Consider the following 113,089-nt stretch of genomic DNA (forward strand, 5'->3'; position numbering starts at 1 on the left):
TCATGCTCCTTTTCAATGTCTAACTTTGTTGATCTAAGCTCTTTAGTATACAGTTCTCCTATATATTCCTTCCATCTTTCTTGGATCTTTCCTGCGTCAACTATTACCTTACCCGCCTTATCTCTAATTGTTAGCATAGCTCTTCCTTTCTTACTTCCCGATAACGATTTAACTTTGCTGTACAGCGCACCGATTTCACCCTTCCTCTGCAGACTTCCCATATCCTCGCACTGCTTCTTCCACCATGCTTCTTTTGCTTTATTTGTTGCCCATCTCACTTTATTGTTTAATTCTTTGTACTTCATTTTTCTAATTCTGTATTTACATTCTTCCATTTTCGCCGGTCATCCATCTTTGAAATCATCTCATCCGTGATCCATGGTTTCCTAGTCCTTTTAGCGTTAACGGTTCCAATAGTGTCTTTTGCGGCTTTAGACAACCCTTTCTTGATCCTTTCCCATTTTTCTTCGATAGTACTAAGCTCTTTACCATCCTCAATGATTTTCTCTACCGCTTGCATGTATTTCTTCCTTTTCAAACCATTTAATGCTTATACAATCCATTTTCTAACTCGCCGCCCCTGCCTTATCTTTTTGAAACGGACGCTACATTTCATAACACCTAATTGTGGTCTGAGTCCGCATCCGCTCCCGGGAAGCTGTGCGAATTTATCACACTGTTCCTAAACCTGTGTCTAACCAGGATAAAATCTAGCCGATACATTTCTGAGTCGCCTGGCATTTTCCATGCATACCTGCGTCTTTTGTGGTGTCTAAACCAAGTGTTGGTGATGACTAGCCCCTGTCTCCTGCAGAACTCAACTGGTTTCCCCCCGCGGTCATTCCTCATGCCTAAACCGTAGTCCCCGACCTCGTCACCATCTCTTCCTTCACCTACCGTCGCATTCCAATCCCCCATCTCTATCAAATGTTTCCCTGCGGGAACACACGCGATTATGTCCTCTAACGGATCGTATATCCTATCGACCTCTTCTTCCTTATGGTTGCTCGGTGGCATGTATACCTGAATAATAACCAAGTTCGTCGGTTCTGCTTTTATCTCTGCTAGGAGTATTCTATCCGTTACCTGCTCTATGTTGACTACGCTTCTTCCTACCTCTTCATTTAACACTATGGCAACCCCTCGTTGGCTCTCGTCCCCGCCGCTGTATATTTTTCTATAATTATCACTCCAGTAATCCCCTCTATCCTTCCATCTCACTTCGCATAGACCTAAAATATCTATATTTCCCCTTTCCATCTCTCGCTTAACATTCTCCAATTTCCCTGTCCTCATCATTGTCCTAACATTCCACGTTCCTATTCTAACTAATTTGGTCTTCTTCTGCTGCGTCTTCTGTCCTGCTGCTGCCGGTTTTCCCTTGCAAGGGTTTCGTGGGATGACGACCGCGGAAGCCTTGCCTCACCCGCTGCCGGGCACGACACACGGCCGATTGGGCCGAGCCCTGTAGTTACCAGGACTCATAATATTTGTATAGTCCATCATGTTAATCTTGGGAATGATAATTGAGGTGGTTTCCCGTTGCCTTCCTCAAAAGTGTTTTTAACGTGACACCATCACTTACTGGCCGCCCCACTGGGGTCAGACGCCATTGCAGCCGCCTCACTGAGGAACAGACGCTGCGTGGACTACCTTTCGTCTGCCTCCTAACCTTCGACCTATCTGGCATGGGTGACCCTACCAGGAGCAATAATTATTATTCCCGCCAGCACAGCTCTAGGGGTCATCGGAACGCTAAAGCCCTTGCACCACATCAAGGTTGTAGTCCGGGGAGGGATATATATATATATATATATATATATATATATATATATATATATATATATATATACTACCTTGATCAAAAATTTCCCGGAATTTATTCAGAAAATTAAAAATACTAGTTTATTCATCTAAATCTATATTGTCCCCTTCAAAGTAATCCCCATCGACTGCAACACACTTATGCCAGCACTTGATCCAATCCTCGAAACATTTTTTATATTCGGTTTTCGGTATGTCCATCAGTGCTTCCTGCGATTTTTCCATTACTTCCTCTCGGCTGCTAAAACGCGTTCCCCGTAATGGTTTTTTAACTCGATTGAACAGAAAGAAGTCACAGGGAGCCAAATCAGGCGAATTCGGTGGCTGTTGGATGGTATTTGTTGCATTTTTCGTCAAAAAATTACGAATAATGATAGCACTGTGCGACGGTGCGTTATCATGGTGCAAAATCCACGAGTTTTCTGCCCACATTTCTGGTCTCTTTCGGCGAATTGCTTCACGCAAACGTCTCATAACGCCCAAATAATACTCTTTGTTTACTGTCTGGCCTTCTGGCAAAAATTCATGATGCACTACACCGTTGTTGTTAATCCATGAAAACCGTCAGCATTGCCTTCTTTTTTGACTGAAAACGACGTGGTTTTTTTGGTCTCGGCTCATTTGGTGAACGCCATTCACTTGCCTGATGTCTGGATTGCGTGTCGTACTCATAAACCCACGTCTCGTCTCCAGTAATGATCCTTTTGATGAATGTGGGATCGGATTCAGCCTCGCAAATCATGTCTTTTGCGACGTCAACACGGTCTCTTTTTTGCATGAAATTGAGGTCTTTTGGCACCAACTTTGCTGCTACACGACGGAAACCCAAATCATTAACCACAATGTCTTGGGCGGATCCATAGGCAATGTTCAAGTCCTCCGCTATTTCTCTGATGGTTAATTTGCGGTTATTGACCAACATTTCTTTTACTTTATCAATTTTTTCACCGACTTTCGATGTCGATGGTCTGCCACTGCGTTCATCATCTTCGATTGACTCACGACCACTTCTGAACCGCTCGTGCCACTGGTAAACGACCGTTTTTTTTAGAGAATCGTTGCCGGAACACTTTTCCAACATTTCCAACGTCCGTGCGCCACTAAATCCGTTTTTTACGCAAAATTTAATACAAGTTCGTAGTTGCAAATTTAAATCCATTTCTGAAATTGTAAAAAATCGCCAACACACACAGAGATAGATGTACTCTTGGCTACGTAACTTTTGCAAATGTCAAGTTATGACACTAAGATTTAAAGGGAATATCAACAACAGATGTACCAATATAACAAAAAAAACAGAACTCAAATCGGAACGATGGGAGCGCCACACGGTGGTTATTCCGGGAACTTTTTGATCAAGGTAGTATATATATATATATATGCATATAATTATATAAATGTATCTATATATTTATATATTTATTTATATTTACATGTATATTTATATAATATATATATATGCATATACATATTCATAAAACTTATGTGGAAGTCTCGCGGATATGAAACTTAGTGTATGAAGTCAGCACTGGCGAACAAAGACACAAACACAGAAACACACGAAAAAGAACATAAACTCACTCGTTTTCGAATGTCCGTTGGTACAAGCCACCTTTCTCAAGGAGGAGAAGGTTAGGAGCCAGACGAAAGATAGTCGGCGCAGCGTCTGCTCCTCAGTGAGGCGGTTGCAAGGGCGTCAAAACACAGTGGGGCGGCCATTTAGTGTTGGTGTCACGTTGAAAACACTATCGAGGAAGGCAACAGGATTACGCATCAATTATTATTCCCAAGAATATAATGATGGACACTATGGAGAATATGAGTCCTGTCAACCACGGGACTCAGCCCAATAGGCCGTGCGTCGTGCCCAGAAACGGTAGAGGCACGGCTTCTGCGGTCGCCATCTCACGAAACCCTTGCAAAGGATAACAGACAGCAGCAGAACAGAAGACGCAGAAGAAGAATACCAATTATGTCGGAAGAGGAACTTGGAATGTTAGGAATATGTTGAGGACAAGAGAATTAAAGAATATTAAGCGAGAGACGGGAAGAATAGAAATTCGAGGTGAGATGGAAGGATAGCGGGGATTAATGGAGTGATAGCTATAGATATACACCGGCGGGGACGAGAGCCAACGAGGGGTTGCCATAATATTGAAAAAAGGGGCAGAAAGAAGCGCAGTCAGCATAGAACAAGCAACGGATAGAATATTAATAGTATTGATAAAAGCAGAACCGAAGAACTTGGTCATTGTTTAGGTATACGTGCCACTGAGCAAACATAAGGAGGAATAAGTCGATAAGATATACGATCAGTTAGAGGACATAATCGTGTGTGTTCCTGCAGGAAAACATTTGATAGTGATGGGTGATTGGAAGGCGACTGTAGGCGAAGGAAGAGACTGGGGGGTGGGGGACTACGGTTTAGGTATGAGGAATGACCGCGGGTAGAAAGCGATTAAGTTCCGCAGAAGACAGGGGTTAGTCATCACCAAAACTTGGTTTGCACACCACAAAAGCCGTGGGTGTACCTGGAAAATGCCAGGTGACTCTGAAAGGTATCATTTTGATTATATTCTGATTAGGCCCAGGTTTAGGAACAGTGTGACCAATTCCCACAGCTTCTCGCGTGCGGATGCGGACTCTGACCACAATTTGGTTGTTATGGAGTGTGGCGTCCGTTTCAAAAAGATAAGGAAGGGGCGGTGGGTTAGGAAATAGAATTTAGAAGCATGCAATGGATTGACAAGGAAGATGTATCAGCAGGATGTAGAGAAAATCGTGGACGATGGTAAAGAGCTGATTACTATCGAGTTAAAATGGGAATACATCAAAAAAGGGATCTCGAAAGCCGCAGGTGAAACTATAGGAACCGTTAATGGAAAAAGGACAAGGAAACCATGGATCACGGATGAGATGATTAGGAAGATAGATGAGACAAGGAATTGGAACAACGTAAATCCAGAGTTAGGTAGAAGGAAGCACAAGGAGTAAAATAATACATTGAGGCGGGTATCAACTAGAGCAAAAGAAGCGTGGTGGAAGACGCAGTGCGAGAATATGGAAAGTTTGCAGAGGAAGGGTGACATTGGTGCACTATAGAAGAATAAACACTAACGCGAATTAAGATGGAAAGTTCGGTTTTAACTGCTAGAGATAAGACGGGTGAAATAATAGTGGAAATAGAAAAGATCCATGCGAGATGGAAGGAATTTATAGAAGAACTGTATGGTAAAGAACTTAGGTCAACAAGGTAGGACATTGAAAGATAATATGACGTAGATGAAGAAAGCTAAGATCTAGGCATACTCGATGGTGAGATAAAAAGGTGAAAGGGAAATGAAATCAAATAAGGCTGTGGGGGTTGACAGCATTTCTGCGGAACTACTGAAAGGTTTAGGAAAAAAGTGGAAGAGTGTATTCGTAGCATTTATGAGAAAGCAATCTGACGGGAAGACTATGTGAGATTTGTGTTAGTTCCTATTCTAAAAAAGTAAAAGGAGAGGGGCTTGTCAGGAGAAACGAGAATTATTTGATGGTCAGGTCCATCCAAAACCTACCTTAACCGGTAGATTACCAATTCATGAAGACCACTTTGTGCACAAGTATTATCGAAACCAGAAGTTTCAAAACTTGTTTCTTCCAAAACTTTTAATTACAATTGCCTGTCAAATGATGTGGATAAGATTTTTATTATTGAGCCGCTACTTATAGCTTAAATTATCAGTTAGCAAAAATTCAGTAAACCTCTTTCACGGTTAATATACGTGTGTAATTAAATGGCAGCATGTTAATAACAATTTTGGCAATGCATTATCGAATTGAACCTAGGCCCAATTTTTAAGTTTGTATGCTTAACTGAAACTATCTATGGCACTCTTTCAGCAATTACTCGGTGAAATTCCTGTATTTTATCTGCATCCATTGTTGAGCATCAACATTTTTATGACTTTTCCCTTAAAACCGGTTCCTATCGCAGGTCTCAGGAGGTGCAAGCGGAAACGAGGAAGCATCGATTGGCGGCGGGTTGATGGTCGCCGGGAAAGGCACACTCGATGGAAACCGGCCTTGTGCCTCCTCTCGGCGAAGGATTTCGAGCGGAAGGCCGGCCGCCCACCTTGCGGTTTGCCTTGGCTGGACCAGGAATTAGGAGGATGCCTCTGGCTCACAAGTTTCGTGACCATTAAACTATCCTCGGAGCCTTCAAAGATCGAAAAAGGGCGCAGCCGTGAGGGCAATGTTCCTCTAGGGATGGCGGCACGGCCATCGAAACGTGAAAATGCATGCGCCCGTTTTAATATTCTTTTGCATGAAATTTTGTTACAGTATTAAATATAGTGTAGTTATTTCCCTCTCTAATCTAGCCTTGGGAAAGGAACTGGCCCCTACCCTAATTTGAGAATTTCGCAAGCCGTTTTCGCAAGCTTTTAATATGTTCTATCTCTCTCTCTCTCTCTCTCTCTCTCTCTCTCTCTCTCTCTCTCTCTCTCTCTCTCTATATATATATATATATATATATATATATATATATATATATATATATGTAATTATATATACATTTATGTATAGTATATATATGCATTCATACAATTAGATAATTATATATGTATATGTATATATATATATATATATATATACATATATACATATACATATATATATATATATATATACTATATATATATTATTAAGTAATCTACCGGTTAAGGTGGCTTTTGGATGGAAACAAATGCCAAATAAATATTTTGTGACTCCTAAGAAAACACAAAATCCAGCAGCCTAGTCTACATCAGGTCCCTCTCCATCTCTGAGTACTTCCTTTCTCCCTTCATCCCGTCCAACATCCCTACCCTTTCCCCTTTTGCCTAACTTTTCCCCCTCCATTACAGCCTTCAACGTCCCACTGCCGATCAATATGCCCTTCGTCCATTTTTCCTGCCTCCATAGGATTTCTCCCAACAAACCCCTCCCTTCACCCACCATACCTAGTACTTCCTCATTTGTTTTCCGTTCGATCCATTTCACCTTTTCCATTCTTCTCTACAACCACATTTGAAAATCCTCCAATCTACTTCTATCCTCCTGCTTCAATGATCACGTTTCCGCATAGCTACGCTCCATATCACAGTTTTTACGAGTCTTTTCTTAACATCCTTACTTAACGTCCCTCTCATCAACTCCCTCCTCCTTGTGAAAGCCTCTTTGCCTAGCGCAGCTCTTCTCCTTTCGCCCTTACTGCTTTGACCGACTTTCTTCTATTTTGCTCAAAATTTCAAAATGTTCGCTGCAATTGAAAATCCCGCGAGTTGTAAGGTGCAATCTGTGTTTTGGCTTTTAAGGCAAATATCCGCTAGCCAGTTGAAATTCATTGGTAAATTAATGAAGTATACGGAGACGGAGTAATGAGTAAAGGCGGAATGTGGCAGTGGTGCATTCACCTTAAAAATTGTAACACCTTGGGTTTCCAAGCGAGATATCTTCCCGCGGTTCTCGGGAATTTTTTTGCCATCCCGTTTCCGAATCTTGAAAAACGTTGGTCGATAAATCGGGAAAATCGACTTGTTGAATCGAGCAATACCCACAATGGGAAATCAAGGTACTACTCATAAGGTGACCTTTAGACATTTATCCTATTCATTACTTTGTAAAGTTACAATGTTACACGCCACCAGACATGCATACGCGACACCAGAGTCAGATATTACATTACCAGCTAATTTTAGTCCTTGTAAATGGAGCGCAATTGATCATTGATGGCAGAAAGCAGTTTGTATTTATACAGAGAAATATTTATTTTCAACACCCAGGATTTGATTACAAAATCACAATCTTCAGTTAAACTGCCTTAGATTTCTTTATTTAGTTCCCCTTACGATGATTTATTCGTCAAATCTTGGGTTATGAAAATAAATTTGTCTGTGTAAATACAAAATATTTTCTATTTTTCCATGATGAATCGTTTCCAGAAAGTGCTGACCGATTCTACCAGTCACGTTCGATCAGTTTGTCTGCGGATGACGATTCTGATGTATCTTAGTTTTCTTGGCTCTCTCAGTTGTTGAGGGTAAGTTAAGTCTTTTGAAAAACAACTTGCACTACTAATATTTTATTCCAAATTACGATCATTTACAATCTCATATCATGATGCTTTGTGGTACTTTCTATCCAAAAATATTGGCTGCATAATATAGATCTACCTTAATTTTATTGAATACTGTTTTTATTCAATGTATAATTAATATATTGTTATAGTTTTCCGTCATAATGAGTAAAACGTTTATAAAAATATCGAAAATTTTATTTTGAAAAAGATGAAGATAGCGAATCAGCTCGTTGCCAGATACGCTCCAAAGCTTATAAATGCTAAGCATCATCAACCATCGGTCTACGTAGGCACCTAGAATACATCCATGGAATATAAAGGAAAAAAGTCTGAAATGAATAATGATGATCTCTTGAGAGACAAACGAAAATTTTGCATTATGTCCCGAGACTGGATTCAGAAGAAACCATAAGCAAATTTGCAGCCTTGGATGGGATATCAGTCAACACAATCACAGAAAGTGAGTTTATTAAGGAAAGTTTCACAAGGAAAGGGATACGGTTGCCAAGAAGTCCATCTTCAGTTATGACACTAATACATAATTGTAAAGTGAGACAAAAAGACATAGAAAGTAAAGTGAAGCAAATGCACACCCAGGAATCGGATACATTCAAAATTGCACGCAAAAAAATGAGCATTTCAATGGACGAGTGGCCCAGTGGACGAGTGGCGGTAGTAAGAATCGAAGATACATGAATGCTTCCGTATACAGCAATGAGACCTCTATGGCCCTGGGTTTAGCCGAAATAATACTGTAGTGACCCCTGGTTAGCGCTCAGAGCAGAAAAAATTATTTGTCATGAAATTCCAACGGATGTCCATTTTTGAAATTTTATCTATTCAAGTTTCACGTTGACCTATTTCATCTATAATAATGTCATCGTGATAAACAGGAGTGTCTAGAAACCCCTGAAAGACTGCGCCGGGGCGAGGAACTCGGTTTCCCCACCTTATTCACGGCTTTTCTATTTATAAGAATTTATTGTTATAATTATTATTATAGACGATAATCAAAAATTAAATAAAAAGATAATTTCGGGAGTTCTCGGGAAATACGATTTCCCGTTCTTGGTCCCAAAGGTTGCCGAATGTCGGGAATTAGGTAACCCTAGTCAAAACTTTTACCATTCACTTACTCGCAAATACTTTTAGTTGTTTCTTTCGTTCCTATGGCTGAATTTTTAATGAATTAATGAATATAGATAAGATGATAAGAAACGTTGAATGACGAAGAGACAATGAATCTAACGTTTCGAGGCGTGTCTATGTTCTCAGTCATTGTTTTCTGGAGATATAAATATTTATAAAAAATCACGTTTTCAAAAACGGTTTATCACCTCTTCTTCCCTTGCTGCTTTCACAATAAGGCTCCCGATCACCACTGAAGGTCATCCTCATTCGACATCCAAACTCGCATCAAAATACTCGGCACTTCGATCCTCGTCGCCGTCTGCGCTCCAGGCTAATAGACCGCCAGTCTCTATGAACCCCACAGCTCCCCCTCGCCCCCACACACATCACACAAATATTCTTTACCTTCGGTAGCCTGCCTTGGAACAAAATGTTTTGGGTGATCCTAGAAAAGTGATTTGAAAATGAGAGAAAAATCTCGTTTTTTGCCTCACTTTCGTTTTCTGTTACACTCTGACCTGGCGTTCTCCTTCTCAGTGCTTATCACACTTTCGAGAGCATCTGCACATTCCCCCTCCCCCCGAAAGTGAAATTCCTTCACAAATCACACATTTTTTAGAACCTTACAATTTTGGAGTCTTCCGACTATCGGGAGAATTCGGCCGAGAATAATGTTCAAAATATTCACACGAATGATTGTTTTGCGCAGCACTTGAATTATGCAGGGAGATAAATAATAATAAATATACCCCGTGGGCGGTAGTCCAGTGAGTAAAGCGTTTGACTGCTGACCGGAGGGTCTCGGGTTCGATTCCCGGGCAAGACACTCTGGGCACCTGCAGCTCCACCCAAGCTATGTGATGAGTGAAACCATAACCGGCACGGGGAAAGGAACTGGCCCCCCTTCCCTGATGTGTGAATTTTACACGCCGTCGGACTTAGTACTGGGTGAACTCTACCATCACCTACCAAACCGACCTTCGGGTTGATTACCATGTTTATGGTCTATGGTTTTTATACCCCGTGGGAATCACTTTAGGTACTTGCTGCTTTCCGAAAGAAAGTAATAACGATACCCGTAATATTTGCAATTTCGTATCCTCTTTCAGCAAACATTAAGTGATCGAGAGTACATGCAAACATTATCAGGCTAAATTGCCGAAGCATAAAAAAGAAAAAAAATGCATATAGTGCACCGACGGACACCGTCATTGGTACTCAATGGCGGTTCACAGAAGATATTGGTGAAGACGGCGAGGTTTTTACAAAAAGGCTCCATCGTCTACAAAAAAAACCCGAGGGATTAAGTGGAGGAGTATTCGTCGCGGGGAATACAAAACTCAGTACTTACAGTTATGTATGCAACGAGAGACCACCTGACTTCAACAAAAATGTTCCGGAAAGATTTGATGACCGAATTTTCAAAAAGCATATTGGAAAATATATTGGATCTTGGAAAGGATATTGGTGAAGACGGCGAGGTTTTTACAAAAAGGCTCCATCGTCTACAAAAAAAACCTGATAGATTAAGTGGAGGAGTATACGTCACGGTTGCTACACAACTCAGTACTTATGGTTATTTATGCGACGGCAGCGTTTAAATGGTGTGGCCTTCCATTGATTTGTTTGTCACCTTCCCCCTCCTCACTTACTCCCCCACCACTCGCACAGAAACACCGGGACAAGAGACAGCAAACCCAACCCAAACCTCGCGTCTCAGACCTATCCCCAACTTCCTCCTTCTAACAATTCACCTGTTACACGTTTTCCTCCAGCCTTTCCAATCTTTTGTCCTCCTCCATTGTTCCCCCACTCGCAATTACCACCGATATGCCCTCCACCTCCTCCTTTCTTTTCAAATTTCCATCCTCCAATCTCCACCTATGATCCTGAAATTGTGTCTATTCCATTTATTCAACCCACACTACTTTTCCTTGACGCACCTGATACTTCTATAAAGGCCGATCTTTCAATCCTTACCCACACTGAACAGCCCCATATTTCAACCCTCTCCTAACCACATTCTACCCAAACAACAGTTGTACAAACCCTTCGGGGGGGGGGGGGGGAGCGTTTTGTGTTGCATGTTCATGTGGTGTTGGAGTTTCGCCTTCTTGCTATTTGTGTTCTGGCTTGCGCGTTGTTGGATGGCTTTCGTGCTGCATCCTGGGATGCAGTTGTTTGTTGGTTAATAGGGCATATCTTTGCATGAGGGTTGGATGAAGGGATTTTTGCACGAGTGTGTGCGCCGCTGTGGGAGTAGTTTTCCATGCTGTTGATTTTGCATGAGGTATTGTCCCTTTTTATGGGTGGTGACCTAACACCCCCCGCTACACGCCCTTACGGCGGCTTACGGGGAAAATGTAGATCCCATCCACCTTCCTTTCCCTCCTTCAAATTGAGCCCAGTATGCTTCGTTCCCAGAGCCCCACCAACCTGATTGGTCCAGCTTGGTAGAGCAATCCCTCCATCTCATCCTCCTTGTTGATAAAATCCCGGTCCCAGATCGCCCCGCAGCCTTCCTCCAAGCCCTCACCCCCCAAGCCTCCTGTCTAGATCCAAACAATGGCTCGCATGAATCCGTGACAAGATAGCCGGCCCTCATTTACTCATCTCCAAACACTCACCGGACTTCATTAAACTCACTGAAACTCACCTGTTACCTAATGTCAACATCTTTGTCCTAGGATACACAATACGTAGACTCGAATGATCCACCATCACAATCACTTCATACGCAAAAGCAGGAATGGAAATGCTCAAAAAAATTACCCTCAAACACGCGCATTTTCCCCGCAAAACTGGAACCTTAGAAAGCACCGATATTTTCCTTAACACTCCATATATATAGGGCTTATATTCTCCTAAATCGAAATTTATCAAGAACCCTAATTCATTTGCTAAAAACAAAAACCAGGACAATTCTCCTCTGAGATTTCAATAGCAAACGCACCACGTGGGGGTGTAGAACTACTTGGGGAAAAAGTTGCTAAAATTGCACAAGAACACGATATCTCAATACAAAACCCAAAAGAGTTAACCCACATTTCCAAACACAACAATACAGACACATCAGGTATTGCAGGGCTAAGGTAATGGTTTGGAAAGCGTTTGGGGATCAATTAAAAGTCCTCAATCCAAAATAATTTATAAATGCGCGTTTTACAGACCGCCAGTCAACAAAGACAATTCAGTACTAGAATTATATCAGCAAATTAAAGGTTTCTTATCCCAACACAATGATCCCGACGTCATAATCGCTGGAGATTTCAATTTCCCATTGATTGACTGGAGCACATATAGTTTTAAACGGGCGGTAAAGACAAAGATATTTGCGAATCGCGATATGATATGATATGTCGCGCATTCCTGTCTGGTGGCGTGTAACATTTTAGCTTTAGAAAGCGATGAATTGGAAAACTGTCTAAAGGACACCTTATGAGTAGTACCTTGATTTCCCATTGTGGGTGTTGCTTGGTTCAAGGTGTCGATTTTCCAGATTTACCGACCGACGTTTCTTGGGATCCGGGAACGGTAAAGCGAAAAAATTCCCGAGAAAGGCGGGAAGGAATACCCGCTTGGAAACCGTGCGTGTTTAAACTGCGGACCCCTGGGCAACTTTTGTTCCGAGTAGACTAATTCCGGCGTCACATTCCCCTCCAGGCTCATTCAATCCCCCCAACGGCGCAAATGACTTCAACCGTTGGTCGCCTGCCCGAAGTTAATATCATGGCTTTTTTCATTCTAGATTTTTTTTGAGCATTACAAATTATTGCGAAAACATCTTAAGTTAAACTTTTAAATACCTGAACTTTAAATGTAATGCACTTTTATTTCGCTAAAAATGTAATATCTTTAAATGCAAGGGGCATATATATGGAGATTTAGTGACCTATAATCATAGAAGATATTTAAATTTTTTGGACAGCATTATTTTCCAGTGCAGCCCTCCGAAAAGTGGCACGAATGCCCATATTTAGGAGCCAACAAGTTGCACAAAGAGGCTCTTTTCAATATAATTGTATCGCCATCTTGCTTGGGATTAGATCGAAGATATCAGTGGTGCCTTAACGCGTACCAGGAGGCAGAAACACGGGGTAATGAATAATAATTAGGGTGCATTGACCCACAAACACACACACCCACACATATGAATATGTACGCATACGTATAATGAAACAAGAAAACTCGTCAAATGGCAAAGGCTTAATAATACGGAAATGAAAATAAGGGAAAAATATAGAAACATGTAGAGGACGAACACAAGGTTAGTGTGGAAGGTCAAACGGTGGGATTTCCAAACAGACAAATGTTTCCTTGACCGAAAGCTGCACAAGGGACTTTCGGTTTGCCGGGATGTTTTATCAATCAAGCAAGCTATTAAGGAGCACGAAATTGCCTTCGAAAGCCTCGGAGTTTGGTGCAACCTTGGTCCTTCGGCCAAGATCCCAAAGGCTAATTCACCTGCCACTAGAGGAATGAACGAACAGAAAATAGGGCAGAATAACTGGGAAAGCAGTCATCATATAAATAAATAGTAGGTTCAGTGCGTTTAAACGCACGCGCAACAGAATAACGAAATGAGCCATAATCGCCAATCGCCGAAGAGCGTTCCATTTCGAAGATATATATAAGTATGTGTGCGTGGGTATATATATATGTGTGCGTGGGTATATATATATGTGTGTGTGAGTACACATATATATATTATTATTTCTAATATATATTAGATTTCATTCATTAGAGACATTGATTTCTAATACATATATATATATATATATATATATATATATATATATATATATATTAGAAATCAAACGCTCCTCGGCGATGCACAAAGACATAAAAACACGGATGTTAACTTTTTAAAGCATAAAAACAAAGAAAGAATATTCATGCACGCAGTTTTGCGTTTTGCGACGGCACAGCGTCAAAACTACATATGTGGGTGTCCTTTGTGTTTTAATGGTTTAAAAATCTACACCTGTGTTTTTATATATTTGTGTGTCGCCGAGGAGTGTTCCATTTGGAAGATATTTATATACATACAAGTATGTATATATTAATAAATATATTGCATATTTTGTGGGTCGCGGTAGTCCAGGGGGTAAAGCCTTGGAGCGTTGGTTCGATTCCCGGGCAAGTCTCTGCGCACCTGCAGCTCCACCCAAGCTATGTGGTTTTTCGGGTACCAGATCTCGTGGGAATCCATAACCGGCACAGGGAAAGGAACCGGCCCCCTATCCTGATGTGTGAATTTCACACGCCGTCGGGCTTAGCATTGGGTGAACTCGACCATCACCTACCAAGCCGACCTTTGGGTTGAATACAGTTTTTTTATTGTATATTGTAAATATATTGTAAATATATTGTAATTGCATGTACACATATATGCATATATTTACAAAAATATGGGGCATCCTAGGATTGAAATACTGAAATAAATATACATTATATATATATACACAAAATATTTATGTGGTAGTGTACATCCAAAAACCCACCTTAACCAGTGAATTACCTTATTATTATTAGGTAATCTACCGGTTAAGGTAGGTTTCTGGATGGACAAAGCTGCCAAATAAATATTTTGTGACTCCTAACAACACTCAAAATCTAGCATCCTACTCTACATCAGGTCCCTCTTCATCTCTGAGTACTTTCTTCCTCCCTTCATCCTGTCCAACATTCCTATCCTGTTCCTTCCCTTTCCTCGTTTGCCCAACATTCTCCCCTCTATCACAGTATTCAATATCTCACTGCCGGTCAATACCCCCTTCATCCACTTTTCCTGCCTCAATAAGATTTCTCCCAACAAACCCCTATCTTCACCCACCATACCAAGTACTTCCTCATTTGTTTTCTTCTCTGTCCATTTCACCTTCTCCATCCTTCTCCAAACCCACATTTTAAAAGCCTCCAGTCTACGTCTATCCTCCTGCTTCAATGACCACGTTTCCACGCTACGCTCAATATCAAAGTTTTTATGAGTGTTTTCTTAATATCCTTACTCAAGGTCCCTCTCATCAACTCCCTCCTCCTTGTGAAAGCCTCTTTGCCTAGTGTAATTCTTCTCGTTATGTCCCTACTACTTTGACCGTGCTGGTCGAAAATACTTCTGAGATACGTTAACTGTTCTACAGGTACCTCCTCTAGTTTTTGCCCTCCACCAAGTGTTGGTGATGACTAACCCCTGTGTCCTGCAGAAGTCAACTGCTTTCTCCCTGCAGTCATTCCTCGTGCCTAAACCGTAATCCCCCACCTCATCACCATCTCTTCCTTCGCCTACCGTTGCATTCCAATCCCACATCACTATCAAATGTTTCCCTGTGGGAACACACGCAATTATGCCCTCTAACTGATCGTATATCCTATCGACCTCTTCTTCTTATGGTTGCTCGGTGGCATGTATACCTGAACAATAACCAAGTTCGTCGGTTCTGCTTTTATCTCTACAATTAATAACCTGCTCTATGTTGACTATGCTTCTTCCTATCTCTTTATTAAATACTATGGCAGCCCCTCGTTGGCTCTCGTCCCTGCCGCTGTATATTATTATATACTTATCACTCCAGTAATTCCCGCTATCTTTCCATCTCACCTCAAAAAAACCTAAAATATCTATTTTTCCCCTTTCCATCTCTCGCTTAATATTCTCCAATTTCCCCGTCCTCATCATTGTCCTAACATTCCACGTTCCTATTCTAACTAATTTGGTCTTCTTCTTCTGCATTTTCTGTCCTGCTGCTGCCGGTTTTCCCGTGCAAGGGTTTTGTGGGATAACGACCGCGGAAGCCTTGCCTCTCCCGCTGCTGGGCACAACACACGACTGATTGGGCCGAGCCCCGTAGGACTCAAAATCTCTGTATTGTCCATCATTTAAATCTTGGGAATGGTAATTGAGCTGGTTTCCCGTTTCCTTCCTCAATAGTGTTTTTAACGTGACACCATCACTTACTGGCCACCCCACTGGGGTCAGACGCCATTGCAGCCGCCTCACTGAGGAACAGACGCTGCGTGGACTACCTTTCGTCTGCCTCCTAACCTTTGACCTATCTGGCATGGGTGACCCCACCAGGAGCAATTATCATTGCCACTGCCAGCACAGCTCTAGGGGTCATCGGAACGCACAAGCTCTTCCACCAAGTCAAGATTACCTTATGTTAAAATAAATTATATATACATAACCATAAGCCATAAACACAGTAATCAACCCGAAGGTCGGTTTAGTAGGTGATGGTAGAGTTCACCCAGTACTAAGCCCTATGACGGCGTGTGAAATTCACACATCAGGGTAGGGGGGCCAGTTGCTTTCCCTGTGCCAGTTATGGTTTCCCAGAAAGATCTGGCACCCGAAAAAATCACTTTAGCTCGGGTGGAGCTGCAGGTGCCTAGAGTGCCTCGCCCGGGAATCGAATGCGGGACCCTCAGGTCAGCAGTCCAACGCTCTACCCCCTGGACTACCGCGACCCACTTATATAAATATTTTATAAATATATATTTATTTATTTATATTTATATATTTTTATATTTATGTATGTACATGTGTGTGTGTAGCACTTCTTGAGTTGGCTTAATTTTTGGGGATAACATGGTAATTTTCCTCTGGAGAAAAGAAAAGTTTCAAGAGAAAAGCACGGGTTTTACAGCAGGCCTAAAGGTAACTACAGGGACAAATTACACGTAAGTATGAATATAGGAATAAAACAATCAGGGACATGTAAATGATATTGGGGTTATTTTAAAAAGGTATTGAAAAACATCCCAAGGATATTTCCACAATAGGGAAATGGTACTGTTTGCAGTTAGGAGTGAGGGAGGGGTCATGGGTGAGTAGGAGTTTGAATAGGGGCAAAAGATGTTCAGAAAAGAAATTAAGAAATAAATTTGACCTATCTGGTTTCTTAGTAGGGATATTTTTATGGAAAACTGTCAGGAATCAGTGAATGATCACAGCAGTGATTAAAAAAAGACAAAATTTTTTGGGTAGGAAATGAGGGATGAATAATTTGATAACATAAGTGTGAATCATTCCAGTTCTGATAATACTGTATTGCTGGGTAGCTTGGGTGTCTATTTGTAGTTTTGAAAGTTTTTTCAATCATACAGATACTCGTCTGATTGTAAGATGAACAGTTCATAGCTTTTCATCTTGTTCATGCACTGTGTTGATGATGCTGACCATGAAAAAATGAACAATCTAGGAATGAATTCTGTGGCTGGAATATAAAACCTTCTCATAATTTATTGAAGATCACGAACAGTTGGTGGCTTTTTTGACATACATATGAAACACAAACTTATGCAATATACACACAATGGTATACATATATGTAATTTTAATGAAAGATGATTTCCTTGTGCACACTTTAAACTTTTATAAATAAATCAAACATTTTTTGTGGAGAGAAAGAAAAACATTGCTAATATAATTGATAAATTGCTCATTATTATGTAAATTATTAGAAAATCATTGCATTAAATAAATTTTTTTGAAATGCTTTAACCATATTTCAAAACAAAGGGAAAATTTAACCTCAACTTATGATGTTAATTCTTTTTTTATATGAGCAAAATTAATAACATGACTTTTAGTACATACCTTAGCGGCTTATTACCAAGATGCTGAACACACCCAATTACAGAAATTCATACTTTTTGAAAAAGTTTTATGCTCCTAGTTCTTAATTCCGTCAGAAAATGCTATTGCCATTCAAGGGCTGTCAGAGCTAGTTAGGATTGGAAGAGGAAGAATAATTGAAGTCTCTCACCCATAGGAATCCATGCTGGTGAACAGTGATAACAGCAGTGTTCTCTCTTCAGAGTGAAAGAAACCATCCTTTAGTCTTTAGTATGACAGGGGCTTCACAATTCCTAACCCAATGAATTAAGCCAGTTCTCCATATATTGTTTACATCCAATAACTGAAAATGAACAAGCGAGCTTTACAGCCTATTACCGGGCTCCTATATTTCATACGATAATTTTTCTCCCTACATATTTCTGCCAGACTAAATATTCTCAGTTACATGCTGTCTCCTCATTATGCATCACTATATTCCCCAAATTGCGATCGGTCACATTTTTCCAATCAAAATATTACCTAACCTTTTCTTCATAATATTCAATCTTCTCTCAAGCCATTGGAAGAAGGATTATTAGTCCCAATGGTCGTGTGATGGTATACCATAAACACAGTAATCAACCCAAGGTAGGTGATGGTAGAGTCCACCCAGTGCTAAGTCCAATGGCGTGTAAAATTCACACATCAGGATAGTGGGGCAGTTCCTTTCTCTGCGCTGGTTATGGTTTCCCCTAAAGATTTGGCATCCGAAAAAATCACACAGCTTGGGTGAAGCTGAGGGTGCGCAGAAACTTTGAGACAGCTACTCACACGCCTTGGGTGAAGCTGGGAGTGCCCAGGGAGGCTTGCCTGGGAATCAAACCTGGGCCTTCCAGGTCAGTAGCCGAATGCTCTACCCCTGGACTGCCACGACCCTACATGTGATAACATAATTCTCAGTCATTATTAATAACACAGTAATAACAAAGAGATTAGAAGTTTTAACAAGTTTATTTTATTCAATCAGTTATCAATATTTTCATGTCTAAAACATGTAAATTTACCATCTTACTTATATGTTTGATTAACAAATATTTCATTAGATAGAAAATATCCAAATAACATAACAGTATAGGGGATATTCAAGCAATCTTCACAGATGACTGAAAATATTCTGCAAATCAATGTTGCCAATAAACTTTCTCACATGCTTTTTTGTTTATGACCCAGGAGTTTCTGTGAGACAAAATGGGTAGACGTTATAGCAGTGACCGGAATCTTGCATGATGCGGCTCCATGCTCTGTTACATGGCTGTGCGAGCTCCTGGGAGATATGCCTATGGGATAACCAAAAGCACCTTAAATTTTATTAAAATATTGCCTTGAACATGGCTACTTTACCTTCTGTTAACTGACACAGTTGCAACAGTAACCACATTACTGGTCTCAGCTTAGAGTTGAGACCTTTATCAACATTTAATCCAGCATTACCTAACCATATTACTGACAAGCATCACGCATCTGTGACAGTTTTGTATTGTTCTAAAATAATGTAAATTAGGAGGCAATGATTTATACCAAGCTGATATTCACTTAGCACTAGCACAATTCATATTCAATGCCTAAGTATTAGAATGAAATATTTCAGCATCAATGCTCTTTTTCTGTCGTGAGATTTGATTTTGGAAAGATAGAGACTTCTAAATCATGAACTGCTGCAAGTTGGGCTTAAATCAATTATATTCGTTGGTTTGAGAGTTAATAATATTCAAGCTTTGCAATTATTACTGTGGGAATAATTTTGCTTCAGTTCTACATCCTTAAATATACCCCGACTCAATTCAGCAACACCACTGTTCTTAAAGAAGTTAACTAAAACCATGGTGAACCAAAATACATTTAAGGCATAAAGGCCATTAAAGGCCAAAAATCTTAATAACTGTCACTAAACCTTGGCTGATATCACTGTCAACTGGTTGGACTCTTGATAGTTAATCTGATTATTTTCAACACATTCATTAAAAAAATACATTGTCATAATGAAGACCTTTGTTTCACTAACCATTCTCACTAACATGAAATTAATCATGAAGTCATAAAGGTCTAAATTTCTGCCACTGTTCAACCACTCAAACAATACAATTTATTATTACTTGCATTAATCTAAAATTTCTCATTTCAACCTATTTTTTCCTCTACAATGGAAATAAATTTAGCATGTATTAAAAGATCTACCTTTAATTTACTGATTGCATTGCTGCACGGTACAAAAACTAGTTAATTGAATTTTGTCCATGAAAATTCTAGCCCATGATTCCCTCATGGCAACTGAGGAGAATGTTTCTATTTAGAGCCATGGTGAAAATGCATTTGATTGAAGGTGTCAATTTACTCATAATACATCAAGTATGCCTGCACAGGAAAAATTTCCTGTCATGAGAGCAAATACATATTGCCAAATATGGTAATGGATGGACATACACTATAATTCCATGAGCCGTAAACCCTTAATGGCTTCAGGAAATATAATTTAATACAGTTAGTGTAAAAAGTAAGAAGCTCAATTTTTCATTTCCAAATATAGTGATATTTAATGTTTTGATAGCAAGGCTGCCATCTTTGTAATGCTGTTTGCAGTAGAAAAACGGGGAGGTTATGTGCGGTAGGGGTGTGGTGGAGGAGGTGAGGGAAGAAGGGTAAACTGACAAGGTGGTTAGTGGGGATTACAGCTATTGGATGCTTTTAATGAACTGAGTTAAGCCAGGAAGGTTTGAGCGATTGAAGTACCTAGATGTGCGCCATCTGGTGTCTTTTCATATCTTTGCTGCTTGCATATTCAGGCAGTGTTTCAATCACTGAAATTGACGAGCAATAATCAAAGGTTTGTTTATGGGAAATAGCATGAGTAGGGATGGGCTAATTAAGGAAGGCAATTGTTTTAAAGGAATGGAGGTGGTTGCTTATGCAGAGAGAAAGGGTGGTAGTGAATTCACCCACTTTGAATACATAATATGTTATAATTTTTGAAGTGCAGATGGCCAAGGGATGACCCTTGGGTTAGAATTTGTAGTCAGGGAGGTAGCAGGTTGAAGATGATGGCAGCATTTGCAGCGTGGATGGTTGCATAGTGAGGATAGGTGTGGAGAAGAGACAGGGTCCTGTGGATTTGTAGATGACCTGCGAGTTCATGGGTGTTTAAATATGATGATGGGGTATTGTGGGAGTAAAAGCGATGTGTACTGATTGTTTCTAATAATGGGGTTGGCGTATTATGAGTAGAGATAATGTGGTGATTAGGCATGGGTATTTTGGGCAGCTTGTTTTGGGACCAGGAATATATTGGACTGGAGGTTTGGGTATTTTGTTATAAACTAAATTTTCCAGGTACCTATATTTCTTGAGAGAATTGTGTAGGTGGTCCATGTAATTATGTCAGGAGGTTTGGAGCAAACCCAACCCAAACCTCGCGTCTCAGACCTATCCCCAACTTCCTCCTTCTAACAATTCACCTGTTACACGTTTTCCTCCAACCTTTCCAATCTTTTGTCCTCCTCCATTGTTCCCCCACTCGCAATTACCACCGATATGCCCTCCACCTCCTCCTTTCTTTTCAAATTTCCATCCTCCAATCTCCACCTATGATCCTGAAATTGTGTCTATTCCATTTATTCAACCCACACTACTTTTCCTTGACGCACCTGATACTTCTATAAAGGCCGATCTTTCAATCCTTACCCACACTGAACAGCCCCATATTTCAACCCTCTCCTAACCACATTCTACCCAAACAACAGTTGTACAAACCCTTCGGGGGGGGGGGAGCGTTTTGTGTTGCATGTTCATGTGGTGTTGGAGTTTCGCCTTCTTGCTATTTGTGTTCTGGCTTGCGCGTTGTTGGATGGCTTTCGTGCTGCATCCTGGGATGCAGTTGTTTGTTGGTTAATAGGGCATATCTTTGCATGAGGGTTGGATGAAGGGATTTTTGCACGAGTGTGTGCGCCGCTGTGGGAGTAGTTTTCCATGCTGTTGATTTTGCATGAGGTATTGTCCCTTTTTATGGGTGGTGACCTAACACCCCCCGCTACACGCCCTTACGGCGGCTTACGGGGAAAATGTAGATCCCATCCACCTTCCTTTCCCTCCTTCAAATTGAGCCCAGTATGCTTCGTTCCCAGAGCCCCACCAACCTGATTGGTCCAGCTTGGTAGAGCAATCCCTCCATCTCATCCTCCTTGTTGATAAAATCCCGGTCCCAGATCGCCCCGCAGCCTTCCTCCAAGCCCTCACCCCCCAAGCCTCCTGTCTAGATCCAAACAATGGCTCGCATGAATCCGTGACAAGATAGCCGGCCCTCATTTACTCATCTCCAAACACTCACCGGACTTCATTAAACTCACTGAAACTCACCTGTTACCTAATGTCAACATCTTTGTCCTAGGATACACAATACGTAGACTCGAATGATCCACCATCACAATCACTTCATACGCAAAAGCAGGAATGGAAATGCTCAAAAAAATTACCCTCAAACACGCGCATTTTCCCCGCAAAACTGGAACCTTAGAAAGCACCGATATTTTCCTTAACACTCCATATATATAGGGCTTATATTCTCCTAAATCGAAATTTATCAAGAACCCTAATTCATTTGCTAAAAACAAAAACCAGGACAATTCTCCTCTGAGATTTCAATAGCAAACGCACCACGTGGGGGTGTAGAACTACTTGGGGAAAAAGTTGCTAAAATTGCACAAGAACACGATATCTCAATACAAAACCCAAAAGAGTTAACCCACATTTCCAAACACAACAATACAGACACATCAGGTATTGCAGGGCTAAGGTAATGGTTTGGAAAGCGTTTGGGGATCAATTAAAAGTCCTCAATCCAAAATAATTTATAAATGCGCGTTTTACAGACCGCCAGTCAACAAAGACAATTCAGTACTAGAATTATATCAGCAAATTAAAGGTTTCTTATCCCAACACAATGATCCCGACGTCATAATCGCTGGAGATTTCAATTTCCCATTGATTGACTGGAGCACATATAGTTTTAAACGGGCGGTAAAGACAAAGATATTTGCGAATCGCGATATGATATGATATGTCGCGCATTCCTGTCTGGTGGCGTGTAACATTTTAGCTTTAGAAAGCGATGAATTGGAAAACTGTCTAAAGGACACCTTATGAGTAGTACCTTGATTTCCCATTGTGGGTGTTGCTTGGTTCAAGGTGTCGATTTTCCAGATTTACCGACCGACGTTTCTTGGGATCCGGGAACGGTAAAGCGAAAAAATTCCCGAGAAAGGCGGGAAGGAATACCCGCTTGGAAACCGTGCGGGTTTAAACTGCGGACCCCTGGGCAACTTTTGTTCCGAGTAGACTAATTCCGGCGTCACATTCCCCTCCAGGCTCATTCAATCCCCCCAACGGCGCAAATGACTTCAACCGTTGGTCGCCTGCCCGAAGTTAATATCATGGCTTTTTTCATTCTAGATTTTTTTTGAGCATTACAAATTATTGCGAAAACATCTTAAGTTAAACTTTTAAATACCTGAACTTTAAATGTAATGCACTTTTATTTCGCTAAAAATGTAATATCTTTAAATGCAAGGGGCATATATATGGAGATTTAGTGACCTATAATCATAGAAGATATTTAAATTTTTTGGACAGCATTATTTTCCAGTGCAGCCCTCCGAAAAGTGGCACGAATGCCCATATTTAGGAGCCAACAAGTTGCACAAAGAGGCTCTTTTCAATATAATTGTATCGCCATCTTGCTTGGGATTAGATCGAAGATATCAGTGGTGCCTTAACGCGTACCAGGAGGCAGAAACACGGGGTAATGAATAATAATTAGGGTGCATTGACCCACAAACACACACACCCACACATATGAATATGTACGCATACGTATAATGAAACAAGAAAACTCGTCAAATGGCAAAGGCTTAATAATACGGAAATGAAAATAAGGGAAAAATATAGAAACATGTAGAGGACGAACACAAGGTTAGTGTGGAAGGTCAAACGGTGGGATTTCCAAACAGACAAATGTTTCCTTGACCGAAAGCTGCACAAGGGACTTTCGGTTTGCCGGGATGTTTTATCAATCAAGCAAGCTATTAAGGAGCACGAAATTGCCTTCGAAAGCCTCGGAGTTTGGTGCAACCTTGGTCCTTCGGCCAAGATCCCAAAGGCTAATTCACCTGCCACTAGAGGAATGAACGAACAGAAAATAGGGCAGAATAACTGGGAAAGCAGTCATCATATAAATAAATAGTAGGTTCAGTGCGTTTAAACGCACGCGCAACAGAATAACGAAATGAGCCATAATCGCCAATCGCCGAAGAGCGTTCCATTTCGAAGATATATATAAGTATGTGTGCGTGGGTATATATATATGTGTGCGTGGGTATATATATATGTGTGTGTGAGTACACATATATATATTATTATTTCTAATATATATTAGATTTCATTCATTAGAGACATTGATTTCTAATACATATATATATATATATATATATATATATATATATATATATATATATATATATATATATATATATATATATATATATATATATATTAGAAATCAAACGCTCCTCGGCGATGCACAAAGACATAAAAACACGGATGTTAACTTTTTAAAGCATAAAAACAAAGAAAGAATATTCATGCACGCAGTTTTGCGTTTTGCGACGGCACAGCGTCAAAACTACATATGTGGGTGTCCTTTGTGTTTTAATGGTTTAAAAATCTACACCTGTGTTTTTATATATTTGTGTGTCGCCGAGGAGTGTTCCATTTGGAAGATATTTATATACATACAAGTATGTATATATTAATAAATATATTGCATATTTTGTGGGTCGCGGTAGTCCAGGGGGTAAAGCCTTGGAGCGTTGGTTCGATTCCCGGGCAAGTCTCTGCGCACCTGCAGCTCCACCCAAGCTATGTGGTTTTTCGGGTACCAGATCTCGTGGGAATCCATAACCGGCACAGGGAAAGGAACCGGCCCCCTATCCTGATGTGTGAATTTCACACGCCGTCGGGCTTAGCATTGGGTGAACTCGACCATCACCTACCAAGCCGACCTTTGGGTTGAATACAGTTTTTTTATTGTATATTGTAAATATATTGTAAATATATTGTAATTGCATGTACACATATATGCATATATTTACAAAAATATGGGGCATCCTAGGATTGAAATACTGAAATAAATATACATTATATATATATACACAAAATATTTATGTGGTAGTGTACATCCAAAAACCCACCTTAACCAGTGAATTACCTTATTATTATTAGGTAATCTACCGGTTAAGGTAGGTTTCTGGATGGACAAAGCTGCCAAATAAATATTTTGTGACTCCTAACAACACTCAAAATCTAGCATCCTACTCTACATCAGGTCCCTCTTCATCTCTGAGTACTTTCTTCCTCCCTTCATCCTGTCCAACATTCCTATCCTGTTCCTTCCCTTTCCTCGTTTGCCCAACATTCTCCCCTCTATCACAGTATTCAATATCTCACTGCCGGTCAATACCCCCTTCATCCACTTTTCCTGCCTCAATAAGATTTCTCCCAACAAACCCCTATCTTCACCCACCATACCAAGTACTTCCTCATTTGTTTTCTTCTCTGTCCATTTCACCTTCTCCATCCTTCTCCAAACCCACATTTTAAAAGCCTCCAGTCTACGTCTATCCTCCTGCTGCAATGACCACGTTTCCACGCTACGCTCAATATCAAAGTTTTTATGAGTGTTTTCTTAATATCCTTACTCAAGGTCCCTCTCATCAACTCCCTCCTCCTTGTGAAAGCCTCTTTGCCTAGTGTAATTCTTCTCGTTATGTCCCTACTACTTTGACCGTGCTGGTCGAAAATACTTCTGAGATACGTTAACTGTTCTACAGGTACCTCCTCTAGTTTTTGCCCTCCACCAAGTGTTGGTGATGACTAACCCCTGTGTCCTGCAGAAGTCAACTGCTTTCTCCCTGCAGTCATTCCTCGTGCCTAAACCGTAATCCCCCACCTCATCACCATCTCTTCCTTCGCCTACCGTTGCATTCCAATCCCACATCACTATCAAATGTTTCCCTGTGGGAACACACGCAATTATGCCCTCTAACTGATCGTATATCCTATCGACCTCTTCTTCTTATGGTTGCTCGGTGGCATGTATACCTGAACAATAACCAAGTTCGTCGGTTCTGCTTTTATCTCTACAATTAATAACCTGCTCTATGTTGACTATGCTTCTTCCTATCTCTTTATTAAATACTATGGCAGCCCCTCGTTGGCTCTCGTCCCTGCCGCTGTATATTATTATATACTTATCACTCCAGTAATTCCCGCTATCTTTCCATCTCACCTCAAAAAAACCTAAAATATCTATTTTTCCCCTTTCCATCTCTCGCTTAATATTCTCCAATTTCCCCGTCCTCATCATTGTCCTAACATTCCACGTTCCTATTCTAACTAATTTGGTCTTCTTCTTCTGCATTTTCTGTCCTGCTGCTGCCGGTTTTCCCGTGCAAGGGTTTTGTGGGATAACGACCGCGGAAGCCTTGCCTCTCCCGCTGCTGGGCACAACACACGACTGATTGGGCCGAGCCCCGTAGGACTCAAAATCTCTGTATTGTCCATCATTTAAATCTTGGGAATGGTAATTGAGCTGGTTTCCCGTTTCCTTCCTCAATAGTGTTTTTAACGTGACACCATCACTTACTGGCCACCCCACTGGGGTCAGACGCCATTGCAGCCGCCTCACTGAGGAACAGACGCTGCGTGGACTACCTTTCGTCTGCCTCCTAACCTTTGACCTATCTGGCATGGGTGACCCCACCAGGAGCAATTATCATTGCCACTGCCAGCACAGCTCTAGGGGTCATCGGAACGCACAAGCTCTTCCACCAAGTCAAGATTACCTTATGTTAAAATAAATTATATATACATAACCATAAGCCATAAACACAGTAATCAACCCGAAGGTCGGTTTAGTAGGTGATGGTAGAGTTCACCCAGTACTAAGCCCTATGACGGCGTGTGAAATTCACACATCAGGGTAGGGGGGCCAGTTGCTTTCCCTGTGCCAGTTATGGTTTCCCAGAAAGATCTGGCACCCGAAAAAATCACTTTAGCTCGGGTGGAGCTGCAGGTGCCTAGAGTGCCTCGCCCGGGAATCGAATGCGGGACCCTCAGGTCAGCAGTCCAACGCTCTACCCCCTGGACTACCGCGACCCACTTATATAAATATTTTATAAATATATATTTATTTATTTATATTTATATATTTTTATATTTATGTATGTACATGTGTGTGTGTAGCACTTCTTGAGTTGGCTTAATTTTTGGGGATAACATGGTAATTTTCCTCTGGAGAAAAGAAAAGTTTCAAGAGAAAAGCACGGGTTTTACAGCAGGCCTAAAGGTAACTACAGGGACAAATTACACGTAAGTATGAATATAGGAATAAAACAATCAGGGACATGTAAATGATATTGGGGTTATTTTAAAAAGGTATTGAAAAACATCGCACAAGAGTTTTTGGGTGGTACAAAATGTTTAAGGAAGGCCGGGAGCTCGTCGAAGACGAGCACCGCGTCGGATGCCCGACCACCGCTCGAACCGGTGCTCAGGTGGCCAAAGTGAAAAATGTTTAGGCTCTGACAGGCGTTTGACCATCACCCTTATCAATGAGCAGACCGGCCTTTCAGTCGGAACCGTCCACACCATTGTAACCGAGGATCTTGCGATGAGGAAAGTGTGCGCGAAGCTGGTGCCGAGAGTCTTGAGTGAGGAACAAAAACTGTCGCGGCTGGAAATTTCGCAAGAAATTTTGGCCAGCTTCCAGGAAGGTAAAGATTTTCTCGACAACGTTATAACCTCAAAGAATAGCTCAAAAGGTGCTCAAAGGATATCAGTTCGACTCCATCGAGGCGGTTCAAGCGGCGACGACAAAGGCTCTCAACACTATTCCGGAAACCGACTTTCAGCGGGCTTTTGACGAGTAGGAGACGCGCCGAACTAAGTGTATCGATGCAGGAGGAATGTATTTTGAAGATTATTAAGTAATTGTATAGATAACTGCAATAAATTTTGGTTTTTCGAACCAGTCCCGATACTTATTGTACGGACCTTGTACTTCTACAGAAAATGAAAGACATTTTTCCTCATCAAGTATATTTGTTACAAAGCAGAGTTCACGATTGTTTGATCGGGATGATAATTTCGGGAGTTCTCGGGAAATACAATTTCCCGTTCTGGATTCCCGAATGTTGCGAAATATCGGGAATTAGGAAACCCTAGTCAATACTTTTACCATTCACTTACTCGTAAATACTTTTTAGTTGTTTCTTTCATTCCTATGGCTGACATTTTTGATGAATGAATGAATTAGATAAGATGACAAGAAATAATCTTGTCACTTAGCTCTTTTTATTTGTCTTACTTCCCTACATCCCTTCACATCAATTCCTTTTTCCTATGCCTTGTATAATTTTAAAATCATCGTTCTTCCATCTTTCCTATCAAGTCTGATTTTCTTAAGTCCTTGAATTAGTAACTTCCCTTCACCTTTCTAAATGCCTTTTTTTCTAAATCCGTAAAGGCCACAACTCATTATATCAATCTCCATCCTCTTCTCTAAAACCTGTTGCAGTGCTAATACCGCTTCTCTGCTCTCTCTCCCTGTCCTCAATCAAAAATGGTCATATGCTTAATTTTGGTCAATTTTTTCTTTTAGTTTGTTCTTCATTATGTTCAAAAGAATTCGTTACTTCTGTTAGTACTTAAGCATGTTCGGTTAATATTCCCTCACCCACCATGAGCGCTTGCAGCTGCTGAAGGGGAGACAAATAAGAAAAAATATCCCCGAGGCAATCAGATTAGGTCCTTGAAGTTTTCGGAAGTTCAAACGAAAATTCAGAAACATTTTTCTTCCCTTGTTGCTTTCACAATAAGGCTCCCGGTCACCACTGAAGGTCATCCTCATTCGACATCCAAACTCGCATCAAAATACTCGGCACTTCGATCCTCGTCGCCGTCTGCGCTCCAGGCTAATAGACCGCCAGTCTCTATGAACCCCACAGCTCCCCCTCGCCCCCACACACATCACACAAATATTCTTTACCTTCGGTAGCCTGCCTTGGAACAAAATGTTTTGGGTGATCCTAGAAAAGTGATTTGAAAATGAGAGAAAAATCTCGTTTTTTGCCTCACTTTCGTTTTCTGTTACACTCTGACCTGGCGTTCTCCTTCTCAGTGCTTATCACACTTTCGAGAGCATCTGCACATTCCCCCTCCCCCCGAAAGTGAAATTCCTTCACAAATCACACATTTTTTAGAACCTTACAATTTTGGAGTCTTCCGACTATCGGGAGAATTCGGCCGAGAATAATGTTCAAAATATTCACACGAATGATTGTTTTGCGCAGCACTTGAATTATGCAGGGAGATAAATAATAATAAATATACCCCGTGGGCGGTAGTCCAGTGAGTAAAGCGTTTGACTGCTGACCGGAGGGTCTCGGGTTCGATTCCCGGGCAAGACACTCTGGGCACCTGCAGCTCCACCCAAGCTATGTGATGAGTGAAACCATAACCGGCACGGGGAAAGGAACTGGCCCCCCTTCCCTGATGTGTGAATTTTACACGCCGTCGGACTTAGTACTGGGTGAACTCTACCATCACCTACCAAACCGACCTTCGGGTTGATTACCATGTTTATGGTCTATGGTTTTTATACCCCGTGGGAATCACTTTAGGTACTTGCTGCTTTCCGAAAGAAAGTAATAACGATACCCGTAATATTTGCAATTTCGTATCCTCTTTCAGCAAACATTAAGTGATCGAGAGTACATGCAAACATTATCAGGCTAAATTGCCGAAGCATAAAAAAGAAAAAAAATGCATATAGTGCACCGACGGACACCGTCATTGGTACTCAATGGCGGTTCACAGAAGATATTGGTGAAGACGGCGAGGTTTTTACAAAAAGGCTCCATCGTCTACAAAAAAAACCTGATAGATTAAGTGGAGGAGTATACGTCACGGGGACTACAAAACTCAGTACTTACAGTTATGTATGCAACGAGAGACCACCTGACTTCAACAAAAATGTTCCCGAAAGATTTGATGACCGAATTTTCAAAAAGCATATTGGAAAACTAAATACTGCGCAAAGAGAATTCTTGGTAAAAGAAATAGGTAAATCGTCGCCGCGAAATAAAAGTGTACTCGACGTATTTGCGTCCAATGCCAAAAAGATTATTACAAATGTAGTTACCTGAGGGTATTAGATATCTCAATGCTCTAATATTGGAAATGAAAAGAAAGTCCGTTAAAAAAATGGAGGAAAAGCGTAAGGTGTATCTAATTTATGAAGGGAAATTTAATGGGTTTCCATGGAGGCTATTACTCGATCTGTTGACATTCAGGTTGAATACTCACAGCTCTGATAGTGAGAACACTTGGGAAAAGTTTATAAATATTGTGAATGATCGGACAGAAAAGTTTTTTTGCTCCGGAACGACACGTGAATAAAAGGAATCACGATAGTTCAACGGAGAGCGGCGTTAAGGAGAAATATATTCAATCAAATTTTAAAAGAGTTGAAAAGTTACGACGAAAATATAAAAAAAAACAAGTGTAAAGGTGAACCCTTAGAATGTCGAGAAAAAATAAAAAATACATTATGCGTAACGAATTTTTTACATTTACTGGCAAAATATTTTGCGAATATTTAGAGAATAACCTAAAACCATATTGGTTTTACACCAGGGAAATACTAGAGGAGCGTCCAACTGTTCTTTCTTTAATGACAGACATTGACAAAATTGTTGAAGACAGCTTATAAAAGGTCAGTATCCTGGATAAATTCTTTCAGAGCGTCTACACAAAAATAGTTCTGCAAAAGGTGAAGTCTCTGAGGTACTTGAAGAGCTCATGAACGATATGATAATTTCCCTGGAGTGAATAGAAGAATGCCTCCGGAACATAAAACCCAGTCCGGAACCCATCAAAAACTGAAATTACTTCCGGAAGACATCACACCTTATTAAAACAATTTCTTTATTAGTCAATGGAAGATTGTATACCTCTCGGATGGTTGCTCACATAAAACCTCTCTACAAAGAGAGCAAAAGGCAGAACGTCAGACAAATTTCTTCAACATCGATATCCTTTAAAATCTTAGATCATATTATAGTCAGCAATCTCGCCAGTAGGAACTTTCTCTGCCGTAACCAGCACGGGATTAGGAAAAGTAGATCATGTGGAACACCACTGGGTCTTTTTATGATATCCTGAAATCGGGAAAGTACCCAAGTGGTTACCGTATTTTTAGATTTCAAGATTGCCATTGACAACGTCTCCCTCTCGAGAAATTAATACCAAAACTAAGCTGCTATGTTATTATCGAAAAAGTGATTGTGACTGAATGAAGGACGTCTGGTGAAACCGTAAAAAAATATATTCTCAGCAGCTTCAATTTTTAGAGGCCCTCGTGACTTCAGAAGTGCCTCAGGGAAGTCTTATACGACCCCTGCTCTTCTTGTTATACTTTTGTAACCTAAACTCCCCTATTTATATCAAATTTAGATCATATTTGCAGGCAACATTGTGATTTACAGAGAAATAAGGATACCGGCAGATAGCGTCCACTCTCTAGTGACTTACAGCTGTTACATGAGTCGTGTAAAGAGTGGGGAGTAAGAATCAAAAATCAGAAATTGTAGAACACTGAATTATTCGAAGAAATGAAAATATAAATAAGAAAATATTGTAAAATGAGCTACATCGAGAAAAGCCTTTCAAAACAGGCCGAATATACTTAGGTGTTACAGTGACATCAAAACTTTCATAGGGTACACAAAAATACGTCGGTTAGCCGTAAAAAGCTATATTTCAATGGACAGGTTTTAAGAAAATGTAATTGAAAAGTCAAAGAGAGCTGTTACATCGCTTTGGCTAGGCCAAATTTAGAATATGCGACATGCATCTATGGGGAAAACGTTAATCAATGAATTATTTAAGAAATAAATAGTATAAAATAAAGGAGATGGACACAGTCACGGACAAATTCATACCTAACTTACTAAAATGCATTTGAGTCTATGCATGGATTACTGCATTCATGGATGGCTCTACAACAACGCTACCCGCCGTAGCGACTTCTTGCGGGCTATTGCGTAGACAGAAAGTATCTGCAGTCATTCTTCCAATTCCCATCAAATATGACCACTTTGATTTGGATGATCCAAATAAAATCGTTTCCATAGCCGTAGTGTAGAACAGGAAGCATTAACATTTCAGGGTTGGAGGTAACTAGTTGCGGGCGAGCCCACTGCGTAGCGTGCGCGTCGACCCAGCTAAATATAATCGCGGGGCTCGCTCTGCATCCGGCAGCCGCGCTTTGGCGAGTGCGGCCCCGCAGGTGAGTGCGTCTGTGTGTGAGGAAGGAGTGTGTGACCGTGAGTGCCAGGAGGAGACCGCCCTCGGCCGAAGAGCAGTGAAGGTGCCCGCAGGTGAGTGAGTGAGTGGGTCCAGCCTCGACGTCGCAATCCCCTGCTATGTGAGCATCGCTCGCGTGCCCTTCCAACGCTATTCACGCACTCGCCCCCCGCCGCACGTGCCCGTGAACTCGATCGCTCAAACTTCGATGTGCTCTCGGGGGGCAATGGATAGCGGGAGTGATTTCGGTCGCATCGGGCCATCCATCGGCGGAAGGCGTCGAGGGATGCGTGAAGCGATGGATGAAGCCCCGTGATCGCTTTCTCGCCGAGACAGGACAGCCTTGGCTCCAAAGGGGCGAAGGGAGAGTGAAGGGAGGGAGTTGGAGGGGAAAGAGGGGAGAGGGAAATTTCTTCACGCGTGGTCGTCGCCATTTCTCCCGCTACCTCCTCTTCCAAAATTAGCCCCGTACTACGCTGCACGTTACCGCTGGAGTCCCTGCCACGATAGAATGCCACGTCTTCGACTGGAATATTTTTATTCCCCGTTTCAATTTTTCCGCGTAGTTCACTCGACAGACAAATGTGAGCCCCATTCCTCAATATGTGCACATCCGTAGTCGAGCACGGCGGCTTGCGCTCCCTCGCTCGCCCGCAAACCCCCTGGGGACCATTGTGCGCCCGCCGTGATCCTGCAGTCCCGCTGAGATGGGCGGGCGGCAGTTCCCGAGGAAAAATGATTTCTTCCTCCCTCTCCGCGACCCCAAGGAGACTCGAAGCTGGTGCAACTTTGTGTATCACCCACGGAAATTTTGCGAAGGTTTCGCCTCTTTTCTGGCAAGCCCTAGAAAAAGTATGGGCGAATCAATCATTGTCAGCTATACTATTGATCGGATGACATTTTCCAATTATGACCTATAACTTACGCCCAAAAGTAATTTGAGGGAATGCTACCCTTCCAATAGAAATTCTTGCCTCCACTAGACAATTGACGACTACTCAGCTTCTATCGCGACTTGATTATTACCTTTATCTAAAATCATTATATGCAATAATTGGGAATATTTCACCCATCATCTATTCTAAATACGCCACAGGAGAAGGGAAAATCTCTCATCTCGAGAGAATGGATTTTCGAAGAATTTTAAAAAGATCCTTCTTCGCAGGCATTGTCAGTGATGTGCATGTTACCCATTTTTATTGACCAGCACTGCATTTCTATGTGTTGGCCAACGATAACTTTTCAATGCAATAACTTTTGTTGAAGGGTTCCAGTGACTGATTTGAAGTATCTTATAGCTTCTACATTTGCCCAAGGAGTTTGAACCAATCATCCGATGGCAATGGTGGAGGTGTTTATTTTGAAGAAAATTGCCTTCTGAAATTTTCCCAAAAATCTTGAAGCTATACGTTGGGGACATTTTGTTGTCCCTCATGCCATAGACTTAAGGTAGAATTACTTCTTTTTTTATCATTCAATTCCTTCTTTCTTTGTAACGTATGCGGAAATGTTCAAATTGTAGTGACATTAGACTTTATAGGGTAGGAGGGGAAAATGTGTTTATGTTAATTCGCCATTCATGTTTTCTCGCAGCTGTATATTCACAATTTTCTTCGCTTTTCATCTATTTTTACCTGTTTACATACTTCGTGGGTTTCACCATTGGCATTGTATCACTAAAGAGTATTTATAAGCTGCGTATCTCTCCTTCATCCCCTCAGACAGCTCCCGTGCTCGCAGTAATATGGTATTTTGCAGCTCCATATGGGGCAAATGGAGAGTGGGGCAATACTAGGTCACTAGACTATTTGGCCAAGGTCGACTTTTGGGCGTCCCTATGTTGATGCTACTGATCCCATCGTGAAGGTAGTCACAATCTTGTAGTCATTGAACTATGGTGAACTATGTAGAACTCCATCTGCACAATACCCCGAAAGCACTACTAAGGGTATGTGGCGGGAAGTGTCAGAATACCAGCCATACGAGGCCGGTCCCATAAGTACCCGGCCTGGCCTAGATACGGTGGTGATTGTTTCCAAAATATCACTTAATTAGAAAGTACGTAATATATAAAGGATATGTTTCAAGTTTGAAGACGCCAAGTTGTTTAGTATTTGTTTGGCAGCCATCAATAATGAACGTTTTCAGTGAATTTATGAAAATGGAAAAATTGGTCATCGTTCTATGATATAATAATTGTATTTGAAAAGCCTCAGCCCAACCAATATAAAAGCTGAACTGGATTCTACTCTGGGCGAGTCTGCTCCTTCGTTTACAATAGTAAAATATTGGGTATCGGAGTTTAAACGAGGTCGTACGAGCTGTCAAGACGAGCATCGCATTGGCCGACCAAATCAGGTGACGACTTCATAAACGGCGAAGAAAATCCACAAAGTGATAGTGGATGATCGTCGACTGAAAGTGCGCGAGCTATCAGATATAGTAGGCATTTCAAAAAGTGCGGTTTATCGCATATTGACTGAAATTTGGGCAAGAGAAAGCTGTGTGCAAATTGGGTGCCGCGTTTGCTTACACTCGAGCAAAACCAGTGTCGTGAAGATGTTTCAATTAAGTGTTTACCAAAGTTTCACAGGAAAAATGCAGATTTTTTGCACAGTTTTATAACCATGTATGAAACATGGGTCCATTACTTCACACCGGAGACAAAAGAACAATCAAAACGATTGATTCAATAGGGAGAATCTCCAAAGACGGCGAAGACCGTTTCATCTGCAGGCAAGGTCATGGCGTCGGTTTTTTGGGATGCGCATGGGATGATTTTCATTGACTCTTGAAAAAGGAAAAACTATCAACGGCACGTGTTATGCAAAATTATTGCAACGTTTGAGCAAATAAATCAAGCAAAAGTGGCGGCATTTGGCTAAGAAGAAAGTGTTGTTTCGTCAAGATAATGCACCAGCTCACAAATCCGTCATTTCAATGGCCAACATTCATGGATTAAAGTTTGAATTGCTACCTCATGCGCCCTGTGCGTCCATGTAGCCCCCTCGGATTATTTTATGCTCGCAAACTTAAAAAAATGGCTCGGTGGTCTAATATTCTCCAACTATGAAAAAGTGATGTTGACAGTTAATGGCTATTTTGAGGATCAAGACAGTTCTTATTATAAAAAGTGTATCGAATTTGTTGAACATCGCTGGGAAAAGTGTATAGAGCTGAAAGGAGACTCGGTTGAAAAATAAATACATTTTTTTCAAAACGTTTTTGTTTTCTTTGTTGGGTTCTGGTACTTCTGGGATTGCCCTCGTACATGTGGAAATATTACTTGAGCCATGCACTTGGATATACGATAGCCCATGTACAAAAGCACTCGCGCACGATCATGTCTCGATACGCCATACAATAATTGCTACATGTATCTAGGTCAATGAATAATTTTAGCCCTTAGGTTAATTAACTTGTCCCGCTCCCGCACCCGATTTTTTTGTGATTGCGATTTGTGCAAGGGAAGAGCGATTGCTTGAATCCGCCCAAGAGGGTGTCTGTCTCCCTTATTTTATCCCACTGGTCGCAAATATCATTGCAGCTTGGTGCCATCACAATCCCCTCTGCCTCGCTAGAAATGCCAGGTGCTCTCTCTGCCGTTTCATGAAAATGAAACATAGACGAAAGAAGTCACGCATTTTATTTCATGCCTGTTGCCCACAAACGGATTGAAGTTGGTGCAACGCCCACGTATTTGACCTGCGCTAAAGAGGTTCACTATATTTTATTATTTTAATATTGTTTATCCTATCTTGAATTCCAGTTTACTTAGAAGATGGACCATTAATTAAAGGTAGATGGATTAATGACTGCACTAGCTCCAACAATAGCTCCCTTGGCGCGAAATAAGAAAAATAATTTTTCCACCTAGCCCATGCCCTTCCAATTAATTTGATCCCTTGTCATTCGTGAGAAAAATGACATCGTATACCTTTAGATTCTAAACATTTTATCTTTCTAATTTTGTTGGTATGATCTCACCTACCGTATTGCGATGGGGGTAATAATACATTTTCAATATCACTGCTAAGGAGGCAGGGATCGAGATGGTGCGGGAGCTAACGTCCCTAACGGGCCCTCTGGCTTCCCACCCAGAGGGCCCGTGTTCAAATCACGGAAATGTTGAATATTTTTCAGTTGTGTCACGATCCCTCCTTGAGGTGCCTCACGGAGGGCGCTTTGAGTGAGTACGCCGTCCGTCGGATGGGACGTTAAGCTGTGGACCCTTTTTGGCGCCTTTCGTAAAGAGTAGGCTAATGCCGACGCCGGGTTTCCACCAACCTTTCCTGTCCATCCCCTATGGCGCCAATGACCTCAGTAGTCGGTCTTCTCCCCTAAATACTGCTACCTTAAATACTGCTAACCTACTACTGCTAAAGAGACCTTCCAATTATGCAAAAGCTTCAATCTGTAATTTAACCTTCGATCAGTGAGTGATTCCCAACTTAGCTCTTATATTGCTCTTGATAGACTCCTCAATTAGTCATAATACATTATTACAAGTGTAGCTCCTCTACGCTGCACGCGATGCAATTTCACGAGGGTCCCATGTACCAGCAGCATATTCTAAAAGAGGTCGAACTAGCGAAAGCTAACAATGATTTCAACCGTTTAGTCACATTTTGCCAATACCCTTTTTCTAAATCTTAATATATATGTTAGCTTGTCCACAAGCTATTCTATTTCCCGGAAATGTTTCACCCAAGAGAGATCCTGAGGAAGGGTACGGTCTAAATATTTAATCGTGTGTACAATTTCTATTTAGGTATTTTTGAAGCAACAGTCGTTCGGGAGGGAACTGGTCCTTTTCCAAAAATTTATTGCTACGCACTTTATTAAGCTTAATTTTAGCTACCAACTATCGCACCAACAATGTAGAGTATTAAGGTCATTGGCTAAAGGTACTTGATCCTCAGAATTACGGGTTCTGAGAACCACTGCCTCATCCACAAATAAATGGATCATGCTATTAATCTTGGAGTTAATGTCGTCAACGTAAACAAGAAATTAAAAAGTCCAACGTCACTTCTCTGGGGAACACTTGAAGTGACTTCTACTGTATTTGAGCTAGATCCTTGTACCCGCCTTTGACTACTCTTTGTACCCGACCATTAAAAAAGCCGATAATTCAGTCCAGATTATTTTTTAATTTTGCCTTAGACTTTAAGCTCTGTAAGTGGCTAGCTATAGGATCCCTATCGAAATCTTTCTAAAAGTCTAGGAAAACCGCGGCCACTGAAATATTTTCTCAAAATCCCCAAGAGTTATGAAAAAAAGCGCAAGTTGTGCCTCGCAGGATGCAGGTTTCCATTTGGAAACCGTGCTAGTTTTTCATTGGTAACTCCTGAGCGTCGGAACCGGTGAGACTTCGTTGAAAAGAAGGAATTTAATATTTTGCCCTTACCTAAACCGCTGGTTACTCTTTTGCCTTTATATTTTCTGAGTGAATTAACCGTTCACTTAATTCACTGACATAGGAAAATAAAAATTCTGGATTCTCGTTTAAATTTTCAGATATTTTTTCCTTTTACCTTCGTTTAACGCTTCCGAAGATTTTATTTTTACGCTTAATGTAAATGTATATCATAATAATCGTAAATTATCTCTTTCGATTCGTCGCTAGAGATACAATACCGTGCATTTTTCATCTTGGCGTCACATAGCCCTTGTCTTCGCATCGATCTCTATAACTTCCGTGATTTACCATCTAGGTTTCGTGCTATCTTATAAAATTTACTGACAATGGACCTGTTGAGTGTTAAGCGCGTGATGTTAAGAAATGGTTCCACAAACCGTTAATATTTCAGTGTTTACAATTCTAAAATTATCAAATTCACTCTGTAACACATATACACGTTGCTCCAGCCAAACCTTTATAGTTCCAGTTTTTAAATAATTAAATTTTTCTTTTAAGCTTCTTGTTTCTTAATGAGGGTAGAAAAAGAAACTTTGCACTTCCACATAAATATTTGATACTTCACACGACCATGGTTTTGATGCTGTGCATCATCATCATCAGTTGATATACATGAAATATTTTTCTACTTATATAGCTTGGCTCCCATTGGGTAGGATGGTAGGGGGGTGAGGGAGAGGGAGTAAGTTGAGTGCTGGGGCAGAAACCTATTAGTTGGATAAGGGAGGGGGGTATGTATTCGATGGTTGATGGCTCAACTTTGCAGAGGTTCACGTTCATTAAATGAAGAACACAATGTATCCCTCTATTGTTCTTTGAAATAACAGTGGAAAAACACATTCTGTTCCTCATTTAATTAGGGGGGGGGAGTGTTTGTCCGCAATAGTTTGACCCTCATTAAGGGACGGTCGATGGTCATCACTGCCTTGGTGGGGGTGGGGTTGGCGCGGAAAGACTTTGGGAGTCTTTTAGGAATTTTAGAAGGGAGGAACGTGAGAGGTATATTGTGTCGTCGACCACCTCAAATCTGTCTGACTGAAGGGATTGTCATGTTTCCAACTCCTCCAAAGCATTCAACATGCGTCCTTTCTTTTTTCCGTGTGAAGAATGTTCATCGTAAAGTTACTGGTATGATTCTTTTCCAAAAGGTTTCTGGCGAATTGGGATCTGTTGTCTTTCTTCTTGAAGCTTCATCGGTGTTCTTTAATCCTAATATCAAATGACCTCCCTGTCTGTACAATGTAGATGGCGTTGCAGTTCGTGCAACTGAGTTCATTAGCCCTGCTTTGTTGCATACTACCAATTTTTTCTTTGGGTGAACCCATTATGCTTTCAAGGTGTTTTTTGAAACGCTGTCTTGATTTTGTTCGCGGAGAATATTTGTGGTATCCTGAGTGAAATGCGGCCAAGAAATGGAATTTGAATGCCTTCCGGAAGGTGACACCCGGTATCCTGCTAAGCTCCCTCGTCACCGTCTGTTGTAACGTTTCTTCCGAGCCGCGGTGACGTCCATTCAGGCGGCGGATTGTAGGCGGGGGAAGAGGAAGAGTCTGAAGGGGCATTGTCTAAAAAAATTTGGATCCTAACTCTCATGTTCGAGAAACACCTGTCAAGTCTGCTGGCAAGTTTCCTTTTGTTGGTCCGAGAGTACTCGCGGAACCAAATTCGCACACACCTTTCTCATGCCCATGTTTCGGGTCGCAAGTCGATGCACATCACTTTTAGGGATGCCAAGTTCATCAGTAATCATGTTAACAATTAATTTGCGATATCTGTCCAACGAAGTATTAGCTCTGTCAAGATTTTTGTTATTTTTTGAAGTCAAGGGCGTCCTGAAGTTCCGGCGTCTTCGACATCTTCTCTACCCTCTCGAAAAGACTTGCGGCCCTCAAAAACACCCGATCTACCCATGGCGTTATCACCATAAGCCGCCTTGAGCATGTCATGAGTCTCTTTCCCGGTTTTGCCTAGTTTCACGCTAAATGTGATGGCGCTGTTCCAATAACTAGTGCATAACGGAGCGTATCGAGGGCACGTTATAGAGTTTTCGCAAATGAACGATCGTACTCCTCAAAAGCTGGGAGCCAGCTGTCACGGGCCTCCAGCCTTTCCTGACTTTGATGGGGAACCTCATCAAACGCCTTTCAAAAATCAAAAAAGATTGCATCCACTTGCCTACCTCTCTCACCCGATAAAAGTAATTCATGTGCAAATAATCCTAATTGGGTTTCGCATGAACGGTTTTCCTGAATCCGTCTTGATTGTCACTTAAAAAATTAATGTTATCAAGGTATCTTATTATTGAACTGACAATCATGTGCTCTAAAATTTTGCAACATATAGCAGTGAAAGAAGTAGGTCTGTAATTACTGGGGTCCTCCCTGTCATCACTTTTAAAAACGCGTTATTTGCGCGGTTTTCCAAGTTTTAGGGACTTCCGTGAGGGATTTAAAAAATATAAATTCAAGGTACGGGGCAATGTTAGGAGCTAAATGTTTTATCACCCACCCTAGCTGGTATATTTTCGGGACCCGGGGATTTGTTGGGTTTAATCTCATTAAGTACTTTGAGAATTCCTTGTTGGTCCGCTGTTATTTTTTCCATGGGTTGAGTATGTATTGTTTCTTGAAGATATGCAGTGGCAACATCTTTCGTGAAAACGCTTTGGAAGAATGAATTTAGGATGTTAGCTTTACCCTCACTGTCTGTATGAATTATATTGTTACAATCCCTTAAGCAAGCCACAGTTCCCCATCAACCGGCCTCGGTGGCGGCGGGGTAACGTCCTCGCCTACCAACCAAAAGGTCGCGGGTTCGAATCCCACCTAGGTAGATTTCCTTCCACCTAGGGCTTGGTTGTGCGTAATTGTCTTCAATATAATGTCTGTCATGTAGGGTTAGGTGGAAGAAGGGACTATTAGTCTCAACCTCGCCCAATTAAGTCGATAAATAAATTAACTTCCCTAACATATGACCAGAAAGCTTTGGGGTTAGTGTCCAAATTCTCGCAAAGTACTTCACGTTTAAAGTCCAGTAAGGTGCTACGTAATTGTATTTTGGTTTAAATTTTAGAGGATCTATACTTGTCCCATAAATGTTTATTCTCCGAGAATGATGTCTTACCGTCTACCGCTTTCGTCACCCTAGAGTGTGACATTCTCTGCTTTCGAAGGGCTTTTTTAATGTCTTTATTGTACCACCTGGGGTCGCGATTTGCTTTAACGTATTTTATAGGGATGAAATCTGTGATGCCTTTTTGTATAATATTGACAAATTGTGTCCAAGTTTCTTCCACGGTGGCCTGACTTAAGCGCGTTTTGAACTCGGTTAGTGAAGAGTTCAATTGACTGGCAAAAGTTTCAAAGTCTGCTTTATGGTAATTATAAATTTTTCTTTTTTGTTTAACAATATTTTTTATTTCTACGTCCAAGTTGATATTAACTGCTTTATTGTCACTCAAGCCCTTGTCAGTTGATATCCTAATACTATGTTCAGACGTGTTTGCCAGAAATGGGTCCAATTTGTTCTTTCCACGGGTGGGCATGCGTACTGCTTGATGGAGGGAATTTCTTTGAACCAATTTTATTAAGGAATTACAAGATTCGTGATCGCGGGTCCGAGATTTAACGCTATTGCTGTCCCAATCGATGCCAGGAAGGTTAAAGTCACCACCCAACGTGTTGATGCTGTTATTATTTTTGTGTAGTAAATAAATGGTATGTGGTACTCTCTTTCCCTGTAGCCAAGAGAATAAGCGAAAAGGTCTAACATGAATCTTCAACACACTCGTATCACACGCCATGTGCGTCGAAACCCCTTAAAAAAGAGGACGCGGTCTTTATTACTTGTATCACAAAAAATGCGATTGTTAATAAGAGTCGGTGCAAAACTGCTATTATAATCTAAGACCCTGTCGACTGTGTTCTGCATGTGATGCCGCCTCGTGTTTCAAACGTATGCGTACTCTCTACCTCGGTCCTAGTCCACACATATTTAACGGCCCATTCGGAAAATGTATCTGAACAAGTATCGAACAATATCCTTTAAAAAAAGAGGTATTTTCAACACTTACGATTGTTAAGCTTTTTAGCTGCCTGCTAACCCTCTTTGGATTGAGTTTAAGGTTGCATTAGGTCCAAGACGATTGTAGTGAAATTGTTTGAACTAAATTGTATCTTCCTCCGGAACTTTGTTCCTCTGAAAGAGCGGTGGATATTGAAGGGAAGTAATTAATGCTGGAAACAGTTGAATAGTTGAATTACGGTTGGTGACCTAACACCCCCCGCCACACGCCCTTGCGGCGGCTTGCGGGTCATTATGTAGATAGATAGATAGAATAGGGGTGAGGTGTTTTGAGGGAGGTGGTGGGTTTTTAAAATGACTGAACTTTTATTTCCTTGATTGTTCGGAAATAAGGGTAAGATACCTCGAGAGGAAGGCTACAATAAGGTTTAATACATCTACATCTACTTAATACCCTGCAAGCAAGGGCGTGTGGCGGGGGGCGTTAGGACACCACGCGTAATTAACAAAGAAAAAAACCGCATACAAAAGCCATAAATTTATAATATCCGCAAACAAAACATGGCATACACTCATGCAAGAACACTTACACCCCACACACATGCAAACACTCAAACCACCAACTAGCATACACATGCACCTACAAATACAACTAATATCCTTGAAGTGTCTATTTTTTCCGACTTGTAAATTCAATGTTTTCAATATTTCTAAAGTGACTTCGGTTTCTTAATATTTTGATATCTGATTGTTCGGGGAAAGAATGAGTATTTGTACCTATCTGTACTGGAATCTATCTCCCTTATTTTATCTTTGTAGTCTGATCTACCTAAGTAGTGTGGGGCCATTACAATTCCTTCAGTGTCATAGTTAAACTCGTTTGTTCTGAACCTTTCTAAATGTCTAAGTCACGCTTGTTCTCTTCTTACTTCAAGTGGCTCCCAGCATAAATCCCCTAAGAGACCTGTCACACTTGTGTTCTTATCATAACAATCTTTAACGAATCTTGCGGATTTTCTCTGCACTTTTTCTAATTCTGTTTGCCAGATTTTCTCTCAAGGATCCCAAATACTTGCGGCATATTCCAAATGAGGTCTAACTAGAGCAAAATAACACTTCCCTTTAACGTTTTCATTACATTTCCCCAACAGCAGTTTTATGAACCCGAGTCAAATAGTTGTCATCATAGTATTTACTTTGTTTAGTGCAGGGGATACTTGCAATATACATCTACAATGTAAATACACGATAAAATTTATTTGTGCCCACTTAGACGAAAGCCGTTACATCCGTGTTCCTATCCTTCATAAAAGTCGGGTAAAAATAATTTAATGATCATCACTCAAAATATTTTACCCGGTTAACGAAGCTAAGTTGGGACTTGTGAACATATGAACACGGGATCGTATTATTGATACATAGGGAGCCATTTTTGGTTAAGCTGACCGTTCTCAAATTTCTTCAAATAAGCATCATTCTCACCCTGAATGGCCACCTTTTCGAAATCAGGCTGAAATCATTTCACGTATCTAATTATCAGTCAGATATTTAGCAAATTATTAGCCTGGAGTGCGGAAATATCCCTTCAAGTAAATAATCTATTGGCGGAAATTCGCGAAAAAATTTCGATTTTGGCTCTGGTTCGTGTTGTATCGTGTGACTGTGAAAAATGATCTGGTGTTTTCCTGGTGAATAATCTGGCTGAAGGTTTCTCGGGTTTTTCACCGGGTCAGGACTTCCTTTGACGACGTTTCGATTAACAACTCGTCCATCATCCTCAGTGCAGCATTGAGTCGGACAACCAACGGGTTGTCCATTGAAACGTCGGTCAATGAAAACCTGTTCCAGTGGAGTATCAGAGAAACGTTCACCCGTATCCACTGTATCTTATCGTTATTGGCCAAATCGCAGAATACGAAGCCGAGTATTATTATTGGCCCGCTCGCGCCGTGACTCGGTTCCAAAACCTGTAGAAAAAGTGAAGATAATTCCGAAAGCATAATGGGTAATCAAGTCTCCCCACTGCTTTTGGTGTATCTAATGTGGAGGATCCAGTGAAGACGAACCATCTGTTGAACTAGTTATCAATTGTTGGTGCATTAACTCTAGTGCCGACTGGGGAAAAGCGTTCGCCTTTTATACCCTCGAGTGTGGAATGGGGAAAAGTTGTGGAATGGGGCTTAAGTAACGAAGTGTTTCCCTGGTAATCCATATCTCTTTTCGTGTCTCTCGCACTCTTTGATTTTTAGCCAAACGTTTTTATAATTCCCATTTTACGAGATTTATATATTTATGGGACTATTCCAAGTTGAGCTTCTGCTCAATTTAATCTTTTATGCCAACAAATTCCAAAGAAACTGCGGGAGATGCCGCAAATTGTTGCATTGACTTTTATACCAAGCCATTCATCACAGAAATTTAGATTTAGAGGACATAATTTAATATAAATAAAACCATTTATTTAATGTATTTAACGTCCTTTATTGGGGCGAGATGGAGGCTATATTGTCCCTTCCTAGGCCTAGACCTAGCCCTAAGTATGAAATTGAAGATAATTACAAACACCCACAACCTAGGTGGATGACAATCCATCTCGGCGGGAATCGAACCCACTATCTCGGGTTTGGCAGGGAAGAAGGTTACCCTGCCGCCATCGAGGTTATTTAGAGATAAAAGGAAGGAAGAGTTTACAGGTATATGGGCTCACTCCTAACATTTATGATGGAGGATTTTTGCCGAAAGGCCGTCAGTAGTGACACCCGTCCCAAGAAATGCAAAATAGAGTCTATGGAACTATGATGTGTACGAAATATGTCCAATAAATACGCGAACTGGTGCAATCTGGCGGCTGTGACGCGGACTATAACCCCGCCCACTAGCAGCGCTAGTTGCCTGAGACCCAATAAGCCGTCTATGCTTGGCGGATCGTAAAGCTGTGCGTATGGTGCCAGTTATGTTAGTTTTTGCAGTCCTCGTTTTTGCTGTTTGCCTGAAATGGAAATTGACGAATCCAATGGAGTAACAAATCAACATATCAAGTTCTTTGGCAAGTACGGTGGTAAAAGTTATCAAGAAATTAATTGAAATGTACTGAAAGCTGTTTACGGTGATAATACTCTGAAGAAAACATCCGTTTTCAAGTGGATTAAATCCAACTAAAAAATCAAGAAAAAGCTAATCGAAAATCAAAGTTATGCTCCTGGGTTTCTTTGATGTCGAAGGTGTTGTGCATCATGAATTTCTTCCTGAAGGACAAACGGTAAATGCCGAGTTCTACCTTACAGTTCTCAAGCGTTTGAGAGATCGCGTGCGTCTTGTGCGACCAAATTTGACTCAAGGCGATGGATGGATCCTTCACCATGACAATGCACCTGCACATTCAGCATTGATTATTCGCCAGTTTCTGGCAAAAAATTCAATCACCATCCTCGACCATCTTCCTCATTTGCCAGATCTCGTCCCCTGCGACTTTTTCCTATTTCCAAAATGCAAAAATGTGATGAGGGGACATCACTGGGAGGATGTGGACACAATAAAGCAAGAAACGAGGAGAAAACTAAAAAGGCTGACGGACTTCCAAGGGTGCTTTAAACAGTGTCAAAGAAGATGGAATAAGTGCATAGCAACGAATGGAGAGTACGTCGAAGGGGACAAAATCGATTTAGACAAAATGTTGCAAAACAATATTTTTACGGCCTCAGTTCCAGTATTTATTGGGCAGACCTCGTATGTATAACCTATGCGTGATTTAACATGGGACAAAGGCATTACTTGGGTACGATGGAAAAGAGAGTGATTAATTTTGTTCAGTATTCACTTAAAGAGATAATTGGTATAAATACTAATTATTTTCATAAAATTATGTATAAATACTATTAGTATTCTGTCCTGTAACTCGAACTTTGGGAAGGGTAAGGGAGGTGCCCAGAAACTAGTAAAAATTATTAGTTTGCCCCTTCCACGTGACATCAAACACTATCCCATCTACATTCCAACACTCGGCCCATCTACAATTCAGCATACTCCCTTCCATCCAGATTCCCTATCCTATTCCTAGCCCTTCATTGCTTGCCCAAATTTCTCCTCTCTATCATAGGGTTCAACATCCCAGTGCCGGTCAATATGCTCTTCATCTTCATCAATAGGATCATCCATCTTTCCGGCCTCCTTTGGTTTTCCCCCTCTCCTACCACACCATGCCTAGCATTTCCTCATTTGTTTCCCTTTCTGTCCACTTCGCCCGATCCATCTGTATCCACACCCACATTTCAAAAGCCTTCAATCTAATCGTCTATTATCCTGCTTCAGTGGCCATGCTTCCTTGCCGTGCAAAACTACGCTACACATCAAATTTTTAACGTGTCTTTTCATAACATCCTTACTCAAAGTACTTGCCATCAATTTCCTTCTCCTTATGAAAGCTTCATTGTCTAATACAATTCTTCTCTTTGTGTCCCTACTTCTTTTTAGGGGGTTAGGTGGTAGAGGAGAGCATAATCTCCATAGTGTCAATCTCGCCCCAAAATAAAGACAATTATCTATCTATTTACTACTTTGAAAATGTTGGTCCAAAACATTTCCGATATCGGTAAATTGTCCCACCAGTTCTAGTTTTTGTCCTACTATTTTAAAGTTTAACTTAGCCTTTCTCATTCTCGAAAACCGCAAAACATTTTCTTTATTTACATCTACAGGTATCCTTTATTCGCATCCCATACTTATTGCACTGATTTTCCAATGCGCTCTACAATGCTACCACTAATTACGGGTTTCTCTCCTTCCTTCATCCTTTCCTGCCCATCCCCAATGGCGCAAATGACCTTAGCTGTCGGTCGCCTCCCCCAAGTACTACTGATTACAAAATACCTTGGTTGACTGGCTAACTAAAGTGTGGTCATCCGCAAACCTGATTTTATGAATGCCCCGCCGATTTTCATTACTACCTCCAGTTCTTCCCACGCCTCTTTAACCATATTCTTCGCATAAACGTTGACATGGGTGATAACGGACACCCCTGTCTCGCTCTTCTTCCTAACACTTCCCACTCTCGAACCCGGGCCTTCTGGGTGAGAAACCAGTACATTAGCCGCCGCACCATCCCGATCCCCTGGAGGAAATGAGTTGGCGTTGAAATTGATTGGCAGTGCTGCTCGAAAGCTAGTCTTTACTTCATGTCCCTATCTCGTTTGTCACATTTCGTTCACTGATGATCATTACTAAATGTTCTTTAGTATCCCATGCACTGATATTCATGGCTTATTAGTGTCATAAGTTTTCCACTAGATTGCAGGGACATCTGCAGGTCTTCGTGTACTTGATATATCCCACAAGCTTTATAAGTTATATTCATGGCATACCCTTTCTTTCTCTATGTTCCAGATGGAGAGGTGGTGCTGCACATGAATATATGGAAAGGCAATGGATGGGGGGCCAATGCAGAAGTCACCAGCCGAAGGCACAGCTGAGACTTGTCGTGGAGAAGTGACTCCACGTCGGATATCGCAAGGAGTAGGAATACCGTGCTGTGAATCGCCATCCATTTCTATGGCCAGTATAAGCTCCGAGGGAAGCACGGAGAGTCCAATTGTGGAACAAGAAGAAATAGCTGCATTGACCCATGATGTGAGGATGTTCAAAGAAGCCCTCGGAAGGCTGAAGAGAGTGTTCAGCCAAGAAAATGGTGAGCTATTAGTATATTTATAGAACTAATTGTGTGCGTATGGAATTCATATCGAAATCTCCTCTAAGATTGCCGTAGTAACTAATAATTATTCACTTAAGTATCTGAAATCATTATTCAAAAAAGCGTATTAACTACTCATACTAACTTGTTATTTTTGGTGCTAAAATAAATGAAACTGACTCAACATGATTACACATGTTGTAATATTGCAGGATAAAGTAAGCAGCATAACAAACGGAGCATTATGACACCTACAAAATTCCAGGTCACTCAATCCTCTAAATAATGCAAAACACTCGTTGAAATTACTGCTGCATGATCTGCATAGTACCCAACAAGACGTTACTGTGGTTTGTGGTAGGAAGTGGTTCAACGCCAGCCATAAAATATAAATATTGAGGATATCTTAATTTTAGGTACAAATAAATATGTTAATAATTCAAATTTGGCGCAGTGGAACCTCGTTTAACGAGCATAATTCGGTAAAGAATCTGAATCGCAATTCGAAAAAATCACAGAGCGAAACAATTTTTCTCATGCAAACTATTGTAAAATCCTAAAATGCATTCCGAAATTGCCGAAATACTTAATTTTGTATGAGGCTTATTCAAAGAAATGATGTATACATTGCTTAGGATCATGGATTATCTTCATCTTTTCTTTTATAGCTGAGTGAGCTGACCTAGAATGCGAATTCGATTCAAAGAAAACAAATCACATTTAGTTTGCTCTTCTGGACCTAACAAAACAACACCCCACTACATTTTTCCCTATCATCCTAAAGTTAAACTCATTATTCAATGAGCTTCATGCGCCTTATCCATAGGCATGTCCGGGTGTTATGCTGGGGGATGTAAAACATCTCCCTTAACGAGCATAAATAACCATCGTCTTACATGCAAGGAGTCTTCTGCCCTCTCCCACCTCCCCATGCCCACCCACTCCCAGATTCATTACAAGATATTCTATGACTGCTTCGACGTATCAATTATCCACTCCCCATCTGCTCACAAGCCTTCAATCGAATTCCACACGCTATAAATTGCGACAGTATATACCCTATGGGGTTCGCGATCGGCCGACAGCGAACATCGCACGCATTCATCACACATCCACACACTTCATTTTCCACTTTCACTCCGGCCGTCACATCTGCTTCCATTTTTTCCTCGCCTTAGCCCGACAAATAATTTAAAAATAATTCAACGGCCGCAATAGCTAACATTCAGACCCGGACCACATTGCCACCCCTATCTTCCAAATCCCTGTTCTCTCTCCGCATCCCTTCCCTTTGATTCATCCTTACATGCACAAGGAACCCTGCAAGCCATCGCCAGAGTGTGTGGCGGGGGATGACTACACACCAGACTACTTTGGACACTAAATATTTTCCCCCCTAGGATGACGTTATTCTGATCTCTTATTGTTCATGAGAAAAATGGCATCTTAAATCAATCTATCCTACGCTTATTCTCTCTCATTTTATTGACGTGTTCTCTCCTACCGTAGTGCGACGGGGCCAGGAGCACGTTTTCAACATCATCGCCCGAGAGACATTTTTCCAATTTATGTGACAGATTAAATATGTGATTTTACCTTCGCCCCATGAATGATTCGTAATATAATGATGCTCTACTCAGTTCACCATAACAACGATTTACAAGTAAAACTCGTCTACGCTGCATGCGATCTAAATTGGCATTCAATGCAACGTAATGAGGATCCCATATTCAGGCAACATGTTCTGAATGAGGCCTAACCAGCGGAAGATAACATTTTTCTGTAACCTTTCCGTCTCATATGATCAATTGTCTTCTCATAAATCCTAATGTTTATCAGTGTATTTTTGGCAACCGCATTTTAGACGCGAAAGACAAACTGAATGAAGATTTACATCAACTACAGACCTCACTAGAAACGGAAATTATCCTCATCCTCTTCGTTAATAACGCATTTTTCCGCCATCTGTAAACTTTTCCGCATGGAATCAGGAAAACGCTGACAACATTGATGAAATATCTTATGCTTTCTCACCATAACTGCCGAGTGAATTCCTCTCGGGCCTTCTACCGGGTTAGTGCCTCCATTGCTGCCGACGTTTCGATAACCGACTCGGTTCATCGTCCTCAAGGCTTCAGAAGCCCTAGGGATGTTGATCGAGTCGGCTATCGAAACTTCGGTAGCAATGGAGACACTAACCCGGGGGAAGACCCGAAAGGTTTTCACTATGACAACATTAATGTACCTACCTCATTTCGCTCGGAATGCAGAAAATAAACCCTCATCTGAAACATTAAGTATATTTTAATATTTGGCGATCTGGGTCATTCGCTATTTCTGCTGTAGATTAATGTCATTGGCATATAGTCTTATGTTAATTTTTATGCTTGAGGTCACATCAATAATGCAAATAGGAAAGTGTAATGGGCATATAATACCGGATGTTACTTTAAGCATAATTAGAACTTGAGCTGTATATCACTACTTTTTGTTTGCAGTTGGCAAGAAAGTCCAGAATCAAATTTATTAAATTACCATTTCGTCCGTACCCTTGCAATTTTTGCATCAAGTTAGCGCGCAGAGCTTTATCCAATCCTTTTTAAAATCCCAGAAAATTGTATTTACTTGTTGGTTCCTTCCCCAAATTGCAGAACATCGTGTATAAAAATCGCTCAACGGCGTTTTCCTTCCTGAACTGGTGTCGTTTGTCGGTTGGAAGGTTGTGAGTTTCGAGCAATTTCATGACGTTTATAAAAATGATTTGTTCTGTGACTTTACATGAGAGGGAGGTTTGAGAAATAGATCGGTATTTCTTGGGATCCTATTTATTTCTACTTTTAAAGATAGGTGTGGCGTTAGCTATTTTACAGTCCCGGAGAACTATGTCTTCCGAAATCGATTTGTAAATACGTATGTATTCTAGGAAGGGCCCAATTTCGACCGCTCTCATTTTCAGTACTCTTGCGGAAATAGTTGCCGGCCCAGGAGATTTGTTTACTTTAATGTGGTGGAGTTGTTGCGGAGAGACTTTGTACTTAATAATAATGTCTTTTAATATTTCTTTCTAATGGGTCGTCACTGGGTACGTTAGTGTCGGGAGTATAGACGTTTTGAAAGAAGTTATTAAAAACATGCGCTTTTTAGGTGCGCTAGTTAAGTACATTACCTGTGTGGTCGTATTTTGTTTTGCTAGTGATTATGTCTTCATAGCGTGTCTAATTGAATTTAACAAATACTTTTGTGCGGTTTCAGTCCCAGCATTGTACGTTTTCGTAATGAATAAAATATAGGCTTTTCCTTAGATTCGTTGGTAAAAGCATCGAAGTTCCATTAATAGAAAAGTTATTTATATCTTTCGTCTGGGTTTTGCAATTTAAATAAGGACGCCTGTATTTAGGCTAAAATAGCTTCGTGGTCACCTATACCTTCGGTTGCATCTAATTGTAAGATCATTTCAGTGAGGTTAATCAAAGGGGAAACAAGAATATTGTTTCCCCTTCTTGGCGTTCTTATTATTTTGTGCATTGAGTGGGTGGTGAGCAGATTAACTGTTGCCTCGCATGAGTCGTGGTTTCTAGCTGCCGCTACATATCTAAGGCTCTTATTGCTTCTAAAGTGGAATTGGGTGACCTATACAATGGGTATATATCTCTATCTATTGTAGACCGAACCCTCTCAATCTGGGGGGTCAAATTTGTGCGCCTAGCTTTTTAAGTGCTTTATGGCGAAAATGAATGCCCCCACTTCGTTATTGTTACCCGCGTCTCTTCTCTACGAGCTTGTAAATGCTGAAATCTTAAGGGAAAACTTAACCGTCCTTAAAATTCTCGAATAGAGAGCTGGGAAATAGAGCTCTAAAGAGCTATAAAGAATGAAGAGCTCTCCGCTCCCAAAACTATGTCAGCATCTATAATTTGTGTTGAGAATGGTTTTCTCTTAAATTAATTTCTTCACCGATCGCTGAATCAGTTTTTTCTTGCCAACTTACTATTCTGTGCGTGCCTCCATTCAGGTTATTACCTTATTCATTACCTGCAGTTATTGATTACCTAACATATAATGATATTAATTGGATTCATTTGTCCTTGAGCTATTTCGCGAGGACTGTAAAAACGGCCCACTAACTGGCCTCGACTTTATTCTACACTCCATCCTAAAAAAATACTTCAGCTAATAAAGAGTGGGACTGACGTCAGCGAATGTATCTCATGTCTGAGAAAAATCGCCAGGGTATCTTTTAATCCCTCCAATCGGTTCCAAACCAGAAAACCACGAGCCTTCCTCGGAACAAGGCTACAAATCCTTAAGGCCAGCCTGACTCCCTCGAAGCCCTGGACACGTTTTATCTCAGAGCTCAGTTCCATGAGGGGGCGGAGGACCTCCTAGCATACTACCTTGATCAAAAAGTTCCCGGAATAACCACCGTGTGGCGCTCCCATCGTTCCGATTTGAATTCTGTTTTTTTTGTTAAATTGGTACATCTGTTGTTGATATTCCCTATAAATCTTAGTGTCATAACTTGACATTTGCAAAAGTTACGGTCGGTTTTCGGTATGTCCATCAGTGCTTCCTGCGATTTTTCCATTACTTCCTCTCGGCTGCTAAAACGCGTTCCCCGTAATGGTTTTTTAACTCGATTGAACAGAAAGAAGTCACAGGGAGCCAAATCAGGTGAATTCGGTGGCTGTTGGATGGTATTTGTTGCATTTTTCGTCAAAAAATTACGAATAATGATAGCACTGTGCGACGGTGCGTTATCATGGTGCAAAATCCACGAGTTTTCTGCCCACATTTCTGGTCTCTTTCGGCGAATTGCTTCACGCAAACGTCTCATAACGCCCAAATAATACTCTTTGTTTACTGTCTGGCCTTCTGGCAAAAATTCATGATGCACTACACCGTTGTTGTTAATCCATGAAAACCGTCAGCATTGCCTTCTTTTTTGACTGAAAACGACGTGGTTTTTTTGGTCTCGGCTCATTTGGTGAACGCCATTCACTTGCCTGATGTCTGGATTGCGTGTCGTACTCATAAACCCACGTCTCGTCTCCAGTAATGATCCTTTTGATGAATGTGGGATCGGATTCAGCCTCGCAAATCATGTCTTTTGCGACGTCAACACGGTCTCTTTTTTGCATGAAATTGAGGTCTTTTGGCACCAACTTTGCTGCTACACGACGGAAACCCAAATCATTAACCACAATGTCTTGGGCGGATCCATAGGCAATGTTCAAGTCCTCCGCTATTTCTCTGATGGTTAATTTGCGGTTATTGACCAACATTTCTTTTACTTTATCAATTTTTTCACCGACTTTCGATGTCGATGGTCTGCCACTGCGTTCATCATCTTCGATTGACTCACGACCACTTCTGAACCGCTCGTGCCACTGGTAAACGACCGTTTTTTTTAGAGAATCGTTGCCGAAACACTTTTCCAACATTTCCAACGTCCGTGCGCCACTAAATCCGTTTTTTACGCAAAATTTAATACAAGTTCGTTGTTGCAAATTTAAATCCATTTCTGAAATTGTAAAAAATCGCCAACACACACAGAGATAGATGTACTCTTGGCTACGTAACTTTTGCAAATGTCAAGTTATGACACTAAGATTTAAAGGGAATATCAACAACAGATGTACCAATTTAACAAAAAACACAGAACTCAAATCGGAACGATGGGAGCGCCACACGGTGGTTATTCCGGGAACTTTTTGTTCAAGGTAGTATACGGCCCAGGGATTTTAGTAATTACGTGTAGGTAGCAGCATATCATGTTGCTGCCACCTATTGCCAAAGTCCCCCACTCGGGTAGACGTTTCCTCTTTCGGCGGAGCTACCAAGAGTGACGAAGGTAGGAGCTGCAGATACCACATCGTCATAATCCGATAGCGTCATGAAGCTGTTGGAAACGGAGGTTGGGTTTGCCTCCGCGAATAAAAATTCACATCGAAGGATTAACAGACTCGCCATACCACTCTTAGACACTCTCTTCCGATGGTCGGTATCTGGGGTGGCATCACCTCTTCGCGGATGGACGAAAACTAAGGGTAGCTCCTCCCGTTATTTGCAGTGAGCCAGAGAGCCCCTTGGAACGGCGGGTTTCCGATTTACCAACCGAAGCCCTCCCTCCCTCAGGGGTAACCACCACCCCTTCCTCCTTGAATCGAAGCTCCACCACGATCCCCTCCAACGCCGGCAACGCGAGCCGCGCATTCGCCTGAGTTTGCCCGCGAACATCGGGGGACAGGAGCCCTAGTCGAAGCATCCAAATCTTTCCCGCTTGAAAAAACTTAGTAGGCACTAACTAGATTTAAGTTTTCTCCGCGACTCGAATTTGTATTAGCCAACTAGCAAAGGATGGTCACGCCAGTCGATCGCCGTGACCATGTGCAGTACACTAGGAGCTAAGGGCTATTTCCTCGATCCCCTCCCACACCATTCCAGGCTCTCCCCCTCCCACCGGCCTAGCCCTCCCCTATGCTCCCCAACATTCCGTTATGCGTGCCGCATATGCTAATAGCATTCGGGGTAAGGAAAACCATACAAAAATAAATTTACATTGCTTTATTGTTTCACATAAAATAATAACATATATGTATTTTAGAACATGAAGATTAAATAAAATTTGATAATGGTGATAATATGGGTCGCGGTAGTCTAGGGGTTAGAGCGCTGGACTACTGGCCGGAGGGTCCCGGGTTCGATTCCTGGGCACCTGCAGCTCCACCCAAGATATGTGATTTTTCGGATGCCAGATCTTCCTGGGAAACCATAACTGGCACAGGAAAAGGAACTGGCCCCCCTACCCTGATGTGTGAGTTTCACGACGCCGTTGGGCTTAGTACTGGGTGAAATCTACCATCACCGATAACTGACTCTTGGGTTGATTATTATATTTTTTAACGGTGAGAATGAGCAATTAGCTAATTTTCTTGCTTCTATGAAAATATTTTTTTTGAAACGGTGATCTCTTTCTTCCTGTAATTTATTACCCAGTTCTTAACATGTTCCTCAAACCTTGGACCTTTAGAAGCAGATGAATATACATTTTTTTTACTTCGAGTGTATCGGAAGAGATACAATGTATTAGCTGAAGTGTGGCATCATATCATGCGACATTAGATTTTTATTGGGAATGTTTTAAGGAAGCACTTTCAAGGAAATATTAAAATTCAATTATTTACTACTGAACTTAAAATTAAACCACTTGGCTTTTCCACATAAAAAAATTTTATTTATGACCTAGGTTTCGTTATGGTATAATATCATTAGACCTGATGATGTTATACCATAATGAAACCTAAGTCGTAAATAAAAGTTTTTTTATGAGGAAAAGCCAAGTGGTTTAATTTTAAGTTAAACATGAAGAATTTCCACCAAGTGACACCAGAAACTATTTTATTTACTTACTCCTGCCTCAAAACAGTGATTTCTATTAAATTTTGATAAAAAATGATAAAGAAACAATTTTTTATGCCTGTTGGGGGAAAAAATGTTTATCAGTAAGTATTATCCTGGCAAATCCGCTTGCACTTTTTAGTCAAAATTATACCCATATAACGCTGGCCCATTAGATGCAGGCTGATTTTAGGGTGACTTTTGAAGCAAAAAAGTGCATCTCAAGGCCCAGAATATACAGAATTTATAACTTTGAAGAGAAATTCCTAAGATCAAAGGATTATGTATGTATTCCACCAATATGGTGGACAAACATAATATTAGAGCATGGCTCTAAAGGGCTCGCCGGCTGGTAGGCAGTCCAGGTGGAAGATGTCCAGGATCAGGTCACAGTCTGTGACAGGACATTCTTCATAAAAGTGTCATATCATGTTTTATTAAGATAGGAATTGTGTAGATTGGTGATGACAGAAATGATCTTTTTGTTAGATAGATATAACATGTTTCCTGCCAAAGAAAGTTTTGTACACACTTCAAGGGCAAATGTCCTATGAGTATTTAGAACACTTTTCATGAATAAAGCGTCAAGATTTCCTTTGACAGAAAACATAATAGTCTGTATGACAACTATTTTACGTTCCAAAAATGTTAAGTTTTCATTATTGCATAGAATAATTATCACCATCCAATTTTACAATATTTTAGGTATGGTCAGATAACTGGCTTGTAGGTGGTAACTGAGATGAATATTTCCTGTTAACTATTGCTAGAAAAATCAGCTCGTCTCCATTGAGCTCCTTTCACTGCCATACAATGTCTCCTATATTCTCTTAGTTGTTTACCTCCGAGGGAAAATAAATGATAATATTAATCCATTCAGGGTGGAAGTACTTGAGTAATAATTGTATACTAAACATTAATGAAATATTATATTAATAGTAATAATGTGACGATGGTGAGAATAGTGACAGTAGTGATATTAGTAATGATATCTGTGAATCATTCTACCATTTTATTAGCAATGCTCACAAACTTCAATCAAGCAACAGTATTATCAATTAATTTTGTAACTTTTTGTTATGTATGTGAGGTACAATGATTAAAAATTTCCAGGAAAACCATAAGGAATTATTAATTTAGGCTACCATTGTTAGTTCTTCAGATATTAAAATCATTTCTGAGCACATGTAGGAGGTCCATACATACAATGCAACACTCTCACAATTTTCTGCACCAAAGTGGGAAAAATTTAATTTTACATTAAATCCCTCCCCATTTCTTTGGTAGTTCAAGGAAACGTCGGGGATGGGTGATGCGTCGATCAATGTTTGTGAATTCAAGGCTTGCTTGGTCCAGGCATTATTAGTACTAACAGTTTTTTACAAATACATAGTTTTCTATCATCTAGAAGCATAAGACTACATTTTTCAAGTTTGCATGAGCCAAGAATGTCCGTAGAATCAAGGAAGGTAATGGAAACAGCCTTTCAAAGTCTGATATGTTCCGGACAGTAAAGACTCTAATGATAGCTCATTTTCATTTCACTGCACTTCAAACAAATCAAATTATAAAGTTAAAAGCTACCTAAACCACCTGCATATATTATAATAAGAATTTCAAGATGTAAGTGAAACTCTTGATTTTACGCAGGGTTTTCATTTTGAAATATCACCAACATTTGGCATTGGTAAGAGATTTGGTTATGTTATTGGAAAGAGTGATCATTACCCTTAAGAAAATGCTTGGAGCAAGGGTGCTTCCGTTAACATACAGATAACTAAAATTTATGCATCCACAAGCATGGAGTCAGCTCATATTACATTCATATTGAAGTATTTTGTACTTAGACACCATAGTGTGTGTAGCTGTAGAAATCATTACTTCCATTAATTGAAATGTGTCGCATATTTATTGATAATTGACATTTACAGAAGAAGTACCGTATTTTCCCATCGATAACGCTCACCCAGAACTCAGTAATTATCATGAATTTGTATATATACCGGGCGCCCATGGCTTCATAATTCTCTTGACCGTGTATAGATGCCGAGATGGTAACAACCAATGAATGCATGAAATCATAATTGCCTGCGGCTATATCCACTGTAAGTAAACAGAAGATTAGAGCCAGGTTATTGAAATTAATTCAAAACAATAGAAGGATCAAACAATACACATTATTTACAACCCAACACAATATGTCGCCTTATTGCTTTTTCGCTAAGATTCGTAAGTCAAAACGGGACATAGTTTTGTGTGCCCTTTCATTTGCTATAAAAGTTAACTTTCAGCAAATCAAATGTAAAAAAATAAGAGAATGATTAAAATATAATTTTCTTGATTTGTTTGGTTTACTTCACTTGGTTAGTATCGGCGTTCAGCTGTTCTAGACACCCTCCAAGTTCTATGAAAGTGCCGCCTACATGGTGTTTGTTTCAAACCTGAATTGAGTTAAGATTTTTTAATTTAGAAGGTTCTCAAGAAAATTACCCATGGGGAAGAAAATCGTATTCAGTGATGTTTAAGCTTGAAATCATTAAGTTTGCGAAAGTTAAAGGAAATCTCGAGGCTGCCATTATTTATCCATTAATAAATCAAAGTTACGTTCTAGTTGGGAAAAGTGGATGATACCTGGTACAAAATGCTACACAGAATCGGGATGGAGTAAATTAATCGCCGATCCCGGTGGCGGCGGGGAAACGTCCTCGTCTGCCATTCCAAGGGTCGCGGGTTCGATTCCCGCCTGGGTGAGTTTTCCTCCACCTAGGGCTTGGGTGTTTGTAAATGTGTCCATTGTTATCGTTGTTAATAGTTCGATGTAAAGGCCAAAATGTGCTGTTTTCGAACTAATACTGAATAAATAAATATCTTATGAAGAAATAAGCCTGTGGATCCTGGAATGTTGGCAGGGTGTCAGAGTGACTTATGTAACAAAATGGATTTGTAAAAGCTAGAGTCAATATTTCAACCCCAGTGCTAGAAGATAAGGAAGAATTAACTTCGGAGAGAGGACTCGGTGATGCACCCGAAGAGATAATAAATGCACTCAATTCGTTTAATTGTGATTCAGGTTACGAATTTCTTAGATTCGAGCGATCTGCCTATCCTATCATATATTTATACGTGCGTGTATATAATGCGACGTATTCTACGTGTACGTGAAGTGCTATGCACTAGAATAAAGAAATACTACGTGTTAGATTAAATTAAGTATAGAAATAATACGGTTGTTCTTTTTCTCATAGATTTATGAGATGAAATAACTAAAAGTAGCAGATCTGTATAAAATAGAAGGCAAATAGAAAGGCATGCTTCCAGACTAATTTAGTTTTGCGAGAATTCTTTAAATTATTGTGTACATAGGTATGTAAATTTGGATTTTTTCAACCATCATTACATAACGCGCATCGTAATTTTTTCAATCATTTGGACATTTTTGTATAGATAGCGCGCGCGCTATCGATGGGAAAATACGGTAATACTGATTTTGCATGTTTGGTGTGGAATCACCCCATGCTACCTACCCTTGTGGAAGCTTGTAGGGTGCCATGTAAATCTAAATGGATTTAAACTAACCATGATTTGGAATTTAATTTTTGAGACTTTGGGAAAGGAATAAACTTCAATCACATTCATTTCATCCCTCTGTATACACAGAAATGACTACAATGTATGCTTTCAAATCATATTCACACAGTCCATAAGCACATCTAATATTGACTAACTGTTATTAGTGTCATTTTTACCCGAGATCTAGGTATTGCCTGGGCTACATGTGTATGTGTGTATATAAGCTGTATGTATTAGGAGAGAATTGATCATCCACTAAGTTTAACAATTCCAGAGAAGTGATTATGATGAAAATAATTTCTATATATTATCCTTTATTCATTAATTTATCGCATGTGGATTTTTTTTAAATTGATGAATTAGAGACTTATTTACTCAATTTAAAATGTACTGTGGTGAATATCATATCCCCATCTAATATTTGATGGTTTTGTTGAAAGTTACTGTTTATCATTCTGCCATCAAAAGATTTTGACGCAAAATTAAATTCAAATCATAGATCTTTTTGAATAGCCCCTGCTCAGTACATTTAAACTGTCACCCATTCAGAGTTAACAAATTTCCTCTCAAAATGTATTTGTCAACAGTAGCTAGTAGCCCTGCTAAAAGGTCAACTAACTAGCTCCCTTATTAATTATTTTGCCTAGACCCTATCGAAGTAGAAAGTCTATAGTATACTGTATACTGTACCTGCATATTGTATATTAAATACTGCATAATATACTGTGTGCTATGTAGAGAAACTGTGTAAATAGCCCATTTGTATATTTTCAGAATTACTGGATAGAAAGTCAATTAAAATCTGCCAGTCGCCATGGTTGACTGAGCAGAGGCAGCACTTTTATACCTGCCATTTTGCACCCCTGGAGACTCTTAAATATTATCAGACATGCATACTTTAGCAGTGCTTCTTCCCCTTCCTCTTTTCTCAAAAGGAATTGTTTGGCGATATCATCCCAATCAATGTTAAATGGATAGGGAGTATGAAATGATACAAATTTATCCAAGCAAATTATGGCATGTTCATGTACATATACAGTCCTCTTGTTGTTATATTCATTGAGTCAAAGTCTATTGGAATTATCAGAGAAATTAATAAAAGAGTTGCTTCCCAAAACATTATAAAAAACACCATAGTGCTTACCTTGAAATCACGTGAAGGCCCGATGGATGACCTATCCCTTGCAAAGAAAGACTATTCCATCCCTTTGGGCCACCTTCATGTGACTGCCATGAAAGGGCTGCCGTGTGAGGCATTTTGGATTTCATGAAGCAATTTTTAATCAAACACTCATGAAAAATTAATGGTTCTCAATATAATGAAATATTGGCCTTTCATTCAGATCAGAATATATTACAATAATGAAAAATATATTTTAGGTTTTATAAAAATAATATGGGACAGGGTAGTCCAGGTGTAGAGCGTCAGACAACTAACCAGAAGGCGCACCTCAATTCTTGAGCACATCTCTGGGCACCCTCAGCTTCACCTGAGCTGTGTGACTTTGTTGTTACCAGAACTTTCTGGGAAACCATAGGTGGTGTAGAGAAAAGAGCTGGCCCCCCTGCCCTGATGTGTGAATTACACACACTGTCAGGCTTAGTACTGCATGAACTCTGCCATCACCTACCAAACCAACCTTTGGGTTGATTAATATGTTTATTTATTATGCTGACAAAGGAAATTAATGCATTTTGGGAGAAGGATAAGCATGGCAGAGTAATTAGCAGAGGGGTGATAATGCTAGAGGGAATATTATTTGCCTTCTGTTGGAAAATTTTATGCTGCAGACAAGGGCAATGCCTGTTCATGGTATATACATTTCAATTACCTTTTACTCCTTTGAGTCTGCCAGCAGCAGACTCAGCTAACTAACTAAAATTAGCAGTTAAAGCAAAGATTCCCTCCCTACCTGCTCTTCTCGGCATGCAATCCACTGATTGAATTCTTTCTTATGGTAAAACTTTGTGGAAAGAAAAATGGAATCTTTGTAGACTTTTGGCACCTAGATCCATCTTATAAGCTTCCATGTCTTTGCTTTGGTCAATGTTTCAACAACCTTTTCCATCTGAACAAATTAAATATTGGGGTAACAGGGAGAGCATTAACTCTCCAGTATAAAAATAGTCCCATGAAATGTATTATAACACTCATTTGAATTTTAATGAGTAACGTTCATATTGATAACAAGTATAAAAGTACATTGTGTACCATATTACTCACATAGAATAACACTAGTGTGGATTATCTGTTTAATGATGTTGATCCTATGTATATGTGATATTCTATATATAATATGAAGTGGTTAGTGCCCATATATGTAATTTGTTGTCTTTGATCCTATCATTGAAACTTTCTTATTAGAATATACTAACGATTTTAATTTAGTTTTTCTTTAATAAAAAGTTTCATTAAGTTACCTTTTCTTTTTTACAATAGTCTCCAATTAAATCTAATTTTAATTAAAGTGAGCCTCAATGTTCAGCATGCACAAAAGCAGAGAAATCTCAGTCATAATTTCTCTCTGTAAAGTCTTCATATTTCTTGAATTCATTAAGTGCATCTGTGGTGACTGGTAAGGTAATTAAAATGTTTAAGTAATTGACCAAAAACTGATGCCAGATGGGCTCAAGTTCCAGTGAAGGCAATTGATATTTATGCAATGTAAAATGTATGCATTATCATGCCCATCAGCTGATGGTGCCATTAAAGTAACTGTCACATAGCCTCTCTGACAATTCTTTGAATTTAATTGCTGTGCTGTCGAATATACAAACTTTGGGACTTTGCCTTATTCCTATAAATAATTGCAATTAATGCAGCATCTTTTGAAATAACAGACCTTTTGCCCTCTTCATAGGGAAAATATTGCAGGAAAATATTAGTGATTTCATTGGCCTTGTCTACAATGCACACTAAATGTATTAATGAGCTTTATCACAATATGTTTTACATAATAGGAGTACAAGTTAAATAAAGTGCTGATCACACATCATTATTATATCTTGTAAATATAAAATAATTTGAATAAATTTATATTATTAAATTTAATCTAATAATTATCTTTAATCCCAGAAAGACTGGACTCACTGCGTGTGTCTGCTCATGAGCGCCTCAGTGAAGTCCTACGTGTGCTGCGAAGTGTCCTTGACAAGTACTCACCCCTGCAGTCCCAAGAGCTGTTGTCTGCAGCTGGCACCCTCATCCAGCATGTTAAAGGCAAGTTGATATGTTTGTGTTTTCCCCTCTGTTCATTGAAACATTCATTGTTACTTTATAATATCTCTTAATTGAAGGGCAGCCCCAAAGTAATGCCAGTCTTAAATGTGGGATTTTGTGCCTGCAAATGTATATGCAAGGGAATTAACCTCGCTTAAATTTCACTCTTCACTACATTAATATAAAAAGTAGAGTTGAGAAATGACTTGAGTTGCATGATGTGTGTTCCACTGATATTTCTAGTCATTCAGCCAGTTAGTATAGTTATTCAACCACTCATTAGAACAAGTTCAATTTGATGTTGAGTCAGGTCAAGTAATTAAGGTGTTATTTGGTAATTTTTAATTGACTACTTTTTTACTATGAGGATCAGTCTCAGTATATGCCAATAAACACTGGAATTCCATGGATTAAATTTTTATTTTCCACTTCCATGACAATGGAAAATAAAAATAAATGTGTGGAATTTCAGTGTTTTCATTTGCTTGTGAAATGAAAGAATTCCAAACAGTTTCATATACTCAGGAGAATACTGATTGAGACAGGTTTTGGATGGATCTGTAGACTTTACATTGCCAAGGTTTTAAACCCTGCCTTTTACAATGCTAAATAAATACTCAAAGCCTTCATTACAATTAGTCAATCTTTAACTTCACACACTCTTGACTCTTTTAGCCATCCCATATGATTATTTACTTCTACTTACCCTACCTCACTTATCCATTAACTTATCATCCCCTCTATATATATATCAGTCTCCAACTGTCCAATATTCAACTCCATATACTCCATGTATCCAATTTTCCTGCCTTCCCTGAATTTTTCTGGACAGCATTCTCTCCTCATTGACTATACCTTGTGTTTCGTCATTTGTTTTTCTTTCGTCTAACTATAATATTTCTTTCCTTTTTCTCTATTCTTTCATTTATATCAATGTGAAAAGCTTCATCACCTAATTCAACTCTTCATTTTATGTTTTACCGATATGCCTTATTCTAAAACACTTCTACATTGATGAACTGCTCTAGGTGATCTAATTTATGGTCCCCAAATTAAATGCTCATTAGCTTTCCTATTGCAGAAGAACTTCATTACTATCATTTGGCTCTCATTGGATCTCACCCAAAACCTAACAAACTGACCAGGCAATGTGCTCAACAGTTATTACTCTCCCTTGGGTGACTGGCTAACTACGGCTTGGTCATCCACAATTCAAACCAAATTGTTGAGTTCACCACCAACTTTAATTCCTTTCCCCAGCTATCTCTTGCCTTTTTTTCCATTTGCTCCACGTAAACATTGAATAGCATGGGTGATTACGGACGACCCTCTCTTCAACTCCTCTGTCGAACACTGTCCATTATGACTCACCATTCACTACCCGCACATGTGTACGGGTTGCTGAGGAATTCCCTTTTCCTCCAATCAACTCATTTTCTGCAATACATTCATTAATTTCACCTATTTAACTATGTAGAATGCCTTCTGAAAATCCGCAGAGCAAACGAATACATCCTGGTTGTATTCTATATTCCTCTCTATCAGTGACTGCATTACCACTTGGGTTTTATACATTCCCCTACCATGAACACAAATTGATGTTATCCTATGTACTAGGCAATTTGCCCTTTTCTCAACCCTTCTTGTGGCCATCTTCAGTGCTGCCTTAGCTGCATGTGAAATCTTACCTATGTTTATGGCTGCCTTTCTGATGAGTGACTTGATATTTAATCAAATGGGATAATTTTATAACTACATTTTCTCAGATTGAGGGAGTCTCTGTGCCAGGAGAGATACCAGCACAAGTGCTAAAAGATGTGGGTGCAGATGTGAAACATACTTAAATAATATAATCGGACCCAATTGGAAAATAGCTGGATGCCTCCCATGTGACATGGAAAATGAATGAGATTGTGGGAATTGAGATAAATATCAATAGCATCCAATTTGTATAAAATCCTTCTTCTCTCTCTTGAACTCAAATGTGTGTCTGTGGTAGCATCACATTCTTTGTTGAGAGTGAAAACTTTTCCATAAGCAACATACTAGAGTTTGGAGGAAGTGAATCTCAAATCACAGCTGGTGTTATTAAATAAAGGCATTTTTAAGTTGGAATAAAAATAAGTATATGTTATATTTCATCATTAAAAAAGTTTATTACTAAGTATTCCTTCCATGCCAGCAATTCAATGAGAAACTAATACAGCCCAAGGATTAACAAAGTTGCCCAAATAATCTGTAATCATATAGTTTAAATGACAAAATAATAATTTTAGTCCATGGTTTTCTCTTAGAGTGTAAACAGTAAACAATATCAAATGAAATTATTTCTAATTTTTTGAAATTAGTTTTTGACTTGCAGCACTCAAATTCCATGTGTGCTTCAACCTTGTTAACTTTTAGACATGAATATAAATAATCAGTAGCATTTGGCTATTCACCAATGAAATGGGGACTAGCATAATTTAGGTAATGGTTTCCCCATTGCCCTCTGCAGGGGAGGAGGCTGATGCCAGCAAACGGGAGTTCAGTGGCACAAAAACATTATAATACTGGGTATGGCCACTAACAGAGACATAATTAATGAAATGGACAGGTTTAAATTGAAAATTTTTGGTTATATTTATGAATTGGTCTCCATTAAATCTGCATTGGTGTACGGTAATGTATTTCTGGGAAAAGAAATTGCATTTTACTTAATAATCAATTTGATCAGATTGGGCTTGTTTGAACTTTTTCATTCCCAATACTCAATTGAGTCATCAGGATTGGATTTGAACTGCTTTATGAGGTAAGGAAAATTTTCCTAGTTGGTCTCTTTTGGAGAAACAACTTTTTTAATGAAATGAAATTTAAAAAATATATCATAGGTGTACAGGTCCCAAATTTGGCAAAGTGTGCTTTTTATAGTCAAAAGAGAAATGATCAGTGGATCTGATAGAACTGACCCAATGAAAACAAAGACTTCATGATAAATTAAAATGAAAAGAGGCCGCTAAACTTTTCTCCTTTTCATTCTTAAATCTTTATTACATGCTTCAAGAATATGGATAAGTAGCTCAAGCAAATAAAAAGTGTAGATGATTACTTTAGATTGAAGGGTTCATGTTGATGACATCACTGTTTCAGGCATGAATTCTGCCCAATAGAGCTGTCAATCAAAATGCAAGGGTGAGGTACACTTAGAACATGCTTTTCTTAGTTTGAAAGGCCTATAAGCCTATAAGCTGCACAATAGCAATGTGCTGTAAGCCATGCTGCTTACTCTAACTCCAATTGGAATTGTCCTTCTGACCAAGGTCCCCCAGGTGAGAAAAGATTGGGAGGACTGTGAGAGATTATTATGATCAGTTGAATCAAACTAAATTCTCAAATCATTTTTAATTACACCCTGTTCATCCTTAGTTATTTAATTGTAATTAATATAGTAATTTCAAAAACAACCATGCAGGAATTTTAGATAATATGAAAAATATAAAGTCTGAAATATATAGAGACGATGTTCCATAAAAATTATTATACTGGAACAGCAAACATGATATTTGTTGAAAACATATGATATTATTATACCTATATTCCCACAGGGGGGAGGCACCTGAGGCATAAGTCATGCACAAACCTTTTGCCTACCTGATAAATACGAATCATAAAAGTTAAATGCTGGCGCAGTGGGAATAGTCCTAAAATCACAATGATAGGTGAAACTGCCTTGAGAAGTTAAGGGTTTTTTTTAAGTTAATAAATTGACAGTTTACAAATAGATTTATTGATTTTTTCTCAATTCACAATCATCAGAGTAATTCACAAAAATAACTCTGAGCGCAACCAATTAAATTGCTTCAAAGTTTAAACTTTATGTATTGTGTTCCAAATTCCATGATTAGAGTGCAACTTCCTTAATGGCAGAATATCCCTGCTTTAGAGGAAGCCTACCGGTAAAATATAAAGAAGTTTGTTCATTGCAATTCACGGACTATTCAGTTCTAAATATTGCCATTTAAAAACTAATTTAACATTATATGTGTGATTCCTTTTAGGATACAACTATGAGAATGAAAATCCAGACCCTAAGGAATTCTTTGAATTCATCGACCAGCTAGCATTGGCCTTCAGCAGCAGGTAAGAAATTGCTATTTTACAACATTTGAATCTTAAAGGAATTTAATAAATCCAGTAAATGAACCTGTGCATTTTTCAGGGTTTCAGAATATTTGATGGGAGACATTGATATTCATGTCCCTGCAGCACTTGCAGTTTCAGTGTGCAATAAAACTAAGGTAAAGTATTTTTTTAGAAATTTATTTTATGGGCATGTTTCACTGTGGTGATTTGTACTGTTATTTCTATGTGAGGAAATCTTAAAATATGTGCATGGATTCACCATTTCCCCTGTGGGGAATGGTTGAAATAACTGAGAGGCACATAGCTGACATATCCAGGGGAGACAATAATATGCCCTGCATCCATAGATATTAGAACTATGAGGTTTTAGTGGGCACTGACTTGAAAGTTTAATACAATGGAGAGTAGTGTAAGAGTTTCAGGAAGGCCACCTGTTTTAGGGATGTGTTTTATAGAGATCCCTTCTCCTGAAGGGGTATTTTCAGAGCATCTGCCATGTGATCCTGAGAAAGTATCTTCCTCACCTCCCCCTCCTCAAACCAACTCTGGCTTACCCCTGTTGGAATTGATGCCTCTTCCTATCCTCAGGAAGCCCCTGCCAAATGCTATTGCTAGCCATACTGGCACTAAAAGCAGGAAGTAAATTAAGCATGCAGCAAATAAATAATCACAGATTACTCCTGTGGCACATTTGGATGTGGTAATCTTGAAAAAGGCTAAGTAACTCAACCAAAGATACACAGCAGTGGCGGCAGGTTGCAAATTCAACGGCAAAATCACCCAGTGGTGATATAAACTTGTGAACACATTATCATGCATTGGTATCATACCTCAAGATGTGTTTGTGTTTGTTTTGAGGATTTCTTCATCCCTACGCTTAGTTCTCATCATTAGATTGGTGATTTTATCATCAATTACTGGCTAATCCCTATTACTTTTCAAGAGAGTATATCTGACATTTTGGGTATTTTACATATAAGATATAAGGATATTAACCCAGAGATTATTAATAATTATATTTTAAGAAGGTTACAGGATCATCGTAGCAAGCATTATGACATTTTAATAATATGATCTACACCACCCATCACTACTTTAGGCATCTAAGGTATTATTAAATGAAGAACACAATGTATTTTTCCACTGTTTTTTATTTTCGTACTACTAGTTTCAATGCTTAGGCATCGTCATCAGGTACAAATCAGTCAAGTTGTGGCCCTTTTATTTACTATTTTAAGGGGGGAGGGGGGAAGAAGAAGGGAGGTCACGAGGGGAAAGAGGTGGGGCTGTGATCAGCGTTGATGGGAAGGTGGTGAGGGGTGCTAAGTGTCATGAAAGGCGATTGGTGGGCTCACAGTGGGGGGGAGGGGTAGTTAAGTCTTCCCGTAAAGGTAAGGGATGCTTCCAGGATTAGGGAGAGGTATTTCAAACAATAAATAAATAAATATTCTCTCTCCCCTTCTCCTCCCCCCCCCTCTTCTCACCTACCCCTTCCCTCACATCCTCACATGAACGGCATATAAACGGAGTGCAACTTGACTAATTTGTACCTGATATTGACGCCTAAGCATTGAAACTAGCAGTACGGAAATTAAGAACAGTGGAAATATATATTGTGCTCTTCATTTAATGAGCATGAACTTCCACAAAGTTGAGCCAGAAACAATTGAATCTAAGGCATTAGTTTGACTTTTTTAAGCATTGAAAGTTAAGCTATTCAAGTTCCTTGAATTATCTGTGCCATGTGTAGCTTTCCATAATAATGGTCAGTTGAGCACACCTATGGCAGCATGACAGAAATGAAACCTGAACAGTATAATAAACTATGTATGCTGTCACTCTCGTAAATAAGCAAGAATCCCTTCTGAAAGGAGCTAACTTGGTAGCCAGTGTACCATGAGCCATGCCCCATCGCTAAGTGATTCACTGGTGTAGAAGAATGCTGGCGACCCCAACAAGATATTAATGTGAATGAGAAATTTTTAGGTTCTCTCCATACATTTGGTGGAATACATATGAAGCACTTGGTTAATTTTGAGATCTGGGATATATTATGGGATGATTGCTTCATATCTGTGTTAGCAATGATAACCTCATTTGATGTGAATCATTTTCCACCAAGCCATTATTTCAAGCTTGGAAATAAAAAAAGCCATTGGAGAAGCGATTGGTGTTAAATGTGGCAGGTGTTGTGGCGGTAATTTAAACTTTAATTCGTAAAATTTCAAAATCGAAACTGCACAGGTGTAAAACCATGCACATTGTCTTAATGGAAGAGAGTAGTAGTAGTATTTAGGGGAGGTGACCAGCAGCTGAGGTCATTTGCGTCATTAGGGATGGACAGGAAAGGATGAAGGTTGGAGAGAAACCCTGCGTCGGCATTAGCGTACTATTTACAAAAGGCACCAAGAGGTCCGCAGCTAAACGTCCCGGAAGGCATACTCACTCAATGTTCCCTCCACCAAGCACCTCAATTAGAGATTGAGATATCACTGAAAAATATTCAACACTGCTGGGATTTGAACTCTGGGTGGGAAGCCAGTATGATTACCACCGCACCATCTCGATCCCCTTAATAGAAGAGAATATTCTCTTTGCTAAATGACGATGGTTTTCTTGATTTATTTGCTCAACTGTGTGCAATAATGATGCATAATGCTCTCCATTTATCATTTGTCTTTTTTGCAAGTAATTGATGTTGATGATTTGGCATGCAGCCCAAAAAAAACCATGGCCATCACCTTGTTGGCCAATTTCACATGGTTCTCCTTTTTTTTGAAGCTGGATTGCATTTAGAAACCCACTGTTTTGGCTGCTCCTTTGTCTCTAGAGTGTAGTGCATCGTTAATCCATGTTTGGGCCACAATTATGTATTGATACAGGGATTCATAAGGATTGCAATGGAAAAGTGCCAAACCAACCACATGATAGCGTTTATTCTCCACTGAGAGAAAATTCAGATCCCATCTTGCCGATTTATTTTTCACATCCAATTTTTCATGCAAAATTGAATAAACTCTACTTGCAATATGCCTGTGACTTCATCATTTTGGAACTTTGATTCATTGATCACTCAAAACCATAAAGTATATTTAGTAAATCATTTCTGAGAATGAGTCCTCCACTAGACGTCCCAAATGCTGTTCATCATTTGTGGATATATGGCCATGCTTAAACTCATTTAACCAATTATAAACAGGTGCAAATACAGGAGCAGAGGTGTCATAAACTTTATCCAACTCAGCTTTAATCTCTTTTGGTGTTAAGCCTCATGAATAAAAGCATTTAATCACCACAGGGAATTCGTTTTTTCCATTTTTCAAAATAAACAAAAGTTTGTTGCTTCAATCCTCCATGAAAATAAAACCTTCCGATGGACATAGCTGAAACTAAACAGCAGTCTAGTGAGAGATGAGGCTTACTAAAAGTAAACCTTTTTCGTAACTACATTTTGAAATCATTAAATAATTAATAGAATGGTAATAATTTGCAAGCATTGCTCTTTCTGAAGAGTGTTACCGGGTTTTAATGGAATAAAATAATCACATAAAGTATAATTTAAGTAGGAGGGAATTCTGTTATTATATTTAAAGGAAAAATGGCTTGATAAAATGGGGCTTGTAAACCATCATTGGTATTGAGAATTTTGAGAATAACTCTATGGCCATTATTGACCTCTTATTAGTAGTAACAACCTATTCTAAAGAAATGAGTGATTCCATTCTAAAAGGATTAACATACTGATGTATTGAAAGCGTCAGCACTTGAGAATTAATATGTAAATGAATTGATTGGGTTAGCCTAAGCATATTTTCCTTTGCTGTTTGCTTCTCCTCAAGATCAATTATGCTCACTCGAGTGTGCCCTTGTAGTCTCTGTGTGCTGGCTCTCCTGTTATTTGGGTGAGTGATGTCAAGTAGAAAGCCGTGCCTTTGTGGGACGCCTCCACCATGGTCCATTGCCCAAGAATATAATCAAGAGGGTCGAATGGTGGGTGATATCCTCCTCCTCTTGGACCACCATATAATTGATGGCTGGATCAGTGTCAAGCCCATGCTTGAAAGTCAACAACAAAGTAGCAGTAATCAGGGCAGGGGATTATGGAGAGGGGTGTGTAATTTAGTGGAGTTAGTCGGAATTAGGAGTAGAAGATGGTGGAAATGTGGAGCAAAAAGGAATTAGTCTACTTTTAGTAATGAAAGATATAAAGGGGCTTAGAATTTAATATCCCATCCAATGGGCAATTCATGCCACTTAGTAGTGCCCTCCGCATAGCATCCAAGCAGGGATTGAGATACTACTGACAAATGATTTCCTCCACTGGGATTTGAACTTAGGCCTCTGGGTGGGAGGACAGTAAAGTAGCCACTCCAACTCCAACTCAATCCCTTCCGACGACAAAATGCTTATTTGTTGCCTCTTAAGTGCTGGTGTGAAGTCCCAAGCATATTGATTTGGCATGTCATGTGGGTATAATTTTAAAATGCGATTGCATCATTACCAGAGAACTACTCTGTGGTTCAAAGACTGTGGAACAAGCTGAATGAAATGATTTTGAAAGACTGAAGTTTTGAGTTTCTGTATTTAAATTACTGGTGTCATTTCCTCTTCCAGTCTTGTGAAAATATTGCATCTGACCTAGAAGAACAAGGAGCCACAATGGATGAAACAAGGCATGGCTGGCTCTCACCTCAGCAGCTTGATGATATCCTTCTGAATTTGGAGAGAGGTGTGGAGTATGCCCTCCACAGAGTGAAACTGTGGTCAAAATATACTAAAGATATAATGATGTATGTGGAGAAGAGGGTCCATGCAGAATTAGAGTTCACCAAAAGTATGATTGAACTCTGCCATACTATCCGTCCATTATTAACAGATGAGGTAAGTTGTTGTCTGGCCACTCCTGATTTCTTTTTTTGCCAATAATCATTCAAATATTTCCCTTATTTCTTGTTGGTAAAACAAAGTTACTTTTCCAATCAGCTCTGCAAATTTTTGAATATTCTTTGTCTAGAAGAGCTCACGATTTGGGGCAGCAGCCAAATGTTTCAAAAAATTTTAACTACTCTAATATTACATATCCTTTAAGACCCCTACTCCCAAAGTCATGGACCCACCCATCATCATTACCCTCTCATTATCAATCCCGGCCTCCCTCGTCCTATCTCTCTTTAATACCTTCTCCCTTACTCCACCATTCTCCCCATAATTTTTCCTTGTCTGAACCCTGGTGTAAATGACTGCCTTCTTCTCTGCCTGACAAAAATAATGCTGCGGATGGAAACATATCCACCCCTCTGCTCTCCAGCCTCATGCCCCTGCTCCACCATCAATATCCTTCCTCCTGGTGCTGGGGGAGGGTGAGGGCCAGTAATACTAATTCAGGCCTTGGTGGAAGAGAATTTTTTTCATTTTGAAATTAACATTATAAAAGCAATGGAAACCTTCATTTACATTGTTTGCCTCAAAAAAATTAGACCAGTTTTGTCCCTAAATCATCCATCTAAATGTTTGTAGGTTCTCTACTGAGTATTTATGCGTATAGAAAGTTTTTTGATTTTGCTCATGGCTCATATTATTCACAGTCAACAAAGGGAAATGGTCAGAAATGCGGGAATATATTACACTAGTTTCTACGTTAGCTGACTTAAACCTGCTGAATCCCACCATTGGTTCACCGCTGTGGAACATGTTTATTGACCAAGTTTGATTTATTGGTATCCCAACACACCAACTATGCATGAGTTCTTTTGAAATGGAAAAGAGACATGTGTAGTATTTAATACGAAGGAGAAGGGGATGTGTAAAGTGAAACTTTCTGTGAGTGTGCGTGGATGCATGAATGACTCAATGTAGCCCCACAGGCAAGAGACGTTGGGTGTTTAAGTTTTACTCAATATCTATGACCTTAGAGTTGCATCAATATCCTCTGTTTATTTAAGCTCCCATTATGTTTCCTACAGAGGCTTGTTTTCAATTTCAGGACCATTTGCCTCTTCAGTCATTGTACCTTACAGCCATGGATCATGATGTAGACAACAGCAGATCTAGTCAAGTGACATGTGCACTTCTTCTAGGAAACCAATTTCTGGAGGTTTGTTAATGTTTAATGAGTATGCAGTAAATTCTTAACTTAAGAATTAACATTTGTTAACACCTAGCTAACTCTTGTCACCTGAATGATATTTTTTTATGTAAAGAAAAACTTTAGATGAGCTTGCTTTGCTAATGTCAAATTATTACACTCCAACAACCTATGTGTGAGTTGAGAATGATAAATTTGATGCGATCATGTGGGGACCTGACCCATATAACCCTTCAGCATTCTGATCTATTTCTTCTCACCCTGTGGAGGAAAGTTGACTGATTTAATCCCTCTCTTCCACGTGTTAAAAGCACGACCCGTTTAATCAATCGTCTGGATACCATTTCTTTTCTCACACCCTGAGGTACTGCCACTTCAGACAACACTTTGGTGACAATCACTGACAGTGGAGCTTTTAAGTCTAGAAATTAATTTAAAAATGTTTCAAAATTTGTGACACTTGTAATATATTTAGTCTTCTCGTAACAATCCAATCCAATTTGACCCAAAACTGCATATAAAATCCATCGATTTTCAGTCACTCAGGGTTTCCTGACTAAAAATGGTGAACAATTGGAAAGAGTGGTCATATTTTGCAATGGTGGAATGGAAATCCTTATGAGAGAGAGCAATTTGGTTGCAATATACATGTGCATATGTCTTAAAAATGTAATAAACAGGGTTGGAAAGACATCCCAAAAAATAACTTGTGTAATTTAGCTTTGGAAATAATTAATTTGATTAACGGGGGATTATCAGGAAATCAGTTTTATTTTGCTTGCTGGACAATCATGCCTGTTAAGTGAACACACAATAAATGAAGATTTCTCAAAGAAAAAACTGACCTTGGTTTTCACTCATGGAGTGGGGAATTACTAAAAACTATGCTTTATTGGAAGGCTGTTATTCCAACTCTACTCTTGACTAATGGTTTAAGATATGCTTATTTTTTAAAAGACCTTAGTTAATGAAATGACTTCACAAAATGTATAAATATCATATTACCTATCTTGTATTAGGAATTTTAAAGTAAAATAAAGAAAACTATCAGGTACATTAATAGGTACTTTGTCTGTTTCAATTGATGTGTCTGATTGTTGAGAATTCTCATGATTGATCTAGAAGTCATGGAATGGAAATTACAAGAATTCTTGCCATCCGTATGCAGTAGGTATCTCTCATTGGGTGAGTGTTTTGTAAGATAGACAATGGTAAATATTAATGAATCATTTCCTTGACACTCACGCTTTATTATCTACTTCATAAATCTAGAGAGTATTACCTTTTTGCTTTGAATATTCATGTTTTCCTATTGATAAAAGTCAACCCTTTTTATCTTTGGTGTATAAAATAATCCAGAAATATCTTTCAATTGGAATACCTTAATCGTAAATGTGCAGTGTCACACCATTCTCTGATGTGTTTACATAGTTTGTCATTGTGTCCTTCTAGCCACTCTCCCAGAGGTGCAGTGAACTAGAAAGAGTAAGAAAACACCTTAAAGAGACTTGGCAGAAGGAGCTGAAGAAAATGCATGAAGCCATTTCTGTGCTTAGGAGGTCGAGAAGTGTGTACATTCATTGGCAAAGGGAAATTATGAAGGATATTGCAAGTCATGTGCCAAGGGAAGAGGAGCAGCCGCCGTACATACCAGCCTCAATGGAGCCACTGGAAATCAAAAAGCATTGCACAGAAGTGGAGACCCAGCATAAGGTACACATTGTTGCATTGCTCAAATTCATGAGGAGACTAGAAAGTTTCCCTGAGTTAAATCCTCTGGCAGCCAAGGGGCACACAGAATTTTTATTTAGATGAAAGTTGAAAAAATAAAATCATAATTTGTTCAAAAATAGTCCACACACATGATATGTGAATTTGACACGCCATTGGGCTTAGTACTCGGTGAACTCTACCATCACCTACCAAACCGACCTTCGGGTTGATTACTGTGTTTATGGTTAATATATATATATATATATATATATATATATATATATATATATATATATATATATATGCCGTATAATATGTGAATATGTATATATATATATGTATATAGAAAATATGTGTATATATATGTGTGTGTGTGTGTATATATATATATATATATATATATATATATATATATATATATATATATATATATATATATATATATATATATTTTTTTTTAAGGTAATCTACCGGTTAAGGTATGTTTTTGGATGGACACAACTACCAAACAAATATTTTATTACTCCTAACAAAACACAAAATCCATCATCCTACTCTATATCAGTTCCCTCTTCATCTCTGAGTACTTTCTTCCTCCCTTCATCCCGTCCAACATCCCTATCCTGTTCCTTCCCTTCCCTCTTTTGCCCAACATTCTACCCTCTATCACAGTCTTCAACATCCCACTGCCGGTCAACACCCTCTTCATCCACTTTTCCTGCCTCCATAGGATTGCTCCCAACAAGCCCCTCTCTTCACCCACCATACCAAGTACTTCCTCATTTGTTTTCTTCTCTGTCCATTTCACCTTCTCCATTCTTCTCCACACCCACATTTCAAAAGCCTCCAGTCTACGTCTATCCTCCTGCTTCAATGACCACGTTACCGCGCCGTACATAGCTACGCTAATTTCAGGATAACTAGTTCTAGATTGCTTACTCTTACAATAAATGACTGAGTTTGGAAATATTCCTCAAGAGGAATAGTAATTCTCTAGAGAATCACTGTTTTTCATAAGGAATCCATCCCTGCATACAGGGATAGTAACATGAACAGGCCCATGCACCATCACATTTTCACCTCAATGTGAACATATTTGGTGCTGGTTATGGCAAGGTGGGTATAATTTCGACCTATGAGATCAAGTCCATTGCTAATAAATGCATCCATGGTATCTCACCCAATTAATTCTTCACTAAGTCTCCAAAGTCTACAGGCATTCGGCCTTATGTAGAATGAGACTGTAATATTCATATCATAGCAAAAAAATGTGTTCTTTCAATATAAATTTTGCTAGTATCAAAAAAATAACAGAAACTTAGTATCACATAAAAATTTTAAATGATAATAACCTCATGGGATCTTTGGAGAGGAGATTGTCATACAGTATTGCATTTAAACTTGAAGTCATGAATTATCCTTCAGAACATGGAATTAAGGCAGCCAAAAGGCATTATAGCTCACCTCCAACTGAGATGATGATACGAGGAAGGAGGGAGCGGAGAGTATGTAGTAAATGCAAAAATGGGTATAATAATTTATGTTCACATGCTCCTAAACCATCAAAGATTCCATGGAAACTGTCAAAAAAACTGCCACTTGAATACCATAGAAAGGTTATAATTCAATTCATGATATCACTCTGATGGGAAGAAAGAAATGGCCATCATTTTCTAGTGTTTGGTATTGAAAAAGTCCCTAGGGGTGAGTTAAAAATGACACTCTCATAATGTCTTTTAAAAAAAGTGATATTAGCAATGTGCTACATGGAAGTGAAGATGACATTATGTCAGGGGAAAGTGACAATCCCAGTGAAAATTACTGCAGAAATGATTTAGCAGCAGTGATGTCTAATTGCTGGGATTCTATGATGAATAAACATTGACGTATGTGTAGCCGATAATTTTTTAATGTAAGAATAAGTGTTAACATCAAAATACTTTGATCCTTTTTTGCCTGATTCAATTATTTTTCAAAGACTCTTAATCTGAAAAATCACCAGGAAATATGGTATATGATAAAAATAATCGCGGATAACATGTATTTAGTCGCAAGAATTCCAATGTGAGTCAAAGTTTGTCATAAACAATACTTTTATACCCTAGTATGATTATTAATCAGGAAGAATAGTTCTTTAAATTTACTTTATTTTTTCAATACGGAGATGTGCTTATTTATGGAATGGAATATAAAGGTTCATGTTGGCACTAAGAGAGAGCATAGGAATTTAGATGGATATCATACCTAATCAGTTTGGTACTCACAGTGCAGAGTATTTGCTGGGAAATATTTGCTTTTCTTCTTCATGAATATGGTGCAACAAAATATGTACAAATTTGGAGAGTTGAAAGGAGTCTCTTCAGGGCATGAGAAATGATTACACCAAAGACCGATAGAATCACAAAGATTGGTTTTGATTACTTTTTTCCGTGCAGAAAAATCTGTCAGCAGCAGGCCGATTCCCGTGGAACTTACCTACTCACCAGCATAAGAGTGGCCAAATCTTGGCATATACCATAAAAAGTTGCTCTAGATACAAAATTTTGTGGTTTTTCAGATTACATGACACTGGGGATGATGCCGTATTTGTCAAGTTGATAACGTAAGACCAATCAAGATTGTAATTACTTAATTTGAAGACCTTTGAGTGTAGCAATTTCATCGCAGTGAATATTATAATTGTTATCCTTAAGAAATAATCTAATCCTATGTGGAGACCATTTATGGGGAAACTGGAGGAAAACTTTCTGATTCTGATTTAACAGCAGCTCATTAGAAGTGCTTAGTTTCAACAGTATTTTAGATGATCAACTGATTGCTTTGCCCTAGCTAATCTAAGCTGTGAGCTGTGGCCAAAGGAGATGCATCATCAGCATAAATGGGAGCCCTATAATTTGTGTTGTAGGGTAAATATGATGAAAATTCACAGGCCTAAGACAAATATCTCTGGTACAACAAATCTGAGTCAAACATCTGGACTTTGTGGTTAATATGCTTTCTTTATTCTCATGAATATATTTACCAATTTGTTTGTGGTCTCTAAGATTTGATTTTATACTCTAGAGACCATTTCTGGAAGTCCCCATAATGATCTATTAAAATTAAATTGTGAATTACCCTTTCGAATGTTAAATCTAGGTCATAATTAATGCCAGAAATAACTTTGTGATTATGGAAAGCCTCATAAATGACTCAAATATTCTTATGGAGCAGTATAATGGATTTACCATTTCAAAATATATCCTGAGAATTATTACAGATTCACTGCATGGGCTTTGGGGAGACATTTCATTATGTGGGCATAAAATAATTTTCCAGTGATTATTGAAAAACTGATGGGAACTTGAGGACTGGTGCTATTCTTATTCTGGAATGCCACATTTTTTGTGAACTGTGAAAGCACATACCCATTTCAGGAAATTTGGAAAGACTCCATTTGAAATTGAAATGTTGAATATTGCGGAAAGTGGGAAGGGAACTTGCTATATCTTTCATGACCACCATGAGACAATGTCAAATCCTAATGTCCATTTCACCTCAGAGGAATACACAACAACAATAACTTTCACAGGAATAAATGGGAAAAGAAAGATTGAGCAAGTGGAGGCAAAAATTGGCTGCTTCGCGAACTGTTTGATTCATAATTACTGAAATGTGTATTGAAGCTTTCAGCAAAAACTGTGGGGACTATCACATTTTGAAAATTGATATGGAAGGGGCTTGGACTATGGCTACAGACAGTGGCGCAATCTTTGTCAGTGTTGTGAAGAGTTTAAATTTGGTTTTCAACCTCAGATTTTCTATCATTTCTGAGATGATTCTTTAGCATCAAAATGGACTTGCTAGTCAGCCAGCTGGCCATTCTGATTGACATTTTGAAAGGTATTGTCTAGATTTTGGAATTATTAATTCAGAATACATTTTCCTTTTATTGAAATGTTAACCCTTAACTACAAAGTCGGTAGCTCTCATTCATGTATAAACATGTAAGATTCAATCAATCGCATGGAACTTTGGTAATTATATTGAAGTTTGTTAGTTTTCAATGGGGCAGTGCATAGCCATAGCAGAAATAAGCATCTTGAGAAAGGCTTTACGTCCATGCATGAAAATTAAGTGGCAACTACGATGCAACTACTCGTATAATTTAAATAAATACAGGGAAATGATTGAGAGTCAATTGACTGAGCTAAAATAAAAGTGATAGGTACAGCTCACCCCCCATGTCAGTTCTACATTTGGAGAGCACCAAAGCTCCACTTTGGCAAAATGAATTCTCTCTCATCAGTTTTAAAAATGTTTTTTTCTTCCTTCCATGGCAATGCTGTCACCTGTGCCACACACTAACACAAACACAATGGCGAAGTGGAAAAAAATAGTATAATATTTTTATCATAGAGAATTCCATTTCCATTAGTGCTATTAAGGTCTGTTCAGTTGCACTTATAATTCCACTGCCAGCAGAGACAGTGCATTTTTGTTTGAGGTCTTGTGGTGCAATCAGGTTAGTCATCTTGGGTAAGGGATCTATCAGAGGAGACTTCCATTTTTAATAATTGCCAGTATTTTCTAATCACGCAAATAAAATTTTCTTCTATAAATCAGGCTTTTGAAGCAGAATCGCAATACAGGGCGGCAGTTGCTGAAGCAAATGATCACCACTTGAAGCTGCAGAAAATTAAAGCAGAAATTCTTCATCAAGTTCGTGAGCTGATAATGAAGTGTGACGAAACAATCAAAGCAGCAACAGTCAGCTACTTTCAACTTCAACATACATTGATCTCTCCTATTCCTATTCAGGTGAGGAATATAGTATATGACTCTATAAATGGAATTGATCTGTGGAAACGCATTAACGTATCCATTAGTGCTTGGAAATATATGCAAATACATATAGAGATACAATAGGTCTTCAAATATTTCTAAAATTAAATAATTTCACAAATGCTTTCAATGAGATTATTGCCATTAGGTATAACACTTAGTTTTGACAATCAACCTTAAGAGTTTTGGATACTCTCTACCTCTTTAATTTGCACTTAACACTGCACTGTTTTACATGATTGAAGCCCCCCCCGTTGGATATTAAATTAAAAAGAGAATTTTAGGTCAAACAGAAGAGAGACAATGTATATGAAATTAGAAAAATTAAGTATAAAACTGATATATTTAAAATGCCAATTTTCCCATGAATGATAAGGGATCTGAATAATGTATTTTGCCCATGTTAAAGGGGAAAAGTGTTGTGTGTGTCAAACTAGTCTGTTTTGTAATCACACCCTGCCATGCACCTCTGTAGTGGCTTGGAGTGCACCAAGTATGTCGCCCTCCCTAGTTGGGATGGATTGTGTGCGTATGTGTAAATATTCATAATTCAGTCTTCTTCGCTAAGAAGGGCCTGCCACCTGGTCCTGATAGATCCACCACCTATAAATTTCATGGAATTTTTGCTTCTCTCTTTAAGTGACTACATTAAAATGAACATTTTTTGACATATACTTTTCTTGATGTTATTATTAGTATATTTTCAGTTGTTTCTTTGTGATGCATTTTCATTTTGTTGCAATGTAGTTTCAGGTTAGTGGTAATTACAGTTGCAAATGTCTCTTTAATTGGTAGTTTCAAGCATTACATGAAAGCAGTAAAATGTATGAGCCTGGTCTGAAATATGTGGAGTTTGTGAAACAGCTTCCAAGAGGAAATTCCAAAGATGCCTTTAAGGTGCCTTTCATCTTTGAGCCATATTATGAGGGAACGGCAGGACTTCCAGGGAGGAAGTCCATTGGAGGAATGGATGTTGAGGAGCTTGGCCAAGGTATTTTTAACAGTTCTGAAACCAATTATGTCCAAAATAATTTTTAAAAATTTAATATTAAATCATCTTTTTGGAATTGATCTGCCAGCCTCCCTTAAATGAATTTTTTTTCATATAAATGCTTTTTATTTTTCATGTGGGTATATTTTTGTGATATATTCGAAGACATTCAAAACTTATCTTAGTCATTATAACATGGAAAAATGCTTGGGATATGGTGCCTATATTTAGATAAATGGTGTTGAAAAATTTACTCCATGAAATTTGATGTGTTTATAATATTAAAGAGGCACATGATAAAAGATAAATTGGGTGAGATATTTTATCTTTAACTTGTCTTCCTGTCAAGGTCCTCTCAGTTTCTTAAAATTGTATTGGGCCAAATCAAATGTTGATTTAAAAATAGTTCTGTTACCTCACCTCATCAAACATTGACTCTTATAGAAAAACAGTAAATTTGATCAAATAATTCAAAATATTTACTGCATGTATATACTTGCCATGTGGAAGTATTTAAAAAAAATATCTTAAGGTACGTGTATTGTATATTTCTTGTCAAACTCATCAATGGAATGTTACTTCAGATTTAGTGGTCTATGGGGTTCTACCATCTGTGTTGTGTAATGATGGATGTCTGACAGTGGAGAGGGGTGGGCATGCCCAAGGAAAATATTTTCTGAGGGAACTTGGATCCCTCAGAAAGCCTTCTCGACACGCGGGTAGGAACCATGAAATGACTCACAATTTAAACAGATGGAGGAGACACTGCTTAAATTTGTGGCTCCATCATACTATAAACATAAGTGGGTTGTTCAAATAGTCCTTGGGAAAAATAGAAAAACAAATCAATTTGGGAATATCTCTTTTGACATGATCTACTTTTATCTCAAAACAAGACAAATCCCAGCATTTCTCCAAATTTTTCAAACCATCCAAAAAGTAGGATTTTGAAAGTTCTTTAAAAATAGGCATCTGGGTTGGTGATGACCTCTTCGTTCGACGTTATTTTTTTCCACCAAGCCATTATATCAAGTTGGGAAATGAAAAATATTCAGTGGAGGCCAAAGTTGGTGAAAAGGTGGATGATGTAATAATTTGAACGCTAAGTTCATAATTTTTACGATCGAAACCATTCAGGTGTGCACCTGTGCATTGTCTTGATGGAAGAAAATTTTTTATCTGCTGAATCCGGAGGTTTCTTGAATCCTTCACTTAACTGGTGGAATAATAATGCGTTATACTCTTCATTTATCGCTTGTCCTTGTTGCAAGTAATCGATATAGATTAGAGATGAGGCTTACTCAAAACTTTTCTTATACTGCGAGTGCCATATCTTGGATTTTTTAAGGAGTTATTGAATGACCCAAGTGTGTTCCATTAATTGTGGATGAAGAATGGTTGGGATGAAATAGTGACAGAATGCTTGGAAGGGCATTGGGAAGTGAAGTCATTGAGAAGGGAGGGAGGGATTATGCATCCAGTATGCCATTGGTATTTTCCTGTCCGCCAAATATAATGTTAAAAACAAAGCTGGCAACCCTGAGTTTTACAGCTTCCAATTATGAACATGTGTGCAAGCGAGAGATGGAATTCAATGAGGTAATTGCCTATGATGGCATGCAAATGTTTTTCTGTGTTTTATATTATTAATATTTTTTACTTTAGATAAATACAAAGCAGGAGGAGAAATTATGACGAAAACTTGGGGGGGCATGATGCATGGTGGCCTTGGGAGTGACACAGATAGCTTTTCTAGTAGTCCTAGCAGCAAAAGTCAAGACACATCCCCCACTGCTAGCCCTATGATGCCAAGCAGGAAACTTATCAGTATGTCATCTGGTGATGAACTGGATAATGATCAAGGTAATGAATATGGTTGGAATCTAATACCACTGATACCTCATTGTTACTTGGATAGAATACAAAAGAGCAAATCCAAAATTTGCTAATTCCTCAGGTAATAATTTAAGAAGTATTCTCGCAAAATGTTTACATTTATTCTCTATCGCTATCCTTGACATCAATGCACTCAGAAATGTTATTAAGTGGTGGAAAATTCTGGCCAATTTTCAATTTATTCATGTTGATTAACTGAAGCCATTTTCCAATTGGGTTTCCACATTAAGCTTATATTTTTATAGAAAAAAATGAAAATTTTAGCTTTTAGTAACTTGGAAGTCTTTTTTTTGAGGCTTTGTAGAGTTTCATGCTAGTCCTTGATGCAAGTTTGTGCCTGTAGGGTACCTTTCAACGGTAAGGCAATTCATATGGTATTCTGGCAAAATCAGAAGAAAAACAAAGCTTGGAAAAATTTTTATTTGAGCTGAAAACTTATAGAAATCATAGAATGTAATGCCTCTAGATGACACAATGATTTGGCAATTGTAACCATGAGCATCAAAGGCAAATTCTTTTATGTTAAAGTGCAATTAAAACCCAAATCCTGTTATACACTGGAAACTCTTTGTAACCAGCTGAGCAGTAAATACATAAGTAGTGATCAATCAAGAAAATTAATTTTTGGATGAGACTTTCATTGTGCTATGATGTCCAGTGGTCATCAATTAGAATTGCAACAGATATTCATGTACGTGGTCTTATAAATAGCATTAATTTGATACTAATTCGCAAGTCAAAATATGCAATTTATAATTCACCTATTTGTTCATCTTTCGAAGTACTATTATGTTAATATGTATTGTTATGCTCTCCAATGCAAACATTATAAAGTCAGTATTAATAACTTTTGACTTAATCATGCATGTGTAAGAAAATAAATATTGCTCATTGGTGAAACTTGAAAAACCTTAGTGTGTGTGTTAGTTAGGTGTATCCTATTTTCTTGAACGTTTTCCGTAATGTGGAATCACTTAATTTTGAAATAGCTGTATTAGGTTTTCAAAAATTAATGAAGGATATGATATTCCTTAATTTATGTTATAGATACTGATGACATCCCCCTTGAGTCTTCGATGAGGCAGAGCATGTCCAAGGCTGCTCTTACTCATGCCTTTCGGAAACTGAAAACTCCATCAAGATGTAGAGAATGTGATACGTATGTGTACTTTCAAGGTGCAGACTGCAGTGAGGTAATTATAATAATAAGTTAAGCTTCTTTTAGTAAAATGAGCATATTTTTATTTGTGTTTCTCCATCATGCATAGTTGTTAGAGGAATCACCTTATGCCTCCTCCACCCTCTCCGATTTCCCTTTGTCAAGCACCAACTTCATCCAAAGTCCGCCATGGGAAGCTACTAACTATTAGGAGCAGGCTGAATCTCCTAAAAAAGCGGGAGCCTCAAACCAAGCCCATAGCTCACTTCTCTCAAAGAAGGCAACATATGGATCATGTAAAGAATCCAAAACTAACAGCCCAAGCCCGTAACAAATGAAGCAACTTCCAGGAACCACTGGCAGCGAATTGAGTCCTGCCAGTCCAGAAAACCCATTGCAAAGTTTTCTCCCTAGAAGAATGTGTACATATGTTATGACTGTGATTTTTCTATTTTTTTAAATGGTGAACCCCATGTTGAACCATTGGAAATAAATATCTGCATTGTATGAGTATTTAAAAAAATGAAAAGCAATGACTAATGCTTCAGCAGATGGGATTTTGATTTCCTAGGCACTGAAACTAACTCTATTGTTTACATAATTATTGTTATCTAATTCATCAAAAGCTCTACTTATTCCAGACACAAACAAAAAGAAGTTATCAAGGTTTTCGGGCTTCACATTGGACTATCAAAACTCATGACACATTCATAGAATGGTAAATAAATGGATAGATCTGGGCTACGGTGCTGGATCAGCTAAGTAATAAGATTACAGCAAGATATGCTCAAAGTATGAGTGATCAATGAGGAAATGCCAACATAGTTCATGGAAGAATACAATCAACGAATGGTATTGCCTGAGTTAAATGTGCGATCAATGCTTCACCTTGAGGATATAAAAAATATAGCTCTACACATAAGATTGATTATGATGTAAGTAGGTTGCTCTTATATCATGTGAGAAAACAAGTCCTGAAGACTGTTTCTGACAACAGTACCTCACAAGTGAATGATTGCTGGAGGATGGGGCTCAGGAGAATTCAGTGGGTGTCGCAGAGCATTTGGTGTGGGCAAGGGCAAATGTGTAGTGATGAACGTAGAATTACGGGGTGTGCTGACATGAAAGTCTGAACAGTGCCTTGACCAAGATACCTTGATTTGTCTGACTAAAGTGTGGTCACAATGGTGCAGGAACAGACGTGCGGTTGCTGATGTATGCAGATGCAAGGGGGGGAGGTATCTGAAGCATTTAATGGACATTGAGTTTAATATGTCTGAACCAGTCTAATCTTTGGGGTTTCTGACAAATGTCTTGGGTACTGGGGTCTTAACCAAATGATGGTCGCTGGGATGCCTGACAGGGAGGTGGGTTTTAATTGGTCCGAACCAAATTGTGGTTACTTGGGTTTATTACATGTCTCTGGGGTCTAAATGTAATAACTCAATAGTGGGTATAGGAATTTTTTTGATGGCTGTCTCTTGACTCTTTGTCTGCACCCTAACTACTCCTGACAAAATGTCTGTATTTTTCAGTAAATATTTTTTACAGTGGAACCTCATACAGTGAGATAATTCCTTCCATAATCTTTCTCGTAGCACTTGTTTAATGAAAAACTTTTTCACAAAATATGACAATGCATTCCATGCCAAAAAAATAAATTAGGCTCTAGGTTTCTTCAAAGAAAATTTTATATGTATTGTTTAGGATTGTGGATCATTGTTTGTCTTCAATTCTATGGTGGAATGAAGCTGCCGGGAATACAAACTACCATATTTTCCCATAGATAACGTGCGTGGTATCTATGCAAAAATGTTCAGATATTCGAAAAAATGACGATGTGCATTATGCAATGAAAATTGAAAAAATCCAAACATGGGCGTATTTTTACACACACACATCCGATATGGACATATTTTTACACACACTATATATAATTTTTACGCACATATATATATATATATATATATATATATATATATATATATATATATATATATATATATACATATGTGTGTGTAAATACAGATGCGCGGCATCTTTACATGTTCAAGATAACTATGAATCCCTGGGTGCGAGATATCTATACAAATTCATGATGAGAACAAAATTCTGGGTGTGTGTTATACTTAAGATGCATGTTATTGATGGGAAAATACGTTATATTTGTAAAAAAACAGATTTGAAATAAATATTTTATTATTCATAATATACACTCCTACCTAATTCCTTTTTAGTTGAAAGCTGTCTGGAGACATTTGCCTTTGCCAAAGCTTCAAAATTTTGTTAAAATGAGACTCAGCATTGGCCTGCTGCCTCACCATCCTCTTGTTGATATCAGTTTTTTGTGAAACTTCTTGAAAATGCATGACTCCCCTTAAGTACTTCTTCGGCCTTTGATAATCTTGGCATATTCTTAACAGGTTGACAAAAATTACTTTTGCCTTCTTACAAATGATATTCTCATCATTAATATCTGTCACATTGCAATTGCTTTTGGTTCATCCATAAGGAGCAACCCTTCAACATTGTGAGGACATGTTATTGTTGCATAGATATTCAGGTCACTCTCTGAAGTATCTCATTAATCTTGTCCTTGCTCTTGAAGAAAATTCAAATTGTTGCTGTTTACCAATCATATTTGCATGCTTGGATTCACCATGCTCACACGTTGTTCTCAATTTTCAATGATTTTACTTTTCTTCTTTACTTTTATTTATGTTCTCTAATGGCTGTCTTCTGGTGGATTTTTCTTCAAGGACATTTTGATTACTATATACAAAATATTATTAAACCCTACCCAAAAAAATCACTAATAATATGTATGAACACAAATTGCAATCATTCAGGGCATCCCCCTCTTCTGAACTCATCATGCCTTATCCAGTCATACCTTAAACTCATCATTGATAAAAATATATTGCTTGTTATACCGATTACCTGCAATCTAAGGTACTCATTAAGCGAGGTTCCAATGTATTGACTAGAGAATACAAGGTGATATGCATATACGAATATTTTTTTCCATATTGTCATTTCATAAAACCATTTATTTACTCTATAACCTACCCTCCCTGTAACTCCCATTATAATCTTAAATTGATTAGGTCAATTAAAGATGATAATAGATGAAATTTAACATGTAAGCTCTGATAAAATATTTCTCTTCTCTTTTTCAAGTGTGGATTAGCATGTCATAAAAAGTGTTTGGAGACTTTAGCAATCCAGTGTGGCCACAAAAGGTTACCAAGGAAAATGACCACTTTTGGTGTGGAGTTGGGTCAGCATTTAAAGGAAACGTCTGCTCAGGTCCCTTACATAGTGTGCAAGTGTGTGAATGAAATTGATGAGAGGGGAAAGTTTGTTAAGGTAAGGAAATATGCCCATCTACAATTGATGATTATGTAAGGTGATAGATTATAGGTGCTATTTCAGAGTTTATCATCATAATATATTTTCTTAAGTGGTTTTTAATGATTCAATGTACTCAGCTTGAATTCTCTCTTTCAGGGTGTATACAGGGTGTCGGGTGTCAAGTCTAGGGTAGAAAAGTTATGCCAAGCATTTGAAAATGGTGTTGATCTGGTTGATCTCACGGGCATTCATCCAAATGTTATAGCTAATGTTCTAAAACTCTATCTGAGACAATTACCTGAGCCTTTGCTAACTTTCAGATTGTATGCAGATTTTGTAAGGTGAGTAAAAATTAGCTTAGTAATGTATTATCCTTATACAAATTTAGACTGTTTCCAACATATACCTACTATTTAGAGAAATAGCATGAATCACACAATTTTGCTTTAATAAGAAGTCCACGAGTTTAGCTATGAGATTTTTAAGTATACGATGTACATCATCAGTACCTCATGGGGCATGTGAGTAAAAGTAATTATGTCTTTGGTTAAATTACTGATGTTCATTTTCCAGCATAGGTCATCACTTAAGGTGCAATCGGATAAGTAAATATATAGTTTCTGAATGCTACATGCAGTTAAAGTAAAGGATGGAAGATGACAGAACTTTTTTGTGCAAATAGGAAGTTTAATACAGTGCAGATTATGGTTATTTGAGGTTCATCAAGTGTACATGACTTTATGCAAAGAATAAGCTTATACCATAAGGACTGACAGGTTAGCTGCAGATAATAAAGAGGAGTGAAATCCACAAACCGAAGTGAATGGATCTAACCTTCAAAGGAGGAAAAACATCCATGAAAATAACAAATAGAAGGGTCCAAGATCTAATCCTTGGGGAGGCTGAATTCAATTTTTAATGGATTTGATTTGGAAAAAAAAATACCAGCTGGTTGGAGGTATTGTCTACTCTATTTCCTAGCAGTGAAAAAAGTTATAATGCAGTAAAGAGATTTCCTTCAATGAACAGACTTTTGAGTTTACCAAAAAGAATTCCATTATCCATTCAGTCAAAAGTTTTTGTGAGATTATGGAATGTATCAAGAACACCCTTTCTTGTTCAATCTTCTGTTGGTTAAGAATTGAGATGATAACAGGAGTGTTGGATTTGAATTTTATAAGTCATGTTGAGATCCATGATTGGTAAGTTGGCTACAGCAAAGGAAATTTATAATCTTACTCTGACTGTGTGACAAAAATGTTTTGAAAATACATACTAAGAGATTCAAGGGGGCATTGCACAGGGCTGAGGTAGTAGCTTCTTCAGGTTATACATGATTTGTATAAGAAGTATCAGGAAATCTTTTGGAAAAATAGATTTAATTCAGATATTGCTTCAATGCCTCAAAATTCTCCAAGGTACATGCCATGAGTGTCGGCACACTTTTGCCAGTGACTTTGCATGACTCAAAGGCTCCCTGATAGGTGAATTCCAGGAGGTCTTTAAGGGTATGCATGCAAGCTTCTTTGACTGCATTTAGGGTCCTATGGTGGTGTCTTTTGAGGGAGGAATAGGAAAGTCTGCTGGTACCAAGTTGGGACTGTGATGTGGTTGAGTGATCATCGCCATGTCGTCGCATAAGGTCTTCATAAGCAGACACTTGACTCTGCTCTTGGTCATCTGTCAAGACCTTCGGGATGAGTTTAGGGTAGATATTTCTCATCTCCAAATTATTAGTGATAATGGTGTATGCACTGTCATCTTATTAATGCCAATGCGATCTGCGATCATGAGCTAACTTAACCGATGGTCTGAATTCAGCACCACATGCACACATCAGGAAAAAACTGTTGCCAATACTTTTCACACAAACCTTGCAGTAATTTCCAACTGAAAATCTTTTTATCAAGTTATTATAGCAGTACATGTTGTACCTATTACTGAAAAGAATACCATTTCATTTATTGAAATATACCTTTTGCCTCGAAAGAACAAGTATTTATTTCTCATAGTACAAAAATAGTAATAGTTGAATATTACTATGCTGTTCAAATGCTTATTTCTAAAGAAGTTACTTATGTACCTGAAAATGGGGCTGGATGGCTGTGAATTATTCAAATGTTGCCAAAGTGAGCACATTTCTGGTGCCCATGGAAATTATTCCTTCCCTCTATAAGAGATATCTGAAGATGCTTTCAAATGAAAGAGACAAGCAGATCCTTATTTGCAACTTTTAGCTGACTTCCTGGCTTGTTGAATATGGCCTACTATTTCCCAGAGTTTGAATTTCCAGAATCCCTCATGTTCTTGGTTCCATGATCAGGATGGCATTTTTACTGATTTGTCTTATTCTCTGACCTAGAATTTTCCAATTCCATTTGGCTAGTCCCTTCCAGCTCTCTCAAAAGACTCACTGGGCAGGTTGGGGGGGGGGGGGGGTAGAAATCATTTGCTTGGTACTCTTTGTCTAATGTTTTTGATAGTATTTGAACCTTTGAAGCAACCTGAAGTAGATTTTTTTAAATCTCCAATGTCCACAGTCCATGATGTCCTGTCCACCGATTTCAGTGATAGAAATGGCTACAGAAGCTCTTTAAACAAACAGGAAGATGCCTCTGTAGAGAGGATAGATCCACCACATGTACTATTGCTTTGATAATTACATTAATGGATGTTTTAATGATAGGTAAAGGTACGAGGGTCATCCGGAAAGTAGTACCCGTTCGTGAAATAAAGACACAAAAGTAAATATTAACAAACATAAAAAATTTTATTTGAAAGAGGATACTTTAAACTACTTCTCAACATAATCTCCAAGCAAATTAAGGCATTTGTCATAACGTGTGACAAGTTTCTGTATTCCTGCTGCATAGTCCTTCGCCGCCAGCTCATTGAGATACGCGAGGGACCCATCTTGCACAAATTTTTGCATAATGCAGATGGTGTTTAACAATTTCATGAACAATTGTTCGAGAAACATTGGGAAAATGCTCACAGATGTCATCAATTGTGACGCGCCGATCGTTCCTCACGAATTCGTCAACTGAGCTCACCAGTTGGTCTGTAATGACAGACGGTCTCCCCGAACGCTCATCGTCGTGTGTGTTCCCCCTCCCCATGTTGAAGTTGCGACACCACCGCCGAACAGACGACTCGTCCATTACATTGTCTCCATACACCTCCTTTAATTGGCGATGAATATCACATGGGCGAACGTTTCTTGCATTGAGGAATTTAATCACTGCCCTCACTTCACAACTGGCGGCGTTCTCAATTTTTTTAAACATTGTAAACAATCACAGAAACAACACAGGCAATGCTAGCGTCACGCAACTTGGCTCAGAGAAGGCAGACAAGCCACTGAAGCTATCTGACCTCGTCCAGCGGCTACTCGCGTCGTCAGCACTTCATGCGGCACGAACGGGTACTACTTTCCGGATGACCCTCGTACTTTGTTGGTACCCAAAGACCTGGTGTTCTGTGAATGTTCAGTCGGGAAAAAACTAAATGCAAAACTCAATAATGTGTGAATGCATCATAAAAGCGAGAAAGAATTGGGATGTGAATGCCATGTTAGCTTATGTACAGACTTCCTACCCCAAGGGCCTGGGTTTGAATCCTGGAGGTGGTGGAATTTTTCAAAGGTATCCCAATCAATAGTTGGGTTGTTATGTGGAGAGCATGGTTTGGTGAGTAAATTGTGAACTCGAGCCCAGAGCCTTCTGTGCACTTCGCCGCGACCCTCCTATATTAAGTTGTTGACCCCTTGACACCAATGGTTATGAGTAGGCCAATGGTGGATTTCTCTCCACACTTTCTGCTCAATTCCCTGAATATTCTACCCCTACCAAATTACCCCCACCTATCACTTATGGTGCAAATGATCTCAGCTGTTGGTTGCATCACCAAATTACTACTACAAAGGAAAATAACAAAAGTTGAACTATCTCATCAAAATTCTTAACATCAATTACATTTCAGTGTGTTTCCTGTGTTTGTATGTTATTTACTGATTGCTAAAATCATTATCAAAATGCTCTAATTCTAAAAATTCCATGTTTTTATGGAAATCTATTTAACCCTTCCAGATAGCGTTATTACGTTACACTCAGTGAAACTATCTTTCTCTAAAACAGCATACCTATGAGAAAATGTCAGTAGCCTCAGAATAAAGCCAACTGCCCACCAAGCACAACTCTTCATACCCTCGCTGAAGTTTATCCATCCATTTGCCTCTTTGCCCTTCAAGCTTTGCCCTTCCATCTTGTGTTGCCTGTTTCAGCAGAGCAGATAGTATGTATTATCTAAATTTATTGAGATGACAGCTTGAGCTCCCTTCCTCTCTGCCTAGAAGGAACAAGGTTCACATCAGAAGCAAGTGCACTATATGGTTCAGATCCTGGTTACATTAAGAATAATGCCAAATTTTTGTAATCAAGTTGATTTCCCATATAACTATTTGATAGCATTTAATAATTGATGTAAATACTTGTCATTTCCACAAAAAGGATTTATTTCAAGGCTAAGATTTTTTTGTGCTGTACCACCATCAAACTCCCTCCTTAGATACCATTTGCAAGGAGGGGAAGGGTTATTGAGAATGCAACCAGGGAAAGGGCCTAGCATCACATCCATTCCCACTGCAGGATGACATTTACTTGGACCTTGTTGAAAATGAATTATTTCACCCTCAAACCCTTTAGCGAAAAATATTATCTGTTGGTTTCGCTGCTGGCGATGTATCTTACTGTGGTTGGATTCCCATAGACAACTTGACACATTTTTGTTATTGGTAAAGCCCCTGTGTCAATTCATGTTCTTGGAACATTTATCCCTTAATGTCACTAAATCGCACCCCATAATGCATCAGACCTTTATTTTACAGCATACCCTGTTTAAAAGAGCCAATGCACAAAGGGTGCCACGGGGCATCCCCAGGAATCGACCTCGGGCCCTCCAGTTAGCAGTCCAGCTCTATACTTCCACATCTCTGCTATAGGGATAAGACCCCAAAGTCCATTTTAATCAAATAACCTCCTGAGGATAACCTCAAGAGTGGCTTCACTCATGAAATACTTCACGTCAAGAATTTATCTGAGGCTCTGATCAAATTTACCAGAGGACCTGAAGATTTTGAAGGGTTATCATCCTTATTACTAAACTGCTCATGAAATGCTGTTCCTTCAACTTCCCACTTTCCAGCCTCACATTCTCCCATCCTCCCTTTCTCGAGTGTTTGAATGACTCACTCCGCTTGTCCATTGAATGATGGGCCATATGGAGTTAGATGTACATGAGAGATAAGGCTTTGCACCAAGAGTTTAGAAAAAGTGTCCCAAGGAAAAGCTGGACTGTTGCCTGATATAACTAGGTCTGATATTTCATATACTGCAAATCATTTTCTCAAGCACTCCATAACCACTCCAACTTACACGGATCCCCTTATCACTGTCAGTCCATGTGAAGTAGGCATCCACTAGTCTGAGAAAATAGAAATCCATGTACAGGACCATTGGTAGGTTAGATTCAACATAGTTATTCTCAAGTATAGAAACTATGTCTTTTTAGTTTCATTCAAGCATTCAAGTTAATCTTGTGCAGAATCTTAATGCAAAAACAGCATTACCCATTCTGTTAAGGCTTAACAATGGTAACTATGTAAGAAAACTAATCGATTAGAAGCTAATTTATTGGAAGTATGTCAAGGTCATGCCATCAGCTGTTGTAGTGTAAGATGAAGGAGTCACGCTTCCCAAACTTTAATCCTTGAGAAATATTTAGGCTATGAATCAACCCGTTCTAAGTAATATTATATCCCATTACTTAACTGTTGAAATAATGCGGATCACTTGGGAAATTAATTTTTGTTTATCTATGTTTAGAAGTTTTTGATATGAGGGTGGTCTGAAAAAATCTTGGCCTGATGATGAAAATGAAAATTTATATTTTCTAAAAAGTTTTATTTTTCAACATAAGCACTTTTAATATTATTATATTTCAAGCAGCAGTGTTCCACTGCCATTAGCCCATCTCTATAGTGTTCTTAGAGAAGTGGTGCAAAGTACTCATCGACAGCCGCAATCACATCTTGATTGGATGCAAAACATTGACTAGCGAGGAAAGTTTTGAGTTTTTAGGAGAGATGGAAGTCCAAGGGAGCCAAATCTGGGGAATAAGGAGAATGTTCCAGTACTTTTTGGTGCAAATTCCACAATTATTTCATTGCCAAGACACTTTTTTAAGGCAGGTGCATTGTCCTGAGGGAAAACACTTTTTTTCCTGTGCAAGGCAGGTCTGCTTTCACAAATTTTTGCATCCAGTTTCGTTAGAAGGTTAGAGTAGTACCCCCCAGTTTTATCTTTTTCAAGATAGTCAATCAACAGAATTCCTTTTGCTTAAAAAAACATTGATGCCATGACCTTTTCCCATTGATGGCCCTGTCTTTGCCTTCTTCGAAGCTGAAAAACCAGCCTCCATCCATTTCATGGGTTGTTGTTTCAATTCTGGTGCGTAATGGTGAATTTATGTTTCATCCATTGTCATTTATGGGTGCAGTAAATCAATCTTATTTTTTATTAAGTGTGCCAAGCACTGGTTGGGCAGTGTCATCAAAATGGGCTTTGACTCACAGTGAGCTTGTGGCACCCATCTTGCACAAATCTTTATAATGTGCAATCCTAATGCAAAATGTAACCAATGCATTCTTTTGAAATCCCAATAGTATTAGCATTTTTGCACGCCATTCTTCCAAAGTCGTGCAGATATTGTGCATGCATTCTATGCATTCCGGTGTGGATGATAACTTATTATAATGAAAGGTTGTAAAGAACTATGCGAGCCTATCTATCAGTAAAATATTTATGCCATTTAGATCTATCAGTGAAAGATATATGTAGTGTGTTCAGAGGAACCCCAGTTATAAGTCAATGGTTTGGAGTATCAACTGAAAACTGAAAGCAGTGGAGAATTTCCAAGGCACTAGTTTATTAGAAGCTTTAAATACTATAAATAAATAAATTTGTTCAGTTTTACATGGTGCTTCGACCTTTTAAAGTAGGAATTCAAAGAAATTCCCTGGTTAAAATCTCTATTGGCCCAATTAGGCCCACACTCTTTTTTCATTACGATTGAGGAGCTGTGTTTAGGGGTTTGAGTTTAATTAGGCTTCTCATGGTATCTCTCATGAATATGAATTCATATTCTTCTTATCAAAACCTGTTATGTCTTTTCATGCATTCTTTTGCAGTTGATTGCCACATTTTACCATGCTTTATTTGTCTTCATTTCATTTTTAGAATTGCCAAAGAATTTCCCTCAAATGCAGTGCATGGCAGTTGTCATCCAGCTGCAGAACTGAAGACTGCTTTGAGAAAACTTCCACTTCACCACTATGCCACTCTTGCTGTACTAATGCAGCATTTAAAGCAAGTTTCGGAAGTGTCGGAGACAAATAAAATGCCTGCGAGCAACTTGGGGATAGTGTTTGGTCCCACTCTTTTAAGAACTTCCGAAGGGAGAGCATCCTTAAACTCTTTGGTGGATACAGTGCACCAGACCAGAGCAGTGGAACTCCTGATTATTCATGCCACTGACATCTTTGAGCCTGTTGAATTTCCAGTGACAGATTACAAGCTAAAGATGGAGGGTTATCATATTTCCAGGTAAGAGGACTGGTGACACAAACCCATTTTAATCTAAATATTACTCACTTCTAGGCACTTCCATAATTGCTCTGGGTAAATATACCAATAAACAGGGTTTACATCGCTCCAAGGAGCTTCATATAATGCTCTTGAATGCATTTCTATAGGAATTAATATTACTAGAAAACTTAAAAAGGATGAGCTCTGTTGCTTTCTCAGTATTCTACTTGGGTGAATTTATATCTGATGTTGAATTCTTCTCAGGATTTCCAGTGGTTTGGGTGAAGCATGTCTGCCGACAGTTCATCCAGTCCATCATATTGGGGGCTGGATGCCGTGTTGCTGATTCTGGCAGATATATTTACTCTTTCTGGGGGCCAGGTTGCTCCTGATTGGTCAATCATCCAATCCTGGCTCATCGCTTCCCTGATTGGCCATGACCTCGCCCAGGACTTCTCTGTTTTTCATAATTGGTTTCTTGGCATTGCTGAGAGAAAAGCCATAATCTCTACTGAAATTATTTTTCTCCAGCTAAATCTCAATAGCCTCCTTATTAGTCGGATCCAACATTTGGCTGAGTGAATAACTGATCGAAGCAATTTTCCACTAGATAAAATTTTTTATTTTATGACTGGGTTTGGATGTATTACATCACTGATGGTGTAATATATCAAAACCCAGTTGTAAAATAAAAAATTTTATGAAGTGGAGAAGTGCTTTGATCAGTTATTCATCATGTTTGACTTCCACCACTTCACGCCTGAAGCTACTCAATTTGTTCATTTGGCTGAGTAGCAGAGTAATTTCATTTTGTCCTATCTGATGGTGTGGTTTGTCCTATTGATGTTATGCTCTGCTACACGTAGAGAAGTTCAAGGCAAGGTCACTGCCAATTAGGGAAGCCATAAGTCAGGCATGGACAATTGACCAATCAGGAGCAACCTGACCCCCAGAAAGAGTAAATGTACCTGCCAGAATCAGCAAAATAGCATTCAGCTCTGAAGATGATGAATGAGGCCTATTGAAACGTCGGCAGCAATTCAGGCCTTACCTGGCTGGATATCCCAAGAAAAATTCTCCATGAACATATGTTGGGAAAATATGAAGTCTGTCATCAGTTTTTATCTGGTTTTCTCCTAGGGAGGACAATTAAAGATACTTTATGAGCCTGTTTGTTACATTAGAAATATATTATAATATATATTTTATATAATTGATACATTTGATATGTTTTATATTTTATATATGTGTTATATATTTTGTGTATTTGTATATTTTATATATTTTATGTATTATAATCTTTTAAATTTTCTATGGGGAAAATTAGTTTTATGAATTGCATCAATATATTATTTACCAGGAAGCAAAAGTTTAAATAATGTTTGAATTCACTATTTAGGCGATGCATTTTGGAAATGGGACATAATCATAGGGTTAATAGAAGATTTAAATATTTTATATACATAAAATTACTTGGCATTACTATTATGCAACTACTTTCACTCATGAGAGTATCATTAGATGTGTAAGCTCACTATTCTGAAGCAAAGTAATAGAAAGGACAAGAGATGCAAATGAAAGTTCTTCCCTAGAGTATGGGGAAGACATGTGTACATGTGGGGGGCAATTTTCTTGGAGATTTAGTGCAGCAAAAATGGAATGAGTGAATAGCTAATGTGAGAATCTGCTGGATGTATGGCAGGAAGTGGGGGCAGGGGAGTTAGGGTCCAGATAAGTGGGTCATTCAATAAGCCCTTAAAAAAATAGAAAAATTAATTTTTTTGGGTAGATTTCTGGTGTAAAGCTGTCAAAAAACGATAGGAATAGTTAAAAGGAAGAAGATTAGGAAACCATGGGCTATGGATGAGATTATTTGAAAGTTGGATGAGAGAAGAAAATGGAAGAGTATAAATCGAGAATTAGGTGGAAGGAAGTTGAAGGAATTCAATAATATGCTAAGGTGGGGAACAAACATAGTGAATGGAACATGGTGTAAGATACAGTGTGAATTTTTGCAAAGAATGGGTGAAATTGGTTTGTTCTACAGGAATGTGAAAACACAGCTCAGGTAGTAGAAAGGAAAATATTTGCAAAATATCAGAGAAAAGTCAGGAAAAATATTGATATGACCAGAAAAGATTCAAGAGAGGAATATATAGAAGATCTATAAGGTGAATACAGTAAGGCAGAAAGGTTAGATATAGAGAATATGAAGTAGATGAGAATAGCTTTGGCCCAGGCTTACTCAATGGCGAGATAGAAAGGTCATCAAGGCAACTGAAATAAGGCTGTGGGGTGGGGGGTAGTAGACAATATTCCCAAAGAACTAATTTTAATTTGTTGGAGGAAAAGTTTGATCAACTAATTTTTAGCAGCTATAAGTATGTAATTAGCTAAAATACTTCAACAGATCAGTTTCATTTCTCATTCTAAAATGGAGCAAGGCAGGCAAAATTGAGGACTACCCATCTATCTTTCTAATCTAAATGGCAATAAGTTGTTTGCACTCAGTGGCTCTCCAATCATCAATAAGAGGATGTAGGGCAGGGCAAATGAGTACTTAAGTGAATATTATAGTGGGCTCAGAAAGGCACACATGATGCCATAGTAGTTCTGAGGTCACTAAAAGAGAGGAACGTACTCATAGAATACAATCAGGATGCTTTTGTCTGTTTTGTACATTTTGAGGAAGTGTTTGACTGTGTGGTTTGGGTGGAATAAATGAATGCATCGAAGAAAATAGAAATAGAGGGAAAGGAGACTTCTCTGCAGCCTGTACATGCCTCACACTGCTCAGGAGCAAGTGGCAGAAGCAAAGTCAGGTTTGGAAATGATAGAAAGATTTCCTAACCCTCCCAATTTTCTCTGCTTTTCAATATATGTGTGGAGGAAATGAGGAAAATTGGACGTAGGAATTACAGTTGGTGGGGAATTCATAATACTAGTAAGCTTTTCTGATGATCAGGCTTTAGTAATCTAGTAGGTCAATGGGTTGCATACATTGCTATGCACTTTGAAAAATTGGTGCAATAGGTATGGATGAGAATAAATTTTAACGAAACAATGTTGCTGTAGTTATTGAAAATGGAGTGCATAAACTGGAGCAGGTGGAATGATTTGACTATCTCAGAAGTGTTTTGCATCCAAATGGTCCAGGTAGAGTGAATATAATTGTATTGGGCCAAGGAGATTTACAAGGATGAGGGAATGGATGACAGGGAAATTGAGTGAGGATGTCAAGAAATTGTACATTAAACTTGAATATGGAGTGGGGTTTAGTATGGAGCTGAAAAATGGTAATTGAGGTAAGATGCTAGGTTAGATTGGTGGCTTTTGAGATGTGGGTGTAGAGAAGGGTGGAAAAGGTGAAGTGGACAGAAATGAAAACAAATAAGGGTGTGCTATATAAGGTGAGGGAAGGGAGATGATTTTTGGGAAGTCCCAAAGGAGGGAGGGAAGATAGATGCAGAGTATTTTTATTGGCAGTCAGATGTTGGTGACTGTGATAGAGAGAAGAATGTTAGGCAAATGAGAAAGGGGGTAGAATAGGAGAGTAGAGAGAGAGAGAGAGATCATTGGATGTAATGAAGGGAAGAAGGAAGTATGCGAATTGATGAGGGACTAATTTTAGTGCTAGGTATCAGGTTCTGCTTTGTTAGCAGGAGTAAGGAGACATGTAGTTGTACAATTTTATAGTCTGTGTCCATCGAAAACCCACCTTAACCAATAGGATACGATTAGTAATTATATTGATAATTAGGAGGGGCCCTCTAAGAACGAAGGGTTTATAGATTATCTAAAATATATTCCTTTGTAAATCCACAAATACTTTCTTGGCCTTATAGTTTAAATAAACTGGTTAAGTTCATATTAATTTGTATGAAATATGCAAGACAATAACAACAATAACTGAATCATTCTAAGCAATCACAAAATAATTGAAAAAATTAATATTAGACCCAGATCTTTTTCCTAAATTTAAAGGAAAAGCTAAACACTTCCAAAAATTATTATTTTTACAAATATGCTGAATCATCCTTTCATATCCCCATAAATAACATGGAGTAGGTTGAACTCATTAACATTATTTTACTGATTATCCAACCATTACATACACACAAAATATATCACATGGAATAGAACATAATAAAAGTATGTACTGGGACTATCAGGTATGGATGTTGAAGGGCCATGATTTTGTAGGTGATAATTTAGGTGGGGGATGTGATACACAGTCCCAAAGCTGTACTCTGTTCTTTCCCTCTATCCCTCTTTGATGAAGGGTGAAGGACTCTGAGCTCTTTCCCTTGTGGAGTTTCACATTCTAAATGGGAGGAGTTTGTGGTGAATTACTAGCATGCTTTCCAAATCCTCCTTCATAATTTCAGGTTGGGTTTGGAGAGGGGCACTCATTATTTTTTTACTTTTGTTCCCTCCCAGGGCTGAATTCACATCTTACTCCTATCAAAATTCCCTGATGCTGTTTCCTATAACATTAGAGGCCCTTGATTTATTACCCAAATACCTGCATCCTGCAAACAAATATCGATTAAATTCCCAAATTGAAAATTTTATTTTCCTCATTGGTGGTAGAATATCTGTTGTTGGGCTGGTTATTTCTGAACTACCTGTACAACACCTAGAATCTGCATTATCATTAGTTCTAAATTGAAGAAAGTGCTGAAGGAATATCTGCAAAGCATTATTAAGTAGACTAGGGTTCATCAAATGTATAGATTGGGGAAATAATCTAGAGAAAATGTTAAAGAGAAATGTTCTTTCATGTTGGTTGGATCTCATCTTGAATAAGTGTTGAGTTTTTGATAATCTGTGCTGTAAACCTAAGAAATATATGATTATGGAGTTGAACAAGATTCAGACAAAAGTGGCTTGTTTGATGAGGTGTTTTCCTGAAAAATTGAAAGCCTCACATTAATATTGGAAGACCTGGGCCATTGGGAGGCATTGGATATTGAAAGACATTGAGGCTTAAACTTTGATTAAAGTACACGTCTTTCAAGGGTATCCCTGGCACGGAGAAGGAATAACGTGGTGCCAAATTATATTGGTAGGCGAGGGTAATGTGTGAGGTAAATTTGCTGTGGAGCCAATTGCATTAAAGAATCTCTGTGCCCTTACACAATTCAAAGCCATAACAGGAGGCGCAAATCATGGGCACCTTGTAATTCCTACATGCTATTATTCATTAATCAGCAACTACTCTGATGCGGAGTGATCATGGCAAATTGCAGGGTGAGATATAGATTTAGAATATGGTGGTACTAATTTTATCATGCTACTTGTGTCTAAGGTCATGGGAAAGGTGAGGGTAAAGTGTGTGTGGACAGGGAAGCTGAAAGAGGAGACGGCAGTTAGAACTTGAGTAACAAATTAGTGTGTGGGTGATATAAATTTGGGACTTTGATGCCTCTCAAATGGAGTGAAATGTAAATCAGTGTCAAGGATCCACATCGGGTCACTAACTGTGATTGATGAAGACAATGGCTGAATGAGTTATAATGCTGGCTGTATATGGGTATTCATGTGACTGAAATTCACAGGTCTTCTTCATCTGTGGTAAGCAGCAAAGCTAAGAGAGCGGATAAGGAACAGGAGGGGTGCTCTCAGGCTTTATCCTTTGAGATAGATTTACAAGAGGAGACAGTTCCATGCATTCACCTTGATAAAAGAACATCTTCTGCACAAAAGCAGGATTTATTGGCTGGTAAGTGATCATAATTTACTCACTTATCATTTAAAATTAAATTGATCTCACTCCTTTTCATCTATTGGCAGTAAAGAAATATAGCTGTCAAACATTTCAATACCTATATTTCAATCTTCATACTTTCCATGATGTTGGTGAAATTATTACAGCTTCCATTTATACAAGCAGTTTAATTCCAACAAATACTTCCCATAGTGAGGAGCTAAAATGGTTGCCCCTTTGGTATGTTCAGCAGTCTCTCAAAGAAATTAATGAAATGTAAACAAACACAAATTGATTTATTTTTCTCTTATTTGATTAGTGATAAAATCACATTAATGTAAAATCTCTCACTTATGAAATAAAAACAAAGCCTGTGTTCTTCTCTGAACTGATTCAACAATTCAAAGACAGAAGGATAAAAATGCTTACAATCTAACTTAAAATGCCTTTCTCTTTAGCATTAGCTGCTGTACATTCCACAAAGGTAATGATCTTTTGTCGTGCCCCTGAGCCTCAACCATTTTTCAAATTTTGGATTTATGACAACTAATCCTTGTTTGATTTTCATTGCAATGTGCAATATAGTCCTCTCTATTGTCTGGCTGCTTCCTGGCCGTCACCAACATCGCCGTACAGTTGAGGTGACAGGAGTGGTTGCATTAAACTCATCTGCAAGTTGTGTACAGTTGCTGTCTGCGTTACATTTGTTTTCCTAGTAGTGGTAGTATTTAGGGGAGGCGACCGACAGCTGAGGTCATTTGCGCCATAGGGAATGGGCAGGAAAGGGTGAAGGGTGGAGAGAAACCTGGCATCGGCATTAGCCTACTCTTAACGAAAGGGCACCAAGGGGTCCGCAGCTTAACGTCCCATCCAATGGACAGCGTACTCACTCTAAGTGCCCTCCACAAAGCACCTCAAGTAGGGATCGAGATACCTCTGAAAAATATTCAACACCGTCGGGATTTGAACCCGGGCCTTCTGGGTGGGAAGGCAGTACGGTAGCCACCGCACCATCTCGATCCCCTTTGTTTTCCTGAATTTCTTCTACTTCTTTTTTGGGATAGGCCCTGTTTAGAAATGCATAGGGTAAAGTAAGCTCCCCTCCTCGGACTACAACCTTGACGTGGTGGAAGGGCTTGTGCGTTCCGATGACCCCTAGAGCTGTGCTGGCAGGAGTAATAATTATTGGTCCTGGTAGGGTCACCCATGCCAGATAGGTCGAAGGTTAGGAGCCAGACGAAAGGTAGTCCACGCAGCGTCTGTTCCTCAGTGAGGTGGCTGCAATGGTGTCTGACCCCAGTGGGGCGGCCAATAAGTGATGGTGTCTTGTTAAAAACACTATTGAGGAAAGCTATGGGAAACCACCTCAATTATCATTCCCAAGATTAACATGATGGACTATCCAGAGATTTTGAGTCCTGGCAAGTATGTGGCTCGGCCCAATCGGCCGTGTGCCGTGCCCGGCATCGGGGGAGGCAGGGCTTCCGCGGTCGTCATCCCACAAAACCCTTGCAAGGGAAAACCAGCAGCAGCAGGACAGAAGACGCAGGAGAAGAAGACCACATTAGTCAGAATAGGAACGTGGAATGTTAGGACGATGATGAGGACAGAGAAATTGGAGAATGTTAAGCGAGAGATGGAAAGGGGAAATATAGGTATTTTAGGTCTATGCGAGGTGAGATGGAAAGATAGCGGGAATTACTGGAGTGATAATTATATAATAATATACAGCGGCGGGGACGAGAGCCGACGAGGGGTTGCCGTAGTATTAAATGAAGGAGTAGGAAGAAGCGTAGTCAACATAGAGCAGGTAACGGATAGAATACTACTAGTAGAGATAAAAGCAGAACTGACGAACTTAGTTATTATTCAGGTATACATGCCACCGAGCAACCATAAAGAAGAAGAGGTCGATAGGATATACGATCAGTTAGAGGACATGATCGCATGTGTTCCTGTAGGGAAACATTTGATAGTGATATGGGGGATTGGAATGCGACGGTAGGCGAAGGAAGAGATGGTGACGAGGTGGGGGACTACGGTTTAGGCACGAGGAATGACCGCGGGGAGAAAGCAGTTGAGTTCTGCAGGAGACAGGACTTAGTCATCACCAACACTTGGTTTAGACACCACAAAAGACGCAGGTATACATGGAAAATGCCAGGTGATTCAGGAAGATATCAGCTAGATTTTATCCTGGTTAGACACAGGTTTAGGAACAGTGTGATAAATTCCCACAGCTTCCCGGGAGCGGATGCGGACTCAGACCACAATTTAGTTGTTAGAAATGTTGCGTACGTTTCAAAAAGATAAGGCAGGGGCGGCGAGTTAGAAAATGGAATGTAGAAGCATTAAATGGTTTGAAAAGGAAGGAATACAAACAGGCGGTAGAGGAAATCATGGAGGATGGTAAAGAGCTAAGTACTATCGAAGAAAAATGGGAAAGTATCAAGAAAGGGTTGTCTAAAGCCGCAAAAGACACTATTGGAACCGTTAACGCTAAAAGGACTAGGAAACCATGGATCACGGATGAGATGATTACAAAGATGGATGACCGGCGAAAATGGAAGAATGTAAATACAGAATTAGGCAAAATGAAGTACAAAGAATTAACCAATAAATTGAGGCGGGCAACAAATAAAGCAAAAGAAGCATGGTGGAAGACGCAGTGCGAGGATATGGAAAGTCTGCAGAGGAAGGGTGAAATTGGTGCGCTGTACAGCAAAGTTAAATCTTTATTGGGAAGTAAGAAAGGGAGATCAACGATAGCAGTTAGAGATAAGGCGAGTAGGGTAATAGTTGACGCAGGAAAGATCCAAGAGAGATGGAAGGAATATATAGAAGAACTGTATAGTAAAGAGCTTAGACCAACAAAGTTAGACATTGAAAAGGAACATGACGTAGAGGAAGATAGCTTAGGTCCTGGCATACTAGGCAATGAGATAGAAAGGGCAATGAGGGAGATGAAACTAAATAAGGCCATGGGGGTGGATAGTATTCCCGCCGAACTTTTAAAATGCTTAGGAAAATGTGGGAGGAAGAGGCTATATGGGTTGATTCGCAGTATCCATGAGGAAGGAATCTGGCCAGAAGACTTTGTGAGATCAGTTTTAGTTCCTATTCCAAAAAAGGTAAAGGCTACATCATGTGAGGACTACAGGACGATAAGTTTGATATCCCACGCAGCTAAAGTTGTTCTCAGGATCATAAACAAACGGATAAAGAGTAGGGCAAATGATTACTTAGGGGATGATCATTTTGGGTTTAGGAAGGGGAGAGGTACGCATGATGCCATTGCGGTAATGAGATTATTAATCGAGAGGAATATAGAACACAATCAGGAGGTATTTGCCTGTTTCGTAGATTTCGAAAAAGCGTTTGATAGAGTGAATTGGGAAAAACTAATGAGTATATTACAGAAAATAGGAATAGATTGGAGGGAAAGGAGGCTAATCCGCAACCTGTACATGTCTCAGACTGCTCAGGTACGAGTGGGGAACGGGGAGTCCTGTTGGGCAGTTTTAGGAAGAGGTGTAAGGCAGGGTTGCCCATTATTGCCCGATGCCCACCGTTGCTGTTCAACTTGTATGCAGAGGAAATAATCAAAGAGGCATGGGAAGAACTGGAGGTAGGAATGAAGGTGGGCGGGGAATTCGTAAAATCAGTTAGGTTTGCTGATGACCAAGCTTTAGTTTGTCAGTCAGCCAAGGGGCTGCAAGCATTGCTTAGTGAATTGGAAATTCAGTGCGACAGGTATGGGATGAGAATCAATATTAATAAAACAAAGGTTATGTGATTTTCTAGAAAGAAAAAGGCTGAGCTGAACATTAAAATAGGAGGGCAAAAACTAGAGCAGGTAGAACAGTTAACGTATCTTGGTAGTGATTTGGACCAACACGGTCAAAGTAGTAAGGACGTAAGGAGAAGAATTGCACTAGGCAAGGAGGCTTTCACAAGGAGGAGGGAGTTGATGACAGGGACGTTGAGTAAGGATGTTAAGAAAAGACTTGTCAAAATTTTGATATGGAGCGTAGTTATGTACGGCATGGAAACATGGTCACTGAAGCAGGAGGATAGACATAGATTGGAGGCTTTTGAAGTGTGGGTGTGGAAGGGATGGAGAAGGTGAAATGGGCCGAAAGGAAAACAAAAGAGGAAGTATGGTGGGCGAAGAGAGGGGTTTGTTGGGAGCAATCGTATGGAGGCAGGAAAAGTGGATGAAGGGGGTATTGACCGGCAGTGGGATGTTGAAGACTGTAATTGAGGGGAGAATGTTAGGCAAACGAGGAAAGGGAAGGAACAGGATAGGGAAGTTGGACGGGATGAATGGAGGAAGAAAGTACTCAGAGCCCAAGAGGGACCTGATGTAGAGTAGGTGGTTGTGTTTTGCTAGGGGCCACAAATTATTTAATTAGTAATTACGTCCATCCAAAAACCTACCTTAACCGGTAGATTACATAATAATAATAAAGTCAGCTCAGTTTTTGATCCTCAGATATCCTGTTTCAAGATATATGAATTTACAGTTTCATTAGATATTGGAATCTATTAATATTTATGGCTTATATTGGCTTCATTTGTCACGAATATAAGTAAAAAAGGCAATGAATGAGTTGATATGGAAGTAGCCCTCGTATTTTCTGGTACATGAAGTAAGGAATAAAAAAATATCATGTAGCAAAATCATCCACTTGAATATTCAGAAACAGATGAGAAAATAGTAAAGAGCAGGATCAGTATAGGTTGGTATAAACAGTGTAAAGTTAAAATTTGGTAAATAATCGAAAAATAATTCTACTTCACATCCTAGTATTTCTTGAGCTTTGTTTTAGTGAAACAGATCATACAGTTTCCCTTTTTGTAAGTAATCCACGATGATTCCACGTGCATTAAAAAAAAAAACGTGGCCATCATCTTGTCAGCTGATTTCACCATCTTCACATTATTTGCAGTCAGATCTCCTTTAGAAACCCACTGTTTTCACTGTTCCATATCTCTCCAGGGTAGCATTTTAGTTATGTTTTGTCCATAGTTACGCATTAATGCAGAAACTCATTGAGAATGCGGCACCCATCTAGCCAATATTTTTTCTTACCCACTTTCTTTGTGCAAAATTGGAAATACTTACCCTGTGGTATACCTGTGGCCTTAGCTATTTCATGAACTTTGATTCATCAATCAGTAAAAGCCACATCAATGGATTTATTAAATTATTTTGGTGGAAGTCACTTCCTCTGAACGTCCCGAAGAGTGTTAATCACTTGTGGATGAATGGCCATATTTAAACTCAATTATCCGATAATTGTAAAATGTCACAAACACAGTAGTAGATATGCCATAAATTTCATCCAACTTGGCTTTGATCTCTTTTGGTGTTAAGCCTTTTAAACAGAAGTGTTTCATCACCACACAAAATTCGTTTTTTCCATTTTTCCAAAATAAAAAAAAAGTTTGTTGCTTCAATCGACTATGAAAAGGAAACCACATGATGGCTATAACTGTATAGTATACTTCAGCAGTAGTCTAGTGAGAGATGAGGTTTGATAAATTTGTTTGCCTGTTTCTATGAGTGCCATCTCTTTGGTTTTTAAAGGAATTATTGAACAATCTACATACATGGTGGGAAGGATGGGGAAACATTTCCCAGAGAGCCATATTTACAATTCACTATCTCTATTTAGAGGTTGTTAGAAAAGTCATGGTAAATAATTGGAGGGTATAAATTTTTGAATTTTAATCACCTAATCCCTCTTTCTAAAATACCATTTACTTGAGTAATGGCAGTGGAAAAATTCAATTGATCACATTTCAAAGAGAGATAGGCATCAATGAATGTGTTTAAAATGTCATGATGATTCAAGAATCATTCAGCAGTAGTTGTAGTTTTGAGGGGAGGCGACCGACAGCTGAGGTCATTTGTGCCATAAGGGATGGACAGGAAAGGATGAGGGGTGGAGAGAAACCCGGCGTCGGCATTAGCCTACTCTTAACGAAAGGCTTCAAGGGGTCCACAGCTTAACATCTCATCCAAGGGATATGGTGTACTTACTCAAAGTACCCTCTACAAAGCACCTCAATTAGGGATTGAGATACCGCTGAAAAATATTCAACGCCGCCAGAATTTGAACCCCGGTCCTCTGGGTGGGATGCCAGCATGGTAGTCACTGCACTATTTTGATCTACAAGAATCATTCAGTTAAAAAGCTCAGTTGCATGTATTTTAAGGAAAAGTATGTTGATTTAAAGAATTAAGATAGAGGAAACTACTAATAGGTCCAAAATATTTGAAAATTATTGGGAATACATGCTTAAAAGCATAGTAAAATATTCTTGTGGCAGATTTATTTGATCAACTTTAGTTCAGAAGATATTTTAATGTGATTATAAACATTACTGAAGAGTAAAGTAGTGAATATAAACACTACAGTAAAAGCCACGAAGCTGTAAGAACATAAATTCCAAATACATTAAAAAATAATACCTCCCAGATTAAATACTACTAGATGTCAATAGGTTCCTTTTGCACCCTCTAAGCACCAAATGCTGCAATTGCTCATCAGAATTGTTTCTTTAGACAGCCGTTGCAGCTAGAGAAGTGCTACAAATACATGCCCAGCACTTTCAAATTTCCTAGTTTTCAATGCCATAAGCACTTTATTTAAATGTCAGAAACACTGTAATTAAACTATAGTAACCCTGCAAATGTGTGTTTAAAGCACTATAGTAGGGCTTTCAAAACTTTAGGCGGGCATTCATTAGCATAGCATTGTCCTTCATAATTGATGTTTCTCATATGATATGAAATTTAATTTTCATTGTAGAGAACAAACAATTAAGTATGTTACTAGATGAACACAAAACATAAAATGGTTAACATATAATTTAAATTTAGTTGAATTTTTCCATTACTCTGCATGATACAAGATCCAAACCATAAAGAATAGTCGCTCTTTCATGCATTTGGCTTGAAGACAGGTAATAACTTTATTGTCAAATTGTTCTAACTTGTTAATTTAATGACTGCATAAAGCTAGGGTATTGACTTATTACAACTAGCTATTGTATATGAGTTACGATTACGTAGTAATCTATTCATTTGAGATGGGCAGTGATCATTCCAAATTAACTAGTCTTAAATGTAATTGTAATGGGAAAATGAGAATATAAATGAAAGTCTATTTCATTTTTCTGTATCAGGTAAACATATTCATCTGCACAATGCCAGGAGATCTTGCTTCTGTTTCTATAGCTTACTACTGTTATTAGTTTCTTTAGTTAATACTTTAAGATGATGATGGTTTTAGCCAATTTTATGTGCAACACAGCAAATTATAACTTTTTTCAGATTTAAGTAACTCAATGGCTTATTTACCCTGTAAAAAATTAGCCTTGGTTGTTCTGGACTCTGGGTAAAATCAACCTGCCACAGCAGGGATTGATTGATGACCATGATTCCCCCTACACCCCTGGGGCTAGCAATTCAAGCTTAAGAGGTTGCATCCATTTGTATCAATATCCAACATCATTTCTTTTTATTTTTGACCAGTAAAAAAGGAATTATGACTTTTGTGGCCAGTGGGTGGATTTTTTCATTGATGAATAGCATCAGCAATACATGTGACTTCATAAAATACATGTGTAGTCTAGTTCAATACTAAGTATGTTTTGGCTTGAACCTTGGTTCTTGGTGATGCTCCCGGGCATTCTCAGCAGCTTCACACAAGCTGTATGATGTATTATGGGCACACCAGGTCTTCCGGGGGGAACTTCAAGAGGCCAAGGGAAAGGAACTGTGAATTCACCTCCACGCTATTGATGTGTCAATTTCACTTGCCGTATTGTGCTCAGAATGAAGTAAGCTCTATGCTCACCCATTGAACCAACTTTTGGGTTGATTACCGTGGTGCAATATGCAAACAAATGGGTGACATCCTATTCCTTTGGGATTATTTTGAAGTAATCAGTGGATTTGTGAGTCACTGGACCAGATCATATCTCTAAATTATGCAGTAGGCATATTTGGGTTTATTTACTCTGAAATGCATACAGAATCATAAACTTTTGTTCAGGGACTGCTCCTATAAATGACATGGCATTTAGAGGTAAGTGACATCAAAATACCATTGTTCTGTTCTTGAATGGGTACATACTTACACAATAAACCAGCCTCAGCAGATTTTTGTTTATTCAAAAAATATTGAGAAGGGAAGCCCGATTTTTTGCTGGCATAGTTAGATTATTATGGATTATTTTCCTATCAGAATATGCTTAATTTATTGAATATTCTTTTCAGAAGTCGTACTCCTCTGTGGCACATCAGATGATGAATTGCCCGACTTTCTGCTGCCAGATAATTCCTTTAGAACAATCCCTTTCCCTGTTGAGGACATGACTCAAAGTGCTGAGAAAATATTAAAAGTATCACTCCGCGACTATCAAGGTCTCGAAGGGGTAAGTGTAAGCGTGAGTAAACATGTCAGCTGATACTGATACCAGCATATATTTCTATTTAAGTTTTGTTTCTGCTTTTAAATGGGGTAATTTTAATATTTAATAAACTTTTTTATAGCCTTGTTTTAAATTTGTGCATGCCTTTTCATCAAGTTACATGATCAATTAACTAGTAGGTTATATCTCTTCCACATGTAGGTCTCACTTTGTGCCCATGCTCTCAATTCTCATGTTGTAATATTTCCTCATAAAAATATGGAAAGTGTAGAATTACTCAGGGCAACATTGTAATTCAAATTTTCTCTAATATGATTGAGTTTTGATTGTAGATATGAATGTTTTGTTGCAATATTGAAATTTTACATCTGTCTACTGAATTCATGTACATAATTGACATATTGTATGAGTATAATAGTGATCAGCCTCTTTCCAGACATTTATTTGTGCCAGCTCATGAAATTAAGGTTTGAAATGTGTGTACCCATGAAGTTTCAAACAATATCATGGCTGATAACCATGTTTATTTAATTAATAATGCCGAGGATATGTTATATATATTATTTACTTTTTTGATGTGTCTCAATGCAAATAATATCTACTTTGTGGAGGAAAATTATAAGGATATTACTGCAGATAACTTCTTTAGAAAGTAAATTCACTATTTTGACAAATCATTGTTTTCAATAATAACACCCATACAATTTTCTAGCTGTTCTTCAATATTTTGATGATACATTGATATTAAATATACTGTGTTAACATGTCTTATGAGGATAACTATAGTGACATATAATGCCATGTACTGCAGGTCTATCTGTTTACAATTTAAGGTCATTCCTGCTTGAAAGTATATACATTGCTCTTTGGTAGCTCTTTGGTAAATTAGGTAGGTTATGGTCCCTTGAAGGGAAGAAATTATTCCTTAAATTTATTAATGTTAATATTCGTTTTTCAGTTTAGCTCAACAGTGAATACTACTTCAAAGTCAAGTGAAAAAGAGCATAGGAGACTAAGGAAAAGTAGGTCAGAGATCACTACTCCTGGGATGAGAGCTGATTCAATTAAAGGCAAGTCCCTCTCTTACTTTCAGTGAAATTCTCTTGTTACAGATGATGAATAAAGTTGCATTAATGCATCACTTACTTGCATAGGGTCCCTGAAAGAAGACATTTTAAATGTGGAGGGAAGTAAACCACTTCTGGAGCACCAGAACCATCCACCTCCATCATGTGGCGCCGGAAAAAATGATGATATTGCATTGCAGGCTGTAAATACTGTTGTAAGCTCAGAGGAGTTCGCTGATCGTCATAGCAAAATACAAAATGATGGTCGTACTGACAAAATGGGAGTAATTGATAAGCCCAGTAGCCTGGATGCACACGTGAAGAAAGAAAGTGGTGAAACATTTATGCCATCAGCATGCGAGCCATTAAGAAAATCACAAAGTATGATGACGAGCACCAAATTTGTGAGTGGGAATCAGTCTAATGTGATCAGAAAATCCCCTCCTCGGTTGAGCAATATCTTAATGGCTGAATTAAGAGGAGAGAGTCCAGTTGACTCAGATTACAGTTTTGAGTCACATGCTAGCAGTTCAGTGGAAAGTAGAAGTCCCAGAGACTATTATGATGATGAAGAAGGGAAAATGGTCGTCCTAAGTAACTTTTTTGATGCAAGGCATTCACTGACTGCCGGTGAAGAAAAAGAAAGGCTTAAACCAAAGAATGTGCAGGAAGTTGAAGAGAGAGACAAAGGACAAACAGCAAAATCATCCAGTCAGCAAGCATCAAAAACTATCTCCAAATACGACAGTCAAGAAGTTCAGCGTGAGGCTACTTCAGATATTATTGAAACCCATTCTGAAGAATTCAGTGATCACTACTCTGGCAGTGAAGACAGTAAACACCAAGGAAGCATGAAATCAATCTCAGGTAATGGAGTAACTATCATCACTTGATTAATTAATGTTCACCATTCATTAATTTATTTCCTATATGTTTACAGGAAATGGTGACTCCACTTATACTCCCCATAAGAGAGAAGATTGTGATCATTTATCAATGATTTTTTCTGAAAAAGAAAAATTTCAACGTGAAAATCAATGCAAAATAGCTGCGAGTACCCAAGTAATACCCTCCCAAAAAAGTGGGGAAGAACAACTCTCGCTCATAAAAAGTCAGCTTCTGAATTATGATGAGAAGGAAGTTAAGGTTTTAGTTCCTCCTGAAGCGTTTATGGTTTCGTCCTCTCTTACAATTGTTCCGCCCGGTCATCAAGAAGTGAGACAAGAGGCTTTGGCCTATTCACATGAAGTCCAGCAGACATCAGAGAAGAAACTGTTTTTGCAGGAAGGTGATAAGGAGAAGACTTTGAGTGGGGAAATGGTGGGGAAAAGTTCATGTAATAGTATCTCTTTATTAAGTAGAGGCGTAACTTCATGTATAAGTAGTCACGTAACAACTGCTGCCACCCAAAAATCTGTTGTTCAGAGAACTATGAATGTAAGTCAGAAGGCTAGAATAACCAATCAGACACAGAGTGTAGAGAGTTTTCCAGCACCCATGGGAAATCAACCCCATGAAAGTGTTTCGATGATTACACAGACAGAGAAAGAATCACAAAGGAATTGAAATCCAAATTTTTTATATAAATCCATCTCAAAATTGCATTGTAGTCCAAAAACTGATACCATTTATGCATTAACTCAGAAGGATACAGTAGTCCTTAGATGAATTAATAGATTGGCATTTACCTGATAATTGTAATGTTTTTATACATATGCATTTAATTGTGGTAACTTGGTAATATATGACCAAAGAAATAATGGGTTTATCAATTTTTATTGTACACCCATAGTTACCATGAATTAGAAATGTCTCTTATTAAAATAAAACCATATTCTCAATGTATATTGTAAATATGTGATATAAACAATTCAAGAAATCTAATAATATCAATTATGTATTTAGTATAATACTTCAAAATATTTCAAGCACCTACATGGAAAAATTTGCTTTATTATGGTGTAGCAGCTAAAAAGGTAAGGTCATTTTCTTCTCATATGGTGTCCAGGAATTCCTATTAATTCGGGTAATGTAAAAGGTTTGTATAACAAGCATTGGTAGCAATTTTTGCCTGACGTGTACGTGAAATGTGTAATTCAGACTGTCTGTTAAGTGTGCGCATGATCGCTGATCGTATTGGCATTGATAAGATGACAGTGCACACCATTATCACTGAAAATTTGGTGATGCAAAAGATCTGCGCTACACTCGCCCATCAAGTCTTGACGGACGACCTGCAATGGCATCACAATTCCCCAAACCCCTTACATTCCGAAATTGGCAGCAGCAGACTATTTCCTATTCCCATAAGTGAAATTCTCCCTCAAAAGGCACCACCATAGGACCCTAAGCGCAGTCAAAAAAGCTTGCACGCACACCATTAAGGACCTTCTGGAATCTGCTTACTAGGGAGCCTTCAAGTTGTGGAAAGTCAGCTGGCAAAATATTGTCGATGCTCTTGGGATGTACTTTGAAGAATGTTGAGGCATTGTTGCATTAACTGAAATAAATCAATTTTTCCAAAACTTTTCCCGATAATTTTATACAAATAATGTATAAGATTTTAATTTTGCTCAGAAAAACTGGAAACGTTCCAGAAATTCATGCCTTTAAAAAGAATTAGTAACTTACCTTCTCATCTTGATTAAAATTGTCTACATTTTACAAGAAAATATGTCGAATATACTCTAAAAGAATGGCCATAGATTCTCCACTAAACTAGAGTAATTTTGATATGACAGGAGGTTTAGATAGACCAAAAGCAAAAGACAGTGAACCTTTTGCTAACCTCAATCTTGCTTTGTGAAGCTGATTCTTTCCTGTTTCCTTTGGCTGCAATGTTTTGATTACGATATGAATTTTTATGGGTTTTCAATGTATTTCAAGAAATTATTTTGGTTTAAATAAGCTTTAAGACTTTTCGAAACCACATATTTTAGGAAAAAGCTTGAATGCACCATTTATTAGGATTTCCAGGATATTAAGGAGGCACAAGGTAGCCACTGACAGGAATGATGGAAGTATTTCTAAAATATATCAAAGACAAGTGAATACTGAAAGTATTGGGATTCTGTTGCTTGCTCGATCACAAGGTGTGATCAAAAAAGACAGGACTGATTTTATAACTTGTTTATTTCGAGGGATACAGCTTAATCGAAATTGTCACCCTCAAAGTACATGCCTTGGCTGACGACACACATTTGCCAACGTTTCTTCCAGATCTCGAACCCTGCCTGGTAAGCCGCCTCAGGGATCCTCTTCAGGTCCGCCGTACAATTAGTTTTAATGTCCGCAATAGAGTCGAATCGGCGCCTTTTTGAGGTTGATTTTAACTTTGGAAACAAAAAAAAAGTCTACTGGAGCCACGTCTGGAGAGTAGGGTGGCTGCGGGATCACGAAAGTTCCGGTTCTGGCGAAAAATTCTGTCACGATCAGCACCGTGTGAGCCGGCGCGTCATCATGGAGGAAAGGCCATGCATTGTTTCTCCACATGTCCGGACTCTTTCGGCTCACTGCGACCCTCGGCCTCTTCATAACCTTTAAGTAGGAATCGATGTTGACGGTTTGATCTTGAGGGACGTATTCGTAATGAATCAGCCCTTGCCAATCGAAGAAACACACCAGCATGACCTCCACATTGGACCAGGACATGCGAGCTTTCTTTGGTCGCGGAGAATGAGTACCTTTCCACTGAGAAGACTGGGCCTTTGTCTCAACATCATAACCGTATACCCAGGTTTCGTCACCGGGTACGATGATTTTAAAAAACTCTGGGTCGGCATTGGCTCGATCCAGGAGTTCCTGACAAATTTCCACACGTTTTTGTATCTTTTCATCAGTCAGCACGAATTTTGATGCGACGCGCGTCATGCCCAAAATGTCTCTCAAATTGTCTGACAGGATCCAAAACAGATCCAGAGGGAGTTCACTTCCTCGGCTATCTCCCAAACAGTTAAACGGCGATTAGTCCGCACCAAATCGTTCCCCAATTCGACATGGTTGGGGTCTGTCGAAGTGAAAGGCCGCCCCATGCGGGAATCTTCATCTGCTAAGAATCTGCCTGATTTAAATTGACTGTACAACTCAAAACACTGGCTTCGACTCATAGCTTCATTAACAAAGGCTTGCTGAATCATTCCAAATGTCTCCGTAGCACTTTTGCCTAGTTTTAAACAAAATTTCACGCACACACGCTGATCCTCAAAGCTCCTTCGTTGCTGCCGTTGCACGCGGCGACGAACAGGTTACGGCACGCACCACTGCTGCTGCGTAACGACTCGACGTAAACAAACGCAACACCTCTCGTTTTAGTCGTCAGATGTGTCGCTAGATGGCGCACTGTCAGTCGTTTCGATTCGTTGAATGATTTGCGCAGAATAAAATCATTCCGGTATTTTTTTAAACACACCTTGTACAGCCTACCTTAAATTGACGAGATGAGTCAACAATAGAATGATACCTAAAATAGCATGAAAGCACTTGCATTAAATGTACTTCTAATTAATATCTGTAACTGTTGAACATAGCCTGAATCACCAGGGATAAATTGGCTTCGGGTGCGATAAAATACTGAGCTTGTCAAATGACTCTGTAAATCCAATTGTGAAAGAGACTATGGAAATGAGAATAGACGAAAATAATTTGAGCAGATTAAGCCGAGAAAAGAGA

At 39.0% G+C, this 113,089-nt stretch overlaps 1 protein-coding gene across 1 annotated transcript; it reads left to right on the top strand.

Moving 5' to 3' along the window:
- Window positions 1-32,065: 32,065 nt before the first annotated feature.
- LOC139685616 (rho GTPase-activating protein 45-like) lies at window positions 32,066-110,354 on the top strand. Its single transcript, XM_071582554.1, has 20 exons — window positions 32,066-32,167; window positions 46,918-47,218; window positions 61,266-61,409; window positions 65,447-65,528; window positions 65,608-65,686; window positions 70,146-70,412; window positions 71,515-71,625; window positions 73,069-73,329; window positions 77,935-78,129; window positions 78,949-79,144; window positions 80,810-81,007; window positions 82,088-82,233; window positions 85,380-85,568; window positions 85,710-85,894; window positions 92,849-93,214; window positions 98,758-98,921; window positions 107,200-107,357; window positions 108,313-108,424; window positions 108,509-109,288; window positions 109,362-110,354. Exons 2-20 carry the CDS (start codon window positions 46,957-46,959, stop codon window positions 109,985-109,987), a joined length of 4,521 nt encoding a protein of 1,506 aa, XP_071438655.1. The 5' UTR covers window positions 32,066-32,167; window positions 46,918-46,956; the 3' UTR covers window positions 109,988-110,354.
- The last annotated feature ends 2,735 nt before the right edge of the window (window positions 110,355-113,089 follow it).

The sequence above is a fragment of the Hetaerina americana genome, unplaced genomic scaffold (genome assembly GCF_022747635.1).
Source record: "Hetaerina americana unplaced genomic scaffold, ioHetAmer1.1.p SCAF_119, whole genome shotgun sequence".
NCBI lineage: Eukaryota > Metazoa > Arthropoda > Insecta > Odonata > Calopterygidae > Hetaerina > Hetaerina americana.

What these genes read in the sequence shown, in the direction of transcription:
- LOC139685616 (XM_071582554.1), top strand. Translation starts at nt 46,957, where the DNA reads ATGGATGGGGGGCCAATGCAGAAGTCACCAGCCGAAGGCACAGCTGAG. An exon ending in CCTCATCCAGCATGTTAAAG is followed by an intron (nt 61,410 to 65,446) that starts GCAAGTTGATAT and finishes GATTCCTTTTAG; the next exon opens with GATACAACTATGAGAATGAA. An exon ending in GTCCATTATTAACAGATGAG is followed by an intron (nt 70,413 to 71,514) that starts GTAAGTTGTTGT and finishes TTTCAATTTCAG; the next exon opens with GACCATTTGCCTCTTCAGTC.